The sequence below is a fragment of the Miniopterus schreibersii genome, assembly GCF_964146895.1.
Source record: "Miniopterus schreibersii genome assembly, chromosome: 6".
Classification (NCBI taxonomy): domain Eukaryota; kingdom Metazoa; phylum Chordata; class Mammalia; order Chiroptera; family Miniopteridae; genus Miniopterus; species Miniopterus schreibersii.
The window spans coordinates 75819154-75963332 of NC_138107.1; positions in this window are offsets into that span (position 1 = coordinate 75819154).

Below are 144179 nucleotides of genomic sequence, written 5' to 3' on the forward strand. Positions count from 1 at the left end.
GGATGTTGAGGTCTTGACCTTGTTTGCTTCTGGTACCATGTTCATTTAGCCTTCCAAACATTAAAAATAGGAAAATTGTCAATTTGTGTATGTTTTGAAAATTAATTGATATCTGCCTCCTGAGATCAAATATTACTTCCAGTATTTTTCCAGTCATTCAGTGTTTCAAAATTTTTTCTTCAATGGGCTATTTTTTAAGTTCTGTTAAACTTAGTAATGTTCCTTGTTCACAGCAGCTCTATAACTCGCATCTGGAGACCTATAGGATGATGGAAGTCTTTAGAAACCAGTTGTTCTTAAAAAGAAAATCAAAACATGCAGCTGTGGTACTTACAGCACTACATTGTTCTTCTGGAACACGGGGAAAAAACAGTTTAAAGTCATATGACAGGTTATTATTTTGGTTAATGTGAAATGTTCATCTGACAAGCTTATTGAGTTTGATTTGTGTACATAACCCCACAGCAAATCTATGGTTTATCTCATTTCCCTTCCCCCTCACAAAATGAAATCAGCAAATATACCATCTAAAAACAAACCAAAACAACAACCACCACCACAATGACAAAAGAAAAACACCTGGAGCATTAAAGTGTTTTAACCAGTGTGATTTACGTTAATGGTACAGAAGAGAATATTTTTTGGTTCTCAAAAACATAACAGGCAATTGATGTGCCATATTGCAGTATGGTTTTAGCTATCAACATGTCAAGATTTAGTTTTGCTGTTAACATTTTACGATTTGGAAGGCTATAAGAATATGTGCAGTGTAGCAACAACACAGGCTTCATTCCCTCAGCTATATTTATTGGGCTCTCATTTTTCCCCCTTTCACAGAAGAAATTGAAAAATAAAGAGAGCAGAAGAGACAGACCGGCATCCACTCAATATATTTCATTTTCTTTATTATGTCAAGTAATGAGAAATAAAGAGTCAGAAAACCGAGTTCTTAATAGCTTATGCTCAGACCAAAGAAGATTCCAGACAGAGGAATCACAGTATATTTTTATTGGTTTATTACCTCCAACAGATAACTTAACCATGTCAAAGAATATACTACTTGATCCCAGACCCTCATCAATTACAAGCGCCCCAAGGTTAAGGATGTACTGTGCATGCTACTGGATGGAGAGTTCATGGTGATGTCATATATACAAGTAACAGTGGGTAGTAAGAAGCAGGGGAATATCGCCAGAAGTCTCTAATATTGTTCTTCAAGCTTATTTCTACTAGACAATGGCTTCAAATGAAAGGCAAGGCTGCAGCAAATAGGGCTAAGTTGATGTATAAAGAGTAAATTAATGTGAAATATTAATTATACATAATCAGGACTTAATCTGTAACATCAAGAACAAGCCCACCTGGTCATTATTTTCTGGCTCTAAACAGATAATGTATATTCAATATTGGTGCTACTGAGAGCATTGTCAGTATCAATATTCATGTAACCTTCAAATCTCAAGCTCAATACCAGACATAAAGATTGAAATTGAGATGATGTACACATATGCATTTCATGACCAAGTAAAATACTTTAGACTGAGCATACAGTTTTAAATGATACTGCACAATGAGCCAGATGGAGCTATTTTTAAAATACTTCTATTTTACAGCTTTTTGAAAGGAAGGATTTTCCTTTTAAAATGGAATCAGCTATTCATCAAAAAGAGAGAACATTATGTTCTTGGCTTAGTTTTTCCATAAAGAACTCAACATAAACAGAAGAAAGAAATTCTAGAATGTGTGTTTTATTTCCTGTGCATGCAGGATTGAAGTCATATAGACTTAAGAGAGAAAGAATACTTTTTAAAATAATGTGTATACATAACATTAAATGTAATCTTGAATATAAAATTAATACCTTTCTTATCAGCAAAATCACCCACTTTTTTAGTTCTTTACATCTTACTCTTTTTTAACATCTGCAAAATACATGTTAGAACATTTACTTTCAGGTAGGTAATTAAGTGGTGGCTACGTCAGTAATCATCACATTAGTCTCAAAAATGATCTAACAGTAAGCAGGGAAACGTGCATGCATGTGTGTGTGTGTGTGTGTGTGTGAGCTTACCAGAGGGAGGGTTAAGAAAGGAACAGGGAAAAGGGGAGAACAAAAGAACACTAGAAAATTTGGGGAAGTGATAGATGTTTAGTACCTTGGTTGTGGTGATGGTATCACGGGTCCATGAATATGCTGAAACTTGTCAAGATGTATGCATTAAACATGTGCAAATTTTATGTAATAATTATACCTTGATAAAAATGAATGCGATATTTTCTCCCACACAGTGAGCAGGATAAACAGGAGAGAGTGTCAGCCTTCACTTGGCAAGCAATTCAGCTGAGAATGTTACTGGATTTGGTGTGTAGAGATCCAAAATAAATTAAAATTTACATGGCAGAATAAGTCATTTCAGGCATTGGCATGTTGATTATTACTCAGTCACTTCCCTTACTGAGTGAAAAATTCAAAATAGTTTTAAAAAAGATGAAGGGCATCATCGTGTCTTTTTAATTTTATTAATATTTAGAGAGAGAGAGAAAGAGAAACATCAATGTGTTGTTCCACTTACTGGTGCATTCATTGGTTGTTTCTTTATGTGCCCTGAACTGAGATGGAACCCAGAACCTTGGATTATCAGGATGATGCTCTAACCAACTGAGCTACCAGGCCGGGACCTATGGTGTTTTTGATTTGCCAGGACCTGGCTGAAGATGACTGTCACACTAAGTATAGCCCATGCAACAGCCTTGTTGTCACTTAAGGCAGAGGGGTTCATTTAGCCTCTGGGCAACGTTGGTATTCTTCCCAAGGTGGTTGGAGTTAGTATTTCCTTTGTGTTAAGTCAGCAAAATTTAATTCCATGTTTTAAATAGCACCATGATTTTGGCTGGAGCTGAGTCTAGACATTTTGGGACAAGGTCTTTTTCATATATGTATATATATGATAATAAATGTGAAATTGCCTGGTATATACCATTTTACTTCAAAGACAGTGTGAACAGACAGGATATAAACAATTAAAATAGAACACTGATACTATATGTTGCAATCAATTAAAAATAATGCCAAATGATATAAAGTCCCCAAATAGTGATCCCAGATATATATATACACATATGTATGTGTGTGTGTGTGTATTTCCGCATACATATATACATACACACACATACACATATATATACACACACACATTCATATATATACACATATAAGAAAAACTATCTTTCAAGTACAGAGATTAAATATATACCTGGATGGACCTAATAAATTCTGCCAAATGTCCCATACTACAGTACATAAAGCAGGTCATTTTTAAATTATTTACAAATGATAAGTCATTAGAAAACCAACGTGGCATAAAAAAATATTATTTCAATGAAAAACAAAATTCTTCAGAGTGGTTACAATGAAAGGCCTAGAAATAGCCATTTCATAAAATGAATTCTATCTAACAGCATAGCAGCCCATAAAATGAAATTATGTTTTCTCTGTATATGTCAGCACTGATGATATCTAATCAATAACTCTGCTCCTGTCAAGCTCAGGTTGAATTTGTAGGGAGAAACAAATCATGTTACATAGTCCATCTATATTATTTCATGAATAAACATTCATCTATTTTAAACAAAATATACTTTCAGAAAAGGTAAAGATAGTTATATATGTTTTTAAGCGAGTTATACTTTTAGTGAGTTGAAATATTTTTAGTATATCTTGAAATAAGCTGAATGGAGGACTGAAATATTTGCATTTATGTGACAGCAACAGTTTAGCAGTCTCCTATTTACCTGGTTTGTAGCATCTACATAATAATAAAGAAAAAGTAAGTGAAGCATTACCATTAACTCTATAGTGATTATAGTCAATTAGATATATCAATCCTGGTATTTCTTGAAATTAGAGAGCAACAATATTTTTAAAAAATTCATTGTCTTTTATTAGAATCAAATATTTTAATGTGTTAATAACAATAATACTGTTATTTAGAGCTTGACAGTTTACAGTGTTATATACAATTATAGTATTTATTCAGTGCTTGCTATTTATCATAGATATGTATTATTATCTTGTATTAGGGAACTAAGATTTTAAGACTTTAAGAATCTTGTTCAATTTTTTTTTTAAATATAAGACTCATAATTTGTACTTCAATCTATCTTATTTCAAAACCCATGCCTTGGAAACTTAATGGTATGCCCCATGAATATTATTTCACTAATTGTGATGAGAATGATTCCTTGTTACTGACACATAGCCAAGTTCTTGGTCTCTATGCATTTTTAACTCTTTCCTTGACCCTGAAATCTCGCTTACCTTTGAAGACTCAACAAAGTCATCCTTTTTGTTAAGAAAATGACATCTGATGTCCCCAAATTCAAATGCTTTCTAGCTGTTTATTTCTCTTGTCATGATATTTTTATTTCTTTTGCAGAACTCTCTTTCAGAATCCATTCTTGAATTGGAGTTATTTTTTGCTAATATCCTCCTAAGAGGAAACAGAAAACATACTTCACACTCAAATGCCATGTTATTTATCAATTATAATTTCCTACATCACACATATTTGAAGCCTTCCTCAACCACATGACACACATCCAAACAATTCAAGATATGAAAATACTACTGTAGAATGTCTCTTGAATGTTCCATGTAATCCTTCACTTGTCACTGCTTTAATTCTACCAAATTGGTCAACTCTTTTCTGTCCAACTGCTGAGAGATTGCAATTAGAGTTCCTGTAGCTTCCTTTTAACTTCCAATATACTGTTCAAGTTGATGCCAGATTTATTATTGGTAAATATCACATCTGGCTACAAACATTCAATAGCTCTTTACCAGTCTCACAAAAATTTAAGATCTCTACCTGAAATTGCATATGAGGCCCTGGCTGGCAGCTCAACTGGTTAGAGTATCATCCTTATATACCAAGGTTGCGAGCTCGATCCCTGGTCAGAGCACATACAAGAATAAGCCAATTAATGCATAAGTAAGTGGAACAACAAATCTCTGTGTGTGTGTGTGTGTGTGTGTGTGTCTGTCTATCTCAAATCATAAATTTTAAAAAATTAAATAAAAATAAAATGGCATATGAAGCCCACCATAATCTGGCTCCAGTGCTTTTTATAGACTTCCTTGCCTTCTTCTCCCTGTTTCATCCCCTCTTCAGTCCATGCACAGAATAATTCAGACACATCTGTGGCTCTGAAAATTGAATGGTCATTTTCCAGAATGAGCAGAGAAGAGCAAGCATTCTGAGCAGAGGCAACAAGAGTGAAATATAGTAATCTGAAGTGGCACAGTGTGTACAGCTGAGTGTTGTGAGACTGTAAAATGTGAAGGTTGCTGTTATATTGAGCCTTTCCTGATGTTGGTCTGATAACTAGGGGTCAAGAATAATTAGGCAGATAACCAAAACTGAGAAACAGGCAGGAGTCAGGATGTATACAGGTAGTGGATGTCAAATGAGGTGGATTCTTATAACTCTGGTGTAATCAAAGGTCATATTTCAAAGTAGTTTGTTAATATCCAAAATTTGTACTTATACAGGATATAAAAAGGAGAATTCATAGAATTTAAACAAAACGAGGCAGACTTACATGTACTTGTAGGACATGTATCCACATTATTTGAATTGAAAATTTTCATTTTTGAACAGTACCTAATCATAATTTTGAGCAGTAATAATAGCTTAGCTTTTTTTTGATCATACTAAATTATGGCAAATATCTCTAATGATTCACTTTATAGTGTAACGTACCTTTCCTTCCCAACAACTATCAAATTGTTTCACCATTATGAATATTATTATTAAATTAACACATCTTTCTCATCACACTGGACATTTCATGTGGGTAGGGAAAATGTTTATTGTTTCTATTGTTTTGAGTCAAGTGTCTAGCACAATACCTGGAGGGGAAAAGCCTCAATATTTGCTAAATGAATGCAATATACAAGTAGCAAAAATCTAAAAGACTATATTTTAACAAAATTATATTAAAATCAACATTTTAATGAGGCCTCATTTTGTATAGTATGCATTTCATTATTGTAAAATTTTAACCTGTCTGTGTTTTGTAGTAAACTAGTTTCTTAATTAGAAATGTTGATGCTGACCCATATGTTGTTAATCCTTGATGGAGGAAATGTTTCCTGTGACTGAAGTTTCATTTTGTTCAAATATAGAATACTTATGGGAAAAATAGTAATAGCATAAACTAATCATGTCAGAAAAGAGTAAAATCGGTTTATTTAAGAATTTTAATATAGTAAATTTCTAGAGTGTTCATCTTACACAGAGTTTAAACTAAATCCCAAAGTTGGGCTGATGCTTTTGTTCATAGGTGTTATTTATGCAAATGAGGACTTAAAACTTCAAGATCAAGAAGTAAGTCCATAATTTAGGAAACTACAAAAACTTCTAGGTGTTTGTCTAATACTTTTTTCTGGGATCTCTTTGTGTATCTAATTGGACAGAAGATAGTAATATTTGTAATTCTATCATCTATTTATGTATCTAACTATGGAATTTATTTATAGAGCAGTTTTAAGTTCACAGGAAAATTTAGCAGAAAGTACAGAGTTGCTGTGTACTCTGTGCCCCCCCAACACATAGTGTCCCCCACTCTCACGGTTCCCTATCAGAGAGGTACATTTGTTATATTTGATGAGTTTACATCGACACATCATCATCTAGAGTCTCAAGTTTACATTAAGGCTCACTCTTGGTGTTGTAGATTCTATGGGTTTGTGCAAATATTTAATGACATCTATTCACCATCATATTACACCCTGTCATACAGAGTATTTTCTGCTACTCTAAACATCCTCTGTGCTCCTCCTGTTCATCCTTTCCTTTCCCCTACCTCCTGGGAATCATGGATCATTTTATTGTCTGGGTAGTTTAGCCTTTTCCAAAAATATTGCATAGTTAAAATCATACAATATGTAGCCTTTTTAGATGGACTTCTTTCACTTAGTAATATGCTTAAGTTTCCTCCATGTCTTTTCATGTTTTGAGATTTCTTTTTAGTGCTGAATAATATTTTGTTGTCTGGATGTGCCATGGTTTATCCATTCACCTACATCTTGGTTGTTTGTAACTTTTGGTAATTTTGAATAAAGCTGCTATGAACATCCATGTACAGGTTTTTGTATGAACATAAGTATTCAACTTCTTTGGGAAAATGCCAAGGAGTACGCTTGCTGGATCATATGATAAGAGTTTGTTTAGTTTTGTGGGAAACTGCCAAACTTGCTCCTAAAATGGCTTTATCATTTTGCATTCCCACCAGAAATAAATGAGGGCTCTTGTGGCTCCATATCTTAGTCAGCGTTTGCTCTTGTCAGCTCTCTGGCTTTTGGCTATTCTACCAAGTGCGTAGTGGTATCTCATTGTTGTTTTAGTTGGCATTTCTCTGGGAGCATATGATGTGAAGCATCTTTTCACATGTGTGACATCTGTGTATTTTCTTTGGTTATGTATCTGTTAAGGCCTTTGGCTCATTTTTTAAAAATTAGGTTGTTTGTTTTCTTAATATTGAGTCTTAAGAGTTCTTTGTGTATTTTGGATAACAGACCTTTATCAGATGTGTTTTTGCAAATGTTTCCTTCCAGTCTGTGTCTTTTCTTCATTGTATTCAGTTTATTTTAAAACATTTTTACATTTTTAAAAATTATACTAATCTAAATTATACCTGTATAATGTTATATAAATCAACTAATTTCTGCCTTACATCTTCCTATCCCCAATTGTATCCCTTGGAGCATTTTTCTGATCTGTTTCTTTGGCTGATTAATTCTATATTTCTAAAATAATATGTTTATGTCCCAATATGTCAATGTTTGAAATTATCTATACTTCTTATTTTGATACTTGAGAATATAACGTTCTCTACATTCAATCCAATTATCAAATATAGGTGCTTCTATGTCTAAAGTGTTTGTTATGAATAAGACTATTCTAAGCACTTGACACTTATCAATTACACATAACAGCCTCATTCGGTGGGCACTGTTATTATCCCATCCAGCTGACTGCGGTGCAGAGAGGTTAATGTTCTGCTGAATATCAATAGCCAGCAGATGGTGGGGCCAGGATGTTGATTACTGAAGCCCTCTCTTCTTGCCATCATCTCTTAATCTGCAACACCTCTTAACTTCTTACTTCATAAAATGAACATGTAAAATCATTCTACAAACATTCATCTCTAAATTTAACATTCGCTCTGAAACAATAGTGCCTAAAGCCCTTACTATTAGGAAATTTTTATTCTAGTAGAGAAATAAAGATAAATAAACAAAGGGCTCAGAGTATTAAGGGAAACATTAATAGAGAAACTAAGTAGCTATTCTGAGAAGGGTTCAGAACCAGACACTAAACCAGAAGTCTATAGAAGTGAAGAGAAAGTCTTTTAGAAAGACAAGCTAATGCTTAGGCTAGAAAGCAGAAACCAGCTCATGTGTTTATGAGTAGAAAGAAGTCAAGGTGACAGGGAAAGAAGGGACATACAAGAAATTTGAGGTCAAAGAGTCAGAGGCAAGCCATGCTTTGTTTTGGAAACCAGGTGTAGTGGACAATCTCAAATGCCATGTTTCCCTTCACATTCACAGTCTTTCTATGGATACACAGTGCCCTGTACCTAAGATTCTTCTTTGTTGAGAGATTTTCCTCTCTAAAAGCTGAGCAGTCTGAAAGCACATGAGTGCATGCAGCCTTTGACCAATGAATCATGAGAGTCAGAATATACATTTTCAGTAAATGACAGGAGTGTCTTAATCAGTTAGGACTGCTCTAACGAAATAAGATAGACTGTGTGCTTAAACAACAAACATTTATTTCTCACAGTTCTGGGGTCCAGGAAGTCCAAGATCAAGGTGCTGGTAGATCTGGTGTTTGGTGAGAGCCTTCTTCCTGGTTTGCCAAAAGCTGCCATATTACTATACCCCCACCCCTTTCAGAAAAGCGAGATCATTTCTCTTTTGTCTCTTCTTATAAGTACACCTATCCCATCTAAACAGCACCATCCTCATGACCTGACCTACAAATACCATTACATTGAGATTAGGGTTTAAACATATAAATTTTGATGGGATGCAAACATTCAGGCCAGAGCAACGTGTGTTCCTATTTCTTGCTCCACATAGGACACCCCAAAGCATGTTCCACACAATCTTTTAAAAGTCTCAGGAGCTCTTTCTGGGAAAACTCAGACTCAGAAGGGTTAAATTTAAAAACTTGGATTTTATTCTAAGTTTGTTAGGAAACAATTGGAGACTTTTAAAGCAAAGGAGCATCATGATCTGAGTTACTTTTTAATTAAAAATGTCACTTTAGCTACTTTTTAGGGAATTGAATTGAAAGGAAGCAGCGAGATCTGCTAGAAGAATATTCCAGTAATATAGGCCCCATCTGAGGGTATACCGGAGTAATTTAATTCATATCAGGAAAAAATATGATGAATTCATACGTCTTGAGACAAGACGTCAAGTTGACAAGATTTAAGGCTTGAATAGAATAATAGTTGGAGGGAAAGGGAGGAATCAAAGATTAATTTCAGATTTCGGCTTATTTACTGTTTAAATGGGATGGGGAAGGCTGGGAAAAGGGTAAGTTTGGAGGTAAAATCAATATTTCAATTTTTTTTTTTTTCCTATGTTAAGATTAAGATGTCAAGCTCAGCCAAAGATATTTCAAAGTGCATCTGGAGTTCAGAAAAGTTGGTATTGGAGATCCAGTTTTGAGAGTTACTGGCACAAATAAGTTATTTACAGTAATGGGTCCAAAGGAGATCACTTGAAAGTATATCCCTCAAAGGATGGCATACCCCCAAAGGAGACCAAGAAGGAGGCCTATTGAGGTAAGAACAAAACCAATGAAGTGCCAGGAGAAAACAGTTTTCAGTAAGGGGGGATTGTTCAGTTGACACAGTAGACATTGGTATATATCAGGGATGTTACTGATTATCTTTTCAAGATCAGACTTAGTAAAGTTGGCAAAGTCTGACTAAAGAGGATTGAAAAATATGTGACAATAACAATGTGAGGTGGAAAATGGAAACTGGAATTTTAAATATTTCTTTCAAGAGGCATTTGCTGTAAAGCAGAGACGGAAAATGGTAGTGTGTGCTATGATACAATGCAATCAAAGATCATTTTTTCTTTTAAGATAGAACTTGGAAAGTTATTGAGTCATTTATTTTTTCCTGTTGTTATGGACTGAATGCTTGTATGGCCACAAAATTCATATATTGAAACTCTCCCAGTATGATAGTATTAGGAGGTTGGGTCTTTGGGAGATAATTAGGGTAAGATGAAGTCATGAGAGCCCTGCCCTGATGACTTTATGCCCTGATAAGAGTCAAAAGAGAGTTTGCTTCCTCTTTTCTCTCTACCATGTGAGGTATAGAATAATTAGGTAGCCTGCAGCCCAGATGAGGGCCTTCACCAGACCCCAACCGTACTTGCGCCCTGATCTCAGACTGTTTCAGCCTCCAAAACTAGCAGAAATACATTTCTGTTGTTTATAAGCCACCCAGTCTACAATACTTTGTTATCCAGAAGCCTGAACTAAGATAATGACAACTTACTTTTACTTTTACATAATTTAAGATGATCACATTTATATTTTTACTGTAAGCATAATTAAGTCTTTAATGTGTGGCTCTAAGGTTGAATTTTAAACTAAATCATTAAAAAGCAGTGCTAACATTTCTATGACTATATACTGTATTATTATTTATTTTACAAATGAGTACAGTAGTTTATCATGACCTTTATTTTATATCTATGTGGTTTCTCTGAAAAATAAAATTGCATTTTCTTTCTTCTTACTCTACTTGTCTTTATTATTTAACTCACTTTTTCTCCCCAATTCTCTGTCCAATCAGGTATTCTTTTTTCTGATTACCTCCCATTGTTCTCTGCCCTCACTATGGACTCACTGTTTTTAAAACCTCTGACTATTGATATCCCGGGACCTCCTGCCTCTCTTTCCCCAAGTGTAGATTTACCATTTCCTTACACCCTGCTTTATTTTGGCTAACTGCCACAGTTGTTTAAGTACCTTTCTAGAACAGAGTAGAGAGTACACATTCTGAATTTTGCATGCAAATGTGTCTCTAGTCTACATTCATATTGAATTATCACTCAGCTGGATATAGAATTCTAATATGGAAACACATTTAATCAGAATTTTGAAGACGGTTTTCTAATATCTTCTATAGGATAGAAACTAAACATAAATCCAAGGCTAGGCTGATAATTACCCTTATAGGTAAGAAGTAATGTTTTGCTTTTTTTTATTGCTCCTTCAAAGCTTTTAGTATTTGGTAGTTATTATTGTTCTTTTTAAAAATGTATGTTGTTTTTATAAAATAATTTTGGATTTATTTTTAAAAAATTAAGCAGATAGTTCAAAGACCTCCCATATACTCCCATGCAGTTTTCCCTGTTTTTAACAACTTGCATTAGTGTGGGGCATTTGTTATTATTAATAAAAATATTTAGTTAACACCATTCATTTAATAATGAATTAATGAACATTATTTGCTATCAACTAAAGTCCACAGTTTGGACTAAGGTTCACTTTTTGCATTCTACGTTTCTATGGGTTTTGAAAAATGCATAATGTCATCTATCATATAAAAGAGTTTCACCACCTTAAAAATCCCCTGTGCTTCACCTACTACTGATTTCTATGCTAGCCCCACTTCTCTACCCCTTACATGACACCCTCAACCCCAGACCTCCTGGCAACCACTGATTACTTTACCGCATCAATAGTTTTGCCTCTTGCAGAACGCCATACATTTGAAATCATGTAGTCTATAACCTTTTCAGATTGGCTTCATTACCTTAGCAATATGTATTTATGGTTCCTCCATACCTTTTTGTGGAATGAAGAATTGAGCATTCATTTTTGCTTTTTTTGGTTGTTAAATAAAATTATATTTTATGAATGTACTACAGTTGATTTACCTACACATTTATTGAAGGACATCTTGGTTGCTTCTAGCTTTTGATGGTTATGGATAAAGCTGCCATAAATGTTTGCATGCAGGTTTTTGTATGGACATAGACTTTTAACTCAATTGGACAAATTCTTTGGAGCATGGTTACTGAATCATACAGTGAGACTATGTTTAGCTTTGTAAGAAATTGCCAACTGTCTTTCAGAGTGTCTGTACTGTTTTGCATTTCCACCAGGAACAAATGAGAGTTCCTCTCACTCCACACTCTCTCCAGTGGTTGTCAGTTTTATGGATTTTGGCCATTTTAGTAGGTTTATAGTGGCATCTAAGTATTGTTTCAATCTGAAATTCCCTAGTGACATATGATGTTGAGCATCTTTTCATATGCTTTCTATCTGCATTATCTGTTTTGAAGAGGTGTCTATTCAGCTTTTTTCCCATTTTAAAATTGTTACATGTTGGAGCTGAAACTGTAAATAAAAACATTTTTATTGACTTTTTATTGGGCTTGCAATTCTCATAATATTTCACAAAGATATGTCGAGGTTTGTTGGTTTCTTTTAATTCATTTTGCTCTACTCTCAATGTGTATACTCACGCCCTTCATGAGAAACTGTATTTTATTATTTTGGGTTAGAAATTGTTTCCCAATACTATTTCATTTTCTCTATTCTGCTGAAAGTCATATTAGTTGAGTATTGACACCTCTGAATTAATTGTTTATGTATTTGTGCCAAATCTCTCATACTTTCTACGTTTTGAATCTACTTTTGAAAAAGGATTTCTTTGAATTTATGTTCCTGTGCTGCATTTCTAGAGATTATCCTGTTCTCTCGGTATCACTTTCTCACAGCACCTTTTTCTTATTTGGTGTCTTCTTGAATATCTTTTAAGATACAGTATTTAATTGCTTTCTTCTAAGCATGCATTATAGTTGTTTATGCCAGAAAGATTTTTCTCCTTCATCATGGCATTTTTTCTTACCATTATAGGATTTCCTGACATACTTGGACACGTTGCTTTTCTATCTGTATTGGAAAAATGAGGCTATAAAAAGCTGATGGAACCTCTTTGTGTGTGGATGGGAATTGTTGCACTGGAGCAGTTAGTTTTATGTTAGTCAGAAAGTCAATAATTATTATTAGGAAACCCTAAATGTCAGTGTGAAGTATTTTCACTGATGTTCTTTATTTTTGGCAATAGGAGCTGTGGAAGGGAATTTATCTGATTAGGATTTCCATTACTTCCTGTTTTCAGCCCTCATTTCCCTGTTGTTCCCCCATTATAATTAGCATGTGTGAATTTTGATCTTCTCTAAGAGCTGAAAGGCAGATTCTCCAGGCTGCAAATACTTCCATTCTACTCACTGTCCTCTTGAACCTTATTAAACGTCAATCTATGTCTATATCTACATCTATATCCCTATCTGTCTGTCACATCCGTCAGTCCATCCATCTGTTCTATCTATCATCTGTCTCTATCATCATCTATCTATAATCCATCAATGAATGAATATTAGGAATTATCAGAGTTACATGGATTTAAAAAATAACATAGCCTAAACAAATTCTTATTTGTCTGTAAAAACTTCCAAAAATAATGAGTAAAAAGAAAAAAATTAAACTAGTTGCCAGGGGTAACAAAAAGAGGAAGTCAGTATTAAGAAGTTTATTGGGTCTGAAAAAAGCTATACCACTGTCATCGTGGATATTCAAGTCCCATCTGCTCCATGAGGTACTGAGGATGCACACAAGCATATTGGAAAAGGCATGTTATTGTGAATTACAGAAGTAAAGAAAAGCAGCATCTCCACTCCTTACAAAAGGAGATTCAGTATATTCAGTGCGCCATCAAAAAGATACATTGCTCTCTGGGGAGTGTGAAGTGTTTGTACCTTAGAAAGAAAACATCTAATTGTGAGAGAGGAACCTGGTGGGAGACACAATAGCTTATTGAAGCTCTTTTCATGACGGAGTTTTGCTTTACTGGCCATGGTTATATAAATTTTGCAAAAGAGTAATAAATATCACTCCTCAGCCACCACTCACCACTACCACCAAGCCTGACCTTACCCTTCCACTCCATAATGGCTTATGGCACACCCCACTTGAGCCATGTGGAGATGGCAAAGTGAAGACACCACTTAGGCTTCTGAGAAAGCAATGAGCTAATGAAAGTTAAAAAGAATGTTCCCCCTGCCATCCTGATACTTTAAGACAAGCCTTTCCCATAATGACCAAGGGGGACCAACATATATTGAAAAAGTTTAATGCCTATAAACCCTACAAGTCTAAGCTTTCCAGTATTTATCAGGACTCACTGTCTGGGCAGTGAGCAAAGTCCCACCTCCATCCATTTCTCCTCTCAATCAACATTCTTGTCCTGCGTTTCAGTTCTTCTGTGCCCGGCTGTCAGCTTTTGCAAAATAAAAACTATTAATTTATATAATTAAATTCTACTGAGGAGGTGGCAGCTTCCAGCCTTGTTTCTGCCAACATATTTGGCACTTAGTTAGGAGTTTTCAGGAATGATAAATCTTTAACAAAAAGGGAGGCATCGCTAATGATAATGAAAAAGGCATTGTTACAGACTGCAGTAAAGATATTACAGCTCCTCTGAAAATATTTCCTGAGCACCTGGGAGTTGGGTCAGGAGGATTTCTCAGCTCTAACTGGAAAAGCATATCACATAATAATTAATACTTACATGCAAGCAGGCCTTGACTGAAGTAGCTACAAGTTGAACATTGCTAATTCATGTCTTACTTTGTTGGGACCCCTGCCCTCCTCCTCCTCCATTTAAAATAACAACAATGACAAGACTTTAAAAAGACAATAGAATTAATGACCAGTAATAGAAGCACTCCATGCCAATAAAAAATGTTAGTAGTAGGATCAGACTTAGGATGACCTTGTGAACCACCTATGAGTAATTTGTGAAGCATACTCAAGAGACAGTAAATTATAATTATTATGTTGGCTTTGATTTTCAACCTCTGGTATAGACTACTGATACTAGGAGCCTAGGTCAAATGGATTTGGAAATGGATGTCAATTCAAAGTAGTTAGAAACAGCATCTTTATTGGGGCCACAGAGCCACACAAATTTCTGACCTAGGAGTTGAGTAGGCTGGAGGAGGAGACCCCTGGGAAGTGGCAGGAGCTGTGGACCCAAACTGCTTCGCACCTTCAGAATGAGCCAGCCCATCAGTGACACTGTGTGTGAGTGTCACTGCAGCTCAGACAACCCTCACAGGCCCTCAGGGTGAAATGACTGCTAGTTTACTTCTATTTCTACATCCCATATCTTGCACAAATATTTCATGTGGCTAACCCTAACCAGGAACCACGCAGGGAAGGAAATTTGGGGGAAATGTAGTTGCAGCTTAGCTAAGCTGAAACAGTACAAACCCACCACAATTGGTAATAATGGAAATTTGTAACACTGCCCAGGATGCGCATTCTCCCCTACTTATGCAGTTGCTATACTGAGCAGTCGCTGAGTAATTAAAATCTCACCATCAGAGGTGTCATTAATAGAACCCTGTTGGTGCTCTCAGATGTGAAGTCAAGCATGGGCCTTCATTGTGGAGCGCCCCGTGGATTCCTGCACCTTATCAGCAGCGAGTGATTCTTTTGATGGCGCAGCAATAAAAATATACATTTTATAGCTATAAAATGAAGAATGTGCCTTTATCTGTAAAAGCTAATCACTCCTCACTCCTCCCAGTTCTTTTCTATTGCATTTGTGTTCACATGCGTGCACACACACCCACACTCAACCCCCCCACACACACATACACACACGTGTGCACACAGAATATAGCCTGAGGTAATACCATAAATTACCTCCACATTAAAGAGAAAAATTGTTCTGGGCGAGTGTATTTAAGCAACTGTGAATGCACATAGAGAAGACACATGTGCAAATTAAATGGAAAGGAATTTGGTTTTGATCTAATGGTTTCATCGATTTTTCCTAAGCAGGATTGTAATTACCTGCACAGGAGCTTAAAATAATGTGTGCAGTAAGTTTCGGGAGTTATCTTATTAAATGAATATGTTATTTGTATTCTATATGGAAATGAGCCCGTGTGTTTTGACTTTATGCATGAGGCTTGGACCCCCTGGGTATCCTGCCGGGACCAGGCACAGCTGATTTCTTCATCTGCAAGGCAGAAGCCTGACAGCCACAGATGTGAGCTCTCCAGCTTTAGGTGTGAAAGCTGCTTTGTGAAGCCAGAATTCAGGCAATTAAGCCAGTCCCCCTCCTGGTAAGCTGGTGGCTGGCCAGGCCACTGTCAGTGCGGCCTGCACCGCTCCAGGCAGAGGGCTTGGCGAGATGGAGCACCTGAAACTTCTTGCTGGAAAGGAACAAAGCCTCAAAAGCAGAAGTGTTAAGGGCCTCCTTTGTAAAATTTCTTTAGCCTTTAGCTCTGCATCCTACAGTCACATAAAACAGAAAGAACCCCAGGTAAACTAATCTCATCAGAAATTGTGAACAACTTCTTAGAGTTACCCAGCACTTACCCTACGCATTGCCTGGGGTTATATATTAATTATATATTATATTGTATCTAATTTAATTTTTACAACAACCCTGTAAAGTCTGTGTCAATATTGCTGGTTAGAGATTAGGAACGTGGCTCAGAGTGGTTCAGCGCCTTATTGTAGGTTATACAGACTGTAGATGGCCAAACCAGGACTGAAACACAGATTTCCCTAATGTCAGTCCCAGCCAGGGTCCACTTTAAATCCTTTCTAAGCAGACAGGACACACATGAGTTAGTAAAATAAATAGCCAATTTTACTTGGCTCTCCGGCACAGCTGTCTTGTATTATGCCATGGTTTTAACGCATCATTGATAAAACTAGTTCTACCTTGTCTTTATTTATCCATTAGTTTAAGAGTTACTACTAATTGTGAATTGGTACATAGCACTTTGCCAGATTCCTGAGATAATAGTAAAATTGTGAATAGTCTGCACTCTGGATGAAGAGAGAAAGTGAAATTGTAAGCAGCCACGTAACCCGGACTTTTGCTAGGTGCCCTTTTGTCACCAACGATGAGATTGATGTCTCCACCAGTGAGACACAGGTAGTATATTGTTGCCTGCAGAAAGAGGAGACCCACGTCAAAGGCAAGGAGCTTTTCCGAAGGGCAAGGAGAAGCTAAGTGGCTCTGCTGGGATTTGCACACTGGCCTATCTGATACTACGGCGTGTGCTCATTCAGTACTTTGCAAGCATTGTTTTCTGTCTCTATAACTCCTCTATAAAGTTAGTAACTATTCATCTCATTTACAGATAAAGAAAATAATGCAGATTAATTTACATTGCCTCAAATCCCAAGGCTATTAATTGGCAGAGAAGGAAATTGAATGTCTGACTTCAAAGTTTGTGCTCCTTCCACTAACAGATTGCCCCACACACCCCCCTTGCTGAGTATATACATTGAAATGTAAGCAACCCATAGGAAATAAATAACTTTTTAAAGACAAGAGAATAAAAACAATTCATAGAGCTGTTAAAGACTGCTGAGCCCTCCAATACCTCCAGTAAAGTACAATACAGTTTGGTGAGTTCTTTTTCTATTAAGCTTCAAGTAATACTGCACTTTAAGAGTTTTCATCTTTTTTTTTTTGCCAATATTTTCACAAACAGAAGCTTACATGAAATACTCATTAGAAAAAAAATTCTTTGTATTAAACAGGAAATGTAGCTAAACGCAATGTATTGTAAGTTGCATGCTGTGTTACTTCCAGTGGAAAGAAAAACCACCTCAAGGACCACTGAATTAAATATACAGGTCACTATCAACAAAAGAAAGTGGAACAGTAATAGGTTTACTTAAAATACCTTTCATTCAAAAAATGTTCACGCTTAACATCAATTATTCTTACCTAGGATTGTGTCAATTAATGTTACACTTTACCACTTCAATTGCTCCATGAGGACTAAAAATTGAATACCTAATATTATTTTAATACATTAATACTATTATTGATAATAACGATGCTTAATTAATGGAAATAAAATATTCAATCCCACTGTTTTAGAATGGTGTTGCTTTAATTTCAGTTGTCTTTCAAAAGCACTTTCTGCATATGCTGACACCCCTTTCTTCAGGAGGTGGCACTTAATTCCCTGCTGAGACAAACCTCTGCCCCCCAGGCCACTGCCACCAGACTTGAGGGTGGGCTAGGTTTATTGAGTTCTCACTTCCAAACAACAAAGTGCGGAAAGCAAAGAGTAACTGTACAATGTAGAAACCTGTGCAAAACTACCCTCACAGAGATGAAACAACTGCATGAATCAGTGATACCAATTGTCTTGTGTCCCCAGTATAACGTGAACAGAGGCTACTTCACCTGTACTTCTTCCAAAAATCCACAGCCCTGTTTTAATCATAAGGAAAACATCAGACCAACCCAGATTGCAGGGCAGTTTAGAGGATAGCTGGGTAGCACTCCTCTAGACTGTAAAGGTCATGGAAACAAAGGTAAATTGATACCAGAGACCGAGGAGAGAGGACAAGTAAAACCAATTACAGCTAAATGAAGCACCCTGAATAGGGTCCTCAGACAGAAAGAGACCGTTATGGAAAAACTGGTAAAATCAAAATAAAATATTGAGTTTAGTTAATAGTAATGTGCCAGGGTCAGGTCCTTGTTTTGAAAAATGTACCATGCTTTGTATATCATGAGTAGAGTGAAGTCTACTCCTGAACTGCATCTTTATTCATTTCACAGTAGTAAAAGTTAAAATATATTCTTTAATATTTACATGCATATCTTTATGCTTTTATTGAAAGTACATTTATCTTTTCAAATAGTTTTATATTACATTTTTAACTTTATATAAATGGTAAAATATTTCTACAGCTTCATTTTGCATGGTGTATAGCATTAAAAATTCATCTATATTTACATGTAAAGCTTTCCCCCATTTATTTCACTGCTTGCAGTATTCCACTACAGTAATGTATTTTATTTCTCCATTTACCTATTAATGAATGTTTTGAATATCTCTAATTTTCCACTATTTACAAACAATAATGCTCATGCACAATCCTATACAGATTTCCCTAGTTCTGAGCATTTCTCTAGAATGGAAAAAAGCCAAATAGTGTTTTAGGTTTCCCTTTCCAAGAGGCAGCATGAAGGATTTTCCCAGTACTTGAATAATGACAAAATTTTACTATAATACACAAGCAAACAGGAAAGCCATAAACAAATAAGTGGTCAGGTTTGGCCTAGGACCAGTTTATCTATTGTAAAATAGAATTATATTCTAGAATACAAAATGGGCATAGAATTTCTGGTCATTTAAATATTTAACTATATAAGATACTCCAAAGTAGGTGAACCAATTCCCCATCTCCACAGTATCATATATATAATTTTAGGTTGCTCTATAATCTCCCCCAGCATTTGATAATTAGAAAGTTATGGCTGTGGTTTTAATTGGCACTTCCCTTATTACTATTAAGCCTGACCATATTTTTGTTTATTTACCATTTGTGTTTTCTCTTTATTGAATTGCCTGATTATGTATTTTGTCCATTTTTTTCTAAGAGGATGTTTCTCTTTTTCTTATTTATAGGGAGTTCTTTATGTATTCCATATACTAATTATCTTTTTAGTATGACTATATGATTAGCAAATATCTTCTCCCTATTTTCTGCTTCTTACATTTTATGTTACCTCTATGCATAGTTTTCAATATTTATGTAATTTAATTCAGCAGCCTTTCCTTGTCAATGTCATAACATTATTCACTATGTTTTCTTCTAATTTTTTTAAAATATTAACTTTTCATGTTGAGGTAGTTCATCTACTCTGGATTGCTTTATATGTATGGTATAAGGAAGAAATATTTTATTTAATTTTATAATAAGCATGACCACTTTTTCTAGCACCATTTAGAAGTTTATGTTTCCTCAGTAATCTGCACTACACCCCTTGTAAAATATCAGTCTTGTAAATGTACAGATGTTTCATTCTGTTTATTCTGTGATGTGGTCTTTTTGTTTATTCCAGTTCCACAATTTTATAAAAGTCATTGAAAAAAGTTTATAATTTTTTAAATAAAAGTGTTATATATCTTTTGTCAATGTCTATTGCTATCTTAAATGATATTTCAAAAGGTGCACTTTGTAATTGTGGTTAGTGTTTAAGAATACAACTAACTTTACTATACTGATTTAGTGCATTAAATACTAACATATTTTATAAAATTTCTAACCTCACTTAAATGATTCTCATAATTATTAATATAGTTTCTTTGAATTTCCATACAGGCACTCATATTGATAATATCATTTTGTTAAATTTTTTCAGCACTATTTATTTATTTATCTTATTCAATATTATCTAAACAATGATTCTCAACTGGTATTCTATTCAATATTATCTAAACAATGATTCTTAACTGGTAATGGAATTTACATCCCAGGAACACTTGGTCATGTTTGAAGATATTTTTGCTAGTTACAGCTGGGAAGGGTACTATTCTAATAGCATGGTAGAGGGTGGGATGCTGACGAACATCCTACAGTTCACATGACAACCCCCAGACGAAGAATATTCTGGCCCCAAATGCTGATAGGATTGAGGTTGAAAAACCCTGATAAAAAACTTCCAGCACACGCTTGAATGAAATCATTTTTATTTTTTAAAAGGAAATGGGTTGAATGCAATCATTTTTATTTTTTAAAAGGAAATGGGTGTTTTCCAACATCTTACAGCTAAATGTCATGTTTCTACAGGTTTTTAAAAGATGCCTTTTATTAGGAATGGCTGTTGACTTTTCCAAATATTTGCTCTATATTTATGAGATGTCACTTTTTAATATATTAATGCGGTGAATTGCATTAACTGATTTTCTAGTGGCTAAACTCCCCTTGCATGCCTGAAATAAACTCAACTGGATTATGATGTATTACTTATTTAGTATATTTCTGTATATGGTTTCACATTATTTTGCAAATATTTGGTAAGCTCTGTCTGTAAACTATCTCCACCTTATTATGTGTATTAATTATATTCTTGTCTTTAAATGTGTACTGACCTGGTCTTTAGGCAAATCTGCAACAATCTATTGAATTCTTAATGTCCCTGAAATGCAATTCTCAGCTAACAGCATTAAATAAAATGTTATTGAAACAAAGCCTGTACTGAAACTGTTGCTTGTGTAACATGAGTAATTATGTGACTCTGTGTAATAATAGAGTAACTAGGGACTATTCTCATTCTACTCTTCTGTGTTCCAGAAGTTAGATTCTCTGGAAGCATGTGTTAAAACAAAGCTTGAGATATACCTTGTTTATTAGTGATCAATATCTGTGAAGGGAAGAGAGAACAGAATCTGGCACTGGAAAAAAATTCAATGCAGGCCCAATAAAGCCTTGGCCTAGCCCGGAGGGAAGTGAGTCATGTCCATCTCCTGTGGAGTTAAAATTACTACTCCTTTATATTTTTGTCTTGCTCAGTCAATGTGTGTCATCAGGCCAGGGAAGGACAGTCTCAGGAGAAGGGATATTCGAAATTGAGACAAACTCTCAGGGAGCTGAGGGATGAAGGCTCCTGGTTAAACACACTCCCTTAACTGAAATGAGAAATTCCTCTCTTCAAGGAAGTTCTGGGTGCCTTATCTCCTGGTCTACCACACCCTTTATCCCTGAGGAGTTCTCGATATAAACAAAGGTTATGGAGATATAATGAAGAAGTTAAGTAAAGCAATATGGTCTCAACTTTGATTTACAGTGTCACATGAACTTGAAGAATTTTATCTCTGGGAAGTAAATAAGCCTCTTAGATTACTCTCAAAATATAAAACTAAGAAATGGTTTTTTGTGGAAAATTAGTATTTATACCAGGATTATTGGTAATTTTCCTTAGTGTTATTTGTTTTTAAACTAACTTATTTTAAAACACTTTGGATTTAAAGAATTGTTGTAGAGGTATTACAGAAAGTTTTCATATTCTCCATATCCAGTATTGTGGGCTAAATTGTATCTTCACCAAAATATGGTTAAGTCCTAATCCCTGGTACCTATGAATCTGACCTTATTTAGAAATAAGGTTTTTGGGTGGCAGACACACTATACAATATACAGCTGATGTATTATAGAACTGTACACCTGAAACCTATAAATTTGATTAACCAAAGTCACCCCAACAAATTCAATAAAAATTAAAAAACATAGAAATAAGATTTTTGAAGATGAGTAATCAAGTTAAATCCAAAGATTGACATATGGTATAGTTTTGTTCTAATATTTTTGAAATTAATGTTGACCTCTTGGTTAAGGCTGTATCTGCAAAGTTTCTCCACTACAAATTTTCTCTTTGTAAAAGTAATAAGCACCTTGTGGGGAAGATGCCCTGAAATGCTTAATTCCTCAGCTCTCTTCCCTCTCCATTCTTTCTGCCACTCCCTACCACTACCCCATCGAATTTCCAACATCTTGGTCTGGTTATGGCTTCATCTTTCTTTAGGGTACAAAAATGACTTCTTTGACCCTTCGGGTAAGTTATACTCTCCCATTAATAATAATAGCTTACAGCATCATCTCCAAATCTAGCTCCAGCCTTGCTGATTTTGTAGGAGCAATAGAGAGATAGACCTCCACCTCCATGAGACGTGGCCGGGGAATTCATGAAAATGTCTTGACTTTTATAACATGTTCCTCCTATCTGTTCTCTTCAGAGGAATCATAAAGTTAAAAAAAAAAAATAAAGTTCAGGAAAACATGTAAGTAAAAGAAAACAAAGGCTGCCCTAAAAGTTGAAGGACCTGTGAGGTTGTGGATTGAGAGGAAGCAACATGCTATGTGGTGTGAGGCTCATTCACTATCATATTTCAGCCATTTGATGAGCAGCATCTGGTATGTGACCTCTAATGAGCCCTCAGGGCTCTGGGGTTGAGTACAGATATCTACCTCAATACAAGGAATACATTGTGGAGAGCCTGGAATTTCTGGAAGAGGCTGGAGACTGAGAGAGTTAGTAAACACTGTGGTATTCTTTTGCTTGGACCCCCTGAGCTCAACTAAATTAGATAGAACCGGACTCTCTCAGAACCAAATTCAGCTTCTCCATGGTATTGGCTGGGGAGTTACAGTGTTTAACTATTGTCCTTATATGCACATTCTGTGCTGGTGAATATCTTCAGAGACTAGCTTGGAAGTAAAGGAAAAATAACTTCTGGAACAACATCTAACTTGCCATTGCTGCAAGGTACAGAGGAACTCAGCTGAGAAGACAGAAGTTAAAGAATGAGACCATCCTACCCCCTGAGGTTCAGCGACTTGCTCTTGTCTCCATGACCCCAAAGTCAGACGAAGCTCTGAATCTTAGAAAATGAACTCTCTCTAGAGGTCAGAGATAAGAAGCAGTGCTAAGAACATGGCAGAAGCTCAATTATTATGCATTCAATGATAACTAATGACATATTGGAACATAATGGAAAATTATAATGAGCCTCCATATTCTAGAATATGTAAATCACATAGCAGAAAATCATCAAGAATATGTGTTCAGCATGAAAACTCAAAAATGCTTTTCTCACACCACTGTTTGTTTTTATGTTTCAAGAATTATAAATCTAGGACTGTTTCTCTCTTTGCTTTATTTGGGTTCAAAGTTTAGAGTCAAAATTAAGGCTTTCTCCTTATGGTATACTAATATCAGGAATTTTTGTTTGCAAAGACATATCTCAGAAAGGAATATCTGGCCTTAATTTAAGTCTCTAAAAAAATTTCAAAGCACTCAACTCTTTTTTTTTTTTAATTTTTAAAATACTTTAACATTTGTGGAAAATACATTAGTAAGAAATTAATTCAATTAAAGGTAGTCATGTATGTTTATACAGATCACATAACAGAATCAGTTAAAAAAATAAAAGGGAAGTTAGAAATTTAACAAAAATACCCCATTGTAATTGTTCAATATCATGAAGATAGAACTAAATGATTATGAGGAGATCGTAAATATAAACCTAAAGGATAAATGTTTTAAAATTACTTAATGCTCATAATCATGTACATGTGGTTTAGAATAAAATTCCTAGGAGAACATTATATTTGAACTAAAGTTAGTATATCTTAAATAGCATGATAACAGTGAGCATGGGATTCTCTCAGATGTCAATAAATTGGATAATGATGGCTGCAAATTTAAAAAAGACACACAACTTTTAAAACATGAAGAATGGGCACTACAGAGTGTCCCAAAAAATGTACACACACTTAGCTGATTTTATGACATTTTGAAAATGGATGTATTTTAATAAACATTGGCTTCATAATTATTGAAAGTGCATATACATTTTTTTGTATATGTCTGAATTAGATTATTTTATACAGTACATGATTGTAAAATAGGAGCATGTACCTAAATTTTAAAAGTCAACATGTATAAAATATTCCATTATTCTATCGGTATTTTAAAATTTACACATTTAAACTGGACCAAAACATTGTATATTGATTATGTCATTAGAGAAAAAGTCAGTCTCATATCCACATATTTGGAACAAATCTTTGATTCTTTGTACTCTACTTTATACTGATTGTGAAATGCAATAAATAAAGACATATAAAAATAAATACAAAAATTTAACTATCAACATTGTAGACATGTTCATAATGGATATTACAGCTCAATGTAGTATCACAAGTTACTTAAATATTTGATGTGCCACTGTATTGTTCTTCAACCACAAATTACATTAATCTTATGTAGTTAATGTAAAGTTCCACTAGAACAAGCCTGAGAAATCTAGTTCAAAGACCAAAGGTTTTTCTTTGTTGGGTAGGCTGTTAATTTGGTCCATGAGGGTGAAAAGATGGATCAACATTAAAATCAACAGCTGGTTCCTATGCATTTTGTAAGAAGAGTTTCTTTTTAAATAATATCAAACATTAACATTTTTAGTGTATTACACATTTGTGTAATCACTGTAACAGACAGGGGTCATGACAAGGTCCCCTTCTCCTTCCCTCCCTCCTTCCCTTTGTTTCTTCTTCTATTCTCCCTGCTTTTTTCTTTGTTTTTCTCTCTTTTCAATGTCCACGTGACATTTCACAATATTTTTAGAGTCTTATTTCCAATGACCAATAGCTAAATCTCTCTCTCCTTTCATTTTTCTTTGTAGCAGTGACATCAGGCCAGTAAAAATATGTTACAGTCAAAAGCATTTAATGTTATTTGTTCCTATAACTGTTAATACCTCCATTCTCATCAAAACGTTTAGATCAACACTGTCAGTTCCAAAGGCCCTGCTGACATACCAAGAGAAACTTTGGATAACAGTTCTGCTGCATTTTCTCTGTATTATTCAAAGTTCTTATTTAAAAATCTTTCCTTAATCCTCAGGATATTTATTTGGGGAAAAAAAAAACACCTTATTTTTTTGTTTTTTGATTTTTTTTTTTTTTTTTAAGAGCTCATCAATTCCTGCTTCTTATTTTCCACTTGAAGTTTTAATCCTCTGTTTAAAATCTCACAATTGGTTGCTGTGGAGGTGATTAAGATGTCACAAATATAGGACAAATACAGGAGTATTGTAATTCTGGGCAGAGAATAAGCCACAGATGATTTTCTAAGGAACAAAGGTATCATTTTCATGTAAATATGTCAAAGATTTCAAAGTGAGAAAAGAGAATGAAAGACATAAATATGAGATCTAATAGTACCGATTGTAAAAGAAATGGGTAAAGATCAAAATTTCACATGAAATATTAATAGCTCTGAAAAATTTATATACACTCTATGTGTTTTGAATTTTTTAGTTCTTTGACTATATGCATATGAGTGGGTACAACCTCCTTAATCCAAACACTTAATTGACTGTTACATATGACCTTGAACAACTAAGACCAATTCCATGTTTGGTTTGTAGAAAAAAATATAATTTTATAATTGTGCTTTCTCTCCGCCATTTCAATGGAAAGAATGGTATTTCGAGTATTAGAATTCTCATGAAGCTGTATATCCTACATTGATTACATATTGGATGGGAAATTCTAGGGATTTTTTTCTAAGTCATTTAAATACGGGGAATTTTGAGCAGGTTATATCTTTCTTTCTCTTACAGTGAGTCCTGGAAAGTATTTCACAGAATAAGGCACAGAGTAGGCTTTCACTTAATACTTGTCAAGTTGTAATAGAGAACAGATACTTTTCTCTATAGAGAAATGATGCCTTGAAAAACTTTTGAATAGTTTTAAAGAGATACTTTCCCACTTCATGCTACACTGTCTTGTAGCTCTCCTGATGAGCACACAGCTCCATCTGGGGGTAAGGCTGGAAGGGAACATTTTCTGGAAGTCTCTAGTCTCTTGATCACTTGGCCATAATCTTTGTGCATTAATCAGCTAGCTTTCTGCATCCAAAGCACTGAGGTGCTCATGGAAGAGACTTTGGTAACTCACTACCAAGAGTATCTCCAGCTAGGGCATTTCATGGGATTCTTTTAAGGTCACTGGTGACATCATCATGGCCAATTCAAAAGGACACAGTGTAGGAATCCTAGAACCTTAGACCTCACCATCAGTCAGTCTTTTCCTGCCATGTCCTGTTCCTGGAATGTCTCTCTCCTCTGTTTTTCATGCTAACTCTGATTTTCCTCGAAATTCTAATTCATTTTTTTAGTTATCCCCCAAATGATCTGCTTTTAGCAAATTTTTTATTCTTCATTTTTGTTTATAGAATTATGTCCACACTCATATCTTCAAATACCTGTTCTCCTTTGATGACTATTGAGTCTCCTTACAAAGCCGTAACCATTCTCTTGAGATTCACCCTGTTAATTTAATTGTGTCCTACTGAGTTTTATTTGGGTATCTTACAGGCCGCTCACAGGTAATATGTCCCAAATTCTTTATCTGCTCCTACTAAACCACATTTATTTATTTTTTTTCCTATTTTGAAACCTAAATGTCACCCTCCTTTCCCTTTGTTTCCCAACTTTCACAACCCTAATCAATCAACAAGTACCACCAATTCTAGTCCCTCAAATAGTCTCAAATCTGCCCTTCATTCTCACCACCATAACCACAGTTACGCTCTTATGTTTGTCTGCCTGGAACACTGCAATGGCTTTCTAATAATGAGTTCCTAATATTTAATATATCTTTTCAACTGCAGAATAACTGTTCTAAGTAGGCTAGTCAGTTACATTTTCTTCGTGCTTACAGTCATAAAGTCTTCCCTGTTTCAGTAGGAACAATCTGAGTGACTGTTACAGAGGGAGACAACTTGGCCTCAAATGCTGGATTCTCCAGTTATTAGTTGGTGAACTTGGTCAATTTATTTAACCCCTCTGTGCCTCATTTCTCTTCTCTATAAAGTGATATTAACATTGGACTTACAAGACTGGGAGAAATAAATTAATTTCTATAAACCTGTAGCACAACTTTTGGCACATGCTAAGTTCATGATAAATATTAATTGTAGCCACAATGTCATCACCATCACCAATACCGTTATCATAATCATCACAGGGAAAAAGACAATGGCATGGCATTTAAGACATTTCATGTCTACTGTTTTTGGCTTTTCAGCTTCACATCCCATATTCCCCTATAAATATCCCCCTATAAATAAACCCTCAAAAAGCTTGCTAACTCTCTCTTGCCTTTAAAGACATTTCATTCAGTTCAAATGGGATGTCTACTCTCCCTGCTATTCTTCTCATACCTTCCCTTTATCTGCCTATAAAAACTACAATTTATCCTTCAAGCCATCATTCACATTCACTTTGTGAAACCTTTTCTCATGCACAGGCAGGCAGTCAAGCACTCTCTTTTTACTCTCATACTATGCACATGATAATGCATATTTCTCATATTGCTTCATTCCATTCTTATTTATTCCCTTTCTTAGAGGGGTATGAAGATGTTGGCTTTATTCATACCTCCAGTGCTTCATAGTGTCTGGAATATCATAGACACTTAAAACAATTTTTAAATAAATGGCATACACAATAATTTTAGCTTATGAACTGTCTGTTTGAAATAAGCATATTTTTATTATAGCAAAGCATCTAGGTGGGCTTTAGAGGGAGACTTGATTTAATATACACTTTCTAAAATGCTCTCTTTCTCTGTTTTAGTCATGCTCTACTGATCCCCTTCTTTCTTAGTCACATTTGTTCAGTTATCAAATGTAGAATCTGTCTTAAGTGCCTTGGAAATCTAGACTTTTTCCCTTCATCCCAACTCATCACTTCTTGCCCAGCTGCTAATATCATGCTCCTAAAAAGAAATTTGACGCTGTCCCTCCTCTGTTTAAAGATTCTTTAGAACAGGTGAAAATGTGCACAATCTAGTGCCGAGTGCAAAGCAATCTATCTCCAGAAACTTTTATAATCTATCTCTAGCAACATTCTTCAGTCTTATTTTCATCATTTACCTTAAGCTACACTCAACTCTTTGCATGTCGTACCACCAGCTAGATCTAAAATCTGTTACTCTTCTTCATATTTGCCTGCCCTCTTATATTTGTCTAAAATCCCCTTCATTCACTTTGGGTACATGAGTTGTCCCCAGATCTCCAGTTCAAAGAGTACTTCATTTCTTCTTTCATTATTCACTCTTTAAATTCTTTCATTGCACCAGAACTATCTTCAATTCCTTGTGTTGGTATGCCTTTCCATTTCTCCACATTTTTACCGTGCCCATCTCATCACCATGCCCTCCCCACCACCATACCAACGCCTAGCTCAACTCAGTAAAGCATAACCACATCTCCACTTTTCACCCTTAATTCTCCCCTCTAATCTCTCATTTTGAAATCCATACTCTCCTGCTCATCATGGATCTCATTCTATCAGCTATACTTTTTCTTTCCCATATTTTCAACTATATTTTCTCCTAGTAGATTTTTCCAGGCGCAAACAAACATTTTAAACCAAAATCATTCTTCAAGCCACTACCTTCCATGCCTTTTTTTACTACCATATTTTTTGAATTATCAGTCTAACCTCAAAGTCTTCATTTCTCTCATCCCACCTATAGTTCCAAATCTAATGAAAAAAAAAATCTTTCTAATGAAAAAAGAAAAAACCTTTCATCAAGATTGCCAAAAGTGTGTTTATTTAAATACAATGGTTACTTATTTATCTTTAAAAAATCATTTGATTTAATTTATTAGTATTGATTATTCCCTCTGGAAACCATTAATTTTCTCTTCCCCTTGGCTTCCAGGACTCAAGGTTCTCTTGGCTCTGGGACCATATTTCCTTGCTTTGTTTACTGAAGTCACATTCTTAACTTCTCTTATATTACTTCATTTTAACATTTACATGCATAACTATTTAAAACTGAATTGTAAAATATTGGAAAACCTTACCTCTGGCAACAACTTTTGAATTACCTATTGAGACTCTCTTCTAAGTTTAACATGATTGAAATATAACTTAATATCTTTTTAACCTAAGATTGCTCCTTTTTAAAAAATACTTCCTATTTTGGTGATTGATCTAATTATTCATTCTTCCCCTCAAGGGACAACTTGGAATTCAGCCTGTATCTTATCATTTTCAATATCCACATCCTGCTAATCTCCATATCCTGCTAATTCTGACACTGGCCATTTCTCCCCTTGCCTTTTCTTTCTCTCATCTTTTGACACTCATCTTTCTTTTCTCAGTGACATCAACAGCACTTCAACTCATTTACTTATCTGCAATCTTTTTTCACTGTATTTATTACACGAAGACCATTCTATTTCAAAAGCCATTTTGTCACTTTCCTGCCAAAAGTTATTCTGCACCATAATCTTGCTTCTATCCTCTAATGTAATTTTTTAAACATTTATGGAGAAAAAAGGTTGTTTCATGCAGCCTCCTAAATTGTTTCTATCAACACTTTCTCTAGGTCAGATGCTTCCTTCACGTTGCTCTCACTTATTCCCTGTCTCACTCCATCTCTTGGTTGTACTTTCCTCCATTTGACCTTCAGAAACAAGTCCATGTGGTAACAGGATGGCTTCTGGTAGGTTCTAATTTATACTAGAATAGTTTCAAATTCAGATTCTTCTTGGTAACATTTGTGCAAATGTTGAGGGTCACTGTATGTGAATTAATTTTGTTCCTATGCCCATCCCTGAATCAATTAGTATAACTGGGCTGCTAGACTTATAGGCCTGGATAATAGACTTACCACTGAAAGTCAGTCACTGTATGTCAGAGGATATCAGGCAGTGATTGGCTTGGTTGAAGGCACTATATATCCCTGTGGAGTTTAGATAGGAGCACTGCCTGGATCATGGATTGATAGGGCAGAGAAGTGGCTTCCAAGTTAAACTGAGGCTTTATTATAAAAGGAAGTAGAAATCTCTCAAGCTAATCCTAATCTTGGACTGGTCAGACACAGTTAATGCATGTTTGTGATGCCTTTTCTGACATCTGACTTCTAGCTTGAGTTGGATGATCCAACTCTATGTCTCTATAACAATCTGTGCTCAAATATATAATATGTTGTTGTTAGATATAGGTCGTACTATTAATGGCAGAGGCTGGCATGCAGTAATTTTTGTATCTCCAGCACATGGCCTAGTGCCTGTCATAAATTTGGAACTCAATAAATGTTTGCTTAACTTATGGAATTAAATAATAACTAAATACCACAGTCCAGATCTTGGGTTAAGTTTCAAAGTAGAAGCCTCTCTAACTGCTTCAAAATTAGTTGTTCTATCCTTTGTACAGATTTTTAGTGGGATTTATCTATTTGCATATGTATCACTAGAAAAAAGTATTTTATTAACCTTTGAGCAAATATACTTTGCTCGATAATGTTTGGTGAAAAATGAATGAATATGTGAGTAAGTGAATAAATGAATGATGAATGGAGAGTAATTTACTTCCTCAGCTCTCCTGTGCCTCATTACACCCAATGGATTCAGACAGGAAAGATTAAGCAAGAATTCCATCATTGTGCAGTTGAGAAACTAGAAACCCTGGAAAAGCCAATTTACATTTCTCATGGAGCTTTCTTCATGACCTTGACAGTTACAGAATAGAATTTAGGCCTCTGACTCTTCATGCAGACTTATTTTTGCTGAGTTGCCTTGTCTGAATTCATACTCAAGCATCTCAGTTTTCACTTATTCATTGGAAAATTTTGACCGTTTTAAGTAAGAGAATAAGGATACATAGTTGATTTCTTTAAAGGACATAATAGCACCCAGTAAAATTCCTTTTACCTTCCTATTATATACCTTGAATTTAAAGGTAGAAACATAATTCTATTTGCTAAACACCAGGTAGGGCACATATGATTTTTAATTATTTAGGCTTTAAGTTATATAAAAAACTATTTGTATGTTCTACACTACTTATTAAAAAGAGACAAACCCACATGCAGAAATAGAAGACATATAAATAAATACACAAGCATTTGTTTTTATTTAAATGTCAACTCCAAAATCATTCCTTTTCCTCAAGTTCTCACATAGTAAGAAATCATGACTGCTTCTGGTTCTGGTGCGGCCCCTGCCAGTTAACATCTGTAATATTACAGAATTCAAAAGACCAGGCAGCAAACACACTGGCTTGCACATAATAAACAGGTAATAAAGGTGTGCTGGATGGAACTACATGTAAAATAATAAAATCTCTCCATCCTTCCCCCCTTTTTTCCCCTTTTAAACCTCACTTTTAACCTCTTGTTTTAATCTTCACTTCTGAACTTCTTTGACAATTTGCTAGTTTGTGACCCTCAATAAGACCTTCCTTAATTAATGAGTTTTAGATTTTACTCTGTTGAATGGGGAAAATAATTTATTTCACACATTTGAATATATACACTATACAATTTGGTGTATTAGGTATTAGGGGATATCAGTTAATGAGGCAAATATAACTATAACAAAATGCTATGTCATCTTATCACATGTGTACGTTTGTGTAACCACCACCCTGTCAAAACACAGAACTATTCCATCACCACAGAGACCTCTGCCGAGCCACGCCTTTTATAGTCATAGCTTCCATCCTTCCTTCCACCATCTGTGAACTCTGGCAACCACTAATCTGTTTTTCATTTCTATAATTGTTATCATTTTGACAATGTTGTATAAATGGAATCATGCAGTGTCTGACCTTTTGACATTGGCTTTTTCACTCAGAGTAATGCCTTTGAGACCATCCAAATTTTTGCATGTGTCAATAATTTGTTCCTTTTTAATGCTGACTAATATTCCGTAGTATGTATTTGCCACAGTTTGTTTAACCAGCTACCAATGAAGGGATACTTTTGTTGTTTCTAGTTTTGGGCTATTAAAAATAAAACTGCTCTAAGACTCTGTTTTAAATTAACCACTTTAAAGGCTTTATTCCTAAGTACAATCACATTCTGAGGTACTTAGGGTTAGGGCTTCTACATATAAATTTGGGGAGACATAACAGCCCAAACAGTCCTGGTTTCTCTCTTGGTCTTATCTGATTCCACCCAGCAGCACAGGGAATAGATATGCCTTATGAGAGCCTGGCTAGGGTTGGCATTGAGGCCTTCCACTTAGCCTTTGCTGGTGGCATTGGGGTTGGAGGCCACAGTTTTTTCTGCAGTGTTTGACTAAAGTAGAACATTTATTGTCTAACAGTTTTCTCTCCTGCTAGGGCTTTCCTGGTCCATTTTCTCAAGAACACTGACTTCTATTAGAACATGTTTCTGTCTGTACTTGCTGTTTTTTGGTCACCTACTTTTCCAACACCAATTTTGGAACATTTGGTGCTAAAGGAACCCTCAGAGAACTCTGCTATTTTTCCTCCTGTAGTCCCAGCCAGACTTTCTTCTATGCAACTTCCAGTCTTCAGGGTCCTAGTTATAATTATTAGGAATAACAGAGGGGAAAAAATTCTACTTCATGTTTTTAAAAGCGGAAGTGCAGTACTTTCTATATACAGTTTTTTAAATGATACTTTTCTACTAAAGCTTTTATTTGCAACCGAATTATTTACTTATTTTATATTTTGACATTGGAAAATAATTATATTTTATTTGTAGATTATTTCCTTAATACTATATAATTTAATTTTATATAAATTATTTTAATTATTATGTTATTAAATTTTAATATTGGTGATTTAAAAAAAATAATCCAAAGTAGGGGTAATGAGATATTTCAAAATATTATTTGTTTATAATTTATATTGTATTTTATCTTTTATAATTCTCATTATACACAAAGTATCAATAAATATAAACAGAAACTATTCAGTAGAGAAATAATATTTAGATGTTAAGAGAAAAAGTTAGCATGGATAATATTTTGCTGGACTGTTCTGCAACAACTTGGTCTAAGTTAAACTTACAATGTTTGACTCTAATTGTAAACAGTCAAATTTCATATATGAATATGTGGAGTGCTTTTCACAAATAGCTGTTCCATAATTATTTCCTCTGTTCTTTCCTTGAACATATATTGTAAAAAATGTATGGCTTTATATTCCTCCACTGTGATGAAGCTGATAAAATACCAAACTGGCCATGCAGAAGAAATCGAGATAAATCAACAACTACAGTGACACCAATAATTTATAAAGAAGGATAAGAAAAGGAACCAGACTTTCCTGGGAGAAGAACTTTACATTAATTATTTTATTAAGTATTCACACCACTCAAATGTTAACTAAGACTGATAGAGTGTTTTGCTGTGATCCATTTCTGTATTTTTTAGTAGCTAATAATCCTATCCTGGGACAAACTGTTTACTACATATCTTCTGTTTGCTCTTTCAAATCCCTTCTTCGTCTCTTCCATTCATGCTGCCCTAGAAAGGGGAGGTGATCACTATAAGAACAAAATCATTGAAAGGCCCCAACAGGCTATTAGAGGGTGGGAGGAGAATGATGTTGGGTATTTATTCCTTTCCCTGTGTTGCTGCACAGTTTTGTATATCTGTACCTAATAACACAGCTCTGGTTGATTGGGTTTTGGGGCCCCTGCAAACAGGTACTTGTGCTAGATTTTAGGAATGATTCCTTCTCTTTCCTCTTGAAGGTAAGAATATCAAGTGCTTCCCATTGTCGCTAGCCCCATTTTGTACTGGTTTCCTTTATAGCTACCCAGAAATAGCCTCTTTAATAAAATGTCCTGAATTACCTCACTTGACTGTGTCATCTATATCAAAATTTTTAATACAGATTTATTTATATTTGAAATTTCAGTTTTGATCCCTTGTATGTACAGTTTCCAAAGTAACTTTCAATGTATTCTACATAGTTTATCTTTTTTACAACTCCATGTAAAGTACTTGTGCATTTCTCTCCATGTTCTAGAGAACATTCCACTTTTAAAATATTAAGAATATAGTTTCCAAACATGGTTCATACCTCAAACAGATTCCTTAACTTAATTCATAGAATAGCATTTTGAAAATCTGGAATCCAACATTTTCACAAGTTTAACCAATTAAAGTCAATTTAGCATGTTAAATATGACAAAAGCTGGTAGTTAAATAAACACAAACAAAACAAAAAAATTAGGATATTATATTTTCCCTATTATGCTACTAGCTTTACAGCTCTATTTCTAAAAGTCAGTCTTGAGTGTTACCAGGAAGAATTAAAAGAACTTTGATAGATTTATCCACCTGTGTGATGAGTCTTCATTGACTTTGTTTGTTTGGCATAGATGTATGCCCTTGCTCGGCTTTAAGTTAATAATGCCTTATGTTTGATACTTAATTGTGTGTAACTTGGCTTGCACAGACTTCTCTGTGATTATTGTTCTAAAAATTAATTTGTTTTGCTCTTTCTGCTTTCCAGAAATCCAGAGTTAGGCTACGAATTGTGCTTCAGGGTGTTCTTAAGGCAGGTCCTCTGTTTTTGACTAGGCTTGTTGTCGTTTCCTATATGGCCAGCTGCTCAAGTGTTCTGCCATCATCCATCAACTCTACATATCTAAACTAACAAACGTGAATTGCTCTCAGGGTTGCTTCCAAACTGGTAGCTGGCTGACATCCAGCTGCTCTTTGGTGTTATCGTATGCTAATATTTCATAGGTAAATGCCATTGAAACTGGGTAAGAAACATCTCTATAAATTCCCCCCTCCCCCCCATGTGTTTTGGTTTAAAGGAACACTGGAAAATTTAAACCTTCAATATGGTCAGTGCTGAAACACTGGAACTCAGAGCAAGTGAGTCCATCAGTGAGTAAGTCAGCAGCCCTTTAGGGGGATCACCTGGGACTCCAGCAGCCTCCATCTCAGCTGCAATCTCTGCTGGTTTTCACAGCCTAAAGTTATGGGGACTTCTGTTCCTGGCACTTGAACCCTGGGCTGGGGGGCCTGGTGTGGGGCTGGAATACCTCACTCCTCAGGGCATCTCTGCAGCCAAACAATCTCTCTCCCAATTTTTTTTAAATATGTTTTTATTGATTTCAGAGAGAGGAAGGGAGAGGGAGAGAGAGAGATAGAAACATCAATGATGAGAGAGCCATTGATTGGCTGCCTCCTGCACGCCCCCCACTGGGGATCGAGCCCTCAATCCGGGCATGTTCCCTGACTGGGAATCTAACCTCGATCTCCTGGGTCCTAGGTCAATGCTCAACCACTGAGCCACGCCGGCTGGTCTCTCCCAATTTTTAAAGGCCACATGTGGTTTAGGGACCAATCCATTCTTCTTTTCCATCCTTCCTACCAGTCTTGATGTGGCTTTTTCTTTTTGTATATATCATTAGTTATAGGACTTCTATCCACCTAGATTTCAGGTGGTTCTCAATGATGGTTTCCTGTAGTTTAGTAGTCATTTGGATGTGGTTGAGGGAGGATACGAGTACCTGAGCTGCCATTTTGACTGGAAGCTGCTATTTCCTATTTTAAGCTCTTCAGTTTGAGTACTGTGTGTATACCTCTTTTAAGCATTTATCATTACCTCATTATCATTTTGACAAGATCAGCAACTGCGAGTATCCCCACTTTTCAAAAGATTGCATTACACCACTTTGCTTTTAGGAAAGACCTGTATTAATACCTGTTTTTGCTGAACAAAAGAAATCCAAAGAGGATTGTCCTTTTTAAAAAAAAATACAAAATGTGAAAATAGTGTTCAGCATCTGTTACAGAGGCAGACACACCAGGAGCTGTGAGAGCGGCCCCGCCAAGCTCTCTCCCTGGGAACCACACTCGGAATCGCAGCATAAAGCCCCATAGCTTTGAACTGTGTCTGTGAGCATCTGTGCTCTACCTCAATTTATTTTGCGCATTCATTAGCAAGATGTGTCCTAGTGTATCAGAAAAAGAGCTCTTAGTATTCTGCTTAGTGTAAAGCTGGATGTAATTAGATGTCTAGATCATGGTGTATAAAATAAAGACATTATGTGTGCATTGAATTTTGGGTCTGGGAATGCTCAAAATTTTTTCCATATAAGTTAATGGTAACTGCTTCTTCACCCTATGCCATTTGTGCTTACAACAGGTTTCACAGGAACACTACTTTTGTATAGTGTGGGAACTTTGTATTCCTTAATCATCTTCGAGTGCACCCAGACTTTCTGCCCTACTTCTAGTGGATTTATAACCAGGCTTAGCCTTGCTTGACTTCCCATTCAAAAGCAGGTAACTGGGAAATGAATTTTTTAAAATGTGAAATGTATTATTATGAGTCTTTTGTTGATGCCATCTCCATATTCAATCTCACACTTTGTTTTCTTGGTCTTTTATGTTACAAAAAGTCATTATGATTATGGAAGCAGATCCTCGAATTTCTCTGCTCTTGAAGGTTAACTACTTTGTCCCTGACTGCTGGTGATCTGAGGAGTAATCGTAGCTGTCTTTGTAAGTGACTGATGAATAAGTGGCTACCTGATGTTTTGTGTAACATGATCCTAAATTTAATTACAAAGCTAAATTTATGGAACATGATGATGAAGGTGTCAGAGATTGGAACCATGCACCATCAGAGCACGAGTCTCCCAGAAACCTGTCTTGATAGGCCTGATGCCAGAACCATAGTTGACTTAGAGCAAGCAATACGCATAGAAGGGTGAGGGCCAGTTCTGGGTGAGGCTGAACTCCCAGCTCTCACAGACTTTACCTTTGTCACTTGCATGGTATCCTCCTGAAAGATGTATCATTTTAGTAAAAAGAGCATGTGTCTTCTTTTGATTTAGTAACAGATGTCTGTAATTGATTTTACATTAGCAAACCCTTGAAGAGGGCAATTTGACTGAAATAGCTAGGGGAAGTGGAAAAACTAGGAATTAATTCTTTTGTAAGCAGGTAGGAATGAGGAAAATCTGTCTGGTAACCACTGATAGATGCATCAGGATGAACTGTCCAATGATTTGATTGGTCAAGAGGAGAGGCAACTTGACCAATCATCTTCTAGTTCTTCAGTGCATTGGCCTGAGTAGTTATGTGGGAAAATATTGAGCATGCATTCACTCAAAGGAGCAGATGAGTATTTTAATCACATTTATATTATGGGTCTCTACTGAGGTATATTTTCCCTGACAAGTAGTTAGGAGTGAATCTAACTACTAGATGCTGTTCAATGTGCTAGGGGAAAATGTCTTTCCTCATAGAACTTACATTCCAGTGACTGATACAGATAAAATCCAATAGTAAAAAAAGACAGATATACTGTCAGCTGGTGTTGAATTCCTGCAAGAAACTAAAAGAAGCCAAGGGAGAAAGGGCAAGAAGAGTTTTTGGTTTTTTTTTAAGGTAGGGAAGGGTGGCTAGGGAAGTCTCTTTGAGGAGCTGACATTGAGCACAGACCTGCATGGGAGAGTGGACCATGTGGATATCTCAGGGAAAAGTACTTTGGGCCAGTAGAGCAGTATGTTCAAAATCCCTGAGGCAGGAATGTGGTTGGTCACTGGGAACAGCAAGGGGGGTCAGTACGATGACAGTACAGCCAGCAGATGCTAAAGTGATGGAATATCACTTTGTTAATGTACTAGGATCCAGATCATTATAGGGTCTTATGGGTCAGATTAAGGACGTTCTTAAAAATGGGATGGGAAACCAGTTGATAGTTGATGGGAGGTTTTAAACAGAGGTTGACAAGATCTATAGGGTCAGTCTCACTGCTGGGTGGACAATTGACTGTAGAGAAACAAGAGTGAAGCAGAGAACAAGCTATGAGGAAATTCAATAGTCTAAGCAAGAGATTGTCATGCTTTGGGCTAGATGATCTACTTCAGTTATTGGCATTACTGACAGCAGGTTTTGAAAATCCTCAAAAAAGAGGTAAGCACATTACAAAAAGCTTATGCATGCAGTTTTGGAAACATCTAGGGATCTGGGTTAGTAGAGACTAGTTCTGCCACCAAATATTAATGTTCTCTTGTGTAGAAAATGTAAACTTCCTTGCCCAGCCAGGTGTGGCTCAGTGGTTGAGCGTCGACCTAGGATCCAGGCGATCGGGGTTCAATTCCCAGTAGGGGCACATGCCCGGGTTGTGGGCTCAATCCCCAGCGGGGGTGTGCAGGAAGCAGCCTATTGGTGACTCTCTCATCATTGATGTTTCTATCTCTCTCTCTCTCTCCCTTCCTCTGTCTGAAATCAATAAAGATATAATTTTAAAAAAAGAAAAGAAAATGTAAACTTTCTGTAATTCAACTTCCCATTTCAACTTTCGGGGCTTGAACTAAATTATAACAGCATCCACTTATGAATTTCTGTGTTTCCCTGTGGAATAACATAAAAGATATGGAACACAAAGAATGTATGAACATATGAACATCAGGCATCCAGTACAACATCTGAGTGTCTTATGTCAATCTCCTACTAAATCCCTCCCCACCAAAAAATAATACATTTAAAAACTATTACATTTTAGAGCAAGATTAGTAGATGTTTTGTTAGCTATTTTTTTTTTGCAACGTATAATAAGTGTGTAAAATAAGATTTAAAAATCTATTCCTAGGGTCTTTTTTATGACTTTTGCTTGTCTATATTTATGCAATCCAAAGTCTTCAACCGAATTTAGCATCCCATAACCATTTTAAAAATTTAATATAGAAAGGAAAAATTGCAGAGTTTAAATTCTGTTTCAATATGATGACTCTTGAGAATTTTACTGACCTTGGTGGACCTTTTGGAATTTGAGTTCATTTATAATCAAAATAGAAAAAGATGTTTGGAAATACTATTTAGAAGCTTAAAAGAATTATCGGACCCTGAATAACTTTCATTACATGACATTTTGATAAGGTCATTGTAAATGAGTCAGAAACACAGATTACATTTCCTTTAAAAATACACATTGCTTCATGACAGATTTGGACCAAATTCATTTTGGCTTTTGCTAAATCCCAAGTGTTTTTCTTTCTATTTTTTTCCCTTTAAATTCTCCAATAAACTTGCTAAACCCATAATCTAGGTGAGCTCACCTGCTTCTCTTCCCCATTGAATTTAGCCTCAGGCTTTCTTTAATAGCATGTATCCTTAGAGGAAGGAGTCTTACGCTGAGAATCAGCAGAAGCACAGAGTCTCATAAAAGCATGGGGATATATATATATTTTTTCTTTTAAACTAGAAGAGCTTTAAGAGAATGATATTGTTCCAGGGTACTGAATCAAATCTGTTCTGTATGTGAACTCTGTGATTATGAAATTTCAATTAAAGCCATAAAAAGCAAAGCTAACAGACAGCAGAGCATGTCAAAGAAAAATAGGATGCTCCTTTTTGATCGGGAAATACTTATCTAAATTCAATGGTTGGGTCCAGGTAGCTGAGTTTACATTTGCTTCCATTCATTATAGAAACAGTTGATTTATGATAAAATGTCCCCAAGCAACAAAGCTGTCATTCAAAGTGTGATTTTATTGGGGTGCAAATCTCTTTAGTTATTGCTTCAGTCCATTTTTAAAATGGATTTGAAGCCTGAGGGGAAAGTACAAATTAAGACCGATTTTTCTCTTTATGCAATGAACCTAGCCTGTCTTGTGTCTGCAGCCCACTGTAGTACCTGCAGGGCATTCATCCACCAGGAAAGTCCTCTGTTCTCTCATTCTTTACAGAAGTGAGATGTAAACACAGGTAGCTCTTTTCCTCCTCAAAAATCATTACACTGATTGGATTACCTCTATGGGAACAGCCTGAATTTTCCCAAACATTTATAACTTAGTGACTGCAATGTGAGGTTCAGTTTTGAGGTAAAGTTGAGAGGCACTCAAAAATGGCAAGAATGCAGAAATGTACTGACATCAGTGCTTTCCCATACCTTCACCTTGGGGGTCGAGGGGAGGGTGGGTACAACTTTTTAAAATTTGAGAAACTGAGAAGGGGACTGTTAGGTAATGATCTGAATAAATTTGTGCAAAATGAGAGGATTACATCGATTTTCTTCTGTGTACGTTTCTTCATTCCTAAATTCTACTTTGCTGTTGACCAGTGGTGAAAAATTGTTGAATCACCTCAAATCATGTCTAAGTCTGAACTCAAAGACAGCTTTTAATTAAATTTCACATAGAGCAGTTCATGATTTTCTATTATGAATGAGGATAGTAGTCTGAACTGCAATTGTATCAATTTGGACAAATATTTAAGTCAAAACATATCTATAGATTCTCTCCCTTTGGATATTCCAAAGCTTTATCTGGTTTATTATTTTTGTTATGCTCACTATTTCTTTTGACAGAGCATGTTTTTGATGAGTTCAGATTTATCCAATTTTTTTCCTTTGACATTTCTTCCAGTGTTCTAATTTGGGATCCAATATATTTCATCTTAGCTATTCTGTGACTTTTTCTTGTAGAAAACCCATATAATGACCTCACCAACCACAGTTATTCAAGGCGTAGAATTCGAATTAGCCTTGACCACTTATTACATACTTACTTGCTTCTCAGCAAGCTGGAGTAGGTAATATCTTTAAAGCTGTGTTTTCTCATCCAAGAACAGTTTTTCCCTCGATTTGTTCATAGCTCATTTTATGTCTTCCAGTTAAATTTTAGCACATGCAGCATGTAGTTCTTGCGTGGAAGGGTTTGATTTCTTCATATTTTATCTTTTTTGCTTGGTGGATAAAACTCTTTCTACTAAATTTTCGAATTTGTTATTCTTGACTCATTGGAAAGACTTTGTAGTGTGCTGATATATTTTCTGGTCACATTCCTTAATTCAAATATTCTAGTAATCATTTTTTATAATCATTTTGGATTTTTAAAAGAAAGGAATATTTTTGTCCCCTGCAAATAATTATGAGTTTTGGCCTTTTCTTCCCAAGGTATATGCTTATTTATTTCATTAGTCTTTTGCATTGGTTTAAACCTAAGCAACATTACTAATGATGAATATCATTATTTAGTTCTTTGCCATTATGGGAAATGTTTCCAAAGTATCGATATTTAATATAATGTTTGCTGAAGTCCTATACCTCCTAATGACAAGGAGACTATGTAGATAACTCTTGTTCAAAATTAGCAAGTTTCTTTCTGTTCAAAACTTGAGAATCTTTAAGAGAAATTTCTGTTCAGTCTTATTTATCTAAATTATTTCAGCATGTTTGAGATGATCAAATCGTTTTTGGTTTTCTGTCTTCGATTGAATTACATTAACTGATTTCCAAATGTTTGTCCAGGTAAACGTTTCTATGTAAATCAGCCTTATTCATTAAATATTATTTAAAAATAATGCTTAATGCAATTTACATTTCAAAAAAAAAAAGGCTATTTAATATTCACTAAAACATAAACTCCAAGAGGGAGTTTTCTGTTTGTGTTCATTTCTGTATTTCCAATGATTTGAGCTTTTAGTCCATGTTATCATATTACATTGAAAACATTTAAAGGAAGTGCGTCTTCAAAAATATCTTATGATTCAGGGTATTTAAATGTCTAATTTCTTTTAATTTGATATTTACATCACACAAAACTATCTCACATTAGCTACTAGATACAATTTAAGGACTGCTATTGATCTTTCAGAGAGCAATTATGGATAGTCATGAACAGATATTATAAAACTGCCTTAAACTGTACAGTGATTGCATTGGTCAGTATAAAGTACCCCATAGCCCTCTATTCAATAAAACTGGGTCTCATAACATAGTCATTTCATTTGGCAAATTATAATATGGTACCCCATTAATGTTGGCTAGATTTCAACCAAATGACTGTAGATGTAAAAGACTTAATATCCTATTAGCAATCCCATGATTCATCTAGTTCCCCAGGCTGCTTTCTAATCATAGCTTCTAATATTATGTGTAATATTGGAAGTGCATATAAAAAATTTACCAAATTGAAACTTTAATGGATGAAATACATACTAGATAAAAGCTCTCTTGCAGATGACAACTTACTGTATTTTATTTTGGTTTCATATACCTATGAAATCCATTTATTACATTCAGCTTAAAAATACACACACATATTTTATAGCTGTCAAACCCATCAGTGAATAATTGTGTTTGCAAGTAAAATGTGTTATTGTAGAATAAACATAAATTGGCTTCTAAAAAGTACAATCTATTAACTCAGTGTGGCTTAAAAAAAGCTTACTGTACATTTATATTAACTTTAAGTGCTGATACATACTTTGGAGGAGATTATCCAAGCATGATTATCCAAGTAAGAAGAGAGGGAAGGAAAACTAAATTGTGAAGGGTTTCCAGCCCAGCGGGGGCATATCTTTATGAATAGCACATATTGAGGTAGAAACAATTCTAGTAACATTTGCATACCATAATTTAACATTTTGAAGAAATACTAAGAATAGTCTTAAAATGAAAAGAATATTGAACAATGTCCACATATCTAAAATAAATTCTTACCAAGAGATTCAGAGACTGGAAAGAAAATCTGAGAACCATAATAAAATAAAAATTTTCTGTCCAACTCTACCCTCCCACAGTCAATGGGTGAATCAAGAAAAGTTTCTGCTCCCCTTTACCCACCCATGGTCTTGCTAAATGTGAAACATTGTCGGGGGTATACAGAGAAGAGTTAGCACATACAGCTTTATAAGCGGAGAGGACACAACGCTCCCCCTAGACAAAGCCAGTGATGGTACAAAAGCATGCATTTTCATAACAGACTCTGCAATTATTTATTTCCTCTCACACAGGGAAATTAAAATGATTTATTATAAATATGTCAAATCAATTTAAATCATTCTATCGTCTTGCTATTGAGACTTCCAGGAAAATACTCTTTTCTAATGAAAAGCAGATATAATAATTTATTAAAAAAACTATTTGCAAGATTATGATTGAGTTGCACTCCAAAAAAATCAGTTTATCTTAACTATTACAGATTCTATGTTGCATTCTTAGTACAAATTTTGTTGAAATATTTATGTGGTTCCTAACATCAAAAAGTCTTTGTATATAAAATATAATCTTGAAATTAGGACAGTTAGAAAAAGGGAAATCTAGAAACTTATTTTAAAAAGCAGACTTCTGGAAATAGCAAGCAATGTAGTTCAATTTATTTGAGGGAAGTAATAAATAAGTTGTCATTGTGTACAGATGGGTACACTAGTATGTAAGAGGGTCCATGATTTGTAAAGAAGGTGGCTCCTGGTTTAAATATTGTGGGTAGATTTTGAATTATGTAAATAATTACCGACAGCCAAATAGGCTGTGATCATAAATTTGGGTAGCAGTGAAGAAGGGAGTAGGAAACTATTTAATATTTTTATGCCTTTTAATGGTTGTATGAATGCCTTTTCATTTTAATATGATTGGTCAAATCATACAGGTTTGATGAGAATAAATTATGTATACGATAAAACAAGAATTGTGGAGTCATAGATATGCAATATGTGGTTTTCAGTACTTACTAGTGCCAAAATATTATTCTAAGTGGACACATTTTGGAAATCACAATAAATAGCATATTTAACACACCCAAAAGTTATGGATTGAACAATGCATGCTTTTCATTCAATACAATGTTCCGCGTGGCCAATAACATATATATGCAGAGGGAGACATTTTTTTTCACAGTTCAAGTAATGCAAAATGTCTGTAACACCCACTTATTATTATTTTTTTAATGGAGTTCCTGCCCCTTTCTAGTGATAATACTTGATCATTAAAGTATATTGGTCAAATCATTAACCAAGTGATAATAGCATCCTAACTTCCTATTGTTAAGAAGATTTTAAAGTTTAGTGGTTTTTTGCTATATTGTAAATTCTATTTATTCTATGAAGTGTCTCTAGAACCAAAAAAGATGCCCCATTTATAAATTACACTACTTAAATATATTATTTGAGTGATAAAATATAAAATGACTCTATCAGTATACAAAACTATTGCAGAACAACAGAGATACTAGCCTGGGGATAAAACAAAAACATACAAAATTAAAGAATAAAGATAATTATTAAAGTGTATTATGTGGAAATACAACAGCCATAATTTTCTGTGGATAAAGTTCTGCGGAGAGGATGACTACAAGAATGCCTTTCAAATAGGAGTGTGATATTATGCCTAGTGCATTCTAGAAGTGATAGCATAAAAGAAATTGAAATTTTGTTTGACTATTTGTATTTCTGTCAGTCTTTTAAAATACCTTCCTATATTCTTTTTATATGTTCTCTATTTTTCTTAACGCTTTCTATGTTTTAGAAATATATTCAGGCATAGATAAAAGAAAACCAACCTTACTTCATGCTCCTAAGATTCTTTTAGCAAGGAATGTGCCTGGCATATTCTAGTTCTACAAACTGAGAATATGTCATAAGAAGCAAATCATGAAGAATTTCTAGCAAGACTGATGGGTTTATAAAAATCACCAATAAAAGCATTATAAAGTCAGATTCTAATCAATTCTACTGAATTGGAATACCTTGTGTGAGGAGCCTGAACACTTTTATTAAAAATAATTTTAAAAAAACTTCTCTGAACTTATTTCACTGTCTCAACAGTGAGCCAATCTTGCCATTATATTCTCATTTGACACCACGTCACATTGATTCCACCACTCTATTTGCTGCTAACTTGTCACTTATCTAAAATAGTAACTTGCCACTTGGATAGTAAATGTATTCCTTTTTGGGAAAGTCAGACACATTCAGATCATTTCTTTATCCTCAGGACCAATTTCCTCATTTTAAATCAAATAGCAAAATGTCTATAACCGTAGGATGTCTCTAAAGGAAAAAAAAAAAAAAATGACAGTGACTCTTCTCTCATGGTGAAGCCCCTGAATTCCAACTTGTCTCAGATATTCTACTTGGACAACCAGTCACATTTTTTTGAAAGATCTGACATATAATATGACTTACCCAGAAAGGAGTCAGAAGTCCTTCTCATGATTTATGGCAACAAAACATACAAATTCAACTTAATATTTTAGATGCTAGAGAATTACATTAAAAGAATTTAAATATATATTGGTTTATCCATTTTTGTCTCTAATCCACATAAAAAAACATTACCTATGATATTATATAAACATCAATAAAATAGCAAAACCAGGATTTAAATTCATATCAAAGCCTGAAAGAATTTTATGATAATTTACTTCTTTTATCTATTTAATTTAACCTAGAAATAATACTGTTTATCTTAAATAATTACAAAGTACAAAAGGTCTCGCACTGATAGTAATAATTTTGATATCAGTCTGTTTAGGCTAGGTCATGCTGTGGTAATAAAAATCATTATCCAAATCTCAGGAACTTGATACAATAAATGTTTACTTTTTGCTTATGGAAAAGCCCACTGTGGGCCCATTCTACAATATAAGGCAGTTGCCATCTGTAGTTTGAACATTTCAGTGATAATGTCATTTCTAGCTGGTTAAGTCCCCAACATGGTGTACTTGTGCCATCTAGAAGTTACAGCCTCTTTATTTGATTTGACATAGGAAGAGCACTGGAGGATCTCACAGAAGAAATGAAATGTTCTCTTTCAAAAATGTCATGGTTCTTAAAATAATTGGACTGTTGGCAGTCAACAAGTCTCTAAAAATGAATAAGGTAAAGAAGTATGGTTACCAGCTTTAACAAATAAAAATACATGGAACACAACTATATTAAAAAACATTTGTTATTTTTCTGAAATCCAAATAGAGGTGACAGACTATTTTTTATCTGGAAATCTAAAAAGAGTTCCATAACATGAAATGTAGATGGCATTTTTTGTTTGTTTGTTTTCTTATTGTAATAATATTCGTGGTAAATACCGCAATTTATTTGGCTATGATCTCTTCCTCTAATATGAACTCTTCTAATTTAGCTTTATTTAGTTTTTAAAGCCAAATACAATAAATTATGTTGCTGTGATATATTTTCTACCACTTTGAAAATAGAGAACACAATGATGGATTGGTTTGTGGTTTAAATGCTTGTTTTTTTACAATTACATAATTTTAGGAAAAAATCTCAAATTCAAATAAAGGAACTATCTATATTAACAAGTGAAATAAGATGATTCAGGTCATAAAAATGTAATTTTTTCAAGCAGGTGTTCTCATAAAAACTGCAGTAGCCTAACAGAGAAAAAGTGCTATTCTTTTTTTAAAGTAATTACCAGGTAGGAGTCAAGCTCTATCAAGAATATGACTCATTAATCAATAGGACGGAGTCCAGGCTCACACATGAACCAGACTCAAAGTGAAGGAGGCATCTGTCAGATTTCCTTGCAGTGGTTCAGTTACTTTCCTTCACATAAACAAGAAGTTTTTTTCTTATCTTCTGAGAGTGAATGATTAAACACCATAAGAGTATATAGCACAGATATTTATTCCAGTTGAATATTCTGTTACTACAACAGCTTAATGAAGAAATAATTTTCTCCCACAAATCAATAGTCCCACCAACACCACCTCCACCGGTCCAACATGTAGATATATAATATGGATAAGAGACTTAAATGTAAGACATGAAACTATAAAAATCCTAGAAGAAACCATAGGCACCAAAGTCTCAGACATCTCTCATAGCAGTATGTTTGCCAATACATCTCCTAGGGCAAGACAAACTAAGAAGAAAATAAACAAATGACTGCATCGAAATAAAAAGCTTCTGCACAGCAAAAGAAACCATCAACAAAATGAAAAGGGAGCCCACTATATGGGAGAACATATTTGCCAATGACACATCTGATAAGGAGTTAAATTCCAAAATATATAAATAACTCATACAACGTAACAAAAGGAAGACAATCCAATTAAAAAATGGGCAAAGGACCTAAATAGATATTTCTCCAAAGAGGGCATACAGATGGCCAAGAGACATATGAAAAAATGCTGAAAGTCACTAGTCATCAGAGAAATGCAAATTAAAACAACAATGAGGTATCACTTCATACTTGTCAGAATAGCTACCATCAACAAATAATCAAACAACAAGTGCTGGTGAGGGTGTTGAGAAAAGGGAACCCTTGTACACTTCAGGTGGGAATGCAGATTGGCGCAGCCACTATGGAAAACAGGGTGGAGTTTCCTCAAAAAATTAAAAATGGGACTGCCATTTGACCCAGTGATTCCACTTCTAGAATTATATCCTAAGAATCCTGAAACACCAACCAGAAAGAATATATGCATCTCTATGTTCACAGCATTGCTATTTACAATAGCTGAGATCTGGAAACAGCCCAATACCCATCAGTAGATGAGTGGATAAAAATGATGTGATACATTTACACCATGGAATACTATGCAGCTATAAAAAAGTAGGATCTCTTAACCTTTGAGACAACATGGAGGGAACTGGAGAGTGAAATAAGCCAGTCAAAGACAAGTATCACATGACCTCATTTATATGTGGAATCTAATGAACAAAATAAACTGATGAGCAAAATAGATCCAGAAACATGGGAGCATGCAACAAACTGATGAATCTCAGAGGGAGCGAGGGGGGCAGAAAGAGATTAACCAAAGAACTTATATGCATAAATGCATAACCTATGGACACATAACAATACTGCGTTGAAGGCCTTGGGAGGAGGCGGGAGCAGGGTGGAGGGGACCAGTGGGGGGAAAAAGGGGGAAATCTGTAATACTTTCAACAATGAAGATAAATTTAAAAAAAGAAAAAAACAGCTTAAAAATAGTAAATAAAATAACATTAAAGAGAGCAGTAAAATTGATCTAATTAAATATACCTAACATTTTATTATCTTAAATATAAAAAGTAATAAAATAATGTTCATCGGATCTAAAGCTAGGCCTATGACACAAGGAAGTAATTTATACTAGGGTAACAATTGTAGGTGTTTATAGAAATGTATGACTAAAATTCAGAGACTTGGCTTAGTATTTGTGACATAAAGTCATAAGTAAAAACAATTTTGATTTTATTTCAGATTTTTAAATTTATTTTCTATCTATTCAGTCTCATGTCTTACAATGTAAGAAAGTTGTTTTAACATGCTTCTGGCATAAAGTATAAAACATGTTAAAAGATAAGTACTATTTAATGTACTTCTGGGCATTAAGAACATGAACAGTTCTTTAATTCATTAATTTGCTAGTAATTCTCTTCTGATGAAGAAATTTGCCAGTGGCTGTGATCTAGGAACATAACCATAGTAATGTGATGGATTTCCATGAGCCATACATCAACATTAGCTTCATTGCTCCCTAGTGATAGTTTTCAAAATTGATCTACACCCCAAAATACCCAGAACATTTTGACTATAGTTATTCATGAGGTAACAATTCTCAAAATGTAGTGGGAATGTGGCACATATTAAATCTCTTGAAAGTGAGAGTGGAATTGCTTCACATGTCATTTCACCTTAGAACATTACTATTTCTAGAACTATCTCTGATGCTCCTAATTAAAGGACATTGAAGTCATACATCCATAGCTCTGTGGTATTTCTACTTATATGGCTCTGTCATTCATTCATTCATTCATTCATTCATTCATTCATTCATTCATCAAAGATGTTAGTCTCATGTTCCAAGTATCATACTATCAATTTGTAACAGTGATTAAGTGAACACAAGCCATACCTTTATAGACTTTAAGAAAGAGATACCTGCAAATGAAAAATTAGTGCTATGTTTTATGGAGTGGTAGTCAGCAGGGCTTAGGGATTGAGGAAGACTTTTAGAGGATTGGAGTTTTAATCTGAATTTTGAACAATGAGTAACTTAACCACACCTACACAGGGCAATAGATATTCCAAAAAGATGAGTAGAAGGAGAAAAAAGCATCTAGGAATGAGCGGGTACAAATATTTAGCAAATTATAGCTAATTCCATGCATCTGTAGTTCCTGAAGCATGTGGTAGAATATAAGACTTAGAAAGATTAGTTGAAAGAAAAGCATCCCTGCACATCCAAGTTTGAACACAGTAGATCTAGAATGGGTTTCAGAATTGGTGTGATTTCAGTGCAGCTGGGAGTTTAAGGACCAATTGAAACTTGGAATTCATGGATCACTTCTATAGGTTATGGGAACACAATATATTAATTTATTGAATGTGATCAAATAAGAATAAAGCATAATTCTTTTATTTAAGAGCCTCATTTGGAATTCATTAAAATAAAATGTAAGAAAGTATATACAGCTACCATAGGAAGAGGAAGGGAAGGAATAGAATTTGTTCTATAGTGGCAGCCACAATAGTCTTCAGAGTGGTGACACATAATGTCAGTCCAGAGGATATGTAGGAGTCAGTAAGGCAGAAGTAAGGATCATGATATTGAGTGTTCACACATAGAAGAAATGTAAGAAGAGGTACTGAGATGTTTTGTAGATGAAGTAGTACGCAGTAGATTTTTATCATTGTGCAACAAATTACCACAATTTAGTGACTTAAATGTATTATCTCACAGTTTCCATGGGTCAGGAGTTTAGGAAACCTTTGTGTGGGCCCTCTGCCCAGGGTGTCACAAGGCTTCAATGTAAGACTTGATTGGACTGTCTTTGTTTCTGGAGATTGGGGTCCTATTCCAAACATACTTGGTTGTTGGCACAATTTATTTCCTTTTAGTTGTAGTACTGAGGTCCCTGTTTTCTTAATCAATTTCAGCTGAGCTCTTGTCTCTTAGGGACCACAATTTATTGCTATGCAGTCCTCTCTTATAACATGGCAGCGTATGTCTTCAAAGCCCACCGGAGAACCTCTTGCTCCAGACTGCTAATCATGAGAGTGTCTATCCCACCATTCTTGCAATGCAATATAACCAAATTAAAAGAATGACATCCTATCACCCTTGTCATACTTTATTGGCTAGAAGAAGCAAACAAGGAAGAGGTTCTCCCACACTTAAAGGGAGGGAATTATACAAGGGTATGCCTCAGTGGGGTTTATCTGAGAATCCTGCCTACCACAGAGTATCAGGGGATGCTAACAATAATAGCCATAGGTTTGAGAAGACAGGTTGAATCTGAAAGAAAAACACTTTATATAGAAGAAAATTTAAAATAAAAGAGAGTAGGACATATTCTAGTATCTTCTGATGCACAAAGGATGGAGTTTATGCTCTATTACCATAATATTTAGGCACAGAATATAGCCTCCAGAAGTACTGGCATTCTGATTAAGAAGCTACATTCGATCTCTTCTTTCCACTCCCAGCAGTTCTGTGACTGGTCGTTTGGATGTGTTTTGCAACCACAAACTATAGGTGTATTGTAAATGTTCTGTTTCTGTAGACTACTCAAATCATTAAAGATAGATAATATTACTCATTAATGAAATATGGGTGTTCCAAACCATGCCCAACACTGTACTTAATCTAAACTTATTATATTGTCATTTTTCTTATAGATGTACTATTAGCATTTCCATTTGCTGAGGGAATATGGAAAACATATTCCTGTTTGCAAAAAATCATTAGTGCAGTGCAATGTAGATCAAAGGGGAGTGTTCGACAAAATGGAAGTAAAGAATTCAAAATGAAGTTAATAAGGAAGTACCACATTTTTCTTACAGGAGTTTTTAAATCAGTGTCCTAATAAAACAATTATTAGCAGAATCTTCAAACAACAGGATGGTGTTTTACTAAATATAAACTACTATTTGGACAGTGGAAAAGCTAGAGATGAAAACCTAGCATTTACTAAGTGAAAATGGGGAGAAAGTTTAAAATCAATAACTGTGATTTATACTGTTCCAAAGTTTTCCACTATTTAATTGTATATACCAATCATAAAATAAACAAAATTTTTAAAATGAACATTTATTTCTAGTTTCTCAGCTTATATTTTTATCTCAATAATAGGTAATTACTTATCTTTCCACCAGGGTTTGAAATTGAAGAAACTTCCTTGAATCATTTAAAAATCAGAGAATCTAGACACTTTCATTCTGTTTATAAGCCTTAGCAAATATTCTCAGTCTTAATATTTTATATAGTAAATATTTTATATTTTCCAATAGAAACCACACTCATTGATGGCTTTTTTAGACTCTGCTAGTATAAACATTGATCACTAAGCTTAAGTCATGTTAAGTTTCCCACTTATTTTCTCCCCAAAACTTTTTAATTCTCCTTTTATAAAATATGAATGACTTGGGAGTGAATATAAGCATCAAATCATATTTTAAAAACCTTCCCATTTTTCTGTGAAATAAAGCACATGCTTTGCTCGATTGCAACCTCTCAGTTCTCCTATGATACAGACATTTTTATCACTCCTCTCAACTAATCAAGAGCCTGAAACACAAGTTCTGCCATTTTGTACACTGGAAAATAGGAACTTCTGTCTAGGTCCATATGACCCAAAAGCCTATTCTAATTGCTGCCCAAACCCCATTCTTTGGCTGAATGATAGCTCTGAATGAATTATAAGAGTGCCAAGATATTGACACCTCAGCCTGAAGGCTGGCCAGGCTTGGTCCGTGGTCCTTGCAGCCCCTTGAGCTGGTCACTTTGGGGCCAACCCCAGAGGCATGGGAGAAATCTTGTCCTTTCCTAGGTAAGCCACCACATTAAGATTTTGGTAAGCACTGTTCCTGGCTCAGAGAATACCACTGTGAGTTGTACAGACAAGAAATTGGATATTATGGGATTTAAACCTTGGGAGGGCATGGCATACTTTTTTAAAAAAGTAAATAAAAATATGTCAGAAATATACAAAAAGTACATTAAAATGCAAGCTCAAATACAGTTAAGCATTAAGTAGTGTCAGTGTCACAAAATTTAAAACTAACAAAATAGCATTATCTATTGTGGAGCCCATATTTCAATTTCCTCATTTATGTTCATTGATGTCCTTTATAGACTGTTCTCAGTATATTACGTATTGCAAATAATTGAGATGCCACTTCAATCTTGTTTAAAATAGTACATTTTCCCATTTTTATTTTAATTTAATTTAATTTTTAATAATACTTTATTGATTTTTAGAGAGAGAAGAAGGGAGAGGGAGAGAGAGAAACATTGATGTGAAAACATAACATCGATCGGCTGCCTCCTGCTCACCCCCTATCCAGCCAGCAACTCTGGCATGTGCCCTGATTGCACTGAACCATAAATCTTTCAGTGAATGTGATGACAGCCAACCAACTGAGCCACACTGGCCAGGGCCCCACTTTCTTATTTATATGACATCAACATTTTTGAGGAAACTAGACCAGTTCTTTTGGGACATGTTTATCAATTTGAATTTGTCTGGTTAGTTTCTTATACATAGACTCAGGTTAATGTTTTTTAATAAGGATACTACTTAGGTTATGTTGACTATTGTATTGAGTATCTCAGGGATTCACACTTAGAGACACAGAGTGTCGGTTTATCTCAGTTTATCTAGGTGTCAGCCAGCTGCATTGGGAGACTTGACTTAAGAAAGAGCTGCTTCCAATTCCCTCAACCTGTTGGCAGAATTCATTCTGTTGGAGCTGTATTACCACGGTCCCATCTTCTAGAAAACTGTTAATCTCAGGTCACTCTCAGCTCCTTGAGAGTGTGATGTGGAAAACAAGGAGAAAGCATGCCAGGGCAGAAGGTGAGATTTTACTTGTGGCACTAAACGTAAGTCACAGTCTTGACATGTGTAGTTTACCTAGTAATATTTCTAATGGGAGTCCAATATGTTGCCAATGGTAAAAGTGGTATTCATTATCTATACAGGTATCTGTGTAGATATCTGTGTATATTATATACATATATACACACACACGCACACACACCTGTATATCTGTTATTATTTTTATATTGCAAACACCCATGCATGGTGATTGTAACATAATATAATCATACAAGTAAGAAAATACCACTGTTAATAATAATATCCAGGAAATTAAATACTCAACTGCTTGGGCTATAGTCCAGTTATTTTTTCTCTATTTATGTCGGCGCACACTCATTTGATTGAGAATATGATTCTAAGTTTAAGCCTACCTTTTAATAGCCTATAGAATATATTGTAAAACCTCTCCTGTGTCATGTGATGGTCTTACATTTCATTATATAAGTGACTTCATAGTGACCCACTAGAGCAGAGACTATCTAGGTGTTCACTGTTCCAATTCCCCTTTCTGGACATGTGGGAACGCTAGATTCTCCAGCCTAAAATATGTGCCTAAGTTTTAAATACTACATATACTACTAGGATCATGGAATAGGTAAACTGGCAGCGATGTTTCAGCAAATGTCAAGGTGAGTAATGTAAACAGACTGAATAAAAATCCTTGTCTGTGTATGGTTTGGTAATAGAACCACCCTGATTTGTCATTGTTATTAATTAAGCAAAAATATTCAAACCATGTGGTCTTCAAAGAAGGTTTTGATTTTGTTTTTTATTCTTTAATGTAAACTCCTCTTCTGGGAGGTGGAAAATTTTGAAAAGTTTAATCGGTGCCATCATCATTGTCCTGAACCGGAAGACTATTTTTATTCTATGGTCAACTATTTCTGAACCCACCAATTCAGGCCTCACTATTTTAACAACTGATAGGTCCAGAAATATCCACTTGATAAGCTCCTGTGAAAAGTGAGGCAATATATAAGGACAGTCCAGTGGGTTCAATAAAAAAAACAACAAAGAAAAACCCCTAAATACCCATGTTATTCTTGTGAAAAACATTAATTCATTCATGTGATAAATATCCTTTAACTTGAAAGTCAGGAAACTGGCAAGTTAGCACTTCTGTGTGCTTTAGAGAAATGGCCCTAATAACCTTTCATTCTTTCCTACAGTTTCACTCTTACTGTTTTCCACCTACGATTTTTTTTAGTTGGCATGCTATGCAAACCAAGGTTGTTACTTTTGCTTATGATTTTATATTTTAAGCTTTTTTTTCTCCTTGACATTTACCTTCCCATCCATGATCTGTTTTCCCCAGCAGCAGGGCTTTCCTCTCCTTCTGTTTCACACAATAATAAGATCAAAAGGGTGGAGGTGGGATGCTCGGAGCCTGGTCTCCTATACTGGAGATCAGCAGCCAAGGTTAGGTCTATTATTATTTTACATTTACCTTCCTTTGAGTCATGCCTGTGGAACAAGTAATAAATGTCTTCTAAACTCATATTTTCCTTCTACCTTCCCTCTCCACTTTTTTGCCGTATTAATGGCCAGAAAAACAAATATTATTTTGACAGTGGGTTCCTAGTAATATACACAGGGTTGGTTTTGTACACAACAATTATTCCTCAGTTTTCTAGTTTTAAAGAACAGTTAATAGAGAAAATCACACACACTTTTAAAATGATACAGTTAAACCTTTTTTCTTCAGCTGTTTCCTTCTCTTGCTGTGAGCAAACACTTATTATAAATGTCAGAGAAAGAAAATGTCCTGAGAGATTCTTGTCCTTTCAGCTTGAATGTTATGGCTGTACTTTAGAGGAAGACTGTTGCAATATCTTATACTCAGGCTAAAATATGAATTTTATTTTTCCTGAAATTCTCCTGAAACCTTCTGTGTTTCGCCTTGTAGAAATACATTTATGTAGATAATATAGCTATTATTAACTGACTTTAACAAATGTAAGCTGCTCCCCTCAGAATTACCAGCTTATAATTTAAAGTATATCTGGACAAGTGATTCTCAGTGGTCTGACTTCCTCTTATGTTAACTAGAACACCGTGTGGGCAGCTATGTTAGTCAGCAGAATTACTAATCCATGGGGATGAATAATATCTCTTAACATTTTCCAAAAACTATGTACACATAAATTGCTTTAAAATTATCTTAGATATTTTTCAGAGAAATGGGGAAAATGTAAAAACATGAAGAATATTTAGAACTTGTGTTAATTCCAAACAGTTTAAAAATAATACAATGAACTACATGAGGATTTCAATCTGGAAAATACAGAATAGTGGAAGGATTTATGTATGTCAATGTCTCAACAGTTTGGCATTTCAACAATAATAGCTGAGGGCTAATTGGAGATGATTGTAGAGCTTATTGACATGAATGTGAAGATATATCCTCTATTTCTGTTTTTCATAGTATCAGGTACTTTTGTTATTTTAAAATCATACTCTCATGAATTTTTTTACAATTTAATTGACACATTTAGCTCTCAATTTTGTATTGAAGCCTCTTGATTAAGACTGATATATAAAGTTTTAGGAGATGAGAACTTACAATATAATGGAAAGTTATAAATGTAAGGAGCAATAGGATTTCCTGTTTCTTTGAAGTACTTTTCAAAATGTATTGGTTCTTTTGAACAAAATACAATACTTTGTGTGTGTGTGTTAGATTGCTTCACTGGCTCGATTCAACCATCACTTCAACCATACATTTACTATAGCTTCATGTTGAGTGAAGTCTATTTTCTACCCTAGACTTTGGAATTGATTATGTGACTTGCTTTAAGAAGTTGAAAGAGTCAGGAGTGACTGCATGCCATTTACAAATCACCGATTTAAGATGCTTTGCTTGTTTTTTTATTCAAGTCTTTTTTTCACTCTGACATCATCCTAGGAAGAATCTGTGCTGGTTAAAGATCGACAAGAGACATAGGAAGCAGAACCACACAATGTTACCTACAGAACTTTAGTAAGATTCATATCAATCAGTTCTAGCCACTTCTTATGAAACCTATCCATCCAGTTGACCCTTGCTTAACTCAGCTGAGGCTCTCAAAGCTGTGTACGTGTGCAAATAAGTGATGTTGTAAAACACTAGGATTTGATTTAACAGAGTTCATGAAGTATAACTGACATGCTAGCAACAGCACATATCTAAAGTACACATTTTGATGGGTTTTGACATATGTCCATAAAACCATCATCACAAATTGCCATTGCCAGATAATGAACGTATTTACTCTCAAAATTCCAAAATCTGCTCACACTGCTTTTTTTGTTTGACCTTCCCACAGCTCATTGCCCACCTCATCTACAGGCAACCACAGGTCTGCATTTTATGATTATAGTGATATTTTCCACAATTTTATCTAAATGAAATCATGGAAGAGATACTCTTTTTCTTATCTAAAATTTTTGTCAGCAAAATTATTTTGAGAATCATTGATGTAGTAGCATATTTCAATAGTTCATTGCTTTTTATTTCTGAGTGGTTTTATAGTATTTCCTGAATATTCCATAATTGTCTCATTCATTAACCTTTAGATAACTGTGTTGTTTCCAGTTTGGGGGCTACTAAAATTAAAGCTGCTATGAACCTTCAAGTAGAGCATTTGTAGAAATATTTGCTTTCCTTTCTCTTGAACAAATGCCTAGGAGTAGAATGATTAGAAATGTATATTTAACTTATTTTAAAAATTGCCAGACTGTTTTCCAAAGTGGTTTTACCATTTTACATTCCCAACAGTAAGCAGTGTAAGAGAGTTCTAGTCTATCTATATGCTGGCCAACATGTGATATGATCAGTCTTTTTAAATTTTAGACACCTCTGGTACACAGTGATATATCCTTGTAATTTTAATTTACTTTTCCCTAATGAACAGGGACACGGAGTATCTTTTCATGTGCTTATTTGCCATCCATATATCCTCTTTGGTGAAGTGTCCAAATCTTTGCCACTTTAAATTATTAGTGAGTTTTGTGAGTTCCTCATACATTCTGGATAGAATTATTTTGCCGGGTATGAGATTTGCAAAATTTTCTCTCTGTCTCTGACTTATTTTTGTACCCTCTTAGTAATGTTTTATGAAGAACAGACACTTTTAATATTGATGAAGTTCAATTTATCATTTTGTTCATTCATGAATAGTGCTTTTTCTTTTTAATCTAAGGAATTATTGCAAAAGCCAGAGTTACATTTTTCCCTATGCTTTCGACTAGAAATATTTTAGTTTTTGGTTTGAAATTTGAGGATCTGATTCATTTGAGGTAAGTATTTTGTATGCATGTAAGTTATAGGTTAAAGTGTTTTGGATTTTTGTTTATTTGCTCATTTTGCATATTATTATTCAATAGTTTTGGCACCATTTGTTGAAGAGCTTGTTCCTTCCTTGTTAAATTGCCCTACCATTTAGCAAAAAATCAAACTGGGCTTTATTCAGTCTTATTGTTCTATTTATCTTAACTCTAAAACCACACTGCTTTACATATTGTAGACCTATTATTATACTATTGTAGAACTATTATTATTAGACCTATTATTTTGTTCTACTTTTTCAAAGTTTTTATTTTTAATATCTTCTATGTCCCTGCATATTTATATAAATCTTAGAATAAGCCTATTTATTACTACAGAAAAACCTACTGAAATTTTAATTGGTAATACAATGATTCTATAGAAGGAATTGTGGAGAATTGACCTCTTAATATCGATTCTTCTGATTCATGAACATGGTATATTTATACATTTATTTAGGTCTTCTTTATTCTCATCTATGTTTCCATTCATTTCTCTCAGCCACATTTGCATTTTTTATAGTGTAGAGCTAATACACTTCTGTCAAATTTATCCCTGTGTCACATTTTTGATGCTTATGTGTATCGCATTGCTTTTAAATTTCAGTTTCTGATTGTTAGTATATAAAAATACATTTGATTATTTGTATATTGATTTGTGGCATGCAAACTTACTGAGCTCACTTATTAGTCCTAGGAGGCTTTATGTAAATTCAGTAGGATCGTCTACATTGACAATTGTCATTGGCTAATAAAGATTTCGTTAATTACTGACTATATATCTATAATTTCTTTTTATATTTTTCCCCAAATGCTAGATCTGCTGATGCCATGTGGGAATGAAGTGGTGAGAGTCCTTCTCTTTTTTCTAATATTCAGAAAAACATTCACTTTTTCACCATCAAGTGTGACATTAGCTGTATTGCCTGAAATCCCTTTCAGGTTTACACACTGCTCCTATTTTCAGGTTGCTGAGATATTTAAACAGAATTAGATGCTAAATTTTGTAAAGTGATTTTTTTCTGTCATCTCTTAAGATGATCAATTTTCTTGCTTAAATGGTGAATTGTGTGAATTGATTATAGAATGTTAAACTAAGTTAACTTTGTATTTTGGGGATAAATGCTTCAGGTCATTGTGACGGTTAATTTTATATCTCAATGTGGTAGGATCACAGGTTTCTCAGATATTTGGTCAAATATTATTGTGTATGTTCTGATGATGGTGTTTTGGATGATATTAACATTTATTTTGTCATTTATTTATTATTTATTTATTATTCATTTTAAATCACCTGTAGACTGAATAAAGCAGGTTGCCCTCCCTATGTGATGGGCCTCATCCAATCTTTGGAAGGCTTGACTAATACAGAAAGCCTGGACCTCTCCTAAAAAAGAAAGGATTCCTCTTGCCTTACTACCTTTGAATTGAGACAGTAGATTTTATCTTGCCTTTGAACTTGAATTCAGACATTGACTCTTCCTGGGTCACAATCCTGCCAGCCTTTGGATATATCATCAGCTCTCCTGGTCCTCAGGCCTTCTGCCTGAGACTGGATGGAACTAAACATCAGCTTTTCAGGGTCTCCAGCATGCTGGCTTAGGTATTGAAGGACCCCACAACATTCCCCTCTTCTTAGCCTTTATGCTATTATTGTCATTCATGTACTATATATATGTAGATACATTTTACAATTATCTGTTTAAGGATTTAAAATATAAGAACATATTCTATATTTACTCACACGTTTACATTTTTTCTGTGTTGATATAGACTTCCATCTGAAATTATTGTCCTTCCTGAAGGATTTCTCTTTGATATTTATAGTAGTGCAGATCTGTGAGTAATGAATTCTCTCAGCTTTTGTATACCTGAAAACGTTCTTATATTGACTTCAGTTTTTAAACAAATTTTATTGGGTATAGAAAGTTAGGTGGCCAGGTTATTATTATTATTATTATTATTTTAGTGCTTTAAAGATGTTGTTTCATTGTTTTCTAACCTGCATTGCTTTTGATGAGCAATCTGCTATTTTCATCTTTGTTCTTCTATACCTGATGTCTTATTCTCTAATTCTCTAATTTTAAGATGGTCTCTTTATCTCTGATTTCAAACAGTGAGATTAATTGAGCTTCTTACGTGGAGCTCATTAAACATGTTGCATATGTGGGTTTACAGTTTTTACCAAATTTGGAAAATATAGCCAATATTCCTTCAAATATATTTTGTAGCCCTGCTTGTCCCTCAAAGACTCTAATCACATCTGTGTCATCTCTTGACTGTGTGACTGCTCACTGTGTTATTTCTCTAAGCCACCAACTCAAATGAGTACAAGTTAAATTTTTTCATTGCTTATTTTATTCAGATATTTGTTATTTCTTTTCATACTATTAAGTGAAGCAGTAATTGCTTGAATGCACTCTGTGGGAACCTAGGGTTTATGTTTACTTTCAGACTTTCCTATTAGCAATGTTCATTATGGGTATCAGAACCTTTTGTTATTTTCAAGTCAGTATTATACAGAATAATACTGTTCATCAATATACTTTTCACAGTCATGAATATGCTTCGGTCAAACAGTAAACATATTTTCTATTAAATGAATTATAATGTTACTGGCTTGGAAATCTGCTGTCACAAAAAAACACTTGATACCATTAAGCTATATTGGCAATATTTTCGAATTATCAGACTGTCACAAAGAGATAATATATGAAATTCACTGAAATATATAAATTGGTGAAGCCAAGAATTTCAATATGTTGTTATCTGATTAGATCTGAATATAAGAGGCTTATATTATGATGCTAATAGTTACACCCTTAGTGTTGGATATTTGTGCCTATATTGTCACTCTTTATGGTCCTTAGTATTTTTTCTTTCCTTTTTTTTTTTGGGGGGGGGTCCTCAGTGTTTTCATTCACCATGGTCATTAGATATGTTCTTCCTATTCTGAGGCCAGAACCAAAGTCACTGAATTCTATTGCATCTGTACATTTGAGAGAACTACGCTATATAAACTTTAAGTAATGTAGAAATGTGAAGGTTGATTTATTTGATCAGATATGTACCATTATTCCTCTGGAAAGAAATGATGCACATCTTTCCAAACAGTAAGTATGATTTCAAAACAAAACACTGATAAGCTATCCAGGTTCCAAATGCAACCTTCACAGTTTTCTGGGCTAGGAAAATGTTTGTTGATATTGAATGAATGCTACTTACAGAAACAAACAGGATGGCATTGTTTTAGCTAGCTCTCTTGGTAATAGCTTTATTCTGTATTCTTCCTCAATGTAACAATACTCTGTAAGACAAGAAAGAGTATCTGTGTGTTCAATCTTTTGATTTCACCTGAAATGAAGTTGCTGTGCCCCTAATAAATTTCTCTGTGTTGAGTTGATTATGTGCTTGACGTTTGTAAAAGAAAAAAAGAAGTCTGAGATATTGCTCCTGTGATAAGTGGGGATGTGCAAGAACAACCCAACATAACTATACAGAATTGTTATTTTTTCTTTCTTGTCAGACTGTGCTGTACACAGAACTGGTTTGGGAATCTGACTCTGTTGTAAACTATAATTAGAGAAAAATTCAAGAGAATTGAGACGGTCTTGTTAGGTCAGAAAGTAACAACAAAGACTGTCTTCTCAAGAGTGCAAATCAAGGCGCAAAATTAGCTACCTTTTGATTAGCTATCCAGAGGGTTGTCAACCCCCTTCACTGTGAAAAACAACTTATTTTCCTATTATTCTTGTCTATATTTAGAATGGAGGGCAGTGTTGCTAAGGGCAAGGGACAAGATGTGCTAACATTACTAGTTAGTTCTCATTGGCTACAGAGTCATAGAAGAGGTTATGTCCTTCTTGAGACTGCGGAGTAGAAAATAGCAGATCTTACACAGATTAATTTATAATGAGATCCCATTCTCTGTTCTTCTGGGCAGTAGAACTTGACATGGCATGGTCTGGGGAACACATAACTAGATAGCAGATTGGGAAAGAACATCCAAAGCATCTCATTTTTTTCTCATTCAGTGAGAACATAGTCATATATAAAAGGAAGTTAAGTAGGAATTTCCCAGAGAGACATTTAGAAGGATGTCCTCAAAGTCTCCCACTGATCTGCCTCTTCTAGCCTTCAGTGTATAATTGTTGACAAATATGAGGCTGATTTCTCTATAGGGTCACTATTATTGGTTCTTTTGTGGCTTGAGAAAAGGGCATTTAAAATTTACTTTGAATTGTGCATTATTTTTGAGATTTATTAGCTGGGTGATTTTCAAACCACATTCAACAGAGAGCTCTAGAGGTAAAACAAGGATAGCTATTGTAGGCAAGGTAGAAATCAAGTGCTGGCCTTAGACCACTTACCTATTTTAACAACAGCTGTTCTATTCTTATCAATTTGTCCCATATCATTTTGACTGAAAACTAGTTACTGCTAAAAATGTTCTGTGATATATAGGTCAGGTGCAAAGGAAGTATTGAGTAGAAGTAATTGTGCTTTCATTCCTTTTTTGTACTCAACAAATCGTTATTGAGTGCCTATGTAGTTTAACATAGCAGCAAGCCACAGAAAGGATTCTGTTTCTTTAGTGAAAACAGGATAAACAGAAAGAGGTAAGGTGTCTGCTATGGTGATCTTGGTAGGGCAATAAAGGATACAAAAGAGGAAATGGAGCCATAAATGCAAAAGTTCACAAAATTAACCTGGTATCTGCCCTCACTAGAGAAAAGTTAATAACTTCCAGTACATGAAAATGCATCATAGAACTGTTTGCTTGGCTTTCGAGTTTTTTATTGGTACAGTTTATGCCTTTAATATAATTAAGCAAAAATGTTCTTGTGGGACCTCAATAACCTCTAGCATTCACTACTAAATCATATATATGATGTAGTTAATCAAAGTGTCAAATATGAAATATTTTTCATAATAACTTTGATGTCCTGAGACTTGTCACAAAACCAAATCTGGGCCAAGTTTTCATGATAAACCATCTATATTAATAATTCATTTGCATACAGTTCCCAAATTATGGGTATTAACTTCTCTTTAAAGCATATTAAAGACTCAAAAGTACAAATACTTTATTTTAGGCCTTATTATTTAACTTAAAAAGTCATGTTGCATATTATACAATAATTTTTTGTTAGTGAGATTAATTGTAATTTCAATAGGATTTCCCATTTTAGGGGAAAATAAAAACAACTTAAAACCTTAGCAAAAATTTTCAAGTTGAGTCTTTTGATTTTACAATACAACTAATATACTTTCAATTTATTTTTAAAGGTTCTTTTGGATTAAGCATTCAAGGTCATGCAGAAATTAAATATGTTCTTATAATACTGATTAATCATTCTGATTGTTGTTTTAATAACTGCCTTCCAAGGCTGTCAATTAAACATAAGTCTATACTTGAAAAATAGAGAATCTAATATTAAACTATGTAATTTAAGCCAGGTAATACCAATGATTTTGATATTTTGATATTTTGGACTCAACACATAACACTAATTTAAACCAAATATTGTATAGTGAAAAGGTCACTGAATAGGGGTTCACATGTCCTGGTTTAGTCTTCAAATCTAATTCACGACTTTGAGAAGCTGAGTCGGCCTATGTAAGCCTCAGATGCTACAAATTTATAATGAGGAGACTATTTTGACCACTTTCAATGATATAAGTATAAATGTTATTTGTTGGGATAGCTGCTGAATGGTTTCCCTTTATGAAGTAAATTTTAATGGCTATAGAAAATGTGCTTAACCAAAGATATTTTGTCTTGGAGATATGCCTTAAGCATATACAGCAGAGAATGACTTCAAAATTATGCTTTGCTTTCTGTGATGCCAAATAATGTTTCAGGGACTTTGAGAAGTTGCGCCTTAGTTCATGAGGAGTACAAGGTTATAGAAAGCATGCTTTCCCTTTATTTTGACCACAAACCTTGTCTCTTCCAGTGGGTGTGAGCAGTACAACTTGTATCTCTATAGATAAATCTCTATCTTAAACACAATCTCATTAGATAGACAATAGATGATAAATATATAGATAAGTAGATAGAAAGAAAAACATATATATTGAGATAAATGAATGATTATAATGCATGACAACACTGACCACGGAACTTCAGTGGATGACCTGGCCAGTAAGCCATACCTGGAACAATGAGGGTCCAAAGGTATGTTAACAAAAATCTAATATCAGCTCTAGATCTTAGCAACGTTACACACTGATTCAGCAACATTTCATGTTCAAATGAAGTCTAACATTGAAAATAAATTAAGAGACAACAATATGGCAGAGGAGGTAGCAGCTGTACCCCCCGTCACCCGCAACCACACCAAAATCACAACTAAAATACAGAACCGCCATGACTCAGAACCTCCTGAAATCTGGCTGAACAGAAGCCCTGCAACCAGGGAGCTGAAGGAGCAACAAGACCGGTAGGAGGGGCGGAGACGCTGGTGGATGGGGGCTGAATCTCGGAGACACAGCCACGGGCCCACACCCGGTGCCACGGGGTAAACCCTGGAGGGAATCTCGGAGGCGGAGGTTTCCCAGAGGAGGGAGGGGTCCCAGCCCCACAGCAGGCCCCCAGCCCAGGGCTCCAGGGCCGGGAAGAGAAGTCCCCACAATCTTGGGGTGTAAAACCAGCGGGGACTCACTGAGGGTCGCGGAGGCTGCGGGAGCCCCAGCAGCTCCTCTAAAGGGCCCGGCGCGGACTCACCCGGATGCTCCCTCTGAGCCCAGCGCCGGGGAGCAGCCTGAAGGGACCTGGGACACTCGGGGGGGAACTAACCTGCCTGAGATCCGGGCGAGAGGCGGAGGGCGGCTTCCTCCAGGCAGAAGGGCCGGCGGAGGCCATGGCTCCTATGGTGAGTCCTCCCCGCACAGCCCGCAGGCAGGCGCCATGTTTGAATCGCCAGCACCTGACTCACCTTTGGCCCCGCCCCGTGATTCCCGGAGGCCCCGCCCCTCCCACCTGCAGCTCATCCAGGCCATTTCCAGGGGCTTTTCTGTGCAAGTGGCCTCTCGAGCCTCATGCTTAGGACTTTCCTAAAATCTCTCAAACAAGCAGCAGTGGGCCCCATACGGCTGGATAAGTGGCCCCAGGCCTGGCACTAGCGGCAGCTGCACTGGCTCATAGCTTGGCCTCTCCTGGACACCTCCAAGCCCAGCACAAGCAGCAGCCAACTACGGTTTGCTGTGTAGCTCATGCTGGGTGGCCCTGGGCAGGGCACTGGCACAGGGTAACTTTGCACCTCCCGGGAGGCCTCAGAGACAGTGCACCTGGTGGTCAGACTCGACCACACTGGATTACAACCCTACCACATCCAAGAGTGACACACTGAAGGGGCGCACTTGGTAAACCAAACTTCACTGAAGTAAATCCTGCTCCATAGGGGCGTCTCCAGCACAGCAGCTCTTTGGCTGTAGTTGCAGCTGGTCCCAAACCAGAGGAACCCACAGAGGCCCACAGCAAGACACATCATAATTAAAATGCCAAAGGTTAAAGACAAAGAGAGAATCTTAAAAGCAGCAAGAGAAAAGCAGTTAGTTACCTACAAGGGAGCACCCATACGACTGCCAGCTGATTTCTCAACAGAAACTGCAGGCCAGAAGGGAGTGGCAAAAAATATTTAAAGTGATGAAAAACAAGAACCTACAACCAAGATGACTCTACCCAGCAAAGCCATCATTTAGAATTGAAGGTCAGATAAAGAGCTTCACAGATAAGAAAAAGCTAAAAGAGTTCATCACCACTAAACCAGTACTACATGAAATGTTGAAGGGACTTCTTTAAGAATAAACTAATGAACAAAGGAAACTGACAATCAAAATAGACTCAGAGACATCGAAGTGTGCAACATGAGAGGGAAGGGAGATAGGGGTGGGTGGGAAGAGATTAACCAAAGAAGTTATATGCATATATGCATAACCCATGGACACAGACCATAATGGGGTGAAGGCCTGGGGAGGGGGTGGCAGCTAAGTGGACGGGGTCAATGGGGGAAAAAGTGAGACATCTGTATTACTTTCAACAATAAAGATAAATTTTTAAAAAAGAAAAGAAATGTAAATATTTATTGAAATTTCTGAAAGGTTGAAGTGGGATTACCTGTCCTGATGAGTATAACCTCTATGTGAAAACTGCTCTAGATCTACTAATTCTGAATCTTACATAGCAAGGTGTGGCTTCTCTCCTCGACACACAGTCTTTTTGCTTCTTCTCTGTTGTTAAACTATCCTACCCTCATGGGTCACCTTCTCTTCTCCTGTTTATATTTTCACAGCTGTCTCTTGCCTTTTGATGTAAATTAGTCTAGACTTTCTAATATGTTTCTCATTCTCCTATTCATTCATAACTGAAATTATAACAACAAAGTGGGGTATAAATTATTACATACTAATAAAAGTTTTGCTCTTATTACACTGACAGGTACAAGGGTATGATATAAAAATCAGAAACCCAACATAAGCAGGTATCAATATCCTAGAGGGCCAACGGGAAGGGATGTTGGAACCTCAAGAATTCTTGACTTTAGGTATTATAGTAGGTATTCTGGCTATATTAAACAGTAGGTACAAAGCAGATAAGCACAATTATCTGAAGAGAGTAGAGACGTGAAAATTGTGTAAGGTAAAAATGCAGGCTGTGATCCTATGGCAGGACTGGAGAAATGGACAGTGATATGGTATCAAGAATCTAGGGTAAAAAAAAAAGAATCTAGAATGAAGACTCCATTAAACAAATTAAGACTACAATGAGGAGAACATGAAAACAAAGTGGGTTCTAGATGCTCTCACATGTATTGGTGACTCTGCTCTCCTGAAAGCCATCAGATTTAAGAAGTGTTTTCATAGGATTTGAAAATGGTCAGACACAGCCTCAAATTTGGTTGTTGGTAATTGTGAATATTTTGGTGCCAATGGAGCAAAAACGAACCTAGCAGTTGTGATCATAGTTAATAATTATAAAAATTTAACTAGATTTATCTAGCTTATAAATAGGTTTATACATAATATATGTGGCTAAACTGTATGAAACTGTTGATATTCAACCATTTTTGATGTACTTAAAAGGCAAAGCCTTATAACCTAAAATAACATACAAATAGACAATTAACATTTACCAAAACCCCTCTAGGGTCTCCCCTATTTTTCACTCATATATTTATTAGTTAATACTCAAATCTTGGCAATGTCCATTGCTAGAAATAGAGTAAAAAATAACCTTTCTTTTAGAAGTTATTAAAAAGAGGAGACAAGCCTATTTATAAATACCTAAAATAATAGGTAAAATGTTCAAACGTGCTAAACACAATTCACAATTTTATGCATATCCATAACATACACTTATGCCCATTTTAAAGATGAGAAAACTGAAACATGGAGAGTTTGAGGAACTTGTTCAAGGTTGCACAGATCATTAATGTATGGGGTCATAACTCAGACTCCAAGGGCATCTGACTCTGGAGCCATCCCTCTCACTCAGTATGTCCCAGCATCTCCTCAAACAGACAAAAGTACCATAGAAATGCAGATATAAATGTAATAAGTTATTTTGGGTTGTTGGAAAGAAATGAAACAGAGAGTAGCTCTAGAGCAGAGACACTATTTGTTCTGGTTCTGTTTCAAGAGGTATTTGCCTGGCAGAGAATTGAGAGTGAGAAATGAAATTTTAGACAATAAATATGTACACTTGAATATGTAGAAACATAAAAATATATGGAATAATTAGGAAATATTGAGAGGCCCACTTTGCCTAGAAGTCTGGCTCCAAGGGATAGGAGTAGAATGAAGAGGCTGGGATGGTGGAATAGGGCTCAGCTATGAATTACTCGGAACGTCTCATGCAAAGTAAATTCTTTTTTAAAAAAAATTGTGACCTATTTTTAAATGAAATCACCGAAATAATGAAATCATTCTTGAGTGCTTGATTGACTCTGAATGAAGACAATGAGGGCATCACATTCTGCATCAGATATACAGTGAGATCACCCCAAATCAGATGATGTGTGGAATGGGAGCTAATTCAAGGTGGCAGGACTAGAGGAGCGATCCAGAGTCCCTCTAGGTGTGCAAACTAAGGCCTTTTATAATTTTTCTACTGAGTTCCCAGGGGTTTTTGAACAGGCACAGCTTCTGTGTATCACACAATGAGACGTCAGGAATATGTTGTAAGGGCAGAGTTGGCAGGCTGTGAGTTCTGTGCAGGGTATCTGGTTAAGGAATGACAATTTCCGGCACAGGGCTGTTGGCATTGCGGAGAAGACACCGAGAACATCTGCTGGGGACGCTATTCACTCTCAGGATGTGCCTCTGATAATCCATTCTGGTGTAGAAACATATCAGGTTCCGTACTTACATATTTCATCTAGAGCTCTAGCATGCACTTCTTAAAAGTTTTATTATGCAAATATGTACTACTGGATTTGGTAGTATAACTGTTTCCTTTACTTTTTCAAACATGAGATGTTCTTTAAATGCCTTCAAATCTACAGGCTTCCCTTCTATCCACTTTTCTGTACAACTTATATGGGAAGCATTCTTATAGTTCCTTGATAACTTGATATTTTTCTTAAATGTCTTTCGTCCTACATCATCAAGCATACTTATCTGCAACAAATGGGCAACGTATCTTTTGCTAAGGAAGATGTTATATTTGGTAAGAGAGATTAGTTATTTGTAGGTAAAAATAAAGTTATTAATATAAATTATTTAGAAGTATTAGTCACACAAATTGGTGGTTATTAGAGAATATTCATATCAGTCAAATTAATTTCATGCACTTTTCAGCCATTAGGAAAATACATCTTTAATTTCTGTTCTATTTCTAAGCTCTAAAATTAGCATGCAAATTTCATATATTTTAGTATAAATAAAGACTCTAAATTGTTATAAAAACACTTAGGTCATAGCAAGATAATGATCTCAAGGGTATTAAAAAGAAGTAGACATTTCTGTCAAACATTTTTTTCAAGTTTCTGTGACCTGCTAATTACTTAACAGGAAAAGAGTGATACAGTAACTGAATAAATTAGGCAGTAAGCCAAAGAAATGTGATGGCTAAAAAGGTTACATATAATTTCTCAGTTATTATTCTGTTCTTTTTAGTTTTAACTAATTATAATCCAATTTCAGGTATTTATATTATTTACTGAAATCAGAATTTGAGTCTTGAGCCATAAGAATTTAATATTGTATTCATATTTTCCTATTAGAGCTAATTTTTATTTAAAATGTATATCACATTATCATTATTAGTTTTTTTAGGCTACAGACATCTTTTAGGCATAAAATGATGCTATTTCAAATATATTGTTGCTAATACCGAGCTTTTATAAAAATTTGTGGTATATCCAGACAATAAAATATTATTCGGTGCTATAAAGAAAAATGCTAGTAAGCCATGAAAAGACATAAAGGAAACTTAAACACATTTTACTAAGGAAAAAGCCAATCTGAAGAGGTTATATACCATGTGATTCCAACTATATGATTTTTCTGTCTGAAATTTTTCTATTTATAACATAGTTAAGTTCTAAGTAATTTCAAGACTCAAATAGTTGTCATTTCCTTCAGAAAAACTATCATAATTCACCTCGTCTGAGTTAAACATTCTCCTTTTGCTTCTCATAGTGACCTGGCCTCACTCTATTATGGCACATATGATATGAGCACCATGAAAATCTCATCCATCTTTGTATCTGAAGCATCTATCACAGTTTATACACAATAAATGTCAAATGAGTATATTTATTACATTTTAGATTTTAACCTTCGTCCTCATGTGTAAAGTGGAAAAATAGGGGACCATTCCAGGTGTTGTGATTGTGATTTTTCATATATATATATATATATATATATATATATATATATATAAACTAGGGAGATTCAGAGTCAACATCAAAATTCAGTTACCCAGAGGTCCACACATTGCACTTTAATCTTCACTATTTTTGCAGAAAGCAACACAATGCATTTGACCATAACGAGGCATTCACTTCATTTCTACGTGGACGCAGTGTTTCTTTGGCAGTAGTAGAATATATCTGCAAGTACAAGTACGAATTTCCTTGCAGATAAAGAATAACATTGTTTCCTATGTGTCTGTGTTTTTGTCTAACTTGCTCAGTCAGTACATGAATGGATATGAATTATGCTTTGGTAAGGAAGCACACCAATGAGAGATCAGATGGTTATTTTTTTTTTCTGCTCAGTATTTGGTAGGCTCTCAGGGTTATTATGAAGATTAATTGGTTTAATACTTGCGAGGAGTTTAGAACAGTGCCTGGCACATAATAAAGGCAGGTAAATGTTAACTGTTATGATCATTTTCTGTATCTTAAGTTACGTATTTGTCTTTTAGCTACTATGGAAACAACTTTGAAGAAGCATAAAAGCACATGGTGCATGTGTGTACAAGTACATGCTATGTTGGAATGGAAAATAGGTAATACATTAAGCTTCAGCACTAAAATGATCTCAATGAAGAATGAACAATGACACTTAAAAACACCAATCTCTTCTTATTGTCATTGTGCTCATGAGTGCAAGAGTTTATATGTGCCTGGCAAGCTGGAATGGATACAACTTAGCCTATAATACCTCCCCTATCTCCTCTCATGTTCCCTGCTATGGTTGTAAAGAAATTGTTACAATGGCTCAGGTGCCATTGATTGTTTGTAAACAGGAGTGAGAATAATAAATCATAAAAAACCATAAAGTTCTAAGGTCGAAATGGCTGCATTTTAACATGACAGATTAAGAAATGCCAATATCTCTGAAAACTTTGAAATGTGTAGCTTTCATCCTAAAGACTACAAATTAGCTGGGAAGTATTATATGCATGCAAACAATTTTCTACAAAAAACATGAGTCTGATATTATCTACATCAAATAACTCCTACAAACATCAAATAAACGGGGTCTTTCTGTTCATTTGTGAATGATCTATAGAACCTTTTAACATAGCACACATTAAGAATCTTTAATTTAAAAAAATTGGTTATGAATTATACAAACCATAGCAGCACAAATCCTATTTAAGCATGACATTGTGGCTTTACTCCAAATGAGGACTGGTTAATTTACATTCAGTTTCCAATTTGAAATGAAATGATAATTACTCTACCAAATAGAACAGATTTAATGACACATTGATTTGTATTATTGACTAGATAAAATGTTTTTATTAAAAATGTTTTCAGATGACCAATATTCATTAGTACTCTCCTATTACAAAAAAAAAAAAATGTTTCAGAAACCTATTTCTTTTATACCACTCACTGTAATTATTATCAATGTATTTTACCCAGTGGTTAATTTATGTTTTAGTTATTGACAGAAATTTATATAATTTAATTTTAGAACTGGAATGTATGCTATAACTTTATTCATTACTAAATGTTATTTTATAATACAGGGTATTAGTTTCCTAGGGCTGCTGAGCAAAAGTACCACAAGCTAGCTGGCTTAAAATGACAGAAATCCATTGTCTTACAGATATGGAGGCTAGAAGTCTGAAATCTATTGGGCAGAGCCATACTCCCTCTCATGTTCTGGGTAGAATTTTCCATACTGCCTTACATCCCCATGACTTATTTATTCTATAACAAACTTCCCCTTTTTATAAGGACACCAGTTAGATTAGTGTCGACCCTAACAACCTTATTTTGACTTGATTAGTTCCTCAAAGACTATTTTCAATAGTGTAATAAGAATATATTCTGGTGTACTAGGGTTTAGGACTTCAACTTATCTTTTCTAGGGGACATAATTCAACCTCAAACAACAGCTATTAATGTCATTTGAAGATGTGGGCATTGATTTAGTTTTTGCCATTCAAAAAAAATTGAGGTGGGAAACATTCATATAGCATGTCAGATATAGTGCAAGTTTTTCCTGATTCAAATTGAATAGCAACAAATTTTAAATTTCAGAAAGCTTTCATATTTTTTCAAGAACTTTCTTCTCATTGTAAAAAACAAACAAACAAAAGCATTGTCATACAAGTATTGTGTGCTAACTGATTGCCAAACTGGAGCTCCAAATGGATCAAAGATCTAAATATAAGACCTGAAATAATAAATTACATAGAAAAAAAACATAGGTACTAAGCTTATGGACCTTGGTCTTGGAGAAGATTTTATTAATTTGACCCCAAAGGCAAGGGAGGTAAAGGGAAAAATAAATGAATTGGACTATATCAAATTAAAAAGCTTCTGCACAGCAAAAGAAACAACCAACCAAATAAAAAGGCTATCAACCAAATTGGAGAAGATATTTGCAAACAACAGCTCCAACAAGGGGTTAATAAGATAAGAAAGTTAAAAATATATATATATCTAAAAATCTATAGAGAGATCATACAACTCAACCCCAAATAAACAAAAAATCTAATTAAAAAATGGGCAGAGAACCTGAACAAACACTTCACTCAAGGAGGCATACAAATGACCAACAGACATAAATGGATGCTCAACTTCACTAGCTATTAGGAGAATGAAAACCAAAACTACAATGAGATACCACCTCACACCTGTTAGAATGGCTGTTATCAACAAGACAAATAAGTTTTGGAGAGGTTGTGGTGGAAAAGGAATCCTTATTCACTGCTAGTGGGAAGGTGAACTGGTGCAACCACTATCTAAAACAACTTGGGGGTTCCTAAAAAAATTAAAAATAGGATTACCATATGACCCAGCAAAAACCTCCTCTGGATACCCACACAAAAAATTTGAAAACACTTATTCACAAAGACGTATGCACCCCTGTGTTCAGCGCAGCACTATTCACGGAGGCCGGGACATGGAAACAACTGAAGGACCCTGCGACCGGTGATTGGATAATGAAAGTGTGTTACAAATGTACAACGGACACGCCTCGGCCATGAAAAGGGTGAAGCACGGCCATTCACGACATGAACAGACCTCGAGGGTATCGTGCTAAGTGAAATAAGTCAGACAGAAAAAGTTAAGAGCCACACGATTTCACTCGTGTGTGATATAAAACTGAAAGCAACAAGTGAACAAACGAGAGAACCAAACAAAAACTCATAGAATCAGACAACAGCTTGGTAGTTACCTGAGGGAACAGGGTGGGGGGATAGTACAAGTTAAGGGCAGTAAAATATATGGCGACAGAAGATTTCACTCTGTGTGGTGGGCACAAATGCAATATGAAGATCATGTGTCAAAGAAATGTACACTTGAAACCTATATAACCTTATGAATGAATGTCACCCCAATAAATTTAATAAAAAAGAAATGCAAAACCACCTCTGATCCAATTATATATCATTTCTATCAAGACACAGGGGTGTGAATAAGCTTGCTAGATTCTCTTGAGTTAGATATGTTTAATGACATCAAAAAGGAGCATAGATCATGAAAACATCGTAGTTCATACCAAAATTTTACCCAAATTTTGATTGAATTTAATTTTTTGGTATAATCTAGTTATGTAAACATTTTACTCTTTGAGATTTGTATTTTTTAGCCAATCCTTTTCACTGTAAAAGCTATTGGTCAGTTTGTAATATAATCCTTCTTAATCTGTTGACTCAAATTTACATATCTTTCTATTAAAAGTCATTTGGTACAGAAGTATGTATTCTCCAGCTGTAGATGAGAAAATGAGTATTAGATGGTATTAAAGTTTTCAGGAAAATACTCTGTTGAAAAACTTTTTAATAGCCTTAAATAAAAAACATTTTTTTACTGCTTTGGTGGTATTGCCTACAAAATGAGTCAACTCCACTCTACTTCATGGACACAGATGGAATCACTGTCATTAAGGAGCTATCTTCTAAAAGCATGTTGTTACAAAGTAAGAATGACTTGGAGATAATTAGATGAGACAAATTTATAAAGGGGAGGGTGGGGGACATCTGTAATAGTGTCAACAATAATAAAAAATAAATAGATAAAAATTTAAAAAGGAAAACATCAATCATAAAATTCTATAAATGTTATTTAGAGATTATATTTATGTGAAACATTGATTTCTCCAAACATGATTGATCCATAAATTTCTGAGAAGGTCTAACAGTTTCTAGTTCACAACAAACTAAATGGAAAGAAAAAATATGATTTTGCCCCCTAAAAATTTTCAAATAAGCTTTACCAATATTAATTTAGTTTCTAGAATTTTCACTGATTAGTACTCATCTGCAATATTCCTGTTTAGTCTATTATGTAAAAAATCTATTATGTTGTACATTTTCAAAACAGGATTCTTTCACTGCTGAGCTGCCAGCTAGTCATCCAGACGCATGTGGGGGAGGCCATTTGTCCCTTGGAGACCCTTTTATTTCCCAACATATATTTGATGGGGCTAAGAATCAATTAAAACTGTGACTCTCCTTTGAATGGTTCCTTGGATTATTAGCTCATATAATTTCTGGGCATCATGCCTTAAAAGTCAACTGTTTGTTTTTCTTTAAATATCTGAAAAATGCAGTGTGTTGTGTCCATATTGGTTCAATCTGGGGTAAACCAAAATGTTGTTTTCAAAAGATATTTTCATTCTGACTATTTTCTGTGGTTATCAAATTGGATTCAGATGCCCTATTCTGGCTTAGCCACATGTACGTCTTTGGTGAATATCTTTAAATGGTTGCTGAGCTTGTAATAAGCATAGTTGTAATGATCCTATTCCAAAAGAATTATGCATAATTAGGTCATAACAAGGGCTAAGTATCTGGCATAGAAAAACTACTCAATGGCAGGAGAAACTTTAAGCTAAAGCCAAACCCTTTATTAGTTCTCTTTGTTTACAGAATGTGGCCACTATGGCTTTTATGTGAGGCCTGCAGAGGCTGCTTAAAACTTATGAACTGAGAGCTGGAATGTAAGCTATCTATTCATGTTTCATGTTTGTATGTGTGTATGTATATATATATATATATATATATATATATATATATATATATATCCATTGATCTACCATCCATCTCCTTATTTTTCTGTAATATCATCTGTTCCAGAAATGAATTCTGTCAACAATGGGTCATGTTTAACAAGTCTTATGAAGATACTTGCAGTCTGTGATTTATTTTAAAGACATTTTCTGTTGTGTTCTAGAAATTTGAATTACATCTTTGAATCTTGTCACCTTAAGCATTATAAAGTTGAGAATTAATTGACATTTATGGGTTTGAAATTGAAAAAAAAAATAGAATAAAACAATTACCTATCTCTCATCCCTAATTATCCTAAATTACCAGACTTGACATCTCCATATGGTCTTTTCTGAAGTGTTTAGAAATGTATTTTGTCAGGAACCTTCTCTAGAGGTCATTTTCTGTTTGTGCTGCATAAAGTCTCCCTTATTGTCTTTACAACCATTATATCCAGTGAAACTCTGTTGTTCACTTACTTGTTTGAATGATGATTACTGATTTGCTTTTAAAAATTCCAAACTAGATTAGGAGCTACTGTTAGACAATGACAAAGTTTTAATGATCTATTCTCTCTAGTACCTGGAATAATGCCACAGATGGAACAGACATAAAATGAAGGTTTGTTGCATACTGTTTCTGGGTATATGATTAGTGTACTGGTTTTAATTGGAAAAGAAAAGTGATAAAAATCATTCAAAACTTTTCTTGTTGATGTTTTTAAACAAAATATTGGCTGGCTAGTCTTCAGATTTTCATGAAACGACAAAAAGAGAGAAAACGCAATTCTTTAAAACTTCTTAAAACACAAAAACCTTTTGAATGTAGAAAAAATTATCATATTCTTAGACAATGCCACCCAGATCTCATTCAACGTTCCCCCAAAATATAACATTTTGCACATGCTTGTCTCAATAATTTATATCTATTTATGAATGTGTTTATATTATATTTTTTCTTCTTCTATTACTATTTTTAGTTCATTAACATATTCCAACTCATGAATTCTAAGTTGGATAAAGACACCTTCATCCAATTCAGGTTTATAAAATGTTAAACTTTTCTTTATGTAACATTCATTAGTTTTTTATTATTATTTACAACTTCCCAAATTTTCTAAAATGTACATCTTACCATATAAAAATAAAGACTACAAAATAACTAAGAACTTAGTAAAAATAAAAATGTGTGGAAATTTTTTCCTCATTCTGAATTTTCATAAAATTAAATATTCTTTCAATTTTTATGAATTTCCTAATCATGTTTTCCCTGTTTTGCATTTAAAAATATCCTGTATATTTTATGTCTCATTAAATTACATGTTTTATAATGTATTAAAATGGGTGTGTGTGTAGACATATTGGATTTATTAGGTCCTCTCTTCATGTAACACTTTCTAATTTGCCACAGTTTTTATGTGACTATATTAATAAGCTAAAACATACATAGCCTTTATTCTAGTTATTTTATTAAACCATCTCAAGCACTGCAAATATTGGCTTTTTAAAAACCCACATGCTTTAAAGAGCTTAACAAAAAGTATTTTCTGAGAATTCATGATTTATTTTTATGTGGATTATTATTATAGCATTAATATAAGTCAGATATACAACTTTTTAAACTTAAAATGTGTCCATATTTGAAGCGTTGTGAATAACTGAAGTTATATCATAAATACTTCTAAAAAAATCTGCAGGTCAGCTTCCAAATAACCATATTGCTGTCTTTGTTTGGAAAATCTTCTATCTTCAGTAACAGTCTATTTTTGCAGTTAAAAAAAAACACAGTTTGGTCACAACACAAGTAGAATGACTGAAGGCTTGGGTAATAGGCTATAAAATCTTTCCCATCTAGGTCACTGATTGATTTGAGAATGTCACCAAGGTAGGTAAAAAACAGTTATTGCTGCCATATAAGAACTGTCAAATCATGTGAAATAAGAATATGGTCTCACTTCTGGTGGATATATTTCCCATTTACCTATCTAACACACACACATTCATGAGTGTGGGGCAAACACCCAAGTGTGTGCATGCACACACACACACACACACACACACTTACACACACACACACTCAATGACTTCTTGGGTTGCTTTAGTGCAGAATAAAATTATAAAATTATTCAAGGGTGATACTTCTGCTCTGAAACTGTAAGGCAGAATAAAAAATATTGTGCTTCCTTTGTGCAAGCAGTGTCATCAGGCAATTTCTTCTGTAGAATTAAGTGGTGCACTTAACTAGGGAAAACCTAAACTCTGATTTGTATCCCTTTGTAGGCTATGGTGAAGTGAAGTACATTTCTTTGTTCTTTTACTATATGACTCTTCAATGCTATTTAATATTTGGAAGAAGCAAATATTTTGTCTGAATGATTCCTCCAAATAAAAATGAAAAAAGTATTTAGTTTGATCAGCAAAGAATGTAGAAATTTACTTAAGTAGTAAAGAATGTGGCTGCCTGCCTATGGTATTATGTTACACCTCATGGTGCAGGCATCTTGTTTGCCTTAAATGGTTTCACAAGCAGGAGGGTTGACCCAGAGCATATTCGCAGTGGCTGCACACAGCACAGCTAAACAGCAGATTTAATGAGGTTGGAATTTCACACAATGCCTTATTCAAAGAATTCAGGCAGCAGGGAGAGCAGTTGTGATGAATTGCAGTTGCCCATGGCTTTGCATCAAGAAGAAAAACCTTTCTCCACGAATAGTTTATAAAAGATCAAAAATAGATGCCAACTGCATTTAGCTTTAAGATTTAAACATTAGGGGGTGGGGGACAGGGGTGGGGAATGGTGGGTGGGGAATGGAGACTTCCCTTTGTTAGAATGGGGAAAGTCAGTTCATGAACTAAAAGTATAGAGCTTTATTTACTCCTCTAAAGTCAAGAAGGATCAAAACTTGTCTCTAAAACATTTTGAAATGCTGCAAGTTTTCTTTCTGTTTTCCTACTTTATGTCTTGTAGCACCTACCGCCAGTATTGCAAGTCTTTGTTTGTCTGCCTCCCCTACTTAACTTCAAACTCTTTGAAAACAGACATTGGAGCACCTGTAAACACTTAATAAATGATTACAAAATGAATGTTGAGTGAAAATAAATATAACCCATTCATATACTTTATGTTAAACTGAGACATAAAAAGCTCAGACATTTTCAGTCTCTTATTTCCTTTAGGAGCATCAATATAAGAATTCAATACAATGCTCATTTTTCTATGAGGATAATCACCAGCTTTAATTTTGTAAATTCAATATCCAGTTCTATAAAATTCCCCCTCCTTTTGCCCTTTGAAAAATAGTCTCAGGTGGGTAATTTTTGTTAATCATTATTTTGGACCTGGGGATAAAACTACACTTACAAGAGACCACTTCAGCCTCTGGGTTACTGGTTTTAGGGATGAGAGCACCCTCCCCTTACGTTAGAACTGTGTGGCTCTGGGCATTTTCACACAACCCTTGTTTGATTTTGAAGGACACTTTCTCAAAAAGTCATATGAACTGAAGGGGCTTGTAGTAGTAGAATGATTATAAAATTTATCATTTAGATTTGGACAGTTTTGTCTGCCAAAAAAAGAGAGGAAATAATAAAGATGAGTTTAGGAAGAGAGAGAATGTAAGAAAGAGAGGGAAGGAAGGAGGAAAGGAAGGAAAGAAGGAAGGAAGGAAGGAAGGAAGGAAGGAAGGAAGGAAGGAAGGAAGGAAGGAAGGAAGGAAGGAAGGAAGGAAAGGAGGAAGGGAGTAAGGGAGGGAGGGAGGGAGGGAGGGAGGGAGGGAGGGAGGGAGGGAGATATTCCAGGACAGTAGGTAGGTGTAACAGACTTTCAGCAGGAAACCCTGGGTAGAAGAAATGATCCAGTGAACAACAGTGTCCTCATCCAGTTGGTTTCTAGTTTGGATTTCCAAGTTTTGCCTTTTTAATGTTTATATAAAGCCTTGATTCAGGCTTGTGGAATTAGTGTATGCCTATTTCACTTTTGAAAGAAATAAGAAAGATGATTTCCCCCAGTTGTATTATTGACTGCCGGTCTTCAAATTGGGATTATTGCTGAGAACAAGACTGTACTGTTTTAATGGAGTCAATTCATAAAGCCTCACCTACTATAGTTACTCTTTTCTCGAGTGGCATAGGTTTTTGTTTATTTTTGTCCTTAAACTCCTTTTCTTAATGTATTAACAAAAGAAATAAGTTTTCCACTCATTCATCCGGTCAGACATTGCAAATTACTATTGTTTTCATGGATGCCTTCACTAAACTACCTTAATTCCATTATGGAAGCTTTTGATTTTCCCTGAATTTTACCTATTTCTGTCAAAAAATAAGTGGGGAATAAAAAATTGGTACATTTCTGTCCTTGCAGAATATTCTTAAATCAGATATACAGTAGATTATTAGTGGTGAAATTGATGGTCATTTTCATTTATTGTCCTCATTTTTGCCAAACCCCTACTATTTTAAAAGAATGCATTGCTCTTGAAAAAAAATATATGGCTAGAGTAGAGCAGTGTGCTTCAGAAAGAAATAGTAAACTCTTTAAAGTGGCTTTCATTAACATATTTAATGCAATTTTTAAAAGTTATTTTCAATCCCTATCCCTAAGATTCACCATTAGAAGAAAAGAATCTAAAAATATCCAATGTGATACAGATTATTTATTCTAATATATATATTTATTTATCTTTTTTTTAAATCTTCACCCAAGGACATTTTCTCCATTGCTTTTCAGAGAGAATGGAAGCGGTTAGCGAGCGAGAGAGAAACATCGATGTGAGAGACACACATCAATCTGCTGCTTCCTGCACTTGCCCCCACCTAGGGCCAGGGGTCAAGTCTGCAAGCCAGGCACATGCCCTTCGTCAGAATCGAACCCCGGAACCTTCGGTCCGCAGGCCAACGCTCTAACCACTGCACCAAACTGGCCAGGGCAATTCTAACACTTTTTAATGTAATTAGAATGCTATTAAAGATAGAAATTTTTCAAATTATAATAGGTAAAAGTTACAGATAAAGAATTATTTATTTTGGTCTGGCTGGGCGTGGCTCAGCGGTTGAGTGTCGACCTAGGATCCAGGCGATCGGGGTTCGATTCCGGGTCAGGGCACATGCCCGGGTTGTGGGCTCGATCCCCAGCTGGGGGCGTGCAGGAGGAAGCTGATCAATGACTCTCTCATCATTGATGTTTCTATCTCTCTCTCCCTCTCCTTTCCTCTCTCTGAAATCAATAAAGATATATATATATATATATATATATATATATATATATATATATATGGTATTAAAAAAGAATTATTTATTTTGGATGTGATATTCCTTATCAATAATGTAGTTAATTCTTACAAATCCTATCTTGAAATATTTAATTATATGAGATCATCATTTTACTTTATTTGAATTATTACATGTTAAAATATTTTCTTCTCTTTATTAACAAGTTCGATGATATTGCTAATGTTGAACTCATTATTTTTCAGTAGCATATTCTGTTTCCTTCATTAAATACACAGAAAATTTTGATCAGGATGTCTAATTAATATAATGTAGTTATTCTCATTTTCCTGGAAGCTAAATGTCAGAGTTGAACACATGCATGAGCATATTTACTGAAAGAATACATTTCTTATGCCCTTTCTTCCTCAAATAATTTATAATTTTTGCTTTTCATTACTTTATGTAATTATAAGTTAAATTAGATATAGCATAAAATTCACCCAACTTAAATTAATTATATTAAATTCCTATCATTTTAATTTTAACTATTTTAATTGTTTATTTTAAAATATTCCTTCTATGATTTATTTCTCTCTCTTTTCATGATATTCATCAAATGCATATTAACAGATGCATTTGAGTTGAAAAAAATAAAGTGAAACTTTTTCTCATAGGAAACATCTGGTTTGACTAATTAGTATGCTAGTGAGGACAAGCATTATTTCTAAAGTTACAATGACAAAGACAAATCCCTGAAATGAGCTAAATTAGGAAACCTTAAGTTTGGCAAAACAAACAAACAAACAAACAGAAAGTTGAAAGCATATAGAAATATTTCATTAGAAAAATAGCATTGTCAAAGGTGTTACAGTATACTTCAGAATCCCCAATGAACCAGTTTTGAGAATCTTATGCTAGCCAAAGTGTCTGTAAAGGAAAAGATTAATTGGCTTAATTAATGGTGATTTGATAATCTTGGAAAGTAGGGTTTTAACTTGGTGAAACCACCTAAGAAAAAAGTTGGCATTGCCTATGTCCTTCTAAATTTGAACATCCATGTGACTCCCAAGTATGCACCCAAGAGAGACACTTGCACAAGAGCTTCCAAAGACCTGGGTGAGAATATTATAACAGCAAAATACTGGAAATAATGTGGATACCCACTGCGACAGACGAAATGAATAAACTTGTGTTATTCATACATTGGTATATACTACAGTGGCCAAAATAAGTGAAATTTAACAATATGCCATGACATGGAAGAATCTTCTCAACAAACAAACTCTCAGTAAAACTTTATAAAACTGCTTTACAGAAATTGAGAAAGCAAATGACATAAAAAAAATACACGACTAAATCACCAAAAAACAAAAAAGTCTGAAAAATAAATCTGTGTACAAATCATTGGTTTCAAATTCCTGGCTTACAGCATAAATAAAGGAACTGTTAACCAAATTATCTGTTGGAATAGGTAATGAAAAATAATATTTGATAATAGAACACTTTGGTATTCTAAGCATTGGTTGTATTAAAAAACTGAGTGTCTTTGCTAAAATATAAAGTACTTTAAATTGGAATCAACCCAGTTTTCCTTTTGTTTAATGTCTATTGAGTCCATTAAGATCACTGCAGCTGATTCAGATCAATGTGGAAAATATGACTATGATAATCGTGTTTACCATCTACATGTATAATATTTTAGACTTGAGTCAGTTTCAAGGCATTAATTTTGCCTAAATTAGGGTATTTTATTGTAATGCATTTGCAAACATTCCAGAAACAGTTCACACATGATACAGCTCATAATACAGAGTAGTAGTTTGAAAATATTTCTTACTGGCAGAAATTTAAATATACATATAAACCACACATTCCTATCCAAAACACAGGTATTGATTTTTTAAAAATTCAAGTAAACATGTTTATTAAACCCTAGAGCTACTGGTTATTAAGAGCAAAAATAATTTAAGCTATTTAAGAACTGTTGATACTCTTGGGTCCAAAACCATATTTTTTTTCAACACATGAGAATTAGTAATAAAATTCAGAATGGATTTCAGTTAATGAGTATTTTTTTCACTTACTGAATGTAGAGTGATATGAATTTTAGAAAAACAAACATATAATTTAGTTCTTTCCCCACTTTCTTCCAAAACTTTTTTTATTTTTACCAAGGTGTAAAATAAAATGCTACAGTACTATGGATATGCCATACAGATGTCATCATCTCTTTAGTCTTGGCAGAACCAGCCCCAGGCAAGACTGAGAAGGAAAAGATTGACATTGACATCACCAGACCTACTTTAGGCAGTTTTTCTTCCTCTTCAGCGTACTTTCCTTTGCATCCTCAAGGAACTCCATCTCTGTGAAATCCCTGACCCTTGCCAATTAAATCTGCTGTTAGCAAAGGGTTCAGTCTCACTTGTTCATCCCTCACTGTCAATTTCGGGAAAGATATTACTTTACCAGGGTTCTTGACATTTTAAGCCATCTTTCTAATTGTGGAATCAGTGTCTTGGTCCCCTGGAAAGCCAGATCAACTACTTAAACAGACTTGTCTTCTCATGTAAAAGTCAAAGCTGCCCTGACTTTGTGGGGGGGGTGTGTGGGGGGAACTTCCCAAAGAGTCATTTTGATAAGTAAACATGGCTGATTAAAAGATTAGTGCCTAATTGGTGATTCCGAAGTCACCAGTTAAACATGACCACTCATTCAGTGATGATGGCAGTTATTGTACACAGGGCTTGTCATTGTTTGCAGAGCTGCCTCTTAGCTTTATGACCAGTAAAGCACATTGCTCAGGCTGAGCCCTGTCAACTTTAATTGTTTCACACTAGAGTAGCTCATCTGCTGCTATCATTCCTCAGGTATTAATATTGATTCAAGCTCACTCCATTGTCTCCTAGAAGTCTTTCTTCTTCCCACATTTGATAGGATTTTTTGCTCTATTTCACTTTGTCATGTAACAGTGTTTTTAGCATTCAACAGTTTTCTGTGTCCATGTCATCGATACTATATCAGAGAGCCTATCTGGAATATTGGCATTGAGTATACCAATACTTTAGCTTAAATCCTTTCCTAATGGGACTAGATTATAAATTTCATAAAGGCAAGATTTATGTAGGCCCAGGAAGGACACATAGTAAGTACACATTTTTTAATTAGCCAAGGGGAAATTAGCAGCAGATTTTCCTAAAAATAAAAGGCAAGGAAATATTTGCCTTGATTTTAATATAAAATGTGGCTAAAGAACAAAATCCTCTAGTTACCACGATAACTCATCTTACAGAAAGTAGGGGTAGAGTCTTGGGGTTGTGCTTTTAGGAAAAGCACAATTGGTCAACCAGGAAGGTGTTAGCTAAGCTTAGGAGAGATATCTAAAAAAAATCAATAGGAATATATGGATGTTTTTCTGCTTTCATATCTGTATTATTCAAAAGGGAAAATATGTGCAAGTTTACTAATATATGAGGACACCTATGTGGAAGTGGATGTGAATTGCTATCATATGTAAATACCTGTTTTCTATCCAAATGTCTATCTATCATTCCTATATATCTCTTTTGCCAGGGAATGCAGACTACAGGACCACTTTTTGGGAAAATTTACTAAGACTTGAAAAAGATTTGCATTACTTGCTTCATTGTCTTCTTCTTTTGATAGACACATGCAAACAAAACTGTTGACTCAAAACATGAAGTTACTGTTACCACAGCTATTTTTTTCTCCTTGATTTATAATATGAGGTTGGTTTTGAACTTGTGAACTAAAAGCAGAAAATGCTATTACTTTATTATCAATCTCCTAAGCCATTCAAGCTCCTGTATATAATTATTCATAAAACTTTATTAGAATATGTGAAAACCAGTTTCATTTAAATTATTTATTTTAATATGCTTTCAAAAATAAAATTAAATATTAATTGTTCTAGCACATAGCCTCCAGATATACTCAATATAAAATTGATAAAGAACATAAATACCCATTCATTAAAAAGTTTACAGAAAGCAGTAGCAATGTACATGATTGTATTAAATAAAGTGACATTAGTAAAATAAATAATAATTCTGATGCAATTATGATTATAAGCCCTGGACATGCAACTCACTTCTTTAATATGTCTACAGAAATTCATTTAAAGGTTGCTCTGTCAATGGGTAATCATACTCAGCTATTCACAGACCTCCTCTCCTGGGCCTGACTCCAATATGCAGATTCATGACTGATGTGTCTGAACTTGTCAGTTTTGAGAGTAAGAAACTTTTATTTTTCTAGTGCAACCTAACAGGCTTTGGTAATTATAAAGCTCTACCAAGACCAGAGCATGATTTAGTGCTTTTTAAGTTATAGTGTGTTTTGACGCCCATATTTGTGCAACATGTATTTCACTACATCAAGTAATCAGCATTCTTTTTGAGCGTTACCACCGTGTACAATGCCAATAGCCAAGCAAAAAATATGTCATGTCATCATCTCATTTGAAGTTTATAAACAGAGTAGGTTTAAGGAGACCCTTCTTTTCTCTAGAAGACTGCATGTCCAAAGAGCCTACCATGTAATTATGTACATGGATATGTACCATGACCCTTGCTGTCATGATCTTCTTTTTCTACATTTCCAAAATCTTTTTAAAGAGGATTTAGTAAATAGCGTGTGGTAGAGTTGATCTCTTCACAGAGAAGATGTTAAGATGAGATACTTGCAAAATAGTTTTAAAGTTTTAAGAGTTAAAGCAATATTTCATAATTTAGGTAATGCATAAATTCAGAGCTTTGAGCAAAATGAAAAAGGTACTCCTGCAAAAATCTTAACGAATATTTTTATGATATCACAGAGATAATCTACTCAAATGTATTGAAACAAGTAAAGTAGATATAAAAAGATATTTAATTAAATACCTATTCTTTCATTGTTCATGTATACATGCATACTGAAGATATTAAGTTCTGTGTCTTCATTGAAATGACTGCATTATGATGATTATTATATTAACTTTCAAATTGTGGAAATACAAATAAATATATATATATATATTTTAAAGTCAGATGTATTAGTTTGCTAGGGCTGCCGTCCCAAATACCACCATCTTAAACAGCAGAAATGCCTTGTCTCACAGTTCTGGAGACCAGAAGTCCACAACGGAGTTGCTGGCAGGGTCGGTTCCTTCTGAGGGCTGAAGGAAGACTCTGTTTGCTGCCTCTCTCTTTGGCTTAGAGATGGCTGCCTTCTTCCTATCTTTCTTCATGCAAGCATCCTTTATGTGCCTATGTGTACAAATTTTCCTTTTTTTATAAGAACACAAGTCCTATTGGATTAGAATGCACTCTAATTACCTCATTTTAACTTGCCTGCCTTTGTAAAACCCATATTTCTCTATACGGTCATGTTCTGAGGTACCTGGGGTTAGGGCATTAACATGGAAATTCTGAAGGGCCACAGTTCAACCCATACTTGATGTATTGAGGTATAGTTTACATAAAGTAAAATGAACTCTTTTTAAGTATAACAAAGGTAATCACCACCACAATCAAGACATAAAATATTTCCAGCAGTCCAACATATTTTTCTGACACTTTTGATAGTCAACCCTTCCCATAATGTCAGTGCCTGGAAAACACTGAATTTGAACTGCTAGATAATAAATTTCTGTTGTTTTAGCCTCAGTTTGTTGCAATTTGTTATAGCAACACTAGGAAATCAATAATGACAGTTAATTATATTCTAACGTGATTAAAAATAAGAAAAAAAATCATGTTTATTCTTACAGTAGCCATTGTTAGTACTAGTGTAGATGGACTAGTGTAGAAACTGAGGTCAAGAGTATTTATCCCCAATAATGGGCACCCCAATTATTCTGTCAAGTCATTTGTATGGGGAGCTGGCAATGTAATATGTGATTGAGGTAGGTTTTGGATTTATACTGCTTTCATCTTTAATATAGTATAGGCTTCAAATTCCTCCTGTGGTTGAGTTTCTCTTCCTGTCTGTATCCCAATCTCAGCTTTCAGCAGTTCCTGCCCTGTGTGCCGCAGACAGTGTCTTTAACCACACTCTTACCCTCTTTATCAGTTGCCTGCCCGTGCTTGTTACGCATTGCAAGGTTTATGATGAAGGAAGATTTCCTGCCTCAGCCTCAGTCTGTGTCTACTTAGCATTACTGCCCTTTCCCACTATGGCATCCAAACTCCACTTTGCATCTCTAGTGTGTTTTGGAGGAGATAGAGTTTTCCAGCTCTTTCCTAGTGATAAAAGACCTCTTTGCACTAGAGAAGGATAATGGGTTCAGTGGTTCTTCCTAGCCATCCCCAATGGCAGTGCATTTTATTTCTCTCACCCCCTCAGGAGTAGCATAATATCTTTGTTTGGGCCCTAGAACAAGGAAATGTTGTTACCTCTTCTTCAGTGGTTTGAAGATCTTGCATTATATGTCAAAGGGTTCAGGAAGTAGGTAATATTTTGTCCCTGGACCCCAGTAGGCCAGTCACCTTGTTCATATTTATGCCTCTATTGAGGGCTCCTTCCAGTCTCTGGCCCTTCCTCAAATCTTTCTCATTGACATGCAGAAGTAGCCCACTGAAAGGAGATTGAATGTGCACACAAAATCTCTTTTTGTTCAGGACTCCCAATATATTAGTGCACACTCAGCCTTTAAGATTTAGTTATAATTTTAGCTGATTTCATTTTTACCTGTTTTTATGAAGGTCACCTTTTTTCCCTATGGCTACCAAAGGTGAAAGAGTTAATATATTTTATTTATGTTTGGAAAGACTTGTCACTCTTTGAAATTCAGTTATCATGGTGTGACCTCAGCTCTCTAAAATGTTTAAAAGAAATTACTATGCTTTTGTAAATTATTGTTTTCGTTGTAATGGTGTTCTCTTGTATCTTTCTGTCTCTGCTGTGACAAAAGTCTAATAACTCTTGAATTATTTGATATTTACTATAACCTAAAGTACAAATAATAAAAATTCACATCAAATATTAACCAATCAGTTAAAAATCCATTCGCTTGACCTAGGAAGAGTATTTTATTTAAAAGATAAATATATTCAAAGAGAAAAACACTTCAACTGAAAAGAAATAAAAAGCAAGAGAAATAAATTGCAACTTTCAGTAAATTGCCTTAGCCTTTGTCTTAGAGAAAATTAAAAGTTATAGCAATATTTTGATTTATATATATATTCTTATATATTACTATTAATCACATACTATTCCATTTCCTCTGTGTTGCCAGGGTGATGTTTCTAAGATAAAAATATGATTATGTCATCTACTTGCTTCTGATCTTAAGTAGCTCCTTACTGCTCTTAGAACAAAGGCAAATATCCTTATGATTTTTAACGCACTAAGCCAGCCCGAGACCTGCTTACCCCTTCAGTGTTATCTCTTTCCATTTCCCCTCCCATTACACTTCACACTCTGTCATATCGACCTTACTTTAGTTTCTAGAATGTACCCTGCTTTTTTCATCCCCTGTATTTTCAAGATGCATTACTCTCTGTCTAAATTAATTCACTTTTCCCCAGCATTATACCACTTTACCTGGTAATTCCTTTTCTACCATTACGACTCAGTGTAGAACTTACTTTTTCTAAGTTGCCTTTCCTGACTAAAGGATACATTAGATCCTCTGCCTTATGGTTCCATAACACCCTGCAATTCAGCAACCATCACAACTTTTGGTTGATGGTGTCACTATTGTCTTTCTATCCGTATTACTCACAATATTCTTAACAGTAAAAAGTCAGGAACTACATCTATCCATTGTGTTCTTGAGTTTTCCAGACCCTAGAGACAGTCTCAGGCCCATAGTATGCATTTGCTGAATATGAATGAATGAATGTTCTTATTTGCTGGTACAACTGCCCTTTTTTAAAAAGCCATGAAATATTGAACAGTTTTACCTATTATTTTTATTTTCCAGATGAAATCATTTTCTTCTAAAATGATTTCTTCTCAGAATCTATCCATTTTCCTCTTACTCTAAGGCCTGATCAGTGAGTAATGTTAGTGGAAAGAATGTGCATTAAGGAAAATAAGGACTTAAATAAAGGGAGACATCAAAATTAGTGTGTCTGCTTTAAACTTTCATCAAAGCACAGTGAATGAAATGACTCATTTCCATCAAACAGTGCTATAGAAATAAAAATAAGCAAGTTGGACTTGACAGTTGTACACATTTGAACCAAAAAAAAAAAAAATGGCTTGACTAATTCTATCCAAATTTGTTCCTCAACCATGGAGTATATCAGTTGAGAAGAAAGTCCAATTTGTAGTTTTGTTCATCATGTTGAAATGAAATACCAGCCTATTCATTTTTAAAATGAGAATATCATATTTCAGTGAAAATCATATAAATGTCTCAGCAGAAAACAATTGGTCCATAATACTAGCTATAAACAAATGAAAAATTATGTTCTTGATGTGTTTATAGATTTTTGACATGTCTAAATAAGATCCAAGCTTCCTGGAACCACAAAAAGTTTAAAAAGCTATAAAAGTTTTAAAAGCTATAAAAAGCTATAAACAAACAAAAGTTTTAAGATTATTTAGTTTAGAGAAAAGGGCACTGATATCATAAACTCGTTCGAGGAAATCTGATTATGTACAACATTTAACTGTCTGTTTGTTTGTTTGTTTTTAGTAGGTTGTAATGACCACTAATGAGGCGTGAAGGTTAGCTACACACTCTAAGACTCATCTCACTACCAGTGAAAGCAAACCTCAGGCTTATTTCTACCACACATACAATCATTTGCCAATGGTATTAATTAACAAAACACTGCAAAGAATCTATACAACTTGTCCTTTAATCTTGATACAATCCAGCACTTTGTAATTGCATGTGCTCTGACAACAGCTTGCATAAATAGTTTAGTTGAGTAAGATATGGTAAGATCCTAGGAGCAGGCTTAGATTATCCTTCTAGTCAGCATAAGGCAACCAGAAATCCTCCTGTTTGGATATAGAACTGTTAGCAATAAAACTTCAGCCACCATCCCTAAGAGTAAAGGTTCTAGGCCTAGGTGAATTCTTGATGTGCATCCTATTTACATAAATTTTAGTAGTGCCTGAAAAATAAATTATTCAATCCATGTATCTTAAGTATTTTTAATTTCACATAAAAGCACATTTCTATTATTCAATATGTTAATCAATGGACCAGCTTATTTTTGCTCTAATGTTAGAAGATATTACTAGAGTAAGTATTCTCTGTTTGGGAAACTGACTACAATTAGAACTGTCTAGATCAGTAAAGAAAATAGCATAATAGCTTAATGAAATCTTTTTGATTTGTGGAATTAATTTGCACAAGCCTTTGAGATAAGTTCATAAGGGAGTTGAGAGAGCTTCCTTTTTTCCATTTTTAGTTAATATGTGTGTTTTATAAAGTACTATTCTCTTTTATATTTTACATTGACTTTAATAATTACCTTAAACTTTGATAAAGTCCCTACATAATTGCAGGCATTTTCACTGTCAAGAGAATGTGTGTAATCTTTTAGGGAGACCTAACAGATTTATAGTGCTCTGCTTTGAGAGTGGAACAATTTAGTCTCTTTTTGTTTTATAGTCAAATGAGCAAGGAAAGCTACATTTTAGAATTTGATATTAAGTATGTCAGTTAAGTATGTCATTAGAAAGTTATTGTGTTTATAATATAAACATTTTTGTGAGTGGAAATATGTAATATATGCTCCTGTTTGAATATGGGCATATTTAGATTACTTTAAAATAATTAACTCAGCCCGGCTGGGTGTGGCTCAGAGGTTGAGCATCGACCTAGAATCCAGGTGACCGGGGTTCGATTCCCGGTCAGGGCACATGCCCGGGTTGCGGGCTTGATCCCCAGTCGGGGGTGTGCAGGAGGAAGCTGATCAATGACTCTCTCATCATTGATGTTTCTATCTCTCTCTTTCCCTCTCCTTTCCTCTCTCTGAAATCAATAAAGATATATTTTTTTAAAAAATTAAAATAATTAACTCATTAAATAAGCCAATATTTACTAAATTTCCATTATATACCAGGCCAATTCAGATCTTGCACAAGAGCTTATAATTCTTCAGAGAGAGGGAGGGAGGGAGAGAAGTATGGGGAAGAAGAAAGGGGTATTTGTAAAAGCGCTAGACAAATCATGTTCAATTTAATACAAAAGGCAGCTGAAAGATGAATAGTTCAGGTAACACTCAAAGAAAGAATTGACATAGTCAGATTCACCCAGTTGGTCACGTGTGAGTCTTAAATGCTCTCATCACTAGATCGTAAGCAGCATGTGGGGTAATTCAATTTAGTTACACACACTCCTCTGCAGAAATGTTTGTTCTGAGTGATACTACATCACAAGAAGCTCTGGAATGTGGTTTTGTGCCCCATACTTTATGGGTTTTTAGCTAGATGTAATCAAGTGACTAAATTGTGGCCAAGGAGATGAATTTGAAAATGTAAGCCTTTTGGGAAGGCAGCTTCAAACTGGTAACTCAGGTTAAAGTGCATCTTTTTGAGCTTTCCGCTTTCGGCTTCCTTTAGGCTTAAACCTGCAGTGTCCTGGCTGGTGCTGAAGCCCTGTGGCTCACAAGGTGATGAGAAGATACAATCACAAGTGAGAACGTGAACGTGGACAGAAAGAGCCCGGCTCTCTGAAAACTGGTTATGCCTCATGGCAGCTCTTTTTCACTGTCTTCAGACTTCTCCAGGAGGAAAAAGAGAGTTTTGTTTGTTTGTTTGTTTTTAAGCTAGTACAATTCTTATATATATATATAATTGATTTTACAGAAAGAGAGGAAGGGAGAGAGGAAAAAAGCACATCAATTAGTTCCACTTATACATGCATTCACTGGTTGCTTCTTGCATGTGCCCTGGCCAGAGGTGGAACCCACAACCTTGGTGTATCAGGATGACATCTAACCAGCTGGGCTACCTGGCCAGGGTTAGGCTACTACAATTCTTAACTCATTCATAAGACTAGAAGAATTTAGGGATTTTTTAAAACTTCACCCAACTCTATATTTTCTTTCCTGCACAACAGAAAATGTTTCTAATTCTAAACTTTATTTATGGGTAGAAATTTCGGAATCTCATTAGGGCTTACTCTAATTGAGTATGATTTCAACTTAACTTGATTACATCTTCAAAGATGCTGTTTCCAATAAAGTCACATTTATAGGTTCCAGAGGGGAAACAATTCAACACGACTCCAGGCAAGGATGTCAGCGCTGGACCTGCCTAAGGTTTCTGTTAGAGTAGCAAGATTCACTTTTATTGTTTCAGGGATATACAGTAGTTAATGATTAATGGAGATGTTATCATATGACAGAAAATGTACTGAGCTCTTTCTAAGAATTATTCATTATCTATCCAACATTTGTAAAACCAATAAATCTTTCTATAAAATATTTTAAATAAATCTAAAATAAAAAGCATAGAAATAAATCAAATGATCTTTAAAAAAAAAACAAGAACACAAATCTTGAAATAAAAAATAGAGATGAAGTGAAAACTTAAAATCAGATGAAACTAAGAAATATATTCATCTATTGTTGTGTAAGGACCTTATTGAATTCTGATTAAATAAAATGTAAAGAAAATTATTAAATAATTGAGGATCTGAATCTTCATTGATATTTGTTGATATTGAAGCAATTATTGTTACTTTGATTTAATATAATAATGGTTAAGTTTTTTAAAAAATTTCCTATTCTTCAGAATTACGTACTAAAATATCTACTGATATTATGCTCTGATGGCTGTGTTTTGCTTCATAACAATCTTGCTTGAGGACCTAGAGATGCAGAAAATTGACCATGAGTTGATCATTGAAGGCATTGAATGATAACTACACGGAGTTTCATTTTACTGTTTTCTCAAATTTCAATATATTTGAAATTTTATGATGAATAGAAAAACTGGTTAGAAAATAACTTTTGATGTATAGATATAAAAACTACGTATTTGTATAAAAAACTATGCTATTTACCTGAAAAATAAAAATAAAAATCTCACAACTGTATAAAGTTTTATAACTTAAAAACTTTTAACCTACTTTTACTGGTATTACATTAAATCCACCTAACAATACAGGAAAGGTATAAGTGTTGTACTGATTTTTTCAAAAGTAGGAATAACTAAGTCAATTTTTTTCCATCGTATAATCAAGTTTTATATTCTATTTCATCAGGATTTCCAAATTGATCAGCAAGCCTTGAAACTATATTCCTAGCATTTCAACTCCCATTTTTTTCATTTCATTTCAAATAAATCAATATTTTCAACATGTATTGTGTGTGTGTGTGTGTGTGTGTGTGTGTGTGTGTGAGAGAGAGAGAGAGAGAGAGAGAGACAGACAGAGACAGAGAGAGAGACAGAGAGAGAGAGAGAGAGAGACTTGACCTATCAGAATGCAAACTTGGGCACATGTTTATATGGAATGCTCATTAACAACTTACCACTTACCCTTATCTGCTGATATCTGAATGTTCTTTTGATGCAATTAAGTGCTGCTTTCACAAGAAAGATTTTCAAACTTAAGGAAAATTTAAAAATGACTTCAAATAAAATGAAATAGTAATTTGTCAGAAAAAAAAGAAGTGATATGATATTGGTCACTAGGAATTTGAAAATAGTGACTGTATGAATTACTGAGAAGATAATAGTTAAAAGTGAAGATTGTGAGGGATGGAGGATGCCAGGGTCAAGTTCAAGTTCACAGCCCTATCCTGGGTAAGGTGTGAAGTGGTCTAATTAGCCAGGGGCCTTAGCTTCCTGGCTTCTGTCACTCCCCAGTTCAGCTGAGAGTACACAGACATAAAGGGTAAAACTATTTTTTTTAATAAAAAACATTATTTTCTTAGGAATCAAAATAAATACATACATATTAAAGAATCGTTTGTATGTGATGTCTTGCCTTCTGAAGAATTCCTTCAGAGGATTCTGTAACCCTTTTCTCAAATCTTATCTATTTTCTCATTAAAAAATTGTTGATCTTTCAAGCCTGAGAATGGTAATACAAATGAGGTTTGTTGTATACCAAGTTCACTAAGAATCAATTTATACAGCCAAAGTCTTTAAAGAAACAAAAGGTACCTCTCTTTAAATAATAAAAAGAAAAAAATCTTTAAACATAAATATGGAAGAATCATTCTCCCTTTGCCTTGGCAAGGAGTATAAACTCAGAAGCATTTTAAAAGTGGTCAATCTTAAAGGAAATTTTCAAATGAATGTTTTTGACACTTGAGATGGAAACAAGAGGGGTTCTGAGGCCTGCTATTCTTTGTATAAGGAGCTACAGACATCAAAGAAATGGTCATGAGTTACAGTGAATAAAAGATTTACAAGGACTTTGTCAATTACCCCCTTGTCTTAGAAGAAATTCTGGAAAGGACACACATTTTGTGACTGTAAACAGTCCTTTTGTGTAGAAAGGCTAAGATGCCGTGATAAGCCACTGAAGAGTTCCCATTCTGTCTAGTTAAATAAAAAAGTGGGGGGGAAGGATAGAAAAAGAAATGAAAAAATTATATATATATATATATATAATTCAGTAACTATTTTATGGTTATAAGAAAACAGCTGAGAGGCAATCTGGTATAATGAATAGCTGAGAGTTCAGGGTTTAGAAGAAGATGAATTGGCTTCAAATTCCATCTTTGTTATTACCTACTTGTGTCTCTAAGAATTGAACTTCTTAGCTCTGAAACTAAGCTGGTATGGGTTGTAAAGAGATTTAGACATGATAATACATATAATATGCTTAGCATGGTGCTTGGTATATATTAATTGTTCAATAAATGCTATTATTTATCATCATATTGTCTTACTGTTATGTATGTTGTCATTATTAGTAGATGCTAATCATGACATAAAATTTATAACAAAATTTTATTGTGATCACCTTAGAATACCTTTTTGATTTCAACAGGATACCCCAAATTTTAATATTAACTGAAGTTATCAGAATGACCTCTGGCTTATATCAAAATCATCTTTTATTGCACATCCATTGCTATGTAACATGCTTCATGGCAAGAGCTCATTCCGAGCCTCTCTGAGTTAGAGGTAAGGTGCATATAAAGCCAGAGTTTTACAGGCTTACTACATTCCCAAGGTATAATTTGGAAAAATGGCAAAGTGGATCTGGAGTATGGATACCTAATTGTCAATGATGGAAGAAAAACGGATATATGGTTAGAATCTCCGATTGTGCTTTCTTTTTTGAGGATCACAAACCCAGTGGTCTGTGGGCATCTTACTGTGTATATGGCAAGAGCAAGGGTTAATAAAATAAACTCTTTTTGAAATACTGGAAACCTCTGAATGCCCTTAACAAATAGAATCCCATGCTAGTAAATGATCACTTTTTCCCCCATCCCTACCATTCCACAGTTACATTTCACTTGAAGGATATGAAACTGGTGAGAAATACAATGACTCCTTCAGCACTAAATAATTGGGTACCACTGGTATAGAATGACCCATGAAAGAGATAAACTATAAATTGAGAGCAGTCCAAATGAGGGTTTCCATGGATTACTCTGTTAATTCAACATTTGTGCTAATTGCAGAAAGTAGTGTGAAGCCTCGTAGGTACCATAAACTCCGGGCTATTTTTCTATACAACAACCTCATCAGTTCTTAAATGGCTAAACCAAGCAATCCTTACAGGATTCAGGATTCAGAGGGAACCTCAAGAGACCCACAAGAAGTTTATTGGTGCTTCTATGGATGTTCAGTGAGTTTGACAGTTTACCTGGGATAGCTGCAAAAAGTTGCCGGAGGTCTCTCAAGGCCCATAAAACTCAAATTTGCATAGACCACTCCTTTGCAAATTAAAGTGTTGGAGTGAGTCCCTGCGAGCTTTTGCAGTAGCCAGAGCTTCAGCTAGATGAGAGGTGCAGGGGGGAGGGAGTTCACTTGTCCCAGGAACTAACAGGTTTTCCCCTTATGTATATTACTCTCTTTGAAGACACTGAAAAATTATACATAAGACAACGATATAACTTAGAAAATTCTGTGGTTTCCCTGAGGGAAAAACCAAAGAGCTATCACTGAACTTAAGAGAAGGTTCAAGTACAAGGTAATCTTTTAAAGAATTAACATGCCCAGCTGGCCTGGCTCGGAGGTTCGATTCCGTGGACAGGGCACATGCCTGGGTTGCGGGTTCGATCCCCAGTGGGGGCATGCAGGAGGCAGCCCACCAATGACTCTCATCATTGATGCTTCTATCTCTCTCTCTCCCTCTCCCTTCCTCTCTCTGAAATCAATAAAGATCTATTGTTAAAAAAGGTAAGAAAGAAGTAACATTATCAATTTATATTGAAAAAGAATTTTTCAATTCATTCCAGAAATAAATTAATGTATTTAATTTTTTCTTCATATAAAATGTCTATTGGTTTTTAAAACTATTAGTAAGTTAATTAAACACTTTAATTTTACTTTTAAAGTCAATACTGTTTATTATCATATTTGAAATGCATTTGTCAATTGAACCTCAAATATTAAAATTTCAGAAAACTTCATTTATAAAACCCACATAAATGTATTCATAAATTATACACAAGAAAATGTGGAATAATAATAAGCATATGTTCCTATTCCTAACTTACATGGAATTTGTAATCTGAAGCACAATTTAATAAATAAAGCTTCTAATGGAAACTATAAAAACACTAAATATCATAAATGTGCATCACTTTTTGTCTGGGCTATAAACCGTCAGCTGCAGGGATCATATGTGATGTATCTACAGTGCTATTTATGAGCATGAAATATAGGACTACTTTTTATCCAGAGGCCTTATAATCTTGCATGAAAATACCATTATATGAAATCATATTCATAAAAATTAATAAAAATCTTACAAATATAATTTTCCATCATATTAGTGATACATCATATCACATTTTAATTCTTTGTCATTAATATTATGTTTATGCCTTTAGCTAGAGTTGAAAGGGGAATTATTAATAAATTGTAACAACTTTTTAAATTTGCACATTGCCCTACATGGTCTCTTTAGATACTAACAGATTTGCCTTAAACATGGAGAAATAAAAAAAGAACATAATGTAAGACTGCTTGGCATAATGTGCATGACTAAGTTGTCTAAATGGCCAACAGAGAGCTATAAAATCAAAATAAAAAACAAAATTAAAGAAAACTTGTGACCTCATAGTTAATGGCTGAGTATACCAATGAGATTAATATATTATTTTCATTCTCTGGAATAGATTTTTTAAAATAAGAATGTGATGTTTACAATTTCTTCCCTTTTTTCGGCCTCTTTTTCCAAGTTCTTCCCTCTGTTGATTCCCTGCCCATCCCTTGTTTTTCAACGCCCTGTTCCATTGGTTTTTAGCTGTAGTTTATTCCTGACCTTGTCCAAACACCACTATACATATGTTACTGATTTTGTATGTCCTTTACCTGTGCTTCTTCACCCTAGCATTCTAATTTTCCTCATTTTGGTGGCAGTGACGTGCCTCACCAATAATACAGTAAGGACTCAGCTTTTGACAACTCCTACTTCTGAGGAGGGGCTAGGGAGCATGTTGATATTTTTGTCAGCAGTGGATGAGTCCACATATGTTGTAGCTGACCCAGGTATTCAAGGGTAGATTTCTAATCTTATTATGTTTTAGTTAGTACTTTAGCATTCCCTTGTTCATTTTTTAATTAGAAAAATATTAAGTACCCAATATGACCAAAAATTATACTAGTATTAAATAAATTTACAAAAATGAAATATGTGTATCACCCCCCCCCCACACACACACACATCAAAATGACTCATTTCAAGGTTATTTCTTTTCTTGTTCACTCATTTCAAAATGAAATAAAATTGGATATAAGACTTTAAAAAATATTTATCAAATTATAAACTATCCAACTCAAGGAAAAGAAATTTACCATTTATTTACTCACTTTATTGTACTGATTTTTAATATGTAAATGTTAGTTAAGTAACAATTAAGTTCTAATTGTGTTGTGTATATAAAAATACAACAAGCTTATAAACACTCCTTACATAGTGGAGAGATTAAGAGAGGCTTACAGTCAGACTGTGAATATCCCCTACTCATTAGTTACCTGCTGGTGAGATCTGTCTCTTATCTCATCTGTAAACCAGCAGCATCAGTGTCTATAACATAGCTTTTTTAATAAGGATTGAATGAGTTAATATACACTAGCCTTATAGAACAATGCCTGGTATATAACATATGCTCAATTAATATTTGCTATTTTACTGGCATTAATACATTTCACACATAACATGCATTTATTGATGTTGTTAATAAATAAACTAACTTATTTATATCCTGACCACTTAAAAAACTGAGTTGACATTGAGATTAAAATGCCATATAATAGAGAGAAATTACAGAGAAACAAAAAAAGTTCAGCTCTGTGAATGAGGTTAACAAGGTAAACCACTGTGTTTACAGTGAGCTGATTGTAATTTAGTTATGCTTCCTGACAGCAAATGCAAAAGTGAAACTTAGTGCATATATTGTCTTCTTCCCTTCTGCAATTAAGTGTAAGTAAGCATTTCTTTCCGGTGACCTTGACAAAAAGATACTGAATGCTATTTTAAATTTTATTCTTGATCCTCAAGGAACCATTTGCCATGGATCTTAGTTTTTATTTATGTCCTTCAATCTTCAAGCCTGGTAATGTCGGGAATAAGAAGAGAGCAGGCGGTCTGTGCCACACTAGTCCATCACTAGGGGCAGGGAAATGTTATGAACAGGGCCAGTGTCACATCAGCCCTTTAAAAGCAAAAGACACCATAGTAAACAATCACTCAATAACGTATGTGCTTCATTGGGTTTTTAATAACTGTGGATGCTTCACTTGTAATCTTATTATCAAATAATCTGATTCACTGGGACTGAATTTTATTCATATTATTACTTTAATATTTATTCTTTTACTTTTCAGTGGAGCTTGAACTAACTAATCAGCTTATCATATAAGAATCAATTTAATTACCTTCAATTTTATGAAATGGAATTTTATAGACAAGAAGCCAGCCAAGAGATAAACTTTAGAATAGTTACAATAGAGTGTGCCTGTGGGTGGGCATAAAAGGAGCATGTAATTCAGAGCATAGAGAGACAGATGGGAGTATGTGTATCAGATTACTTCATAAGCAAAACAGAACATGCCCTTCGCTCACTGTTTCTCTGCTGCTGGAAGCCAATACTGCTGAATTTTGTGACCTTTCTTGCATTTCTATCAACATTAATGCAGCCACATAAGCAAATGGGCATTCATGCACTTGAGCCACTGATGACCTCTGGATGTTCTGGTAAACATTAAGACAATAAGAAAAGAAAAATGGTATCTCTATTATTTTATCACTAGCTGATGGGGGTGTGTGTGTGTGTGTGTGTGTGTGTGTGTGTGTGCACAGAGAGGACATCCTTTATTGTAATGTGTTATTTGCTAATATATTTATAAGAATATTAGAATGAGTCATTATTCTCTGGAAACCAGATTCTCCCCAGGGACTTCCTCCCCATTGGGTGCATTAGTTACTTGCATGTTAACCATTTCAGGACACTGATGAGTCATGCCTATAAATAACACTCATACTGAATCCCAGCCAAGCTTTAAAATATATAGAGAACACTAGAAAAGAAAAAAGAAAAAAGAAAAAAGAAGGAAAAATACTGCAATTTACATATTCTGGAATGCTTCTGTTTAAAAAAACTCTCTAAACTTAGCCTCAGGGCTTAACTTTAATGTCCATGAGTCACAGGGTCTCAGAGGATGAGGCCATTTGTCTCTCAAGTGGAAACACACTGGAGCAGTTTGGACTTCTCCTGCATGACAGCAAACTTCTGCTTTTTGTCTTTGTTCCTGCTTAGCCAATGCTGTCAGAGTCTAAATCTTAGTTCCCCCGGACATGGAGTTGACTGGTCTGGGCAGTAACATCACAATAATTTAGTGATGCCTGGCAATGTAAGATGATACAAGTGCCTTAGAATAAGAAAGCCTCTTAATCCCCCCTCCCCAATTTGTTATTTTAGGCTTAATCTTAAATACACACAGAAAATTTCTCTCTGCTTGGCTAGAGAGCAGCAACTCTCTGTGTGAACTTCAGGTTCATATATGAACCATCCACCTCACTCATTCTCGGGTCCTCTTTTCCGCCCATAACAAAATAGAGCTGATGAGTGTGCTTGGGAAATCAGCATGGGTAGGAAGCTTGCTTTTCTTCTCCAAAATATCCAACCCACAATCTATCTTTGTGGGCGACAAACAAAGAAAATTGTCCATTGGTCAGAAGCTACTGTTGGGCGTTTCGGCTGAGAGATGTAGTGTCTATCGTGCAGGAGTTCTCTCTTGTTTCTGGAACACCGCCTGCGCCCACCGGGAAAGCTTGCTGAGGGTTTCCATCTCGATTATGTCATTCTACTGTCCCTTCTATGTTCACAGAAAATTAGGATGGAGCCAGCTGTCTTTATAACATTTGCTTCATAACAATCTAATAGTTGTAAAACTTCATCTAAAATAACATCAATATCACTTAATAGTATTTACTTTCTGCTATGCATGTGTATAATGGATATATGGATTAGACTGGATTCATGCCAGAGCCATTAAGTTCATTCAGGAAATATAAGAGCAATATCATACATAAGAAGCCTGGACTGAGTGAATAGATTGGCAATCTGAATTTTTATAGACTCAGTTGTTCAATTTGGGGGCAGGTGCTGAGATGGAAATATGTTCTACCAGATCAATGCCTTGTGAACTTTTTGAGAGCATTATTGATTACTTTTTCGATAGTTACATTATGGATTTATATGGATACCAATATAGGTGGACATACATCAAAAATCCAAATATATATTTATGTATGATATTGGTGGATTAACAAGTATTAAATTTACATGCAGGAGTAGAGAAAAAGGTAAACTTAATGCTTGGTACTTCAATAGAAATGAGGACGCTTCCTGTGAATTATCTATGCTTCAGTTGATTTGCCATATTGATTACAAATTTAGCTCATAGCCTTAACAGAGGATTATTTCCTTTTCAATTTTATATATGTAGAATGAAGACATTAATGTTTAACTCATGTCATTCTTTCTGAGGATTCTGTCAGTTGAAATAGTGCTTGTCTTCTAGTAAGTGCTCAGTTAAAAATAACAATTATTACTTTAAAGTATACGGTATTGTCTTCAAATTGTACTATTTATTCAACAATGTCTTGTGCCTGTTATTTTTCAGGTATCATGGAAATTTCTGGATGAACAGAAGAGACTCTAGAACCACTTTTTTTTTGGAATTGAATTGTTGCATATTAACTACTATCCTGATTTGTGTTTATTTTCACTTTCTCATGAAGTAACCTCTTTTAGGATTTGCAAACTGCTACTTCATAGAGATGTGCTGGTAAATGTTTGACAGCTGGTTGTCCAGAAAGAGAGAGCAAGAGAGAGTGCATATGAGAGAGAAATTGAAGGAGACTTGATGTATAGAATCTGCCAATTTCCCTAGTGTAAATCCTCCTACTGTGGCTGATTTAAAGTTGCCAGAAGGAAACATAAACTCATAAAAAAGATTAGATAACTTGCTCCAGATGACATAATTAGTTTATGTCAAAGCTGGCATTTAAAACCAGGTTATGATTTTAATACTTGAGAATCAATAGGTAGAGGTTTTTGTTTTTGTCTGGTATATTTTTGGTCCTGTTTTGTTTTTAAACTTTTGGGGAAAAATAATATAAGTGGTTTGAATAAAACATTTTTCTAAATAAAGGAGCTCCCCAACATTTAGAATTAATTCCACTATCAAGAACCCAATAAGATCAAATTAAGAATTTTTGCTTACCTTTTATTTTCCAATATAAAGATATTTTTATATAGAACAATTTTGGATAAAATTTCATGGATAGACTTTATAGAAAACATATTCTTCTAAATAGAATATCATTTGCATTTAGTATCAATAAGCCATACAATGCTGTTAAAAACTTTAGTGAGGAACAGAGAAGGAGTGTTTTATTGTGGCTCAGCAAGGTTTTTGAAGTATCATCCTGCTATCTTTGGAAACTAACAAAATATAGGTTTAAAAGAAGGGTAAATAGCCTGACTGGTGTGGCTCAGTGGTTGAGCATTGACGTAGAATCCAGGAGATCATGGTTCAATTCCCAGTCAGGGCACATGCCCCTGTTGCAGGCTAGATCCCCAGTAGGGGGCGTGCAGGAGGCAGCCGATCAATGACTCTCATCATTGATGTTCCTATCTCTCTCCTTCTCCCTCTCTCTGAAATCAATGAAAATATATTTAAAAAAATAAATAAATAAAAGAAGGGTAAATAGTAACAGGTTTTTTAAGCTCACATTTCAAATTCCACCCAGCTCATGATGATCTGAAAGTCACAAATCTGTTTTAAATCTACATAGTGAAACTCCATTTATCTTTGCATTGTCATTCAGTTCTCTACAAAAAATTCCTAAAATACTTTCGGGGAATGTGTAGAACTTGATGAAATATCCTTAAGACATTTTAAACAGTTAATAGAAGTAGTCAAGAATATTGTGAAAAGATCTATTTTATTTACCTACTTAATTTTATTAGAAAATATGAATTTATAGGGATTATCCATGTTCACCAGGTGGTAATACATAGTGAAGTAATTTTACATTGTAATAATCAGATACTTTTATTAAGCTCTTAGGCTTACTGAAAATCTATCTTTTTGGTATTTTGATAGGATGGCAATAGGCACTTTAGATCTCAGATCAATAGATAGAAACATTTATTTTACATAGAGAGAAGCAAGGATATTTTTATTGTCTTGAAATTCATTTTGCTATGTCGTAAGAAGTCATTTTGTAGTCTCTTTCTTAAGAGGGAAAATATAATTTTGTTTCAAACTGAAACAGAATGTGTTTCTCTTTTGAGGAAGCATCTTAAATATAGCAGTTTCAAAACAGTAGGTCTGACTTCTTTCATCACTAAAATCTTTAATTTTTGACCAAAGGGTAAAAAGAAAGGAGACTTAAATTTCCATGTGAAGAAATGCTATAGCTGAAGTGTCCTACAAAAACAACTAGCTGACTAATGATGGTACCACTGTCTGGAAATTAGCACTGGGGACAATATAAGCAAGACTGGAGCATTCTAGTTTATACATCTGTCTATTTAAAGGACTTCCAAACCCTTAGCCCTGTGCTGTTGTCAAGAAAGAAATGGAAAATCCAGTTACAATTGTCTAGTAGGTCTATCATTATTCAGGATGAAAACACAGTTTAGTCATTCACTAACTCAGAATGCTCTCTTTTTAGCAACTTAATACAGTATCATGAAGCAACTGCCCCAGACAGTTTATAACAAGACTCTGTGCCAAAAATATATCACTTGTAAGGAAAACAGGAAACAGCAAAGAAAAAGTCAACGTTAACCAGTTTTCTGAGTCATCTCTTCCTGTGAATTCATCTTGTCAAAAAACTCCACTTATTTATGAGGCTTAGAAGTATGAATCAGAGAAAAGAATTAGAGCTGATATCTGTTAATTGGTCTAAGACACCAACTCTTCTATGGGCTACTTCTAGGCCAAACGACAAAGTGGTAAATACCTCTCTGATACATCTCTCCCTTTTCTTTGCTCAAACCCCTCCGTTCTAGGTAATCAGGGCCCTCATGCTCCTCAGGGCCAAATTCTTTACTCACTAAAACCAATGCAGTTAACATGATCATTTCTTAACATGGTAATTTAGTCAGTTAACAAGATAAACTGGTGCCAAATGAAAATATAAATGGAGGACTTGTGAAAGATTGTTTGTAGTTACACAAACTGTGTTGGAACTTCTTCCAGGAGAAAGATGGCCAATTGGAAATAGTAAACAAAAATCACAATCAGAATTTGTTCAACATTTACTATGTTCAGCCAGTGGGTAATTAACTGCCTTAGATTATCTCATTAAAACATTATAAGAACCACAAGAAGAAAAACAAAACTTTTAGGCAATATTTCTATGCATACAATATACTACTATGTGTGTATATATATTTCAGTATAGGAGGAGATTAAGGCTTAAATGTTAAGTAACATTCCCAGAGATCCCCTGGTAGGGCAGGGGTCAATGGCAGGCCTGTGGGAATTCAGCCTGTCATGCTGACCCGCATGGCTGTTCTTCATGGGGCTGTACCTAGAGGTGAGAACAGGAGCACAGTGGTGTCAAAACTCCCAGAGAGTGCTCTCGAAATTCACATACATGAATGAGACTCTACTAACTCCTGCCATCTGCGTGGCGGTCATGAATGTCAGGAAAATTCCCCAAATGACTCAAACTCACACCCTGATTGTGACACACATTCATGGGGTCATTGGAATGTGAAGACATGGGTGAACACCCGTGTTTTTTGATGCAGACTGGAAACCACAAGCAGCAGAGTAACTGGAGCACAAGTCTCCTACTTCAAGGATACTGGTCATGGCTCCCTCCAGCAAGCACAAGTCCACTTAAGGCAGTGCTAGACATTTGGGGAGTTTCTCTGGATGAGTTTCAGTTGTCGCATGGGAAAGGCCATTCAGGTGCCTTATAGGACAGATTATTGAATGGGGGTTAAAGGCTTTGTGCTCTGAAATGACTTGAACCTGTCTTGCTCTTTTCAGACCCCACATTCCTGTCGTGGCTCTTTCCTAACAACCCTGACAGCCACGTTGTTCTTTGAAATGGCTTCTAAAGTGGCAATTTGACTCTCAGTCTTGTCCCACCATTGCTTCTTGCTCTTCTACTTTTTTTTTTGGTCTGCTCTTTCCACTTGATGGGCAACCTGGGGCTCTAGAGTTCTATTCTGGAGTTCTAAAGAGCTAAGAAGACACCCACTAAAGGAGATAAAAAGGTGACAAGGCAAGCACATGAAAAGAAGCTCAATATTGCCCTTTCCCATCAGGTAAATGCAAATTAAACAATAGTAAGATATCATTACACAGTTATGAAAATGACAAAAAACAAAACAAACTGGTATTACCAAGTGCTGCTGGGAGGCAAATGATAGAGCCATTTTAGGAGACCGTTTATCAGTCGCCTATATAGGTCAACTGAAATTACTATACAACTCAGGCATTAGCCATACTTCTAGGTATTTATCCAACTGATTTCAAATTGTATTTCCATGCAAACACTTGCATGTAACTGTGTATATCATTTTTATTCATAATCATCAAAAGCTGGAATCAACCAACATGTTCTTTAAATGGTGAATAAATTAATTAACTGTGGTGCATCATATACTGTGGAATTCAGGGTATTATTTCACACAGCATCATGAATGAATCTGAAAGGCATATTTCTCAGTGTAGAATACAGTCTGAGAGGACTATATTCTATAGAATTGCATCTGCACGGCATTTTGGAAGAGGCAGAATTAGAAGAGATGGAAAACAGACCATTGATTGCCAAGGGATTTGGAAAGGACCAGGGTTAGTTTAGTGAAGTACAGAGGATTTTTAGGATGGTAAAACTATTCTGTATGGTATTGTATTGGTTAATACATGCCACTATTCGTTTCTCAAAACCTATGTCACTTTAATGCAAGAGTGAACCTTAGAGTTTGCAAATTGCAAAAAAAAAAAAAAAAAAGTACACTAAAAGTGTAGGGGATTTTGGATAGATTTCATACTGTGGCAAATATATCTATCTTGAAAATATATGACACAACCATACTGAAGGTTGTCGGAAGAGGGGTAAAGATCTCAGCAACTTTAAAAATGACTGGAAACTGTCTAATGATAAAAAATGTCTAATGACAAAAGGAACTGTACATCACTGTAGTCTAGATAGAAAAGTCATTTCTCATAGGGGTATTAGTCATAATTTTGAAACTGCTGTGTGTAAATACTGGAATTGATCAAATAAGTAAATGTTTGGTGGATGTTGGGAATCATACATGTAAAGTATAAATGTGCATACATATGCACTTAATCATATATGTTTGGTTTTTTGCATATGAACTGAAAATGTAGTTTTATAAATATACAAAGAAGAGAATTCATATTAACCAGGTTTCAAAATATATTTATATTATAACTGTTCTGAGGTTTGTAATAAGGGTGGATCATTATAGTTTTTCTTTAATTCTTTGCTGAGATTGACGCTTATATTCTTGTTTGATAACTATAATGATAGACTTTATGTTGTTATATGCTGAGATCTTTGACAGATTTGGCAACAGCACTATTTATCACAGGGTGATAATTAGGTTTAGCGACAGGCAATGCAACAAAATGGATCTTTAACCAAATAATGCAATCACAGTGTGTTAATTCCAAATGTTTTCTCTTAAATGTTAATTTGCTTCCGATTATGTTATTGTTACAGGTTTGGGGTGTTGGTTCTTCTAAAGACTTTATTCCTTTAGAGTAGTGTTAGGTCCACAGCAAAACTGAGAGAAATATACAGAGATTTCCCACATGCCCTCAGCCATCGCACAGTTTAGCCTCCCCACCGCCAACATCCTGCACCAGAGCACTGTGTTTGTAACAACTTAGGAGCCGACATTGTTTTATTTTATTTTATTTTTTACTCCTCACCCAAGGATATTTATCCCATTGCTTTTGGAAGGGAGAGAGAGAGTGAAAGGGAGAGGGAGAGTGAGCGAGAGAGAGAAACATCGATGGGAGAGAGGCACATCCATCCGTTGCCCCCACATGCCTCTGGCCTGAATCAGACTGGGGGCCCTTCCGCCTGCGGGCTGGTGCTCTAAACGCTGAGCCAAGCTGGCCAGGCCTGCGCCTGCATTTTTACATCATAATCACCCAAAGTGCTTAGTTTACCTTAAGGTTTACCCTTTTTTTTTTTTAATGTATCTTTATTGATTTCAGAGAGAGGAAGGGAGAGGGAGAGAGAGAGATAGAAACACCAATGATGAGAGAGTCATTGATTGGCTGCCTCCCACACGCCCCCAACTGGGGATCGAGCCCGCAACCCGGGCATGTGTCCTGACCGGGAATCGAACCTCGATCTCCTGGATCCTGTGTGGATGCTCAACCACTGAGCCACGCCTGGCCTGGTAAGATTTACTCTTGGTGTTGTAGATTGTATACATTTGGACAAATGTGTAATGAAATGTAACCATCATTATTAGTATCATACAAAATATTTTCAATACCCTAAAAATCCCCTGTGCTCTGCCTATTTATTCATGTTGGGTTTTATTTTGTTTTGTTGTGCTGACTGTAGAAACTAACCTAGACTTTAATAGGAGGATCTCCTTGGAGCTTCTCTCCCACTAAATTGAAACCAGATTTACTTGCAGCACTTTCAGTTCCTCCTGGACACAGTCACTACCTGTGGAGCCATGGGGCTCACATTCTGTTGGATTTATACCTGTTGGATTCATATAAAGCCAGGAAGATAACAATCAGCCTCCAATCAAGAATAATCAGATTACGCCTCTAAGTCTGTGGTCTGGCTCTCTGTGTCCCAGTTTCTGGATTTCTTCTATTTGCAAACATCTATGTTACCTCTTTCAATATATTTATTTTAGTTTTTTACTTTGTGTTTCATATTGGCCCAATACCATTCCCAATTTGTGAATTGATCCGACAGTTTATGTCTCAGACTTGACCTAGAATATAGAACTTTCAGGAGTTCCAACTTCTTGACTTTAGGCTAAATCTTCTTAATCTCAATGAACTAGATGGATAATAGTCTAAAATAATAATATCCCCCTGTATTTGTAAACCAAACTGAAATCATGATATAGAAATTGGCCTAAAATTTAATCCATCTTTAAGAAGCTAACAGGGAGCTGAATCAAGTGTTTTACTTGCCCTTTTCATTTGTTAAACACCACAATATATATCTGACCTTATTCTGCTTATAAAATATAACTTCAATGATTATTATTCAGCATAAATTATATAATTCTTTGTATTTGATATGCTCGAGATGTTAAACTACTTTAAGTTTTCTTACAGCAGTATCTATCTTAAGTTGTGTCTACTAAGACACTAAAACTATGTACCCTTACTTGACTGCATTTACTAAATCAAGAAATATTTATTGTGTTTTAAGCACTGTTCTAGATAAAAATAAAATGAGCAAGAAAGACATGATTCTTGCTTCACAGAGCCTATCAATAGGAAAGAATGCACATTATACAAACAGGTATGTTTATTTCTAGGGCAGAAAATTTTATGGTGTTGTACAAACTCATTTTTCTATAGTACTTTGCAAAATCATTATTAAAAGTGAAAGTTGGATGAAACTGATATGACACAATTGAGCAATAACCTAAATAATAGGCTAAGATATCTTCAAAAATCAGTTGCAAAGGTCAACCAAATTAAATTTATCAGACAGAATTGAAAGTTCCAGGTAAAAAAATGAATATATACCATTTTGTAATTAAAAGTATTCATTTTTAAAGATTAAAGCACCTACATCAAATCTAATTTGAAATAACCCTCAAAACAGTCTAGTTTTTCTTAGTAACGTATACCATTTAATCTGTATGTTGAGACGAATAGTTGCATCTATATACATTTTAGCCTTTACAAACTCTTGGAAGTAATGCATTTCATGAAATCATTACCTTTTTTATTAAACTGTAGTTTAACTTACTTTTCTTAAATTTATGTGTGTGAAACAGTAATTGAATTTATTTAGCATAAATCTGTCACTAGTTTGGCTACTTTTGCGATGCTAACTTTTTGATAAGTCTTATCAGGCTACATATAAAATAGAGTTTATAAGTATATATTTATAAATATCTTAAGCACCAGTCACGTACTGTGCGAGATAATGTGGAATCAACAGTAAATAAATAGACTTCGATCTTATTTCATAGAACTTTGAAACTTCATTTTGATAGGGGTGGGGTGTAAGTCAGACCCATACACATAGTTAAGCAAGTAGCTACAAAATTGGGACAAATGTTATGGAAGATAAGTAAGAAAATACTATCAAAGTGGTAAGTGAGATGTGTAAATCAAGTTGGAGTGTAATAGACATTATCTCTAAATTAAAGGAAATTGAATCTTAGACAAGAAAGGTGAGCAGTCAGTGATTTGTGTGGGGAAGTGGGAGGTCAATTGGACGGGATGGAACAGGTAGTGATAATAACATTTGAGCCTGAAAGGATTTGGTGCTGTCCAGAAATTGAAAGAACCCAAAATCCTTGCGGTGAAAGAGTAAAGGAAAAGAGAAATATCCAAAATAATAGTTCAGATCAAACTGGACTTTGCTTAGTATATTAATTTATTTTTAGAAGATGAATTTTAAAGAAAGGGAACTGTATTCATTTATTATATTTTTTAGAACATAAATTTACTGCGTTTTGAGAAGGGGATTGGAGAGAGACAGGAATAGAACCAAACATATCAATAAGAAGACTCTTTAAAATAGTTCAAGTGACTTGTAATGAGAAGAGAGTGACTTTTTAATAAAAGTTAACTCAAGTGAAGATGGATTAAAGGTGGGTGAGTAGAGAATGGTTTTAAGACTGCTTCCCAGGTTTCTGACTTGAACACTGGAAGTGTAGTAATGTCCATTGCTTATGTGAGGAAGACTGGAAAAGAAATACATTTGATGGGTGGCATTGAAGTTTTAGTTTTCATACACACTATATTTGCAATATTTATGAGACATCTATGTGATGATAGACAGATGTATGTTCCAGAGCTTAGAAGAGAAGTCCAGAAATAAAATAAGTCTTTGGTAAATCCATGCTATTTAAAGTTATGTTAGTGAAGCACAATCTAAGGAGAAGGCATCAATTGAGAAGAAAAATGGCTTTTTATGAAGACCCAGGTAATAAAAAATTGACAATTTTCTGAAGGAGCCAAGTTGAGAAAAAAATGACAGTAAAGACTTTAAGAGGCAGTCCTGACAGTTTGTAAAAAGCCAGAAGAGTTTTATGTCTCTGAAATCAGGTAAAAAGTGTTTCCAAGGTAGAATGATAACTGTGCCAAATGCTAAGAAATCGATATATTTTAATTTAAATAATAACCTCCTGGCCCCCTATTTATATTCACATTTTTATTCTCACCTTATTTCTTTCCATCCTAGGCCAATTTCCAAAGCAAAACAAAACATATCTTGGTCATTTCCATTTTTTTTGTTTTTGTTTTGGAAAATTATCTTCATTTTCTAAAGAATTTGCTTACACCTCTAGTTTTTGATCCATTTACTAAAAATACATTGACCTTTCTTATTAAGGAAAGAAACATATCTGTTCACCATACTAAAAATATGTTTATATTTCAATACTTTCACTTGTTAAATGTTAAGTTCTTGAGCCCAATTTCTAGGTCTAATATACTGGAATCCTCCTGCAATTTATTTTTTGTGTGTTGGCTTCCAAAACTATTTTGATGTTTCACCTTCAGTTTTGATTGCTAACGTCCGTCAACCCATATTAAGATATTATTATTCTTTGTACTTCATGAGAACACATGCATGTTTTCACCCTTACTTTCCTTCTCTATTTTTTTCCATTTCTCTTCCACTTGCCATTTGTCTTTCAGAAATTTGTCAAGATCTTTATTCTGTTTAATCACATTTATTCTCTTCAAAAATGTAAGGAAAAAAATATTTATTTTGTCTGTTTCCTAACTATTATTCCAAAATGTTCAGTTCATAACAGTCAAATTTATATGCTCAATGTTCCTTCTTGAACTAGAAACCTGCCCATTAGATTTGCACCATGGGCCCTTAGAGTGGTTTTCAATGCTAATGCTGGTGGGAAAGATTGAGCACTGAGCAAGTGAGCTACGGAAGATGCAGGAGGTGGGCAAACCGGGAAGTGAGTATTGATCAGGAGGGAAGTTATGTGATGCAGAGCCTGGACAGAGGAAATTAGCTTTTTCCTTAGCACTTTGTAATCTGCTCATTGCTTAGGAAATTTTAAGTTGCCTGTAGATTTGGAGCTTCTTTGGGTATAGTGTAAATGCAGGACAGTATTGTTAGTAGTTTTCCAAAGGGCTTGCTCAGTGACAATGAGTATTTGTTATATTTGAATTCTACGATCTCTTTCTGGCTGTTGAAGGATATGACTGATAATAATACCAAGGTACATAAGCTATGGGAAAACTGCTGTTTCCAAGCCGAACATTCTCTACATTTAAGTTAGATTTTTTTCCTCAGTAAACTGCCCCAAATTAAAATGAATTTGTCATTTATAAGCCCAAATTCCAAAGTATTCCTGAGATTACTAGTTTCAGCAAGACTATGCATTATTCAGTCAAGTTTTTCACAAACCTTGAGATTTTCTCATGCAGTTTTCTCCTAAATCATTTATAAAAATGTGAAACGAGGCAGATGCTGGCAAGTCTCCCTAAGGAGCATTGGTGTTTACATTTCTTTATTTAGAAAAGTACCTACTTATTTGGAACCTTACCTCTTGTTTCTAAACTAGTTTTGTATCCATGACAAAACAGTTTCCAGATCCCTTGTTTTTAAATTTTTAAATATATTTTGGTACCTCATTTTTAAATTAAATTTTTAAAGTCTTAGTAGTTTATAGCCACTAATTGCTGTTATAGACATACTTTTGTGGGTTTTGTTCTTCCCTTAAAAGCTTTTGTGATTCACCTTTTAAGGTTCACTTGTATACTCTGTTTATGGAGCCCATTAACTATTATGCTAATATATTATGTTTGCTAATATTTATTGAGATCTCCCCTTACTATAAAATCTATTAATTGTCTTAGAATGCTATTGGACTCTACTGTCTTATTTATTTCTGAATATTTTACTCCAAATCCCTTTTTGAATGAGAGAGCAATCATTTTAGTTATCTATAGCAACTTGCACATTTTAAGAAAATATTTTTTTCTAATGGATATCAACCAAATGTTGGAGACTGTTTTCTGCTCCTTAGAAATTCCCTTACAGCTCAGAGCTGAACATGTCCAAAGTGTTTATAATATTATTTAAGTGAATATTCAGTATTTTTCATAGGTCCCAGGCAAGATGTTTTCTTTTTTTACTGATCCTGAAAGAAAGAAAACCCCATCAAGAACTGATGGAGACAAATATATGCCATGACCTTAGCCCCTTATTCACTATTCAACACACTTGGGAGATTGTCGGATAATTTCAGCAAAATGTGGTAGGTCTCACAATATCAAAAACAAGCATACATTTTGTATTATAATGCATATTACAAACCTACAGAGTAAGCAAAAAATAGTTGCACACAATTCATTTCACACAATGTCCTTGATTCTCAAAAAGAAAGCTAAACTATTTTTATCATGCAGTTAAAAGAAACAGAATCAGAGACACCTGCACTTGGGTATTTGGTATTTCAAATGCTCTTTCTCTCAGATCTACAGCTCACAGAGGCTTGTTAATATACATAGTTCCTTGTCTGATTTCCATTCTATGTATATTCCTCTACAGATAAATTATTACAGATTCTTGTTTCTCTAACCCCTCCTACAAATGCAAAAACTGCTTCACCACCTATCCCTTCTTCTTCCTGACACCCATATTTTCTGGGAATGATAATCCCATTTAGGAACATGAAATGTAATGAAAATACCTGGCCATTGAACAATAAACAGATGTGGCTATTTAAAAATTACTGCAATAGAATTCAGTAGAAAGACACTAGAAGTCTGGATCTTAACACTGAAGAGGTTGGGCAAAGTGGTGGGGACTAACTCGCTCTGCAGCATGGTGTTTCTCAGTGCCCGCAAGCAAGCCAGCACTAATTGCCAATATGGATTGGCACTTCGGGTTTGTATATTTTGTAAATAATGACAGTCCTTCCCAGATTCTGCTTCCAGTTTGGATGCTAATATTGAGAGTCATTGTTAAAGGCTACATATGTTTTTATTTATGTATTAAGTATTTAAGGGTATTTTAGACTGCTGAAACATGACATTTAGGCAGCAAATTGAATGAGTGATTTTTGCCCTAGAACTTGAAGGATGCCTAAAGGTCCAGCCAACAGAGATGGAACAAGAGTGAGGATATTCCAGACAATGAAAGCCATGTGAGCAGAGGAGATTGAAACAGGTGTGTTAGGAAGAAAACAGGTAGTTCAGTTTGATTGAAATGTAGGCTATACGTGGGGTTTAATGGGAAATATAATGAAATGTTGCTGCCATGTCAGAATGTGCATTGTGGAGTTGGTGTGTTTGTGTGTGTGGTGGCAACAGGGAGTCATTAAGGGTTTTGAGATCAAGAGTCATGGTCAGAAGTAGACTTTGGAAATCCCAATCTGATTATTGTATATATCATAGACTAGGGAGAGGCTGGAGGCAGGCAGTTCAAAAGGTAAAATATTGGTTTTGCTAAGAGGTCATACAGTATAAAAAAAGACAATGTTATACAAAGGAACCCACAGTATAGGAACACATATTTGCCAAGGATGTATCTGATAAAGGGCTAATTTCCAAAGTGTACAAAGAACTCATACAACTCAACAAGAGGAAGACAAACAATCCAACCAAAAAATGGGCAAAGGACCTGAATAGACACTTCTCCAAATAGGACTTACAGATGGACAAAAGATATGTGAAAAAATGCTCAGCGTTGCTAATCATCAGAGAGAAGCAAATTAAAACCACAATGAGGTATCACTTCACACCTTGAGAATAGCACCATCAACAAATCAACATATGTCAGGTGCTGAGGGTGTGGAGAAAGGGGAACCCTAGTGCACTGCTGGTGGGGATGCAGACTGGTGCAGCCACTATGGAAAACAGTATGAAGGTTCCTCAAAAAATTAAAAATTGACCTGCCTTTTGGCCCAGTGATCCCACTTCTAGGAATATATCCTAAGAATCCTGAAACATTAATCAGAAAGACTATATGCACCCCTATGTTCATAGCAGCACAGTTTACAATAGCTAAGATCTGGAAACAGCCCAAGTGCCCATCAGTAGATAAGTGGATAAAAAAGCTGTGGGACATTCACACCATGGAATACTACGCAGCTGTAAAGAAGAAGGATCTCGTACCCTTTGGGACAGTATGGATGGACCTGGAGAAAATTATGCTAAGTGAAATAAGCCAGGCAGCGAAAGACAAACATCACATGATCTCACTTAAATGTGAAATCTAAAGAACTTACTAAACTGATGGACAGAAATGATTCAATGACATGGAAGCATAGATCAGACTGAAGAATCTCAGAGGGAAGAAGGGGGGTGTGGGGGGTAGAGATTAACCAAAGAGTTTATATTCATACACACATAACCCATGAACACAGACAGTGGTGTGGTGAGGGACTGGGGAGGGGAGTGGGCGGGGTGGAAGGGGTCAATGGGGAGAAAAAGGGACATCTGTAATATTTTGAACAATAAAAAAATTTTTTTTAAAAGGACAATGTTTTGGAGAAAAACATATCAGTTGATTTTTTTATTTCCTATAAATCTTTTTACCCCATAGGTTTTCACTTATTGAATAAATGCCATGCATTGCTTCAGAGGGCAGACAGGTACTGTCTAGTTAGAATAAAGAAGTCATTGCTCAAGTTTGGGTTTGAAATTATAAAGATGTTTTGGATACAGTTTAGAGTTATTGGTACTTCTGTTTGTTTTCTCTGGGAACTGATTGGGCAGTTAGCAGTCATAAATAGTTGGGTGTACATGCTCATCAGATTTTCTAAGCATGTTTGTTTACAGGACGTATTTTAGCAGCTGCAGCCCTATGTATCTTTTACAGAAAGCTGTGATATTTCTCCTGTTTTCTATTCCAAATCTGACATTTTCTTTCAAAGGAAGTTTGTGTCGGCTCACTCCACCTTGTTATTCAGAAACAGAGCTCCTGAGAGCTCAGCTCCCTGGAGAGCTATAGATCAATGCAGGAGCTCGCATTTACTTGAATGTATGTCAGGTAATCATAGTACAGCCCCTGACTATCGACTGAGCCAAGAGAAAGTGAAAAATCCTGATATATTTCATTGAAATCACAAATTCTAAGGCTAGTTCTGCAATAAAATGGAAATATGAGGGGTTTTATTTTGCTAATTTTGAAAACCAACTTGTTAATCCATGACCCATAAAACCAAATTATGGTTTGGGTGATCATTATACGTAAAAGGCTTTATTTGCATTGCACTACTTAATTTCTATATTGTAATTTTCCCGTGGGATGGCTAAAATTACTATTAAATGTTGCTCATTTCTATGCTGCCAACTTCTCTAAATATGCATTACTTAAATATTTTGATATATACCAACACTACTGCTTTCATGTTTATATATATCCCAAAAGGAAACCTAAAAGATGACTAATAATAGACCATAAAAAAAAACAGAAGAAAATTAATAAAACATGAGATTTTGTACTGTTTCTGATTCCCAAGGCCAAGTATAAAGGCTCAATTATCAGCCAGCTGGTTTCCTTTTGATATGAGATAATTATTAATAATATTTAACTACTACTTGAAAAATGCTTTGTAACTTTAAAAACACATTCATATGCACTGTAATATCCTCATGATAGCCCTTTGCAGTATCTTTGTTCATTTTCCTCTCTGTTCATTGTGCCCCGGGGAGATTGGTACTTTTCCCTGATTACAGTTAGAAATATAGCGCTGGAACATGTTTCCCTGTCTGTCTAGCTGTGTCCGGGCTCTTTCCCTAGCACCTCCACGGGCCTCTCTTCATTTTTGCCCTTTGGAACATCACTTGTTTCCAAGTCTTTCTCCAATCAGTCACCTCCCGTTGCATCTCCTGATCACCAATGGGCTACTCAGGTGGGTATCAATAAAGAGGAAACACCTCACAGCATACTTTTTACAATTTTTATAGTGAGTCAGGGACATCATGTGTGTGCATGGCATCCCGTCTGCTTATTTGGTTCAGGAGTGAAAGCATCTCTTCAGCTTTTATGCAAAATGAAAGGATCATTATGAGCACCAGTTTAAATTAGAGTAGGCAGAGTAAATCTGTAAAGAACAAAAAAATTAATCACCTGTGGCAACTGTCATTTGAAGTTATCCTTCCCTCATTCCACTCCAGCTCATCCACATAACCAGAGAGAGAGATCCTGTTGTTGACTGGTATCAAACAGCAGGATTCGGCTTGCCTTAGGCACTGCTCCAGCCCCAGTCCAAGAGGCCGCACATAGCAATTTGGAGCGCAGCTTCGGCGCTGGTGCAAAAGCTGTCACAGGCAAGTTAAAATACTGAGAGTGCTGAGCTCCTGACATTGCTAAAGATGATCATGAAGACATTTATCCAGCCTCTCCTGCCTCCCCTTCGCCCAGCCCTTCAGAAGCTTATGTCAGGTGTGACAGGCTAGGTGATGAATGGGTAGAAAGTTGACAGGTGACGACAGGCGGCTGAGTAAGTGAAATCCTCCATCGTTACTACTTGCGATTTTACCTTCCTGACACAATGAACTGATATTAGACTGTGCGACTAAGTAAGCCGCATTGAGAAAAGCCATTCACTAAAAAATAGAGTCCAGAACAGAAAGCCATGCCCTCCTTTCCGTCAAGCTCCTCGATCGCTGGACACGTTGGAATCTGCTACTTAATCAAGCATGCGTTATTTAGAGCTAAGTGGGATGCTCAGCTGTGTTGATTTTCTCTGGAAATATATCCAGACAAAACATATCCAGAGCACTTAGCTTAAAGTCATGAGTCAGAAAAATCCCATTTCTCATAAATCTCTTCCAGACTAGACTAAAAAAGAAATCAGCTCATTGGAATTTTGATTAATGGGAAAAGGAGAACGGTTTCAGGGTGAGTGCTTTGTTCTACTGATGTCCATGAAATGCTGGTGACTGCCTGACACATCCCGGTCCAAAGCAATTGAAAATCATTTGAACTCTGCTTTGTTTTTAGAGGTTTAGGGGTTATTGAGTAGAGAGAGATTGGACTGAAACAAGTAATTTTTTTGACACAGGCCACTAAACAGCTTGGAGACCATGAGCCTTAAGGCCCCAAGCAGGTCATTTAGTATAGAGTGGTGCCTTTCTCGGTGGGAGGGGGGTGCTTACTTCTTCTATAAAAAAACTGAGAAACAGAAGTCTCGCTGCTCTTCTGAATTTCTTTATATGTGTTTATATTTCCAATTAGCAATTAATGGCAGTGAGGATTTTGCCTGTAATGATATATGATTAGGATCAGTATGGACAGGGGCGATGATAGAGTTGTAAAGTAGAGAGAAGAATTGTATAATTCCAGTTCAAGGATATGAATTCCTAGTCTGGATAATATTTCATACTCTTTTTAAGACCCTAAAAATTATATTTGACAGGTGTGTGTGTTGTTTTCTTTTAATTTAATAATACTGGGTGGGAACTGAACAATTCCTATATATTTTTCTATTTTTTAAATACAAGTGTATGGCTTCAGCCATTTTTTAATATATTTTGAAAATTCCCATTCTATTTAAAAAATACATTTGCATTACTAAAATAAAAGTGCCCTAATAAAACTAGTTTTAAAGTTTTTTTCTTTTCTGATATTATACTGTGACTTAATCACTTGTGGATTGTTCTTGCTTTAGAACACTTTATTTTTCTAAAACCCCGTAAAAGTTTTATTTCAGTAACATTACAAGCTGTTTATGTTATGTGTTCTATTTGGGGGTTCCAGTGATGCTCCTTCTTGAAAAACATAATTTGAAATATATTTGTCCTTATGAATTTACATCCTTTTATAGTTAAAACTTTTTAAATCAGTTTTCTGTTTTTCTTATCTTTTTGTGCCATCTGCTTAGGCAAACTATAATTACTAGTATTCATGTCCCAATAATTAATTAATATATTATACTACATGTAATAATAATAAGACATTTTTTACAAACCAATTTATTAGTACTCATTGTGTTTTGCTTCTACTTATTTTTTAATCACCTAAACTTATTTTTCTATGTTGTCTTTTTCAATTTATTTCCAAATTCTCATTGTCCTACTATTGAGGCGAAGTTTGTTAAATTTAAACATGAAGAAAGAGAATTTGAAGCTTTGCCCTCAGTTTATGCTTTCTTGAGCCTTAATTTTAATTTTATGATTCTGTTTATTTCAGTATTGAGCCCTATCCATGACCTCACAAACAAGTTCATCTTAGAGTTTGGCCAAAACTATTAATGCTTCAGAAGGTCAAGTTCTTCATCTGGTAAGCGAGCTTCATAATTACCAACAAAGAGTTTCTATAAGTCTTAAATGAGATAATACATATGCAGTGTTTAAGAAATTCCATATTGAGCCCTCAGTAAATAGCAGTTATTCTAGACTCTAGGGATGATTTTTAGACTACAGAATAAATGCATTTTTTCAGTTCATCTTTAAAAGTTTATTGTGGCGTGGCCCTAGACCGTTTTGCTCAATGGTGAGAGTATCAGCCCCTGGATTGAAGGGTCCTGGGTTCAATTCCAGCCAAGGGCTTGTACCTCCGTTGCAGGCTCAATCCCCACCCTGGCCAGGGTGCATGTGGGAGGCAACCAATTGATGTGTCTCTCTCACATCAATGCCTCTTTCTCTCTCTTTCTCTCTCCCTCCCTTCCACTCTCCCTGAAAAGCAATGGAAAAAATATCCTTGGGTAAGGGTTAAAAAAAAAGTTTATAGTGAACCAATTTTGTTTCTGGCATTCTGCATGGGACTGGTTGTTGATAGTAAAGAAAATCAGGCACTGTTTGTAATCTCAAGAATATTTCAGCTACAGGAGAGAGATGACACATTCTAATAAATAATAACTCCATGGGATGTATATAAGACAAAAGTAGGCAGTGTAAAGGAGTGATAAAGGAGTGAGTCACTACTATTCGGGGAGTGGGAAGTTGGGGATAGTGTAAGTCACTCATCATGAACAAACTTGGCATCGGCAAGTTTGAGAAGAACAAACAATGTGTTTACCAACTACCAAGAGATGAAGAGGGGAGGAAAATTAGGTCAAGTAACATTATGTAGAAAGAATATGTATAAAGACATATAATATAAAAAGGCATATATAAGTATATGTATAAAGCCATACATATAAAATATAGCATTTTAATATTACAGTAAAACTTTAAGGTAGAAGAACACATAAAGAAATATATGTAGGTAGATATTGCTGGGGTGTCTGTGGCAAGGCATGAGTATTTTTTATTTTAGTCAAAAATTTTATGTGGTATATATTTTGAATATTAACAAAGACATTTCAGTGTTTTATCATACTTGTTTTACCTTTTTAGGATAATGAAACACATGCTCACAGTAAAAATAAAAACTGCTCAGAAGAGTGCAAGGTGTAAAATTAAGGTCAGTTTTCACCATCCAAGCAACACTCCAAAATATTAATCTTTGTTAAAAATTTCTCTTCTATCAGAATGTTTCTATTAGTACTTACCCAATAGCAGCTTGAAGTAAATCACTCTTGGTTTCATTTGGGCAATATGGTACTTAAAAAAATTTTAAACTAAATTTGAATGCATTTAAGTGTGAAATTCATCCAATGCCCTACCATTACTTTCTATTCTTTTAGTTAGCTACAACAGATGTTGTTAATGCTTGCTTGGTCTTTGAAGGACAGCTGCTGAATTGTGACCTCTGAGGCAAACATACAAGGTAAGAGCATGAATGTGTGTAGAATCACGTTACACTTCTTGCATTCTCCTTTGCTGTTTTGTAATAATATGAAGTAAACATTTACATATCATACATTTACATTTATGCTTTTTAAATAATTACATAGTTTCCTATTTAAATGCCTGCCATAATTTATATAACCAGTCAGGAAAAATAAATAAAATAAGTATTGTTTTATTTTCCTCATTATAACAATGTTGAAAGTAAGATTCTGTACATATACATTCAGACAGTTATGTGAATGTATCTATAGATAAGTATACAAAGATGGATTTAATTGTAAATTTGGGGTATTAACCATTTGTGTCTTCAATGTGTTTTAATTGACGACAAAGAAACACAGAGACAAATACAAATCAAAAGAAAGGACTTGCCTGGCCCGGCATGGCTCAGCGGTTGAGCATTGACCTGGGATCCAGGAGATCGCAGTTTGATTCCTGGTCAGGGCAAATGCCCGGGTTGCGAGCTCGATCCCCAGCAGGGGGCGTGCAGGAGGCAGCCGATCAATGACTCTCATCATTGATGTTTCTATCTCTCCCTTCCTCTCTCTGAAATCAATAAAGATATATTTAAAAAAAAAAAAAAAGGATTTGATGACAGAAAATGTCTCAAAACACACAAATTCAGGGTTTTTTGGCATAGCTAGATTGAAGTATGAGGCTGGGATTTGAAGCCAAATAGGCATCCCCCTCAATTCATTACTATCTAGACCTCAATAAGACTCCGTAATAGCGTTCGGTCTTAGTGACTTTGCCATACATTCAGTAGGTGCATGGAGCATGGCAAGCCCACTGAGCCTGCCAGCCTTCCCCCTGTCTCTAGCCCTAGGCAATGACACATACACACAGAAGACTTGGGCAAGGCCTACCCTAAACTTGCTTACAGAATAGAGCAGGCAAGCCCTGGGGCCCAGTGGTCTATGCTTCATGCTTGTAAGGGAAAATATCTCTACCTACTAAGAAAGAGGTGGCAGGCATGTCTCTCTCTTATTTTGAGAGTTATCAATGAGTTTCTTTCAAAAAGTTTGCAGCACTGTAGGGTCAACTGAAAATCTTCAACTATATTTGTTATTTAAAATTTACCAATCTTGTAGGCAAAGGAGGTTTAAAATTGAATCACTTGAAATACGAATAAAGTTGAGAGCTCTTTTGCATAGGTTTAGTGATCATTTATATTGTTTACCCCTATTGTTATATACATGAATTACCTATTTCTAGTGGTTAACACTAATAATAATATTTATCAAAGCAAGTATAGCTCCTATTTTTTGCACATGTACTCCATGCTAGGTTCCACAGTAAATCTTTTGCTTGGATTATTTCATCTAATTTACAAAACAATAAGAGTTGTGTACCATTTTTACCTCTATTGCTCAAGTGAGGAAATAGATACTTAGAGAGAAAGAAACTTGCTTGAATTTACACATAAACTAGAGTAGAGCTGAGGTCTGTATCTGTGCTCCCTAATCCATAGTCCCTGCATTAACTGACTTTGATATTTTCCCCATCATGGCTTTTTAAAAATTTTATTTTGTTTTGTCTGTTTCTTAATTTTTAAAAATGCTCTCTACTGAAGTATAATTTATACACAGTAAAATTCAGCAGTTTTAAGCTTACAGTTAGCTTAGTTTTGGAAAATGTATATAGTTACATAACTGCTACCACTGGACAAGATATAGCACAAGGGATGCATTTAATTATTTGTGAACACCAAAAGAATACATTTATCATAGCCAACCCTCTAGATCATATTTCTCATTTACTAGATTTGGTTTTATGTATTAAGTCATTTTGGACAGAGAATTTAACTTGATCTTATTAAGCATATTTTTAGTTTTCTACTTTTCTCTAATTAACATATCTTATGCTTTTTAACACTGACAAAGACCTATTATGGGTTCGCAATAACCAAAATTATGTTTTGGTACATAATTAATACTCTTTAAAAAGCTCTATTTTTAAAATGACTGCTCTGAGATCATTAGCTTTTCTATAATACATCTAGCAAACTTTTTTAAAAATTGAGGATTCTATTGTAAAATGTTGTGGTAAAAGGAAACTTCTCACATTTGGACTAGAGGATAGTTTTCCTTAATAGGGAAATTAAGCTCTACTCATATAAAACTACCATACATGACACAGAATGTTTACTTTTAATTAAAGTAAATTGACACAAAATATTATATTAGTTTCAGGCATACCACAAAGTGATTTTACATTTGTATGTCTATGATTCGATCACTACAATGAGTCTGATAACCATACATAAACGTATTTCATAGCCTTTTTTCAGACTCAGGTATTACAAATCAAGGAAAATGAAATGACATTTCCCCAAATCCTCCACAACTTGCTGGAAAAATTCATGGTTTGTCCCTTCACTAGGTATTTTTCATATTCTAGATAAATTAAGACTTTATTTTTGGTCAAAATTTCTCCTTTTCCTTGAGAAAAAAATTACTCAATTACCCTACATAAATAGTTGTATTTTTCTATCACCATTGCTCCTAAAATATACTCAACAACAATTACTTGTAATTTTAGTAAAGTAACTTTCAACTTCTATTTCGGGGAAAATAACTAGAGTATATAATGTAAGTTGCTTCTCCTACATTAAAATTTTAGCAGGTCAGAGAATATAATAGACATAAAACTTTTGCCAGGCACATTCATCCTTTTTATAACTTATTAAAGTGACAAAAATATGCCAATTTATTAACAGCTTTCAAAATTATAGCCCCCTATAGCATCTAAAAGCAAGAAGCCAACATTTATAAACTTTTTGCTTGTCATTTGCCTTGAAAATAGTTTTATGTAACATAGCTACAGTCATTTATTTCCACATTAATTTGGCTGCTTTTGCACCTCTACTCATATTTAAGTAATTGCAACAGAAACTGATTGTCTTCAAAGTCATATGTATTTACTATCTGGCCCTTCATAGAAAAAGCTTCCAAACACTTCATTTAGGTATCCAAGGATTTTATATTTGTTAACTCAGTTATCCCAAGGTTTACATTATTACTTATGAATCTTAGAAATTATGTTCAATAGGATATGCAGTCAGTTCTGCTCCAATACTTGTTCTGAAAATATGGATTTATTCTAGTACATTTGATATATTAGGGAACAATTTGAGCATACTGAAAATTTTGCTTTTGTTTATGCACAATTCCTTCTGCAATATTACCTGAAAACAGAAAACAAACGCTGAATCCTGCTGAACTGAGCTGCATATGAGCACAGAGCATAAATACATACACACCTCAAACACCTACCCGCCACCTCTGTTCACTGTGTGCTGTGAGCCACACTTCCCCAGCTCCTGTTACAGCTTTCAGATTTCGCATACCCTTATTAATCCATTCATAGTAACCACAAACTACAATCTCTTTCATGCCCACCTCTCACAGCAAACTTCCTGTTTTTTAAAATAAAAAGTGCCACATTTATTGTAATATTTATTTATTTATTATTCCATATGTGGAAAACAGTACTATCATTTTAATAGCTTCTTTAATAGGTTTCTCTCTCTCTCTCTCTCTCTCTCTCTCTCTCTGTTACCAACAAAGTTCTTGAGTGTTATGTCCAAAACTCCATTTTTTCTCATAGGCCTTGTGTTTTCTGACTCTGATTTTTGCATATCACATTAATTTTTGGAATATATATGTTACATTATGGCAAACTGACTATACCTAAATCTATCTATCATCTATCTATATCTGCCTATCTGTCATCTATCTATCTATCTATCTATCTATCTATCTATCTATCTATCATCTATCTATCTATCTATCTATCTATCTATCTATCTATCATCTATCTATCATCTATCATCTATCTATCTATCTATCTATCATCTATCTATCTATCGATCATCTATCTATCTATCTATCTATCTATCTATCTATCTATCATCTATCTATCATCTATCTATCTATCATCTATCTATCTATCATCTATCTATCTATCTATCATCTATCTATCTATCTATATCTATCTATCTATCTATCTATCTATCTATCTATCATCTATCTATCTATCATCTATCTATCTATCTATCTATCATCTATCATCTATCTATCATCTATCTATCTATCTATCTATCTATCTATCTATCATCTATCTATCATCTATCTATCTATCTATCATCTATCATCTATCTATCATCTATCTATCTATCTATCTATCTATCTATCTATCTATCTATCTATCTATCATCTATCTATCTATCTATCTATCATCTATCTATCTATCTATCATCTATCTATCTATCTATCTATCTATCATCTATCTATCTATCTATCTATCTATCTATCTATCTATCTATCATCTATCTATCATCTATCTATCTATCTATCATCTATCATCTATCTATCATCTATCTATCTATCTATCTATCTATCTATCTATCTATCTATATCTATCTATCTATCTATCTATCATCTATCTATCTATCTATCATCTATCTATCTATCTATCTATCTATCTATCTATCTATCTATCTATCATCTATCTATCTATCTATCTATCTATCTATCTATCTATCATCTATCTATCTATCTATCATCTATCTATCTATCTATCATCTATCTATCTATCTATCTATCTATCTATCTATCTATCTATCTATCATCTATCTATCTATCTATCTATCTATCTATCATCTATCTATCTATCTATCTATCATCTATCTATCTATCTATCATCATCTATCTATCTATCATCTATCATCTATCTATCTATCATCTATCATCTATCTATCTATCTATCATCTATCTATCTATCTATCTATCTATCTATCTATCTATCTATCTATCTATCATCTATCTATCTATCATCTATCTATCTATCTATCTATCTATCATCTATCTATCTATCTATCTATCTATCTATCTATCATCTATCTATCTATCTATATCATCTATCATCATCTATCATCTATCTACCATCTATCTATCATCTATCTATCATCCATCATTTATCATGTCTATCTATCTACCTACCTATCATCCATCCATCCATCCATCCATTATTCTGTCATCTATTAATCATCTATCTATCTGAGAATTCAATATTAAGCAAGTATTTCATTAAAGAATGTATCTAAAAGATATATAAGGTCATTCAATATCATTAGTAATTAGAAATATACAAATTAAAATGATAGGGAAAAGTGATTACACAGATTTTGTTAAGAAGCTGAGCAATGCCTAGTGGTGGCCAGATGTGGAGCCACAAGAATATCCATATGTTGTGGGAGGGAGTATAGAAAGAATAACCCACTATGTACAATTATTTCTGTATATGTGATCTATGGCTGCAATTTTTACTAGAAATACACTCAGGAGAAATGACTACTTATGTTCATAAATATACTTGCATAAGAAAGTAATTGAATGACTTTTCAAGAATTAAAAACATCCTAAACCAGAAACAAACCAATTCCCCCCAATTCCAGAATATAATAAAACCCTATTCAGCAATCAGGAGGAACGGCTTATACATATAGTAACATGGATGAACATCATACATATTATGTCAAGTGAAGAAGCGAGATGACAAAATATACATACTGCATGTTTAATTGTACTTATGTGAAGTTCAAGAGTAGGAAAAACTTATCAGCAATTGAAGTGAAATAGTGATTTTCACTGAATGGGCGACACTGGCTGGACAGGGGCATGAGGGTGATGGTTGTTCTGTACTTTCATGAGGCTAGTAATCACGTGGATATCACTCATGTGGAAAAAGTCATCCAGTTTTACATTTAATATTTGTACATTTTATTACATGTAAAATTGAGACAAACCTTAATGAAACATGTTCAAAATTAAATGAGGGTCAGATTAAATGCCATTTTTAAATAAAACTTTCTGAAAGTCTTACAAAAAATATTTTTCCTCAAGTTTTTTTCCCTCCAATTTTAGACATGTTTGTCATTTTCTGTATTTATATTTTATTATAATTACATGGGAGGGCTTAGTGAGTTGTCCTCTCATATAAAATTATCAGCTCATTCAGTGAAAGCTGTTCTGTATCTAATGGTTGTAAAGCAGAGCTTTGTCCTGGGTGTGCATGCAATACACTTCATGAAACAAATGGATTGAATGGAGGAGGCAGGCATGAGTATCACTAACAATGATTATCAGTTCTATCAGTTATATGAATACTTTTTCATACGGTATGGTTGTGTTCCTGTAAAGATTTATGTAAGCAAATAGTAATGTAAGTATAACTGTAACATAAAATGATTTGCTTAATATTCCACTTAAAAATATTGTGGTGAAGATATAAATTCTATAGCAAAATTTAGAATTATTTTTTTTTAATGATGCAACATAAAAATAGGGCACACAAATGTGAATATTGTAACACTCATGCGTTCTTATAATGTTCAAAGTAATGAATCTTAAATCAGTAAGGCTATTTTTTAGTAGTATTCAAGAACATTTTATATTTAAGCCACATTCCAAATTAACAAGTCATTAGAAAAACCTGATATTCCAGAAATTCTTAATAAAATTCTCCAAATGTCCTAAGATGAAAGCAGGCTGAGATGGAGTCTCATGAGCCTCTAAATTTTATGTACCCTTCTTCCTCTCCCAAGGCAATCAAAATTCCAAGTAGGCCAAAAACCACTTCACAGTTTGAGGTTTCCAAAAGAATTCTAATAATACCTTAGTGAACTAACTCCAGGGATATCTTGGATACATACTGAGACTGTGGTAAAACTAATACTGAAAGTTAATATATCTTTAATTCCCTAGTAGATAGACTAAAAAAATTAGAATTTATAGTTATTTTTAGGAAATTCCCAAATGATGGGTATTCCTATTGTTTTAAGCACCAATTAGGAAAAAATGTTTCCAATTATTTTTAAGCACCGATTTTTTTTTTTTAAGCATGCTTATCTCTCTAGCTTTATTATTATGAAGATGTAAAATCAGTTTTCCTATGAGCTGTATCATGGAAGCCTGCTGCAGATATTGCTCAGTATCCCGAGAAAAGTCTACAAAAAATCTAAACACTGAGATTTTACACTCTGGTCAAACTCATAAGACAATAGTAAGTACAAAATGTTTTGCTTAAAACATTTTTTACCTGAGCTAACTTTGCATTAAATGATTTAAACAAGGAAACTTGGTTCTCTTTTTACACAGCTTATTTACACTGATTATTTAATTAGCCCTCTCTCAGTGTTCTTTTTCTGATTACAAGTCAGAGTAAAAACAGCCGGCCTTCTTATAAGTGTTCACTTCATTTTGTGTTCAGAGCTTTCCTTTAAAGAATAAGAAGTGAAAAATACTCAATCACTAGTGTTTCTATAAGAAAATAATTATCAAAACTATAGGTGTTAACTGATCTGACAAGCACAAAAGTAGGTTGAATTAATTTTAAGATTTTGTACAAAGAAATTTTGAGTTATGTAAGTTTTTCACTGATTAAAACATATGGAAACTTTAAATTCAATATATAATGCTGTTTACTGACAGTGGATTCCTTAGGAGCTTTTCTTCAGAGGCAAATGATTTGTGCGAAATTGTGAATTCATGTACACAGTTAAGAAGAAAAATAGTTTCCCAATTAATTTTGGTTTGTATTTCTTAGACCTCCCAATACTGCACAAATTCCAATGGACAGTGTAAAAAATGAGATTGTATCTTTAGTCAAAATATATCCCACATTTCCCTTTACTCTTCTCGATGAATGAGAAACACAAACAAAAGAACAAATGATCCTGAGTTATAGCTTTTAATCATGTTATTTATATAATAGGGCCAAGGAGAGCTCAGAATTGATTAGAATGTAATGATTTTATTTTGCTGCAACTCAACAAATTATGCTCCTGGCAGTTGCTTTTCCCATAGAAAGTTTAAATATTAAGTATGATATTTAATAAAGTAAATATGATATTTTATACAGTATATATATATATATATATATATATATATATATATATATATAATATTATCAAATATTTCTCTAGAGTATGTAGGTTGGTTAATGAAGTATGCTGCGTAAGAAAAATACATGTTTTGTAGAGACTGCCTTTAAAAATATTGAAATATGTGAGTTTTTTGGACATTAAAATTATACTGGGAATATCTGTACTTTGATAAGTTAAAAGAATTGTTAAGTCATTGAGTAACTTACGGGCACTTTTAGGAAAATGAAATATCAAGAATAAACACTTATATTTTAAAAAACGTTAGATAGTCTTCTTGTTTGAAGAACATTTTTTAGGTACCACTGTTGGTACAGGGTGAGATGAGGAGTTACACTATATAACATGAATAATAAATATTTTACAGAGAGCCTGGAGGCATAAAAAGAGTAAAAAAGGATCACTCACCAGTGATCAGTAATATAAACTAGAATGTCTATAATGTTCTGTCCTCACTGGATAATCTATATATCTCAGATTAGGTAAATTATTCTTTTAGAATTCACTTCTCAACAACCTCAATAAAAGCAAAATACAAAATAAAATATAGTAAAGTCTGCTTGTTTCATAAGCTTTAAATTCCAGGTCTTCCTGTAACTATTTTTTTAACTTTTTTCTTGTAAAAGACCAAAAAAACCCCCAACTGTTTTTAAATGCATATATTCTTATTGGTGCCAATAAATACTGTAAAAAATAAGTTTGTTTAGATATTGTGATATAAAAGATATCTACTTGCATTATCTGCCCTCATAAATGTTAATGAAAATAAAGAGGAAAGGATTTTTGACCAAATACTGTAGATAGTGATCACTTTCCATTTTCAAAATAGAAACTTTTAAACTGAGGGTCTAACTCACATCTAGTGTTCTTAGCTAACTAATTTGTTAATGGCAACATTTATGAAAGGAAATCAAATTTCTAAATAGGAGAGACTTGTAAATTAATATAATTTGTTTCATGCAACAAAAGGATAATATTTGAAACTAGAAAACAAATCTAATTTACTCAATGATCAAAGGATAATTTAGAAAACAACCCACCAGTAACTAAAGAATAAATCCAAATAAATATAATCTATTAGCTCATGAACATTAAATATAAGAACTAACCCTGGGAAAACCATTATCATAACTTCCTTAACCTCTGAGAGGCCTGTTGACACAGTGCTATATATATCACTCCTAAACATTTTTTAAGTGTCCCTGGATGCCTGGCATTGGGGGACAGAGCCGAGTAGAAAAGTGGCGTCCTCAGAAATCAGAATACAAATGAACATTTTTCTTTCTCTAATTGTTAAGAAATGATTTTTACTAAACTGATTTGCAGAGATATCTACAATTTTTTAAAAAATTAATCCATGACTATCCTAGTGTCCAAAAAATTATCTTGAGTAAAGGATCAGTAAAGATCATGTTCCTTCCATTTAAAGCGATAAACCTTTAATTTGTCTTACTAGCTAGACACTAAAATGAAATAGACATATTTGGATAAATCTGTTCATTTTCAACACTGGAAACTTCAGTGGAAAAATGTTGACCATTTTTCAACCAGTAGTCATAAAAATCTTACTTAGTAATCATAAGAGAGAAAAAATGAGAAACAGTGGTGTTGAATAGAGAGAAAGTGTATGTGTGTGTGTGCATGTTTGAATGTTCATTTATTTGACATAATGTCATGCTACTTTCTAATTATTTCTTAAAATTTTACATATTTCAAAATGACTCTGGCAAAGTAAAGTAAAGTATATTTCAGTATTGAGAAGCCCACCAAGGTTTAAATATCTTAAGAATTTCTTCTTTTCATGAATTAGCTTTTATACATGAATTGGCTGCTGCTAAATCTACTCACACATTTTTGTGGGGTTTCAGGATTTCTGATTGCCTTTTTCTCATCTCTCTGCCTTGGCCATTTCTACTAAAAGACATTCCTGCCAACTTCTGTCTACAATGAATGCCCCCATTATTTAGTAATTGAATGTTTATGATGAGTTGTTATCTCATATGGTAACAAAGTGAAGTAGCTCTTGTTTTAATGAAGGCCCAGTTTTCATGCCAGAGACTCATGAGACAAATAGCAGCAGCATCGATTCACAACTCGACCACTTTGGGGCCCTTATCCATTCAATTTGATTTCTGATCTAATTATGTATCCCCAAAACTTTTTATTTGGTGTATTATCTTAAACTATTGTCTGTTTCTGGAATTGTTTTGTTTTTTTAAGGTCCATCCTATTTTGCTCCCACTTTAATTTTTCCATCTGAACCTTTCTTGTCCATTGACAAGTCAGTGCTGATTGAAATGGAACGTGCAGAGTGGAGATGTGATTGTAGCACGAGAGTCGCAGTGTGTCACTAAGAGACTGTTCTGTTTTGATAAACATTTAGCTAAATCTCTTAAGCTTCGGGTTATTATTAATATATTTCCTTTTGCTATGGTGGGGCCATAAGTGGGAAATTTTTCTCTTCTCCATTCATTTGTGGACCAAGCCTTAAAGTCTTTTTCCTGTTGACTCAAGGAAAGAATTCTGAATCTAAAAGAAATCACTGAGACACATTCTATAATAGATGAAGGAATCTTAAATAATCATTATTTCTACTATATTTAATAGAATCTGGTTTATCCATCCAAAATTCATGAAAGACTGATCTCTACCTATCTCTTAATCTCTATTTTGATATATCTGCATCTGTATCACAATATCTGTTATCTGAAATCCATTTTGATTGTTTTATAAATGCTATGTGAGTTTTATTTCATAAATTCTTAACAGTCACCAACTAAACTAGTATTGACTTCTTTGAATTCTATTACAAATATTTTAGTATTTAGCAGAGATTTAAAATATTTTAGTTTTTACTAAACTCTTTGTTCATAGTAAGTATGTTGGTATAGATATTGAGTTGTGATTAGCTTTCTCTAGTCATATATCCTTGTACTTACATGATATGGGTTATATACTTACATGATGTGGGTTAATTATTTCTCAGTCTAATTTTGCAATTTAAAGAGAATAAATCATCATGGTCTAAAACAGTTTGAATCATATACAATTTTCCAGAAAATCATTAAAATGTAAAACATTATTACTATAAGAACACCTCATAGTATTTAAAATAGAGGTTATTTAAAACAGAGGTAATTCAAAGAGAAAACAAATTTCAGTCAACTGTATTTTAAAACTTAGCATTGTTGGTCATTGCAGACTCAAATTAGGTTCATAATATGTGATTGAGTATTGAAAAGCTTTTTATCCCATTATCAATCCCTCGAGGCAAATTAAAACAATTGAAAGAAACCCTGAAGCACCATGAATAATGCCTGTATGTGTGTCAGGTGTAAGGAGCGATTGAATGTGATTTTGTGGTAGTATATATTAGGGGTTTGTACGGGATGTAAGGCAAGTTTAAATTCGGTGGTATTCACAGACTGAGAACCTTCATAAAATCAGTGGTGCAGGCAGTAGGCACCTCAAACGTTTCAAGGGAATTGGTGTACTTATCATAAAGCAGTCACAGATGATAATCTGAAAACTCTAATTACAGGCTTATTGCAGTGTGAAATTTCACATTGAGAATAATGCCACTATATGTATTTAGTCTGCATGTTCAAAGGTATCAATAAAAATATCAGTAGATGGAACCCGCCCTCTTACTATTTCATATGCATCAGATATTCAAAACCACAATTAACCTTTTCCCATAAACACTGAATATTTTCGTTTGCATAAGTAGGTATAAAAAAATAGCTTATTTTAATAAACTCTCATACATTTTTTTTTGCCACAGAAGTGGGTCACACAGGCACCTCAAGGTGATAAAAGCTTTTTACCCTATGTTTTGTTTCTTTTTCTTTTTCTAACACGTGTTGAAACTCCTTGGCTCCCATATGGGAGTGTGACCTAAGCTCCAGTCAAACAAACTGCACCTATGTGCCCCTCCAGGCTGACGTCAATGGACACATGGGTTTGTTTCCCAGAGATACAAGCTCTATATAGGGAGAGCGGTGCCCCTGGGTCTTTGCTTTTCTGGGTGATCACCTGGGAGTGGCCAGTCTGAAACCACCTTAGCAGTAAGGGATGGAGGAGATTTGTGTGGAGGGTGAGGGCTCCAGGGCTTCATTTCTGCTGGATGTCATTTAACATGGATGAACTGTAAGTACCTAAAAGGGGGCCCTTATCATGGAGAAACACTGGGCTCGCACGGCCACACAGAACGCTCAGTACAATATTGTGGGGCATAAAAAAGGCAGAAGAGCAGCAAGCAATGCAGAAAGTGACAAACCATTAAGCTAATCCCATAAAGATCTGGCCTGTCAGGTGGCACATTTCCTGCATACTTAGAAAGCATGAGAGAGGCTTATTAATGGTTCATCTCAGCTCTTACACTGCTTACACGGCTAATATGCAAACACCGCCCTTTTTTTAGTGGGGATTTTCAGCACATCAGGACGTCACTTCCACGGCTACTGTATCTTTTTTTCCCTCCTGGGTAATTGAAGCATTACCATAGAAGACAATGATTGATGATGTCTTTAAAGGTCTAAAAAAGCACAGGCTATTTTTGACACAGGGCCTTGTCTATATAAGGCAGGAAGAGGGAGCACCAGGAATCCTGCAGCATGCGAGGGCCCGGCAGCAAAGCCCGGGCTCACGTAGAGATCAGGGCTCCTTTCATTTCTTGCTCCCACTCCCCGCACCCTTTCCTTTCCCTCTTTGAATTCCTGAGCGCTGTGCGGTTCAGCAGGAAGGGCCTGGAGTTTGTCAGAGGCACAGTGTCCTTAGGCCCTGGTGCGGAGAGGCTGGGCTCCACCTTCACCCTGGGGGCTGCAGAGCTCTTCTGCCTTTGAAAGCCGCTTGACTGAGTTGCAAACAAATGGTGGTGATGGTGACATGAGCGTCATTTTGTATTCCGGACACCAGCTTTTTTGGTGGCGCTTACAGTACTTAGGAACTATTATTTCATGCCTACATGTACCCTCCCCCCTTCTTGTGTCTTTTCGCTTCCTCAGCATCTTCTTTCAACTTTCTATCAGTGTTGACTCAATTCGGTAAACATTTAGGGAAAATCTACAGCATCTTGCTAGGCACTGGGAATGCAAAGCTCTCTGTATATTCGTGTAGGTATTTATTGAATTCCCGGAAAAACTCAGTCTTGTGAGATATGTACACACATTGCCAAATAAATTCTATTATAAAATATCTGTTTCCTTTTTTTTTCATCCTTGTGTAAATAATGTATAAAGACAGGGAAAGAGAAGACTTATTTTTTGAGCGATAGGAGAGTTAAAGGTGGAAGCTATGCCTTGGTTTATGTCAGTTCATCTCTATTCACAATCATTTAAAAATATTGAAAAGGTAGGGTCAAGGTCTTTATATCATTTGAACTGACTCCCAATATTTGGTTTAATACATATTTAGTACTTGCCCAATAAGTAAGTAAAGTCATAAAATCTAGCCAAAGCAATAGGAAGCAGGTTATCAAACCCACGTGTTTTATTGTTGTTTGGTCCAGTTAGAGCAATTCTGCTCATGTGGGCATGAGCAAGTTCATTTTATAAAATGAAAATAATAATACCCGGCTTGCATGGTTGTTCTGCGCATTAAAAGAGGAGAAATAGAGCACCGTGTATGACAAGCTTTTAACATAAGTACATGAACAATGCAAAGAAAACCAACCAATAAATTGGGCAGAAACTGTTTCTTCTCGGTGTTATTTGTTGGAAGATGTTTATAATACATACAGATTTGTATATTTTCCTTGTTATGGCTATAAACCTCTTATTAACAAGAATGATATAGCTGATTTCAAAAGTATATTTTGTTGGCTTACTCTCCCATATTCTTCATACATAAGAGAATGTGGGTGTGCCTAATAATATTACAAGTGAAAATTAGGAAGCAGGGGAAACTCATTAATTCCTGTTCAGCAGAGAAATGGAGGTAAAGAAAGATTAAGTAAACTGCTTAGTCACTCTGAGAAACGAGTGGGGCAGGAAAAAATAATAAGAGGAGAGTAACAGAAATGAGCAGAGGACCAGAAATAGATTCTAGTGCCTTGTAGGCTGATCAACACTTTCTCTCAGGTTTGACCAATACTTGCACTTGAAGAGGAAAGAAAATTCTTCTCTAAATCTTAAAGTCCTTGAGGATGGCTTCAAAGCAGATGAGCGCCACTTTAACATGTACTGTGCCTAAGAACACAGCGGCCTGTCCCCCGTGGCTTCCTCAGTGCCGTGAGCTAATGCTCCTCCTCTGCCCTCGGCCCGCTGCTGGCCCGGCCTCCTCTGCCTGCTTACTCTTCACATCTAACTGGCGTCTGCACCTGTCTGGAATCCAGTATGTGACGTCGGCCCAAATCTCTGATCTTCAGGAACTCAAAGCTAACTGGAAAAAAGTCTTCCCAGGCTTAAACCTCCGGGTTCTAATACATAGCTAAATGCTTATTGTATATTCTTTAACTCTCTGACAGTAGTGCCTATGAGAATATTACTATCGGATTCACATGAATCTGTAATTACATTTCTTTTCCTATCTAGGCTCTGAACCTAAAATTAATTTTTCATATACTACTAACCAAGCTGATATAATTTATATAATGCTTTCCATTAATAATTTTATTCAATTGTCAGTATCCCATGCTTCACATGGCAATGCGAAGTTAATGTAATTCAGTGTGCTAGGCTCTGAACTTACAACATACGGATGTACAGTTCCCTTCAGTGTACTGCACTGCAGGGAGATCTTCGGGTACCTTAGGGCACCTATTAAGGATGCTTTATTCATATACTCCACCCCAGCACATACACATACCAGGTCACCATTCAAACTTCATGGTACACATTCATGGTACATGAAAGGAGTCTCCCTGCTGCCTTGGAAAGGGGAAGAGCAGCAAGCATGACAATTACTATGGACACTTTTGAAGCATCATGATATTTTGGTCATTTTGTGAGATGTGTTGAGTACAGGATAGTCCTTTATGAGATCACTTTAGGGGTCTTTTAATCTCTATTAATCAATTTTTTACAGTAATATGTATTGGATGACTGTTAAAATCTATCCAAAATCAGAACAAAAATTGAGCCCAACAGTGGAAAGCATTTTTGATTGATAGAAAGGATTAGTGAATGCCTAGCTGACTACTAGTTTTCTTGGAAATCTGGACATATCTAAAATATGATCATTGTTTTTGGGTTAATTTGTGTCCCCTCCAAATTCATGTGTTGAATTCCTACCCCCAGTACTTCAGAATGTGACTGCATTTGGAAGTAGGACCTTTAAGGAAGTAAGTTAAAATAAGGTCGTTAGGATGGGCCTTTATCCAATCTGACTGGTGTCCTTATAAAGGAAAAGGGAAGTAAGACACACAGAGGGATGAAAGGGGTGTGTGTGCACAGAGGGATCACCATCTGAAGGAGCAGCAAGAGGACGGCCACTGTAAGCCACAGAAAGAGGCTTCAGAGAAAACCAAATGTACAGACACCTGACCTTGGCCTTATAAACTTCAGAACAGTGAGAAATAAATGTCCGTTGTTTAAACCACCCAGTCTATTATGGCAGCCCTACCAAATTAATATAATCGTATACATGGAATTTTATATCAACATCTACATAAGTTGTTTGAATTATTTACCACATTCTTTAAACTGCAAAACAAATAATACACCAAACAGCACACCCATTAATTGGTAAATCTAGTGGCATTTTGTAAACCTTGATCTCTGCTGTGCATTGTTGATGACCCCTGCATTTCTATTCCCTTCACATAAAGATATGATTTACTCTCTCTTTTCCAGCTTTCTCCATGGCCTCTGCACTTCCTGATTCCTCTTTAGCCCTTGCAGATTTGCTATTTTTAGAACATTGTGTTCATCTTCTTTGTCGCCTTCAATGTTCTCTATAAGGAAATTACACATACTCCCATGTGTAAAACTGTCAATTATATGCTTAAAGTCTCCAAATCTATGTCTCCATTCTTACTATTTTCAATCTGAGGAAATACTCTTCTATAAGCTATATCATTATGTGATATTTTAACATATAACAGAACATGTGTGATAGACATATACATGATGTCATAATAATACAACAAATACTCATGGAATAATACTCATTCTTAAGACATAATTTTGCCCATTCATTTGAAGTCATGCTTTTATTCAAGCTCACCCCCCTACCTTCCCACTTGCAGACAACCACCACCCTAGATTTTGTGTTTATCTTTACCATGCAACTTAAAAAACGTAAGCTGTTTAGGTAATTCCTAAATGGCGTGTTAATTGGTTTAATGTAGTCTTGCGTGTCTTATGTTTTCACTCCAAACTGAGTTGTTTTTAGATGCACTGACCTTGTTTGTAACTGCAGTTTTCTATTGTCATTGCAATATACTATTTTAAGCAATTCACCCAATGTCTGAGACAACATATCTTGCAGGAAAACAAACCAAAAAGGTTATAACCAAGTCTGTTGTTTCTTAAACCTAAAACCTAAACATTATCTAAAAATCTAAAATTCTCTTTAACCTTTCCCTATTTTCAACATATATCCAAATAGTCACAAACCTTGCTCTTTCAATCTATAAGCTGTTCAGTCCCTTCCAGCGCATGGGGTGAGTCCCAGCCATCCGCAGTCTGTGTTTGACCACTACACTGGCCTTCTGACTGGTGTCCATGCCTCCACCTTTTCCCGCAATAACCCAGGTCACTCACAAGCTTCTTAAACGTAACGATTTGCTCCTGCTTACAGGACTCCTCTCAAACTATCCTATTTAGTATTCAAAATTTTAATGATTGCATATCACTATTTTAGTTATCACAGTGACAGATGCTTTTTGAGGATCATGTATGTAATCTGTGGGCGATACAGCACCACACATTGGTTGCTGGACCAGAGCACATACATCCACCTCTTGAATAACACTGAATTCTTCGTGGGATTTCTCCTAGCTGAATATGTGTCTTGGAGCACCAATAATCCATTTTACTATTCTATAAGGCTGGTTGCCTTTGGGAACTTGAGTCCATAGTGAGACTAGTGAATCCCATGAGTATCAGCGCAGTGCCTTCCTTCTTTTGGGGTAAAATTCGCTTCCTGTGAGGGATCCCATGCAGCATTTCATTACAGTGGAAAGGAAGCCACTGCTCCTGTTGCTGTAATTAGCCTTGTGGCCGGCAAGGAAAATCTTTTATATGGCCTGAGTGTTTATCTCATTGAAGACAGGTTGCTGACCCTTCCATGATGAAAATACTCAATGTAATAACCTGCCACGTGGGGCAGGATGATTTCTCCTGGAGATGGTATTATATTAGAAGGTCAGGGTTGGATCTGTTCTGTCTAAGCAGTGGCTATATTCAGGTTGGTCCTAGAGAAGAGAGGTTTATAAGGCTGGGCCAAAAACAAGCCACTGTGGCCACTTTGTTCATGTAAACCCATGTTTAAGCCTAATGCGGCTTTCTGCCAAAACCCTAGTGACACTGCTATGATTCTCTTACTGAGGCATCAATAGGCTTCACAAAACATTTGTAGTAGCCTCAGGCACTTCCAGCAACACTGGGTCAGCTGAATTTTAAGAGCAAGAGGTAGAGCCATTCACCTTACTCCCTGGACAAGCTGGACAATTTTCATGTTGTCTGGAATTTACTGAACCTTAGAAGAATATGGACTAGTTCACCAAGGACTGGGGCTCTTAGTTAGTGGTAAGAGCTCCCAGGTGCAGCACCTTTAACTTGAACATGGAGTATCCTACTATGACCCAGAAACTGGAAACTGGAGATATCAGACACAAAAAGTACCAATGACATTACCTATGTGATGCTATGTGTATAAAGTTAAAAAAAAAAAGGCAAAACAAGTGGTGATTAAAATAAGGATAGTGTTCGGCTTTGGAAAAGGTGAGCAATAGTGACTGAGAGGGTTCATCAAGGGGCTTTGAAATTCTTTTAATCTATTTTTCATTCATGTGGTGGGTCCACGGGTGTGCTTATTTTCTAAAAATGGAACCAAGTGATTAACTGACGATTTGTTCTTTTCTTTAAGTATGTCATACTTTGTCTTAAAAAATCACTAAAATACTAGGAATATCTCATGGAAGGACTAGTAAAGCATGAGTTCCAGGCTAAGTATATACAATGAACACCCCGAGATGTTCTCCCAGGACGGGACAAAGGGAGGTAACACTGCTGCTGCCCGGCAGTCCCCAGAATCATCCTGCAAAAATGACTGTTTCAGGAAACCCCCCAGCCTCTGCTGCCTCCCATCTTAGACTAGGGCTCAGCTCAGAGCCGCACTTAAAATCAAAGTCACATGTGAGGTACATAATCCTAACTGCTGGGGAGGCTGTGAGATGTAGTCTTTTTGTTTTGTTTTGTTTTTAATTCTTCCTTGAAATGTGATAATCTATCAGAATGTATGAAGGTTGTGTAGCAGATGTGGGCTGTCATGAATGACAGATGACGCTGTACCCTGTATTTTGCTATTCATCTCAACATGCTCTTCAATTTCCAGGCTGGCCTTAGAGTTTAAGAGCCACAGTTTTGATAATCTCCTTCCTTCTGCCTGCATTGTGCTTTCCTAACATCTTCCTAAATATTTTCCCAATCAGCTCCTGTTATCAGCTATTTTATGAATTCTGCTCTGATTTAGAAGAGGGAATGGGGTTTTCATCCTTTTGCGCTGTCATAACATGACACCCACACAGTTCATGCTTCTCTTAGCATGTTGGAAAGTGTGGTTTCCTCCATGTTTACCTCCTCTGCTACATTAGGAAGTCCTTTAAGCAAGAACTCTGCTTTATTGCTATCTGTTACTTTCATATTTATGATCCTACCTGGCTTTCAACATTTATTTAATAAGCATGTATTACATAAGTACATTCTAATTGCCACTCACTGAAGTAGATATGAAAATAAAATCATAAAAATTCTAACACATGTGTCTTATATTCTAGGTCAAGACATAGATGCAAATAAGTAGAGTATTGCAAAAAATATCAAAATAGACATATAAACAAGTCTGTCGGAGCACAAATAGGAAACACTGTCAGTCATGATAGCCTTACATCAAGGAAGGTTTCAGAAGGTACTCGACAAATATTTGTAGTAAATAATTGAAATTGATAAAAATATTTTGTCATACTTTCATTGCAGTTTAAATCTCTGCTCTTTATTTTAAAAAATATTGATATGTGTCCCCTTGTTTACATAAAAAATGGAAGAGAAGGAATTACGTCAAGCATGATAAGAGAATCTGTTGGTATTTCCTTTACCGCTGTTCAATTTCCATTACTCTTATTCTCATATCACCCTTGTCCTTATATTACTCGATGCTGAGCTAAGCATAGCTGAGAGACAAGTCAGGTCATTATTAGTCAATAAATTAATATTAAATTTGAAACTCTCCTCACTTATTCATTAAGTCCTGTATCTATTAATTTATTCATTAGTTCATTTATTCAAAACTATCTGGGTGTCAACACCATTGTAGGTGTTGGGATTTAAGAAAATATAACATTTTTTTTAAAAGTTTGCCTCTAAGGATATGGCATTTTATTAAGAGAGTACAGAAACATACAGTGCAAATGAACAAGTAAAATGCAGAGTATGTTAGTGGGTGACCAAAAAACCCCCAGCAAATTAGGGAGATGTGCATGTCAGGGGAGTATTAAGTAAAGTTAGGGACAAGGCTAGTCTCCACTGGGAATAAGACAAACATGCCAAGACTTGGAGGAGATGAGAGTGCACCATGTATGATCTCGAGAAAGATCATACCTGAAAGAGTAAACAGTGTTTTTACTGAGTGATGTTTGCTGTGTACGGATCTGTTCGCACATCAGATCCAAGAAAAAGAGAAATGAATTCCTTTTAAGTGAACAAAGGTATTTGAATTGCATGATTCCATTTATTATATTAGATAAATTTTAAATGCATTTAAGTGCTCTTTTATTACAAGATTTAAAATTATATTGTGTTCTAGTATGTGTGATGATGTATTAACATGTTAAAAAGTAAAGTTATAGATCCCAAGCAGAAATTCCAAAACACTGAACTTGCTTAGTTTGCATGTAAAAAGTGTCAAAACCAGAACTAGAAATAGCTCTCACATGCTCATGTACTATTAGTTCTACAAGTCCTATTGCTGACCTATTTTAGAGCATCAACTATAGAGATGCCTCATCAGGAAGTTAAATGAATCCAAAATAAATACACTCTTTCCAGTTGTGAGAATTATGAGTTTTCATTACCTTTTTTAGGAAACTTTTTCTTCATTAGAAATTAGCCAAATTACTAGAATTGGAAAAATATAAAATTTTCTTTTTTATGGAAAATGCAATAGATTACATAAAATGTGCTCAGTGTGGCATAAAACAATGCATAAACTGTATAAAATAAATATATATGACGGAATGTATATTTTTATAAAACAAACAGTTTTAAATGCATGATATGGGATTTTTAAATCCCCCCAGATTTAAATGCAAAGCCAGCGTGTTCACACATCTATGTTTACATGTTACACTTTTTCATTTTGAAATTGCTTTGGGATATTGAATATGCTTTTTTCTCCCCTTTAATGCAAAGTGAGCAATTTTGTGGTTTCTTGCCTGGCTGAAGTATAATTTTAGATCTCTAGTATTTAGTGACTTTCCCAGACAATTAGAACAAGAACTATCCATCTTAATACTTCATCAAAAGGTGAATGTGAGAAACTATATTGAAGAAATGAATGAAATATTTTCTGGAGTCAAATTTAATTCAATAAATGGTAGATCAACCTGAATTTGTTCAAAGGTTTCAGTGACAGTAACTAGTATATTATTTCCTTGTGGCTACAAATACCACAAACTTGGTGGCTTAAAACAACAAAACATTATTCTCTCACAGTTTCTGGAAGCCATGAGCCTGAAATCATTTTCACTGAGCGAAAATCAAGATGTTGACAGGACTGTGCTCTCTCCGGAGGCTTAGCGGAAACTCTGACCCTGGCCTCTCGGCCTGGTGTCCGCCAGCATCGCTTGCCTTGTGGGTGCCTCACGCTGATCTCTGCCTCCCTGGTCCCATTACCTTCTTTTCCATGTGTCAAATTTCCCTCTGACTGTATTTTGTAAGGATGCTATGATTGGATGTAGAGCTGAGCTGGATAATCCAGGGAAATCTGCCACTGTCAATATTCTTAACCACATCTGCAAAGATCTTTTTTCCTTTAAAATTACATTTACAGGTTCCAGGAATTGAGACCAGATATGTCTGGGTGGCATGTATTCAGCCAAGTACAAGTAGGTCCCTTGATGGCAACTTTCCATGTAAAAATAGAAACAAATGATCATAGTGCAATCCTAGTGTTTCTTTTACAATTACTCCACTATATTTCAGAATTATAGACATGCTGCTCTTCACCACTTTAGCAGTGGAAATGTCATCTACGAAGAATAAATTATTCAATACAATGAAGATAATATCCTCCATATAATCATCAATGGATAATATATTTTAATCACATTAGGTTTTATAGTTTAAAAAATCTTTGAGAATCAAAAACAGACTCCAATTTTCATCTCCCAACTTCACACTTAATGAGAAACATGATATTTTATGTTGCCTAGATGGTGGCACAGCTGACACTCTTGTATACTGCTCATGGCATTTTACATTGCCATAAAACTTTTTCAAATAGCTTAGCTGTATGCATCAAGAAAAACAAATGTTTATAAGCTTCAACGTGCTAATTCACTCTTAGGAATATTTCCTAAGGAAATACCCTTAAGTACAGAAAATCTTAAAATAACAATATACTTTTAATAATAAAACTTTGGAAATAATCAAATGTATTGCAAATAAAATATTACTTATGCTATGGTGTAACCAGTCAATTTAGTAAAATACATGTATTGAAATTACAGTTTTTAAAATAATGAAATAACAAGGAGTGAATTAATAGACAAATAGTGATTGTAGTAAAATGATATAATCACTGATTTTAACAATCCATTTTTATATGTATCTTTGCATTTTACAACAAAAAAATCCATACTTTAAATTTATTTGCTTTTCTTCCTAGTATCTTAAATTTAGCTTATAATTTTTCAGGATTTTCAATTATATGTTTCTGAATTCATTCCTATACATTCATTCTGTTTTGGAAAAATCATTATTACATAGATTTTTTTTTTTTTATTCCCTTGCTGGCACCTTTCCATGTAATGAGTAAGCTCATTTTTTTAGCTCACATCTTGTCATTAAAAACGGAGAACACTTTCTGTGAAATCCAACACCTGTGTTTGGACAGGTAGAGCTCTCTCAAACCAAAGACAGATATAGATTTCCTTTGGAAGTCTAAGTCCACATTTAGTAACTGCATACATATTTATTGTGTTCACAAATTATGAATAATAATTCTAAATATATCTTTTTATAGGACTGTATCTTTTTATACAATCCTATAAAAAAATAAAAATTTCCTACTTTTTCTCCTGTGAGCAAATTTCATTATTCCAATATTATTTTAAAAAATCATTTCATTTATTGTTTAACCATTTTGAAAGCCCTGAAGTCATTGGCTTATTTATAACTTAATAATTCCATTCATTTTTTTCATATTTGTTTGAAGGAAGTTCTACCTGATAAAGTCATAATCTGGCTTTCCAGTAACATTTTTTAAAAGCCTCCACGGTAGTCCGTCTACAAATATCTGGGAAGATTTATTCTAGTGGTTTGTCACACTCTTATTTTTTTTTTACTTGAACTTTTATCTTAACTTCTGTGACATATCTATTATTATGAAAAACGTCTGATTTATAAAATTTGTGCTTTATGCAATTAGCTATTATATAAATTTAGACCATTATTAATTCCTACGCTTTTTCCTAAAAGCTTCTTCACTCCATAATGCCAGTTTTATTTTTTAACACTTCTTTATTGAGATTATTTTTCTTCTTTTGCTCATGTTAGCTTTTTTCTGTTTCTGTAAATGTGGTATACCTAAAAGTATCTAGTGGATTAATATAGTTTAGAATCCTAAACTTGGAATATATTTTTAAAGGCAATTCATTATATTGACTTCAAGAACTCCATTTATGTCTAATTCAGAAGAGGCCTTTTTCTGAGTAGCTATTGGGGTTTCAGCTGGTTTTCATTCACCTTCACCAAAGATCTATTCCTTTTTATTTTCTCTCCCTGGATGCAATGAAGGGGTTAATACTTCATTTAGAATATTCTAATTTCTGTCTGTAAAAAAAATCTTTGCTTTGGAAAAAATGTCACTTTTTATTGGATTCTCTGCTGCTTGTAGCATTTGCATGGCAAAAGAAATTAGTGGAAATTACAGGTTAAAAGCTACTTTTATATAAAAACCGTATTAAATGTCAAGTACAGTTCACTTTGTGTGTGTGTGTGTGTGTGTGTGTGCACCTGTGTATGTGAATACGAGTTAAAGTTTCATTCCATATTTATATTCTTTTACAAGTCACTTATTTCCCCCCTGATGTGCACACAGAAACAAGAAGCTAAAGTGCATATTAAAACAGAAAACAAAATTTGTGAGCACATTATGATACAATTTGCAAAAAGAACAATCTTCTGTCCATGTTGATTGATCAGACATTTTCATTCTCCTTGAAATAATCCTGTAGCATGTATTGTCTTTCATCTTCACACAAAAAAATTCCCTTTTATTGATAGGAAGAAAAATGTAGAAATTTTCTTTATTGAGGTATAATTGATAAATAAAATTGTAATATATTTCAACTGTGCAATGTGAGGATTTGGTATATGCACACATTCTGGAAGGATTCCCAGCATCAAGTTCATTAACACATCCATCAGCTCACACATTTAACTCCCACCCCCTTTTGGTGAAAACAATTAAGTTCTACACTCTTAGTAATTTCAATTATACAGAACAGTATTATCAACTATAGTCATCATGATATACACTAGACCTTCAGGCTTTCCTTACAACTAGATCAGGCCTTCTCTCATAACTAAAAGTTTGTACCTTTTACTAACCTTTTTCTATTTCCCACACTCCCCAGCCCCTGGCAACCACCATTCTATTTCTGTTTCTACGAGTTTGAACTTTTTTTTTTTTAACATTCCACGTATAAGTGATATGATGCAGTATTTGTCTTTCTCTATCTGGCTTAATTCACTTATCATAATGTCCTCTAGGCTCATCTATGCTGTTACAAATGACAGTATTTCCTTTTTTTAAAAGGCTCAATACTACTATTTATGTATAGTTCTATATCTTCATATATAGTTCTATCTTTATATAGTTCTATCTTTAGTTATATGTATATAATCACATTTTAGTTCAAGTATATGTATTTATAATTACATTTTCTTTAACTCTTCATCTGATGATGGACATTTAAATTGTTTCCATACCTTGGCTATTGTGAATAATACTTCTATGACCATGAAAGTACTGATATCTCACTGAGGTAATGATTTAATTTCCTTTGGATATATAACCAGAAGTGGAAATGCTAAATCACATGGTAGTCCTATTTTTAGTTTTTCTGAGGAACCTTCATAATGTTTTCTATAATAGCTATACCAATTTACATCCCCACCAGAAGTTTATAAGGGTTTCTTTCTTCCCACATCCTTGCCAGCATTTGTTATCTCTTCTCCTTTTGAGAACAGCCATCGTAACAAGTATGAGGCAATATCTCATTGTGGTTTTGATTAGCAGCTCTCTGACTAGTCATGTGAAACACCTTTTCATGAACTTGCCCACGGTTACTTCTTTGAGTAAGTTTTCTGGCCAATTCTTTCTTCTGGGAATGCATATTCATCCTCTTGAATTTTTAGAAAAGTTCAGTTATTATAATCTTCAGTTCCATAATTTCTGTTTGGTACATTTTTATTTCTCTCAGTTAAAATTTTCACTTTCTTCATGCATTTATCTCTTGATTTCAGTGAGCATTTTCATAACCATTCATTTGAATGCTATTTTTAGGTAAATTAGTTATCTCCATTTAATTAACATCAGTTTCTGGAGATTTACTTTATTTTGTTTGAAAGATGTTCCCTTCTTCCTTCATTTTCCTTCACCCTTTCCTAACGCCTACATATGTTTCTAAAGTCCCTGTCTCTCTATACACTTGCTCCCTTTCAGCTGGCTTGATCCTCACTCTTGGTCACAGAATTCCTAGATAAATACATGTAAATATTATAGTCCTTGCACAGCCTTTGGTCCTGCTGACAGTTGTGTTTCTTATGAAAAACAAGTCATGTATCTCATGAATAGATCCCAGGGACAGTACCCTTCTTCCTGGATGCTCACAAAATTAATGTTAGTACTATGTTCTTTACAGTTCATAGTCACCTTACTTCATACTTTATCTCCAGTATTAGTTTTAATATGAAAACATTAAATACTATGAGTTTGATCATTCGTTTCAAGTTGTTCTTCCTAGCCTGTTCTGACAATGTGAACTTGACATTTTACCATAACTTCCTTTACATTTAGAGGGACATTATGGTAAAGTATCACTTTTAGAGAAAGCTCCCAAAGTTTTTCTAAATGTAGAAATTGTGTTGTGACTACAAGATCCTCAGAGACTGTTTTTTTTGTCTTTCATATCCTTTACAGTACTTGGAAGGCTCTATGTATGAGGTTATGTACTCAAATCAGCACAAAACTTAAAAAATCTAAAAAGTACACTTGGCAATATTTTAATAATTTCTAATGTCAACATGGGAAAAACATGTCCAAACAATGTGTGAAAAATAATTTTTGTTCAGAGAATAGAGGGGAATATGCAGATGACTTTGTGGCCTTCTGAAGCTATTAAATGTCTGATGAATTATTTTATAAGAACACGTATTTCCATTATCTATAATTACACAGATTTTAATTGTGTCTTTTTTTCCTGTTATGACAACGTCTATTGTGAGTGATTCAGGAATATAATGTTCTTTAGCTAATTATGGACTAAGATCATTATTCTTGAACTTCCCTCACCTTGATTTTGAGAATTTAGGGCTCTAATGACTAAGTCTAATTTTATAATATATCTCAGGCTACTGTTAAATTTATTTATACTAAAGGTTAAAAACACAAAATATGTATTGTTTCTGAGTATTTTAAAAGCTATAGATTTTTCAATATTACATTTAAAGTTCAAAAGATCGATTGTTGTGGTTTTTTTCTTTTTAAGGAAATAAGACTTACTTAAAGGCTGTTATGGTAAAATATAGCTTGTATAGGTAGATGGATATATAGGTAGATAAGCATATAAGTAGTTACTATTAAAATATACTTTACTTTCAAAAGACACACAAGGAAATTTAACACCTACTAAGTTGTTTTCTCTTTATTCATATCTTAGGTAAAAAGTTTGCATTACTAGGAAGGTAGATGGTTATTTCTAATTAAAACACAAATACAGTAATTACAGTTTATATGCTGTTATCCTGAATCTACACTGGATGAGTTTAAACAGCCAAAGAGCCATTAATTTTACTGTTCAAAAAAATGCTCATAATCTTTT